This window comes from Lacerta agilis, chromosome 9 (assembly GCF_009819535.1).
Source record: "Lacerta agilis isolate rLacAgi1 chromosome 9, rLacAgi1.pri, whole genome shotgun sequence".
Lineage (NCBI taxonomy): Eukaryota > Metazoa > Chordata > Lepidosauria > Squamata > Lacertidae > Lacerta > Lacerta agilis.
Genome location: NC_046320.1, coordinates 46940617 through 47079615, shown reverse-complemented (window position 1 = coordinate 47079615; position 138999 = coordinate 46940617). Strand labels below are relative to the sequence as shown.

Below are 138999 nucleotides of genomic sequence, written 5' to 3'. Positions count from 1 at the left end.
GAGACCCATAGTTCTGGAATATCCTCCCCCAAAACTGTCGCTGGATATAGCTAACTTTGATTATGCTCTGTAAGATGACCTTGGTTTTCAGTCAGTTAGTTGAGGGAGGGCTAGCCCAACATGGAGAGACTGTGCTGTCGTCTCTCATTTTTATGTCTGTCAGGAATAGTGAGATGTTATGTAACCCTGGAGTGGGAGGAGGAGCTGGGAAACTGCAGTCAGCACTTCGTTTTATTTGGCTACATGAGAACCGCTGAAGGCTGCAGAAGCATAAATGATAAAACAGACTGCAGGGCAGTGGCCTTAGAAAGGCCTATTTCCCTTTGAACACAGAAGAAAGCTCAGGTCAATAAAACATCACCTAATGCCTAATGGGACAGGGAAGGAAATCCATCCAGATTTAAATATTAATCAAAATAACACCATCCCTCCAAGAAAGCAAATGTATGTCACAAGATAGATCAAAGTCAGCGTGAACAGCAGCAGAGGATTTTGGGGCAGATCTCTTCCTTTATTATTCCCACTTGCTAGATCCAGAAAGGCTTTGCAAGAGCTCTACCTCATTATTCACTGCAAATGCTGGTTCCCAAGCATTAGTCAAAATACAGGCAAATGCAATGAGTGACAGAATGGAGCCAAAGCCTCTGTTGTTTATTCCTGGGAGCTGGGAAGGTTTAAAAAGCGCTTTGGTTGTGCCTCAATTGAGGTGGTACTGCTTCCCCACTCAAGTCCTTGCTCAGTTCAGAAATATGGCCCATTTCTAAAATTAATTATTGACTAGAGCTTTGGGTATTTTTATCCACTCTGTCTATTGTCCACTGAAATTATTTGAATTTGTGGCCTTGTGCAACTCCTAACTAAGCAAGAAACTTTTGAAGAGGATTGTATTTTAAGGAAGCGTGCAGCAAGTCTCCCCACATTTTTCTTCCCCCCAAAAAAGGTGAGATTGTGGTATAGCTTGGCCAAAACTGAATACATTAAAAAAAAAACAAGGGTTGAAATCCTGCATGCTACCACTCATATTCAATTCACATGGATCCCAAATTGCTAGAATGCCCCCAAATGCTGGTGTGTAATAACAGTTGCGCAATCACTGACAGAAACACTGCTGATCTGGACCACGACAGCAGTTGTCACTTCACCAATTAAAGCTATGTTAACTGGAAAAGATAGAGAAGGGGGAAACAAACCTCCTCACCAGGACGCCTGAGTCAGCCAACATTGCTCCTATCCAGTGATGAAATAAAGTGAGGATGATCAAGAGGCAACCAGCCCTGCATCCACAGTGGCTAGTTGAAAGTGAAAGCTTCAAACTTCCCTAAAGTGTTACAAATATTCAGGAATGTTGAAAGATACTGTTATTTTAAAAAGAAATGCTTGAATTGGATGTTCAAATTCCACCCTTTCCATCTTGTTTCATTTATACTGTTGTCCCCTGTGAAGGAGGAAACAGCTTGCAATGTGCAAATGAGTGTGGCTGTGTGTCCTGTTTTACAAGACAGTTGTTTATTTAAAGGAGATTTCTGTTCCAAGACTTGTTTGTCCCAGCAGAAAAGACCCCTTTTGAACCATAAGATACTTTTCCGTCTGGTTAGGTGCTCGCTACTTGTAGCACTGCAATGGTTCAGTATCTGTGATCAAGGAGCACGCAGAGAACAACTTGGCCACACCCCCATAACCTATTATTGGCCACATCCTTGGGAGACCCTAGCAGACCCACCAGGCCCAGTGGGCAGCAGCCACCACTGGGTGAGACGTGTTTTATTTCTATTGTAGTCTATTAGTATTTATAATATTTTGTTATATAATACTTCAATTATAGTAATTTATTGCATCTATACATATAGCTTAGCATATACTAACTATTTGCACACCTGTCGGACATGCATTAAGTTCAGCGTTCACAACCTCCTGGCTTAGCCCACATTTAAAAAGTTTTCTTAAGAGATGGTGCAGGTTGGATAACTCAAAAGATCAGCCACAGCTCTAGTACCACCATACAGCATGCTTCAGCAAATGCTCGAGTCTATGCCACCCCACTGGTGATACCTTCAAGAAGAGGTCACAGCTGTCTAAGCCCCCCCCCCCCTCCAAACTCTTTATCAGCTGTGGTTGTCATCTTTATTTCCACAAAATGCAGTGCACTGGAAATTCTAGTTCCAGTGCATTGTGGATTAGAAAACATAAAACCCTATGGCCTCCACCATGATAAATAGGGAGTGTTTCTTTTGTAATAACAGCCATGTGGTTGTTGTTTTTTAACCCATAATGCCCTGCAACTAGAACTTCCACCCAGGCAGATGCCAAACACTCAAAACCATGGAGCCAGCCCTGATCAGTGACGACTGGAAATTATGGGCATGGTTCAACTAAGTGATACTCTTGTACTTCTTGTTTTCCTTGCAGCACTCACTGCTTGCTGATGCGGTGGACCACTTTTTCACACAGAATGGCATCATCTCTCACAAAGGGAATTGCTGTAGGGAAAACAATGAGCAAAGCTGCGTGTCAAGTTCTCTCCACTGAGCACATTATGCTACACTGGTTCCTGTCCCATAAGTGCAACTGTCAAAAAAAAAGCCATACAATACAGCCGTACTTGGGTGTTTTTAGCTATGGTGTACAACAGAGGAGCAAGGAGCATGCCAAGTAGCCCTATGTCTATGCATATAGCATGAACATCTGTAGGGAGAGGGTCATCACATATATAGTTGCACAGACCAATGTTCTCCCGGGTTTGGGGTTTTAGATACCAGAGAAACCTTCGCATACAACTATATGTGGAAGGCACTCTTCCCTGCACATATTCATGCTGCTATAAACACAGAAGTTGGGGAGAGCAAGCATGCATTCCTTGATCCAGTTACAGGCTTCCGCTACAGTTTAATAAGTCCCATGTAAAAGTGAGAGCCAGGAAACATCAGAAAGCCATGGTAGAATATTTCTAATAAGATTTGAAAGGCAAAGATGAAGGAATATGCTTGAGCCTAAACAGAACTCTAGATAGTTACTATAAGTCAAAGGCAGTTAGCATAATTTTGTAGATGGATAGCAGGTGGGAGCATAAATTCCAGTCCAGGGTATAGTACTGGCTTGGGTTACTTTCAGAATGAATCAACAGGCTGATTTTTTGTTTACCTTAATAAGCTAGCTATTCTAGGGGGTCAGCTTTAATGTGTCTCCTGCTAAGAACGTGAGATGAACCTGCTGGATCAGGCCAATAGCCCATCTATTCCAACATCCTATTCTCACAGCTGCCAACCAGATGCCTATGGTAAGCCTGCAAGCAGGACATGAGTGCAACAGCACTCTGCCCACCTGTAGTTCCCAGCAGCTGCCATTCAGAGGCATAATTCTTCTGACTTTGGAGGCAAGACATAGCCTTGTCCTCCATTAATTTTTCTAATCCTTTAAAGCCATACAAGTTTGTGGCCATCACTGCGTCCTGTGGTAATGAGTTTCATAGTTTTAACTATGTGCTGCATGAAGAACTAATTTATTTTATCTGTCCAGGTAAAGTGTGCATATAAATGTATACTGTATTTACTCGAGTCTAATGTGCCATCGAATCTAATGTGCACCTCAATTTTCAGAACACTGAAACCCAAAAAAGTATTTGCTGGTGAATGTAAATGTGCCAACAAATCTAATGTGCACCTTAATTTTCGCAACATAATTTGGCCAAAAAAAGGTGAGCATTAGATTTGAGCGAATACGGTATATCAAAAAAAAAAATGCTGATTAGGCAAAATTGCAGACACAAAAACATGCATGTTAGGATAAATTCATGCTAAAATGGTGATTAATTTCATTGAGGGTTTTTTTTTTTTAAAAAAAATTAAAAGTTGCAAGCTGATTTTGAAATGATGAAAACTGAACCAAGTATTGGCAAATGAGAGAAACTGAAATTGACAAATTCCCCGCATCCTAGTGAATAGTTTAATCTGTCTTCTCAAGCCATCATTTAACACTTCATGAACTGTTCATGAAAACAGTCATTTTGATGAATCCTGTACAACAGGAGTACTTCTCATTGGATTGAGCTCCAAATCTGCCAAAATCCATCAACTCTTGTTTAATATGCTGTCCCATCATTTTTGCTTTCAACTTCAAAATGGGGAAAATCAGTTCCTCAGTACAGCAATTGTAACATTTAACGATTCAAAGTCACAGGGTAAGTAGAAAAATAGAGGACTGTTGCCATTGTCCATGTGCAACTCTACGCCTAATCTGTTCATCTTGTTGCTAGTCTTGAAATGCAGATGGCCAACCTGCTTCTGACAGCGTATCGGCTTACCGCCTCTCCTTCCTAAACAGATGGTCAGGCATAGAATTGGATAGGAAAACTGCTGTTTAGCTTAGTAGTGAAAGTGTTGAATGTGCATTGAAAGCACTATTGTAAGGACACCCCTTTTAAACATCTGTGACCAGAGAGATGGGCTTCTCTATATTAAGGTGGCTAAGAGAGGCAGACCTTTACTTGTAGCAACAGAAAAATATGCAGTTTCTGGATAAGTGATTTAAAGTAGAACTATGAAGCTTATGCAGCTGTTCCTTGCCATTACCAGAGAATCTAAATATCTTAAAACATACACACACACATACTTCAGAAAAATATATTATTAAATTCCTGAAGAGACTAGGTGGTGATTCTTAGGAAAGGGAGATGTTAAAGCCTCCAGAACTATGTAAGAAAAAACGTGAATCGTTTCTGCTTGAAGATAACCATATAAAGTATGGCCACCCAGGAAAAGTTTAACAAAATCCATGATATAAACTAACAGCTTTATCCTTAAATAAAAAATCTTAAAAATCAACATAGCACTGAAAGTGGCTCCCAATCAAAAAAAAAAAGGGGGTTGAAATATGCAGTTTCCAAACCTATTTGCACTGGCACAATAGCTTTCAGGGTTTCAGATAGGGGACATTCCCAGCCCTAACAGGAGATGCTAGGGATTGAATTGGGTACCATATGCTTGCAAAGCAGATACTTCACCATTAAGCTACAGTCATTTCCTATTACTACTACTACTCAGTGCAATTTTTCTATATAAAGTGGTGCCAGAACTCACCACGAACACCTCCCTTGTTCTCTTATAATGGGAGAGAATGGGGAGAGAAGCAGAGCTCACCAACACCTCTTACCAACAGTCATATCCATACATTTTCTCTGGTGCAGCAATTATATTTTCACTGTAAAGAATAAAAAAATCCTTTCAAAACAAAACACACACACACTCCAGTTATTTTGGGCAACAGAGAGCCAGAAAGCAAAAGATAAAGGATAAATTTGGCCCACATATATAAACAGACCATGTCAACACTAAGTAACCAAGGTACTAGTTATACAACAGTCCCAGGCTATTACTGATCTAAGAATGCTTATATAAGGGACTGAAATAAAGTTAAGATGGTATCTTACATTGGGCCCAAGTTGTTTGGGAGTGACTATTCAAGAGTTCAGCTTTGCAAAAAAAGACTGAAAAAGTAGAAAAAGTAATAAAGTTGATTTGTAAGAGAGCAATCTTGGCCCTCATAAATACCATTTTAGTCATCACCCCACCACCACCACCATCATTATTTTCTGGAGGAAAACACTCTCTTAGGGAGTCCAGGAGTCATTTTGATATTTTCTGTTACTGCAGCTCTTTTAGTACAACAGTTTCCTTTGCTCAGATGTAGCTTGTCAAAGTACAGGATCATGCCAGAATATTTATATTTCACTCCTTGTAGATTAATGGGTGGTAGTCAGTCCTTTAGGCAAGTAAATCCCATAAATCATAGCAACTCCAGTGTGTAACACAGTACGGATTCAGCCCCTCATGCTTCAGGGTGAGGAATAGCCCAGGGAAAAGTACAGATCTCCTTCTGTGCCAAAGGCAGGTTCTGGCCTCTTGCTCCTGTCTAGAAATACCACGATTTAACTCTGCCTGTGCCACATGTTATGTATTGAAGTTCTCACCCTAGGCCACTAGGGGTGTGTGTATATAGTTCATTCTGCTGCAGTTCTCACTCAGGTCTGCACATGCAAATGAGGGATTGAAAGTGATATTCAGGGATTGGGTAACTACAGAAAGTTGTTACTATTGCTTGTAGCTGAGTTCTATATAAGCAGGCTGCTGAGCCCTTCAGTTCAGTTCTGTTCCAGCCTGAGAATAAACAGAGCTGCTTGGAGAATCACTGTGTCGTCTGCTATGTACACCCACTATTTAATACCACAAATCCAACTCAATGGTATAACGTTGGAAAATGTCTATCACTTCTCCTACCTAGGCAGTTATCTTTCCACAAGGACCAAGCCAACATTGATGCCAAAATCCAACATTGCCTGAGCTCTGCGAGTGCGGCTTTCTCCCGATTGAAGTGCAGAGTGTTTTAGGGCTGGGACATTCGCAGGGAAACCAAAATGCTTGTTTACAAAGCTATTGTACTACCAACCTTACTATATGCTTGTGAAACATGGACCACTTATAAACGCCATCTCCAACTCATTGAAAGATTCCATCAACGGTGTCTCCGAAAAATTTTACACATCACTTGGGACGACAGGCAAACTAATATCAGTGTATTGGAAGAAGCAAAAGTCACCAATGTCAAAGCAATGATTCTTCAACATCAACTTCGTTGGACTGGTCATGTTGTGCAGATGCCTGATGATCGTCTTCCAAAGCAACTACTCTATTCTAAACTTAAAAATGGAAAGCGTAATGCTGGTGGTCAACAAAAGAGGTTTAAATACTATCTCAAGGCAAATCTACAAAAATGTAGTATAAACACTGACAACTGGGAAGCACTGCCCTGCGAGCGCTCCAGTTGGAGAACAGCCTTTACCAAAGGTGTCATGGGCTTTGAAGACACTCGAACTCAGGACGCAAGGGAGAAACATGCTAAGAGGAAGTCACGCTTGGCAAATCCACGATGTGATCAACTCCTACCCAGAAACCAGTGTCCCCACTGTGGAAGGACGTGGATCCAGAATTGGCCTCCACAGTCGCTTACAGACTCATTGTTAAAACCGTGCTTATGGAAGACAATCTTACTCGGCTACGAATGATCGCCAAAGAAGAAGAAGAGCTTCTTGGAGCACTGATGGTGCAGGTTTGCCATCCTGTAGAACTCCTGACAACACAACTGAACTAGAAGAGGATACTAGGAATTATGAATGCTTTCTTCTAAAGGTGTACCCCTACAAGCACTCATTCGGATAGTAATGTATGCCCTCTAATAATATATTTATTTCTTTTAGGGCTCAGCTAAAAGCTGCAACATACAGGCATGTGATTTCTGGCATTCTTTTTTTTTTTTCTTTCTCTCTCTTCACATTTTAGTTTTTCCATTAATGGATAGCTGTGATCAGAACAGCATGTTTATTTCTCTCTCCCCAGTTAGATTCTGCCTCCAGCAGAGCAGAATGTCCTGATGTGGCCATTAGAACAAAAGATACAGTTTTGTAATGCAAAGGCTAAAGTGGTACCTCTGGTTAAGAACTTAATTCGTTCCAAAGGTCTGTTCTTAACCTGAAACTGTTCTTAACCTGAGGTACCACTTTAGCCAATGGGGCCTCCCGCTGCCGCCGTGCCGTGCCCACGCCATTTCTGTTCTCATCCTGAAGCAAAGTTCTTAACCTGAGGTACTATTTCTGGGTTAGCAGAGTCTGTAACCTGAAGCATCTGTAACCTGAAGGATATGTAACCCGATGTACCACTGCATTGGTTCTCCCTCCCCTCCTTTTGTAATCTGTCCTTATTGGGAGAAGAGTGGGATAGAATTATGTGGTGGTGGTAGTACTGGTGGTATCTTCTTTCCCTTGTGTACCCTTTGCACTCTTTTATCAAACGGCCAGCTTCTCTCATTTGACCTTACAACTTCCTCGCGTCTTCACTAAACTGGCCATCAAGGTTGAGATAGTGTGGCAGGAGTTGCCTTGTCCTCCTGGCATCAATATTCTCTTATGCTCTTACGAAGGAAGTGTTTCAAGGGAAGCAGGAAGAACCAATATGCTACTGATACCACCAAGGGGAGAGAAAGATAACTTCATCAAGCTCATCTCCCATCATGGGCTTACCATATGCACAGAATTTCCCGGGCGGAAATTGCTGAAACTTTGCCAAAAAAAGCTTATACATTTTTGTGTCTGGATTTTCACTTTTTGAAATATGGCAAACCTACATCAGATAGGAACAAATAAACCTACATTTCTCAGTTCTTCCCTTTAACCTTCAGCCTTCGCCAAGGGTTTAACATTCCTGGTATACAGCCAAATGGACATCTTTGCAATACAACAAAGTCAGCTTCTCCCCCACAGACAGGCAATTGCTCCATCAGAGCATGGGCATAGCCAGGACTTTTGTTGGGGGGGGGGCAGGTCTTTTGTTGGGGGGGGGGGCAGAACCTCAGTTAGCTATACTGATTTATATTGATTCTTATTTATGTGTGGGGCAGCTGCCGCTCCCTTCCCCACTTGGCTACACCCATGCATTAGAGCCCTCTTCTCTCACTAGGAACTTTCTGTAATTTGCCTATTTCCTGTGTGTTCAGAGGACTATTATGCAACATCACAACTAGCAGCAAGCTGGCCTGGGGATCCACTGCTGCCATCATTATCAATTTGGATGAAGAGTCAGTCCAGGTAAGCTGGTAGAAGCAGGTTGTCAGGTTAGCCACAACTTCTGGCCATCAAGTTCACAACATTAACTATTAAGTAGTGGGTGGACATAGCAGACGACACAGTGATTCTCCAAGCAGCTCTCTTTATTCTCAGGCTGGAACAGAACTGGTTTGAAGGGCTCGGCCAGCCTGCTTATATAGTACTCAGTAACATGCAACAGTAACAACTCTCTCTAGCTACCCAATCCGTGAACGGCACTCTCAATCCTTCATTTGCATGTGGACCTGAGTGAGAACTGCAGTCACTGTGGGCAGAGTGAAACTATATACACAACACCCCACAGCCTCTGCTCCCTATTAGAGGTTGGGGGCCCTGCATTGCTGTAGAATTGGATCCAATTAACCCCTGTGTTGCAAACCCTTAGACCAGGGGTCAGCAACCTTCGGCTCTCCAGATGTTTCGGACTACAATTCCCATCATCCCTGACCACTGGTCCTGTTAGCTAGGAATCATGGGAGTTGTAGGCCAAAACATCTGGAGAGCCGAAGGTTGCCTATGCCTGCCTTAGACTGTAACAATGAAAGGCAACATGTAGACCAATAAACAATCAAGGCACGCATCCTGAGATTGATCATTGTATCACCAGACGTACATTAATCATAGTGGTCGCTTAAAAGACTTATATGACTTATATTACTTTCAGAGACTTTTATGTTAGGAACCATATTTACAAAAGTATGTGGTCCTGTATTATGGGTTGTTACGTTTAATGAATTAGTGCTTTGATTGTTTATTGGTCCACGTGTTGCCTTTCATTGTTACAGTAGAACTGGATCCAGCATAGAGTGCAAGATGGGCCTCGCTGTCTCTTTTCAGATCCAGTCCCAAAACTGGCAATCCTTTGTTCTCATTCCAACACAGACACCTCACAAGACACCACCTCCAACCAGGATTGGGAGGGGAAAGGCACGCTCAACTTCCAGAAATATCGTTTTTATCTAATAGTTTCTGTGATAACCCATTATGAAGAAGATACTTAACAGACCCAGCTAAGCTATTTATTTAAGAAAAACTCATTTGACCATCTTAGCAGAACACTCCCTCCCCCACAAGTCTATGTAATTCTATATTTTAAAAAATTGCCCTCTTCAGACATTTCAGAAATGTATAGGATTACATCTCCAACCAATTTAGGGAAAATCTTTGATGGAACAGCTGCTAGCCGATTTAAACCCAGGATAGATTAGAAATTATCCCAGGAGAGTCGTATTTTGAAATCTTGTTTTCTTTTGGATAGTAAAGGAATGTGCTTTGAACTTCTTCCATGTTGTAGTCTTTGGAAGCTCAGTGTTATTCTATGTTGTTCATCTTGTTAAGAGTTCATGACAAAGAGTTCTTCTAAACAGGAAGGCTGTTTTATTACTGTCCCCTGAACAATGATAACTGAACCAAATTCTTTTAAAAAACAAACAAAAAAACTCTTGAATATCTTTCTTAATCATTGACATCAGGGAAGGTGTACCTGGTTGGCAGCAATTTGTTTGTGTTCAAGTTTGGGAACTTCTTGAGGATGCTGTAAAATTACCACTGCAGAACTACAAGAAGACAATGAGGGAAAAAATCGGTAGTGATGGTGATGTGGAGACATAATCCACTCACATTTTGTTACTTGGATTATTAAGATAAAGACTTTGCCCATCCTGCATTCATTTAAATGAAAGGAACTGTGGTCATTAAACAATTAACTTTGAAGAAAATGATGATAAATAAAAAGTATTGCCAGTGACATGGTAATTTTGGGTGCGGTTAAAAGTTGTCCAGAGGCTCTAGCAGGACCATACAAAGATATTTTAAAGCACACACAACAGGGTTATGAAAAGGATAAACGTCTCTCGTTGAGGAAGATTAATGTGCAGGGACAGGCAACATAAGCAACAATCCCCATCGCCCCTAAAATAGATTGAACTCATGAGAAGGTACATTTACACATTCAGATTTTTCATGCATTGGCCATGGTGTCCAGGAAATCTCCCAGGGAAAGGTGTTACACCTCACTAATTGACATGAAGCTTACAAAGCAGAACTAAAGTGCTTTGTTAAGGTGCAAGCAGAAGAAAGAAGTGGGGGGGGGGGGAAATGCATGTGAAAAAAGATTTAGGCCATGGGGGAAAAAGAAGAAGCTGACCTGTTTCTCTAAGGGATGAGGCATTTGATTAATTCTGGGGACACACACACACACAAACTTCAAGAAGATTGGAAGGTTTCTTCATGTAATTTGGAACAACCCTCCCTCTATAGATTTGGTTATATCAAAGATTTAAGTGCATACAACCCCTGCCACCCTTTGGAGTTGTGCAATCCTATGTAACTCGGATCACAGACTTAGGGTAACTTGAGTACTGTTCCCCCCAAAAGCTGTCCACAGTAAACAGCAAGAGTATCTAGGAAGCATGGAGACTTAGGAACAAATTGAAGTTGCTAAAGTTCACACTCCAGAAGACCCTGCCATCTTGGGAGCTTCTGGCTGGGCAATTAAGCCTGTGTGGTCTTCTTTCAGGAAGCTACTATTGAACATAACAGTAGCAAAGGAGCTGAGAAAGTGCAAATGTCACAAAATTGTTTTGGAAACTACTGAATATATTTTTAAATTTTCATTTCAGGGAGTTGGACTAGATGACCCTCATGGTCCCTTCCAACTTTACAATTCTATGATTCTAAGATACGAACAGATTCAAATTTGTTTATTTGCATTTAGTCATCAGACCATTATAAAACAAAGGTTTAACAGAATGAAAGTAACACAAAGTAACATCAAGAGAAGTTTAACTCAGACCCAAATCACAGCATGCTCCTTTAAAGAGGAAAAATTGCTCCTTTTCAAACAAATATTAAAATGCAATAAAGTACAATGACAATCTGAATCAAGATACGTAGACCCTAAATGAGTTAAAGCATAGAACAAACCTAGAATTCTGAATTCCTTTCTGCATGGCAGGACATACCATTCTTTCTTAAGAATTTTCTCCTCTCATTTGTTAGTGACAAAAAGTGTATTCACTATTGTTTATTTCTCTTGTCCACCCAGTAGATCAATTATAGACTCAAAGTCTGTCCATCTCTTGTATAAAAATAGTTAAAGCAATTATGTATATGAAGACAGCTAATTACATATATGAAAACAATTTAAAATCCAAAATAGAAACCAGAAGGTGTCCAACAGCTTGCTAGAGAATTCTCCAGCTTTGTATTTGGCTCTTCCTGGATAAAATAATTTAATAATAATTTCCAGTTGATTTTGATAAGGTCTGGCAGTATGCCTTTCTGAATACTTGTTGCTGGGTATCACAAGTGGAAAGAATGCTATTGCACTGAAGTCCTGCTTGTAGACTTCCCATAGGCTTCTACTTTGCCACTATGCTGAGGTGTTAGGGGAGGGGCAATACCTCTGGTGGGGGACATGTCATGCCCCTTCTGGGGTAGTTTGTCCACTTTTGATCTCCACCCTGCGCTCAGCTCATCTGTGGCTCCTAGAAGCTGTCATCATGTGACAGCAGCACCCCAAGAAATGGCCTTGACTGGCCAGCTAAACCAGACGAGGGTAGCCGATGGATCTCCTACAGCCAAGCTGGTGCCAAATGCATTGCACTGCTTTCCTTTGGAGCACATTAGTGAGGCTGAGTCTTGTTGTCTGGGCAGCCCAAGACCCCTATACATACTGCCAGGGCTTGCATCCCAGAGAGGTCGCTTCAGTGCTGCTAATGCAGTGGTTTGACTTCACCCCCGGAGGCACACTCCAATGTTTCTCAAGACAGATGGATGCCACCAAAAAAACAGAACAAGATGCTGGACTAGATCCAGCCAGGTTTATCTTACATTCTTTAGCCCATCCAAGTAAGCTTCATTACCATATGGCAAGCCAGAAACGGGGAGGCATCTAGTGTTGTTGCTCCTTGAGTGGAAGGAGAGCTGTAGACATGGAATACAAATCTGTCTGTCTAGCTATCTTCCTTTGAAGATATTTATAAATGGCGATTTCCCTAGAAAGAATCTTACATGGCAAGCTGTTGCCTCCTGTTTAAAGAAAGTTGTACCAGCATTAAAGCAGAGAACTGCAACAACCGTCATTGTAGGGATGGCACATTAATTCTGAAAAAAAGAGCATTAATTAAAATAAACAAGCTAAAAACATGTTCAGACTGGAATGCTGTGTGATTAGAAAAAGAAATTGAGAATCAACACTACACAACTGGGCTTCCTACTGCTATAATCCATATGGTCCTTTATCAGGAACATCAAGTGACTGTACACACAATGTGTAGCACAATATCGCAGCAACACAGCAGGAAGATTCTAACTGTTGAGTTCCCCACAATTTTACTTTGGTATGTTTCAACCATATTCATATTAATTTTAATTAGAGCTGGATGAAGGCCATGGAAAATATTCTCAAACATTTGTTCAGATAAAAAAGCACACAGATGCTTTGATGATATTTCCAACTACAAAAGCTACTGCAAATATTCACACCAACAGATGTTTATTCTGGGACAGGACAATATACTGACAAGGCTTCACGATTGTGTATATTTGGTAAAGAGCTGTTAATACATTTTATTTGACCCTAGTGCACAGCAATTCATACAAAACACCATCATTTGAAGCAATTGTCCAAATACAATAATACAGAAAGAGTCATATGGTTTGTATGTATAGCATTAAGAAGAAGAGCAGCTAACTTTAATGATAATTCCTTATGGATGTGTCTGATTTTAGAAGATAAGCTAGAAACCACATTTTCTTCTCTACCTATCACTTGCTCAATCATCATTGTAATACAGTTAATTACATACTTACGTATTTTTTTTTAACATACTCTGCTCCTCTGTTTGCCATGGTTTAGCAATCTCCAGACAAACCATGAGCTAACCAAGGTTTACAGCTGAGAGAATTAAACCATGAGGCCAGATTTGGACAACCACATGACACAGGAGCAGTCTCCTCTCTGGGAGCCCACATGTTTGCTTGTTCATGATAAACTAAGGTTTGGCTTAGCACTACATGTGAACCAGACCATTGGTTGTTACAGCTCGTAATAGAGAACCCATACTTTTAATATAAATATGTATTTTAATTATGGACTTCAGCGACAACCATTTAATACTGCTCTGATTTCCAATTTAAACAAAGCTGATACTACGGGAATGTTTCTAATACTGTACTAATATCCCTGTAAGAAATTAACTGAAAATTAATCCTAGTCTCTTTAAAAAGCACTTGCACAGACACTTGAATATGCCTGGAACAGAAATATAATATCCTTGGCAGCAGGCCAGAGCACAATTATGCATGCTTAAACCTCATGCTCATATAACTATGTAATGAATCACAGCCTTCGTCAATTATAAATAAAGCCATTTCCCTTTCTAATTATGTTAGGCAGGGATAGACTTCTAACTTTGTCAATTACAGGGGCAGGAATGGTTTCCCTTTTAACTAGATTAGCTAGGAGCAGTCTTCTAAGATTGAGGCCCGTGTATGATGCAAACATTGGAGCCTCCAACATGTAAGAATTTGGTTTCGCAAAAAGGCTGTGCTGTTATTTCAGTCTCACTTTCAACAAATATATTGTGTCCTGTAACATGTTAAAAGTTGGGCGTAGGGCCTGGCAGACCTTGGGCAAGGGGTGCATGGGAAGCATTGCCTGATCTATGATGTCAAAAGCCTATAGTGTCTGTTACCCAGGAGAACTCACTGTGTAGATTTGAACCACCACAGAGCGCATGGGTTCAGGCAACCCTCCCACCTGTACACATGGTGAAAGAAAGTAGGAGAAGAGCTGCTGGGCTGCATGAACTGGCCCTACCACCTGACACTATGTGCCACAGCATGTATCCTCCTCTAGCCACGCATTTGACTGGCATGGCAAAGGGATGTGTGCAGCATAAGAGAGAAGCAAATGCATGTTGTACCCAATAGCCCTTCAGTCCACAGCCCTGCTGACAGCACAATTTGTGAGCCCTTCCTGGTGAAAAGGATTTCCCTTTCATTGACATCAGTAAAAGGAAGGGAATAAAAAAATAGCGATCCCCATGTCAACTATACGTGTGCATATATGTACCAGTAAATATATATCTATATATCTGAATGCCTTTTTTGAGGATTTGTAACTGCATAAATACATATGCTTCTTGGGAGAAAAGCAATGACAAACCTAGACAGCATCTTAAAAAGCAAAGACATCACCTTGCCGACAAAGGTCCGTATAGTTAAAGCTATGGTTTTCCCAGTAGTAATGTACGGAAGTGAGAGCTGGACCATCAAGAAGGCTGATCGCCGAAGAATTGATGCTTTTGAATTATGGTGCTGGAGGAGACTCTTGAGAGTCCCATGGACTGCAAGAAGATCAAACCTATCCATTCTCAAGGAAATCGTCCCTGAGTGCTCACTAGAAGGACAGATCCTGAAGTTGAGGCTCCAGTACTTTGGCCACCTCATGAGAAGAGAAGACTCCCTAGAAAAGACCCTGATGTTGGGAAAGATGGAGGGCACAAGGAGAAGGGCACGACAGAGGATGAGATGGTTGGACAGTGTTCTCAAAGCTACTAACATGATTTTGGCCAAACTGCGGGAGGCAGTGAAGGATAGGCGTGCCTGGCGTGCTCTGGTCCATGGGGTCACGAAGAGTCGGACACGACTGAACGACTGAACAACAACAACAACAAATATGTATGCCATAAGGTCTGCACTTCTTTTAAACAGGTTCGGGTTCTATGTAAAACCATGCAGTTTCTTTAATGTTGTAATATAACCACAAGTGCTTAACATAAGGGTATATCACCTTATGACCGATGTTGCAGTAACATCAAGTGAAACCGTTTTGTAGTTAATTTTCTGTATTCAGACACCCAAAGAACTAAACTTGATTTATTTTGCTGTGTTCTGATGTGGAATACTCAATGAAGAAAAACACCTTGTGAACTTAAAATTATAACCACTTTTGGTCATTTATGAGAGGTGAGTTTATATAATTTGTAAGGAGACCTACTGACAGCTATATACACAAAAACATGCCAGTGGATTAATTGAGAGATAGACTGGGTGGTCCATGTCTCCGTTTACAAGAAGAAAACAATCATCAGGAGATGAAGTATCTTATAATATAAACCTTCTTGCAAAATGCCACGGATCCATGCATTTTCCCTTTTTTATCCTGCAAAATTATTAGAACTGAATACAGGCTTGCTTTCCCCAGTAATCTCCACAAGTCCTCAACAAATAAAGGAAGGCAGTCCTTAGATGTGGAAGAAAACAAAACAAAATCAAAAACCTAAACAATCTGAATCCCCAGCCTCTGGATTTTACAAATATGCTCTTTCACAACCAAATTGCCATCAAGCCAGAATAAATCCATATAATCCAGATTTCAACCATTTCCCATGCCTTGTGCATCATGTGTTTCACATGTGGCATGGAAGGCTTGGTGTTCCTGAATTCACTCCATTATGGCAGGCAATGCATATTGTTAAATGCTCTGCATTAACTTTACAAAGCACTAAGTTTGCCTCATAATGCATAATTCCACTCATAGCAGCTGAGTTGTTAAATTGCAAAGGACGTTAGAAATAACTCACCAGAGGCAAGCGCTACACCCTGCATAACGTGGCAGTATCTCTAGGGCACAATTATTTTTTCCAGGTCCAAGGCTGCTAACAATGTAGAAGAAAGCTTAAAGCAAAGGAACCCATAACAGCAGTAGTCATTGTCCTAGAATTGGGACTAATTCAGTTTTGGTGGTCTTCAACCTAGGCTATTTGGGGACTTTACTATGTATTGGTGGTTGTAGTGCTACTGCAACCTATAGTGGTGCCCCGCTAGACGAATGCCTCGCTAGACGAATGCCTCGCTAGACGAACAGCATTCGCTAGCGGAAGGCTGCCCTGCAAGACGAAAATTTCAATGGGGCTGCCTCGCAAGACGAAAATTTTTTCGGCGCGAAAACCTCCGCGCTCCATTGCTGCTTCGCTAGACGAAAAATTCGCTCTACGAAGACACTCGTAGAACGAATTATTTTCATCTAGCGGGGCACCACTGTATCTTAGTTCAGGTAGCAGCCCAGTAATGGGTAATGGGTGAGACTAGATGATTATGGGAAAATAACTTTGAAGGACATCATTTGCATATACGGTATTGGAGTAAAAGACAACATTTTAACATTTCATCAAGTTCTTGGAAAGCTGAGGCAGCCAACCTGTGGTCTCAGCCTAATTCCATGAAATCCTCTTGGCACAATTTCATGGTGAAGATGAGGAAAAGGAGATGGCAGAAAGGGAGAGGAAATGAATAAAGAGATAGAAAAGGGCCCGTTGCTCTTAACATCCTCCCAAATTTTGTTGGCAGTCCTGCTCATTTTGACTCCAGCCCTCCTCACTGTAGGTAACTTGCCCCTGTCACATTACTCCTAAGGGACAGTGTTCCTCAACAACAACAAAAAAGATTGTCTACCTCTGTACATATTAACCATAGTTTCAAACTTTTTGCTAGTATAGGTCAGAGGTGTTCTAAGCACTTGTAATTAATTCTGCCCTAAAGTGCCAAGTACCAGCATGCCCTCACAATTCATTTCCTTTGTTAATTGGCACCAAACTGCTAATGATGATTTATTTCACACAGTACAAAAGTCACACTTTTGAAGAGCACATCATATTTCCTTAACCTTCTATTTCGGAATAATAAAAATTAAAACCGTGGATTTCCTTTCTACTTCCTCAGCATTCAATGCATCTCATCCTAAGCACTTGTTTACTGGTTCAGAAAATCTTGTGAGTAGTCCATTAGTGCAATAGCTCTAGTCAAAGCAGAGTGCAAGTCCAATTCACACTGAAATTGGTAATTGGTTTAATGATGGCTAAAATAGAATAAAATATAGACAGGCAGACAAAAATATTGCTCCAGAAAGCATAAACTCACCATTCTTGTTATCTTAGGCCTTAAATAGAGGACAAAGTACTACCAATGGTGGTAATGAATGGTAGCAATGCTATTCTAAAAATCTCCTCCAATAAGTCCTTTAAAAAGATCCTACCTCCTTCAGATGGCAGGCTACCAAAGAGAGTTTTTTTATGTGGGGCACCCATTTGTGAGCTTCCTTCCATTGCAAATTTGCTTGGTGCTGTCATTTGGGCGCCAAGCGAAACCTGATCTGTTCACCTGTTTGTTTGAACAGATTTAGTAATTTGGCTTTACATGATTTGAACAGATCTAATATAAAGAGTATAATTCCTGATTAATGTACTGCATGCAAAGAGCAAACTTTTCTTTTCTCCCCAAAAGGAATGCAGCCACCCTCAATATTCTCTGCTGAATGACAGGTCCAAATCCTTGCTTATTAAAGCAGCATCAAATTTATGGGGTTGAGCTTATATAACTCTGCAGCTGCAGGGTAATCACTTCAGCCGTCTGTAGCTTCAGAGTAGTTTCTGGCAAGAGAGGGGGCGAACCTTGAAGGTGTCCAAAGAATTGTTCTGTATATTAATCAAAAGAAACTAGAAAGTATGACCATTTTTTGAGAAACAGAAGGAAAGGTATGGATAAGAACCTAAGTCTACAATCCTACGTATACTGATCTGGGAGGAGACTCACAGTACAACATACTTCTGTGTAAATATGAACAAAACTCCACCCCAATTATAAATTTCAGCCTGCAGTCCTAAGCACTCTTTCGAGTATGGCCCATTTGACTCGGTGGGACTTACTTAGGAGCAAGCATATCTGATTTGCTAGTCACTCTGTTCTGTATTTTGTCCATCAAAAATATATTCTTTGAGATGGGGTAACCAAGACTGTGTACATTATTATCCTACGCACCAAATCGTAGAATCACAGAATTGTGGAGTTGGAAGGCAATTCCAAGGGTTTATCCCAACTCCCTGCAATGCAGGAATCACAGCTAAAGAATTCCTGACAGATGGCCATCCAACTGCTGTTTTAAAATGTCCAATGAAGGAGAGCCCACCACTTTCCTACGTAGGTAATCTGTTCCACTGTTGAAAAGCTCTTACCGTCAGAAAGTTCTTCCTAGTATTTAGTCAGAACCAGCTTTTTTGCAATTTGAATCAATCGGCTTGGGTCCTGCCCTCTGGAGCAGCAGAAAGCAAGCTCACCCCATCGTCCATGTGACAGCCTTCAACCATTTGAAGATGGCTGCTATTATTCTCTTCTCCAGACTAAACATACCCAGCTCCCTCAATCATTTATCATAAGGCTTGGTTTCCACCCCATTTATCATCTTGGTCACCCTCTGCACACATCCCAACTTCTCAATATCCTTCTCAGCAGTGGCAGCCTCACTGTAGAATGCCCTCCAGTCAGATGTAAGGGAGATAAAGAATTAAACAACTATTAAAAAACATCTGAAGGCAGCCCAGTTCAGGGAAGTTTTTAATGCCTGACATTTTATTATTTTTTATGTTTTGATGGAAGCCGCCCAGAGTGGCTGAGGAAACCCCACTGGTAGAGGAAGAGTAGTGCGGGGGGGAGCACCCCGCCCCCGGCAGTGTGATCCCAGTAGGGTGGTATCACGGTTGCTCCCCACCCGCACTGGGTGCCATGCTGTTGTGGGAGGCGCACCCCACCCCTGGGACGCATGCCAGCCCAGCCCCCACCTGCTCTCCACCCCCCAGTGCTGGAGTATGAAGCTCCGCCACTGGGAAACACAGTCAGATGGATGGGGTATAAACAGTATCTTCATCATCATCATCAACATCAAACTATGATGCCCAGAACAGGACACACTGCTCCATGTAGTCTGGCCAAGGCAGAATACAATGGTACTATTACTTCCCTTGACGCTATACTTGGAGATTTTTTTGGGGGGGAGGGGTTGGATTCAGTTCACATTTAAGCTGAATCTATCAAATTCATACTTTCTGAAGCAAGATGAGAACCAAATAAATCCAAATTTTGCAGTGCAGTAATGAACGTATTAGTGAAATTATCATACAAAGTGCATTTGTATGCTAGGATAAATTGCTAGCAACAATGTATATATATTGGCAGACAAAAATGTGTTTATTAAGAGAAATTCATGCTAAAATGCTGCACAATTTTTATGAGGATTAAAAAAATAGTAATTCACAAGTTGCTGCAGAAATTTGGAGAACTGAATTTGAGGCTGGAAAAATGAAAAACAGAACTGAAATGAACGTGGCCTTCCATCCTTAGTGGTGACTGGGGAGCTCTTAGTGAGGGTTTCTTTTACTCATGAATTCAGGAGAGTGGAGAGGTGGTGGCAGACGCTAGCTGGGATATAGCCAGCTGGCTGTGCCCTTAAGGCAGCTTGGACATATTCACATCCTCTACATTAGATGTTAAGAAAAGCCTGCCTCAGTTGGCAGGTCTTCATGCACATGGGTGGAAATCGAGAGAAACATGAGCAGGGAGGTGAGATGGCAGACTGTGAAAAGTTTTCTGGGTTGGTGAAGTTCTGAGCAACAGCTCAAAAGTTCTTAAAGTTCTTCTGCCCCCTTAAAGCTTCTGGAAACAATTGCTGGCAAAATGATATGGTGTGCATGCATTGTAAATTATGAAGCGAAAATTTATCAGGACTTTTAATGTTTGTAGAGGGAGCCCCCTAATGGATACATCCTATGAAACCCCAGGCATATATACACATACATGTACAGTGGTACCTTGGGTTACATACAGTTCAGGTTACAGACTCCGCTAACCCAGAAATAACGCTTCAGGTTAAGAACTTTGCTTCAGGATAAGAACAGAAATCGTGCTCTGGTGGCGCAGCGGCAGCGGGAGGTCCCATTAGCTAAAGTGGTGCTTCAGGTTAAGAACAGTTTCAGGTTGAGAACGGACCTCTGGAATGAATTAAGTACGTAACCAGAGGTACCACTTTATTACAAAGCCCCCCTGCAACCCTACACACCCCTGCCCAGTAACCCCCACACTAGCAACCCCACTCTGTAAGGAACAAACAGACACCAATCAGCTCTACAAATTACTTACACCTTATGTACTCAGGCAACAGAGCTATGTGATGCAGGTAACACGTGTGAATGTATATGGTCAGATCCTTGGTCTATCTAGCCAAGTACTGCACTGCTTATGTTCTCTGCAATCAGCTATCAAAGGTTTTAGGGGAAAATCTTTCTCGGTTCTGCCATCAGAGAATCTCCTAAACTGGAGATGGTGATGAGTATTATGATTATCTGTTTTTCACCAGCAGGTCCCAACTAGAGTGGGTTACAATGAATAGGGATTGAATAGAAGAACTTGCACATGCAATGCGTCTGTTCCAGCTTTGCCTTCAAATATTTGGCTATCTGCTGTCTAATTGGTGCACATATTTGACTGGTCACCCCCCCCCCCACAAGAGAACTCCTTACCTGTTCATGGAGAAGGCAACAATGTACTGGGTACTTGTTTTAATGCGGATCTTCCATGATTAGTTTTTGATCAGCTGCTCTAGATTTTAAAATATGCAAAGCAAAAATAAATGTATTGCTTCAAGTTTACTTAGGATGAGTTTATCCAGATCCTATTGCCTGTTTTGCTCTCCTGTGAGAATCAATACCTAAACTCTTATCCCACAAAACAAAGGATATGAGATTACTTGCACAGCATGGAAAAATAACTTGAGATGAAGGAAACGCTACACACTGAAAGTATTATTTTTCATAACATAGCACATGTATTGTTGCCAAAAAAATTGCTCAATGAATATTACAGATTTGTTGGAAGGAGCAGAAAGATATACACAGCTGTGCAAATGACCCTAATACCTGCATTGACTATAATGTCAATATTTGTAATATAATATTTATATTATGATTACATGTCTCTAAGGATAAAGTTACTTTATGGCAGAGCTCTTACACCAGATATGTTTATACAAATTTACATCAATTAATCAAAGAGATCGGGAATATGTAATCAAATCAAATCCTACTTAAAGCAAAATTGTTAAGGAGAGAAATTCTCTCAGCTCCCAACAAAACCCCACAGTAGTTTCCACAGTCACCCTGCTTCAAAATTATCCAAGATGGGAGTTTTGAAGATGAATACTGCAGACATAACTAAAGCCATACTCCAACACAAGAGTTAAGTACATTTAAGTCAATTGATTTTGATGGACTTAAGCATACTTAATTTTACCATTTGATTACAGTATAGTTTATGAGACTTGCTGTACTTGAGCACAAGCATTTAATCTCATTGCATGAGGCTACCATGGTCACATTTATGGAGATCCAAATTTTCTTTAGTTACATATACTGTGAGAGGAGACATTGGAGGGAGCAACTGGATTTAATTTGCACCTGCAAAGTGAGATAGTCAACTTCATTAACATTCTGGGGTAGAAACAATGCTTGGCAAACACATATTTAAGTGTTAAGAAAATAAAGGTGGAACACCTGTCAACCTTTCTTAAAGCTAATTTAAAAGGTGTGGCCATGATTAAAATACATTCCTAGGAAGCTTATAGCACAAGCAAGAGAGATCTAACCATTATCAGTGCTGAATGATCCCAGCAGTTACCATAATGAGATGGGGATAAATTTTTATTTTTATTATTTTGGTCATTTGTTAAGTCACTGGGATGACTTGCAGATGGTTTCGATTGAAAATCCACTGGTTATGACAAAGTTTGCCAAATTACGGTATATGTTCATTTTCACAATTCCTTGTTTTTTTTAAAAAAAAGGTTGACACAGTTCAAGCTCTCCATAATATTGTAATGTACAGGATTCTGATTGCTGTTGCATAGCATCAAGGATCTTGTGGTTTTAAAGTTCAGTTGCCTATTTGGAATGATGCTGCACTGCATCACAGCTTTTCTGTCCATAAGGCTGCATCAGCAATGAAACATTATCACACTTGTTCATTTGGCTGTGATATAAGAAGAGTTATTATGAGATTACACAATGTGGTCTAACATAATAGGATGAAAATACATTTTAGCCAGTATGAATATGTGAGAGCACCAATCTGTGTTTTTTTTTTAAAAAAATGTATTTATTAACTTTTTCAAAATATCAACAGAATACATAAAACAAACCAATACAACCATTACAAACACATTACAAAACAAAAAATAAAAAACTATTACAAACTACAAACTACAAAAATGAAAAACAAAAAATTATTTGTTTAAAAACTGCTTCTTCCTTTAACATTGTTATTTGACTTCCTCACGTCTGCCCTTCCTGCGTTCATTGTTATTCATCTTTAGTAATTTCTTTACATTATACAAACCATTTTTTAAAAAAATATCTTATCCATTTCTTCAACTATTATCCTAATTCATTATTTCACATTTCCTTAACATTTAACATAATTCTAAATCTGTAGTCTAACTTTTCTTCCAAATTCCTTCTAGATTTCAATCTTACTATACTTTTTCAAATACAATTTAAATTTCTTCCATTCTTATCCCACTGCGTCATCCCTCTGGTCACAGAGTTTCCTGGTCATCTCAGCAAGTTCCATATATTCCATCATCTTCATCTGCCATTCTTCAATCGTTGGTAGTTCCTCTGTCTTCCAGTTTTTAGCTATCAAAATTCTACCTGCTGTTGTGGCAAACATAAATACAGTTCTATCACATTTTGGGATTTCTTGGCCTAGGATGCCCAGTAATCTGGTCCACTGCATGGAGTTGCCATGTTGTCCTAGCCTTCACCATGGCCGGCCATCCAGCAGTCCATTGATTTACAGAAAACACATTCTAGATCTTAAATATGTACACTATATTTGGATAAGTATCCCTGTGAGAATGATGCATAGCTCCACCTGCCCCATTTGGGAATGGGGTCAGGGGATGCCACAGAGAAAACTGTCTGCTTGGCCACGATTTCCGACGTCTACCAAGATCCTCCCTGATACCTGAAAGATTGTGTATGTAAAGTGCTCTATTTTTTTAAGTGCTTTCTGAACACTTGAGTCGTTCTATATAATTGGCAAATATCTTTCATTATAATAGTTATTAATTTCCCACCCTTCACCCTTAAGATCCCATTACAGATAGATAGATATATCTCGACCGTAAATCAATAAAAATAATTTAGGCCTCAAGTGTTAGAATAATCACCACTCCTGTTTCCTCCAATGAAAACTTCCAAGTCAAATAACTTCGTTCCCTAGAATGCTGCCATGGCAGGAGCCACACCACAATTTTCAAATCACATTTGGGCTCCACAGCATTGAACTCTTCTCTCCGACTCACCTCCCTCCCAGGGATGTTGCCTGGTGGATGACCACGAGGAGGACAGCTCCCTATTTTAATAATCCCAGCTGCCCGCCCGGCGGAAATGGGAGAGTTGCGAAAACGCTCTCATTTTACAAGTCCCCTTCTCCGCTGCTGCAAAAACAGCAGCAAAACTCAGGAATTTTCTTTATTCTTATAACTCAGCTCTTCTTTCGTATAAACAGTAGTGGGTTTGTTTTTTTTAGGGGGGTATTTTTTAACATGCCTTAACGGAACATATCCATACTAGACTACATTACAAGGCTGTTGTAAAGCATGTGTCATTCACCGTCCCTCGCCTCACTCTTACAAGGCAGCAGCATGCACATTTAAAAAAAGGGTTTAAAACTGAAGATCATTTTTTTCAACACGAAATAAGACACGAAGGGGAGGGAATTGTATTTTCCACTGGTTTTTTTTTTCCTTCTTCTTCTGAGCGCTGCTGCTTTATGACAGCTACCCTAAAATCCTTTGAATTATCCGTGTATTTCCTTTTATGGGCAATTCTCACTGCTCTCCCCAGGATGGAACCTATGTTTAAAAATGAACCCGGAAGTTCGCACAATGAGATGGGTTACTAAATTTTCTTAGCTCTATAACGCTAGAGTTACCGTATACAGTATCTCTTGGGAACGAGAACCATAGAGATAGATTCTAGAACGGTTTAAACCATGCCATTTTAGGGCAGCGCCTCGACGCGCCTGTGCGTGAGATGCGAAACGCTTCCTTCCGGGAGGGGTACGCATGCGTAGTGGATCGAAACAGGACACAGGTGGCAAGGAAAGATGGCGGAGCCTGAGTGAGTTTTCGAGGGGGAAGAAATAGATCGGGATAGAATCCGTGTCCATCCTCGGGGAGGGCTTGGGGTTCTGCTTTGTTTGTTGGATGGAGGCATAGTCAGAGGCCTGTAAGAACAATCGATACGCGTCACAGTGCTTTGTATTTGATCGGTGGAGGGAGGTTGTACGATATGGAAAACGACCGCTTCTAGGAGTCTGTGTGTATGTTTACTAGAACGAATAAGTCCTTGAATAGGACCTATTTGTGCAACGCATTGTGTATATGAATGTGTGAAAATCGCTTTCCGGTATATCTGTTTTTGTGTTCTGTCTGACCCGTTCAAACTCTTGTGTTTTAGACCACCAAAGAAGATTCCCCGGGTGCCAGAAAATCTACTGAAAAAAAGAAAGGCATATCAAGCAATCAAGGCCACCCAAGCAAAGCAGGCGCTGCTGGACAAAAGAAAGGTAGGGGAGGCATATTGTAGGTCAGGACACTGTACGCTCACCTGATCAACTCAGGCAGGAATTCCCTTGATAAGGCCAGTTGTAATAAATGTTAGATAAATGATGCATGTAATGTAAAATCATGTTTCAGTTAAAATGCTTGGGAAGAGAAGTGGTAGAAATCAAGGGTGTATATCTTTTTGCTTTAGAAGGATGTAGTCTTGCTTACTTGGATTTGTAGGAAGTATTACCACCCTTTTCACCTCTCCAGTATTGTAAGAATAGGTACTCCCTCACAACTTATTCTTAGAATGACTTTTTCTGCCCTTCCTTTATCAAACCCTTTTCTTGAAGTTCCTCTGTAACCAAGACTTGCTTGAACCATTTTGTGACTGAATCAAACTAGGATGCTATCTTTGATATAAAGTTCCAAATTCTATCACATCCCATCTACTTTTCCATGGTAACTCGCCTGCCCCAATTGTAGATTAAGCTCCTTAAACTGAAATACAGCCCTTTTTCTAAAAAGAAAAAGAAGTAACCACATAAGTATTTCAGTTCAGAGAGCAGAAATAAGGTTAGGTTAAATTAAGATAATCTGCTACTACACTGTTTCCAACACAAGACATTGCCCTGCAACTTATTGTATCGATATATATTGAAAATGCTCAGTTTTTCAATAAATTACTTGACCTTTACATTATCAGTCACTCAGGTGTGCTTGCTCCCATATTCTTATGCTGTCATCTAGGAAGGGAGTACCGGTAAGTGTTTTTTCCAGTTATAACAGTAGGCCACATGTTAGCCAGGTATATTGTGTGTTTTGCGGCTGCTAATAAAACACGTTATGAATAGATGTATTGGAAGTTCATATCCTGTTATTACTTTATTTCATTTATAAGTTTCCCTGTATTTTAGGGCATAACCCCAAAGATACAAAACTGTGATACTCTGGAGTGCTGTACAACAGCAGGCATGTCATTGTACTGAACATTTTGTACTGAAAAAAACATGCTGAGCATGTTGACCATTATGTACTAAATTGAGTAGTATGCAAATAGTGACTTAAAATAAAGGCATGTCTTTTAAAAATTTTTTTCCTTATTGTAGCATCAGAAAGGAAAACAAATCAAATTCAAACGTCTTGAGACATTTTTGCGGGATTCTCATCGGAAACACAGAGATGATGTCCGTCTGAGGCGCATGGAACATAAGCCCCAGCTGCTCTTAATGCCCGAGGGACACAAACTGGCTTTTGCTGTACGGATTGCAGAGTAAGCATCTGTTTGTCATCTTTAACTTAGTTTTCCAGCAATCTGCTGGTTTCCACTGCTTTGCTCATTCTAGTTTTTCCAATTAGTGCAGATTATGTGGATTTTTTTTTAAATGTTTGCAGAACAGTGAATTGGTGGTATTGATGAATTATGACAGAACAAAAAAACCTTCTTGAACTGAACACTGAATAAAAGCAATAAGAACAAACCTTGGCTTCTTGCTTTTGGTTTGTTTGGGGAAGCTATGCTAAGCCCAAGGGTAGGGAATTTGATCCAACGATGTGACGGGTTCCTGATGTCCCCCTTCCCACACCCATAGTGCACTTCAAAATGTAGGCAGGAGCACCCATCGGATGTCATTATGACACCAGGTGAAGCTTTTTCCTTTACAGAATGGCATGATTTCAAAGGCCCTTTGGGCAACAAAGCACTTTTTGCTTTGGCAATTGGGGCTTGCACTCACTGTCAAATCCAGTTTGCAGAGAAACAGGCCCCTTATTGTCCCTTTACAGCTATGATTTTACCCACCCCACAACTGATGTTAAAGGAGTGGCTGCTTACTCTGGCGCTTTCTGTCCAAGGGGAGAATTTGGCTGATTTTTTCTACTTTGATTTAGAATTAAAGGTGTGAGCCTACGCGTGCGGCATGTCATACAGAGGCTACGGTTGAGAAAGATTTACAGTGGCACATTTGTTAAATTGACACCAACATCTCTGAAAATGCTGCGAACTGTGGAGCCGTACGTGGCATGGGGGTTAGTACAACTTTTATTTTTGTGTGTGTTGGACGGACGGTTAAAGGCAATGAAATGAATATAAAAGGCATAACTTTGAAAGAGTTAAGTAGATTTCTTTTTTGCATGCTAATATTGGCATGTTAGGAAAGATGAACTGGCAAGTACAAAACTGCTAATTTATTTTTCTGTGACCTTTTTGAGGATGGGGATGGGATCTCTCTCTCTCTCTCTATGTGTGTGATACTGCTGCCTTTGGAAATGGTACAATCATCCAGGGCCTATTAGCCGGACTTGAAATATAGCTGAAATTGTGAGCCTGGATTTGCCAGGGACAGATGTGCAGCTCAGTGAGCAGTACCTGAGAGTGGCAGTATGTAAACTGATAGTGCATGTTGAAATAACTATGAGCTGTGCTTCTCTGTTACATTAATGTCGTAATATTGCAATGTACCGGTAACTGGAGAGTGGCTACCGGTAACTTGTGTCCCTCCAGATGTAATTGGACTGCAGTGCCCACAACCCTGAATGTTGGCTATGCTGGCAAGGGCTGAAGGATGTTGAAATCTAACAAAGTCTGAAGGGACACAGGTTTTCAATCCAGGTGTAAATCATTCTCATCAGACTTGTCTGAGCTGCCTGGATTTGAAGTTCAAGGGTATGCAGGACAATCTGATCAACAATGGGCTGGAGGGGCAGCTGATTGTTCCAGCTGAGGGATAAACCTCCACACTCTTTAATTTATAATTTAGTTTTAGCATTTTTATGCAACTACAGATCAAAGGTGAAAGTAAACTGGACTGCTGCCATTAACTTTATTGTAATGAGACTTACCGGGATATTGCATATATCCAACTACGTTAATACGTTTAGTGTGGGTCTTTTTATCTGTTGAAATCAATAGACGTTTTGCATGAAGGTGGGTTTATAGCTTTATATACATTTGTGCAGGGGGTTAATCATGTGACAGTGGTTGGGCTCAGATCAGGTGGCATTTGCAGTCTGCTTCAAATAAGATTTTGTGCATTTGTCTTTCGAAAACAATTTAGGCGTGAATGCTGCAATAATCCACTTTGTAACTGAACTACAAAATAGATTATAAAAATACATGCCACAATGCATTCTGTCTTGGAGCAGTAGCTTGCACAGATCTTGACTAGTCCTCTACCTTGTGACCCATTGAGAAGAGGTATGTTCTAAGGATAGTGGAGTACAGTGGTGCCCCGCTAGACGAAAATAATTCGTCCTGCGAAAATTTTCGTCTAGCGGGTTTTTCGTCTAGCGAAGCGGCAATGACAGCCACACTCCGCTAAATGGAAAAAAGATGAAAATTTTTCATATTGCGAAGCAGCACCATTGACTTTTTCGTCTTGCGGGGCAGCTTCCGCTAGACGAATGCCGTTCGTCTAGCAAGTTTTTCATCTAGCGAGGCATTCGTCTAGTGGGGCACCACTGTATTTAAAAACAAGTTAAGTAGGAAACTTACATACTGTGCTGTAAAATGACTAGTTTGTGGCCATTCTCTGGGAGCTAAATAGCAGTTACTTACTAAATAAGTTGCCATTTTGGAAGGATCTTGTAGTTTTTGAAAAATTCTCCAGCAGCATCACCACTAATTTTGTTTACACAGTTATCCGAACCTGAAATCTATTCGAGAGTTGATCCTGAAACGAGGCCATGCAAAGGTCAATAAGAAAAAGCTTGCTTTGACAGACAACATTCTGATAGAGGAGCATTTGGGTAAGAGATTAAATGTAGGGGAGGACACTAAGCTTTGGGGCAGCATATGCTTTATTGTGATCTAGGGAAAGGGTAGTGAAATGACCAAAGAAATTGGATGCTACTGTGTTTCTAAAATCATTTCTCCCTCTTAGGAAAGTCTGGTATTATTTGTTTGGAAGATCTTATTCATGAAATTTACTCAGCTGGGAAACACTTTCATGAAGTCAACAACTTCTTGTGGCCATTCCACCTGTCAGTAGCTCGCCACGCCGCCCGCAATAAAGCGGGGTTCCATAAAGAGATTGGCGATACTGGATTTCGAGGTAGTGGAATCAACCAACTCATTCGTCATTTGAACTAGGCTCAGGTGGGTGCTCTTAAGACCGGCTTTTATGGATTTCAGTTACTGCTTAGTTATATGTTAAAAATGGTCTTGGAATTCCTTATGAAGTTCAGAAAAGTGGACCGCATCTAAAATTATTCATTCTGCTGTTGGATTGTGAAATTATAGGAAGATAAGGAAGCCAAAATCATCAAGTTTCAATCGCTGGAAGCCAGAAGATGGGAGTGATAAATCTGAAGTTTAACTCCTCAGCATCTTAAATTTGCAAGATTGGGTAGCAGAGATGGAATATACTTTTTGTTGGACCTCCTGTAGAGTAGGTGGTACAGAGATGGATGAGGTGATGGTCAGGGCCAGAATGAGACAAGTTCGTGTGACTTCATATTAAGTTATCCTAATGTTTGGCAGCTTCTGGTAGATCCTAGTAAGTCATATGCAAAAAACAGGGCAGGACTAAAAGTTTACTTTGCAGTGGATCATACTTTATACAAATCCACATGGTTTGCGTATAGTAGGTCATATGCTTCAGAGAAAGGTGGAAAAAATTCCAGTCAGTTCAGGTCCTTACATACTATGAAAGCATAACTAACTGGCAATGCATAAACCCAATTCATTCAGAGAGCAGTTAATTCCAAGCACTATCTTAGGTTCTCAGTGTTGTGAGGTTGTTTTTTAAACTGTTTAGGATTCCACCTCCAGTTACACTGCATGTTTGTCTGCTAGACAGTAATGAATTTAACTCTCAACAGCAACTTGTATACTTTTTTCCAGCTGTCATAAAAATATTTGCTCTTAATATTTTTCCAACAGCTTTCTTCAGTAGGCACCAAACATAATTATAGTGATTTCTAATTTTGCATGTTTTACTTACTTTCTAACAGGTTGTTATGAGCGTTATTAAGGATGTTCTGGAAGATATTTATTTGTACTCCATGATGTACCTGAGACTGCAACATGACATTAGTTCTGTTCCTTTCTGTCTCACTGTGTGATGCTGAAACTGCACTTCCATAGTTGAGTTGGAAGGTACCCAAGATGTGATTTAGATGTTACCCTGTGCATAGAACAGAATGGAAAAATGGACGAACTCCTGGAATTCCACTTGCACAGCCCTCTGAAATTAATATATTGCTTACAAATAGTGAGGATGTTTTGAAACCCAGCACTGCTTTTTGCATGGTTTCATTATGCCTTTTGAATACAAAAGTGGCATTTTTAAGATTTACAGAGTAGGAAACCTAAGATGATCTAAACCTGGTGAAATGCCTCTGCAGGAATATTGTGAACATGTCAGGATCCTCTTCCCAGATTGCTTGAATTGGCTGGCAACTAGTTGATGCCTTTAATTCTCCTGTCAAACCCTTTGGTCAGCCCATGTCTAAAATAGCCACTTTGAATGTAGTCCTTGAACAACTTTTGTATGTAAAGTCTTGAATAAAAAGATTTATTATTTTTTTGCTTTTTGTGGAGCTTTCTTATATGCCAGACAAATGCAATAACTATTGGCTTTTGAAGCTTGTAAACTATTGATTGAAAAGATGAGCAGTTCCTGTTGGAAGTATTTGGAACTTTTTCCTGAGACAATTCTCCCCTCTTCCTATTGATGGGCACATTTTCTTCAGGGTATTAAGGGTTATAGCAAAAGGTGACATGCTCACCCCAGTTCATACACTTCTCACCATGTCAACTATCTCCCCTTGTCCACCCTCCTGGCATAAATAAGCTTGGAAAAAATATGATTTTTTCATTAGCCAATAGTAGAGCTGTAGAGGGGGAAATTAAGCTAGAGAATTTGTCAGGATGGCAGTAGTCATACCTTGGTTGTTGAATGCCTTGTGAGGCGAACATTTTGGCTCCTGAATGCCCCAAACCCATAAGTGAGTGTTCTGGTATGTAAGCATTCTTTGGGATGCGAATGTCTGACGCTTCCAATTGAGTGCAGGAAGTTCCTGCAGCCAATTGGAAGCCACACCTTGGTTTTTGAAAGTCAAAAGGATTCAGTTCGAGAACCAAGGTATGACTGTGTATATATAGATGCCAATATTCAAGTGAAAATTCTCAACCACAATTAAAATCACTAGGAAAAGACTTCCATTGGTGCCAGTCCTAGCTGTCCTCAGCCTAACAGCTGTATGCAGGGCTGTGATCAAGCTGATGTTTCCAGTCCCTCAGGTCTTGCAATATTCTTGCTAACACTAGCCACAACCACAACACGGACAAAATTAAGTAGTTTATTGGCAGTAGACTCACCTTTAAGTAAATATAGGCAGTTATACAGGACACTTATGATACAAAGATCAGTTGAAGTTCTACTTTATTTTATCCTACAAAATACACTTTAAAACATTCAGTCCACACTCCTGTAATAACCAGAATGAGGAAATTCAGTCACATATCAAAGAACAGGATTTCAGCATTCATTCTTAGAAATACATCCACAGTATATTTAAGCTATGTACAAAGCATGTTTTCCCTGTTAGTTTTACTGGAACGCAAAAGATCTATGAAGAATGTAATTACTATTTGCTAAAGAAGTTAAGAGGAAGCTTATGTACAGTCTTAATTGCAGTCAGGGGAAGCTGTCCTTTTTGTAGGCCACCATACTGTTGACTTTGTGTATTGTAGTTGTAAAGGAACGAAGACGAACTTCTTCAGAGTTAGCAATGAACTGTGGACCAGACTCTTCCCATTTTTCTGGAACATCTAAGTCTTTGTCTGTGAAAATCAGCAAGTCAAATGCACCTGCAAGAAAAACCCAGTGTTGCTGGATTAATATTGCATGCCTATATTCTAAATTCATTTTTAAGGGTACAATAAAATTGTATGCTTTTATTTAAAATTCAAGCACATTCATACTTTTTCTGTATTAATGCTGCAGTAATACATTAATTGAACCAAATTAGGACTGGATCATTCATTCATATCCATCACTTGATGGCTAACTACAATATGTTGAAATTGGATTATCAGAATTGCAGTTTACTGAACAAGTGTTCACCAGATTTAGGGTCATTGCCATACTACTAGTTTTAGTGCCTCCAAACAATTTTGCTGATGCAGCCCACTACACTTGCAGCCTTCCCATGAAAGACCCCATCTATGTTAAGTCAAATTAAATGTGAATCACTTTCATTGAACTTTTGACAGCATTTTCTGCAAGCAGCAGCGGTGTCAGAAGTCTGCTTGTTTGAATTGCTGTGAAGTGTGAGGAAGCGGGCAGGATGAGGGTGATAAACCTCTTCCCTTCTACCCTATAACTGTTCCTGCTATCCCACCCTATTTTCTTTCCAATAGGTGTTGCACCTCATCTCAGCACCACTGAGAAAAGGCTGAGGAGAGCATGAGCAGGGAAAGAATACAACACCATCCAGTTTGAAGACACTATTTTGGAGATGTTCAGCCCACTCAGATTTTATAAAATAACATGGCACCATCTGAAAATTAACTCATTAACCTTACTCCAGATAAATTGTTTATATCCCTTAAATGCTTGGCAATGCACTTCTTTACAGAAATTAGGTTGTATGTGAAAACGTATCAAGTCGCTGTACTCTTTTCTTTGCTCTGTAGCCTATACTATGAATAAGCCCCCAAATACATTTGCTGCAGTCTGTCAAGAGCATCAAGTGACAAGATACTTACATGTTGTTTCTAGCAAAGGAAGGAAAGTTACTGTGGCTGTTATCTGTCTGATAACAGATTTTATTTCATCCTGTATAGCTTTCTGAGATTTCTCTCTCGGTGCACTAAAATAGCAATCAAAAGCTGTCATTAAACAAGAAGTCTGACATCGTAAATTAACAAAGCTATTAGTATTTTGCATAGTAAATATACACTGGTCCAACTTATATGCCATGTTTGGTGTGGTTGCTTTGCAGGTTTCCATAGCCTGTGCCAGGGAGGAAGAACCATTGGCTTGTAGGCCAAGTTAGGCCTGGCAGGCCCTAAATCTACTTCACACCTGATGTAATATGCAACATCAGAGGTGGGACAGGAACAATTAGCAACCTTACAATTACACTTCTGGCAAGACCACTTCAGGCAGGTATGTGCTAGGCTATAGAATTTTGGACTTTTGCTTTACTCCAAGCACAGCCAATACCTAACTATAAAGTGTGGCTTGCTGAATTCAGAGCAGTGATGAAAGGGAAAAGCTTATTTTGGGTCACTTGATGTCATGCAATTGACAGGACATGCCCATCTGTCAGAATGGTCCATGGGGATGGGGTAAGGTGGTGGAGGTCAGGAGCTGGTCTGCCTGTCAAATCTCCCCCCCCCCCACTCCTGGCCTACATCTATAGCATTTTACTTGTGTGCATTTGCTGCTGATACCCCAGGCCTTAGAATGGACTAGCTGACCACTTTGCAAGCACGACCCTTGCTTTGCTCATTTGCAAGCCATGTCTCCCCCTTTAGAAGTACCCATTTTGAAGGAGGCAACTATGTATCTATAGCCACAAGCATATCCATATCATCCATCTTTCCAAGACAATTACGTTGTCACCACAATTTGCAATAACTTTTTTTTGTACCTGGGGTGAGGGAGGAGCACAATTTGAATACAAAGCTGAATAAATGCCTACATTTTGCATTGTTTGAAACAATGGTGTTTGAATGCACTTACCTTTCATCCTTTGCAGCTTTGTCACATTCAATGTCAAACTGCCACCTTTCCAGAACTTCACTGGTTTCTTTACTGGAGATCACCACCACTAGCCGCTGAACTAGGCATTCATAGAGCCATTCTGAAAAAAAGCAAGATGAAAAATAGCTTCCCAGAAGTCCCAGTGCCACACACCCTTAAAACATTTTAAACCACCTGAAATAAACACTACCACTGCCTTTCTGCAAACTACTAACTATACAGGCAACCTGCAGTTTATAGGATACACATGGTACACTTGATGTAGGAAGCCTAATGTGCAAGAATTATGCCAAAGCTTCAACTAAATAGAAATTTCAAATAGTATTTCTATACAGTCAAACCTTGGCTTGCAAACGCCAAAAACCCGGAAGTAACTGCTCCGGTTTTCTCCATTGACTTTGCCCTTTGATCCTCAGTTGTCAAATGTTTCGGAAGTTGAAAGGTCTTCCGGAACGGATTACATTCGACAACTGAGGTTTGACTGGACACTAAATGAGACGACTTAATTTTATACATGAGGAATGGCCAACTTCTGTATTCTTGGTAGTGGATCTGTTTTTCTAAATTGCTTGCGAGTCCACGGTATGTTTTGCTACACAAACTGATCTTATTATATGGCTTCAGGCTTTACCAGTTGCTCCCATCTAGCAGTAGTGATTTCAGAGTTCTGGACCATATATGCAAGGTATATACAAATTACAAAGGTAATACAAATGTATTACCAACACCCATTATTGAGGTTCCTGCTAACTGCTCCCATCATGAAAAAGGACACTAAGAATAAAGGAGTGTTTACCTATGTACTATCTTCTGGAGACTACAGAAACAGCACTTCACTGATGCAAAAGCCCAATACAGATGAGTTTATCTACCTTTCATTTCTTTAAAAAGGAAGTGTCTGCTCAGCTTCAACTGATTCTCCAGTTATGTCCCTTCCTAAAGAACACAAATCTGGCCAATTGCTGCTTCCACGTTAGATTACTGAAAGGAGCTGCCCTTGTAGGAGCATTTAGAAACTACAATCAGTGCAAAATTTGGTGGCCAGAATGCTTTCTAGTGCTCACTATTCAGATCATGTTACCAGTCTTGTTCCATCAGCACTGGTTCCAGTTTGCTTCTAGGTCCAATTCAAGGTGCTGGCTATTACCTATAAGGTCCAGGTTTGAGGGCAGGGTATCTGAATGGCCTCCTGCTTCCATATGAACCAGGACCTCACCCTGGCATCCTTTGGAAGGAATATAAATTTAACAAATGAACCACCAGAAGGCCTGTTCTGAGCTCCACAATCAAGGAGGGAATATTTGGCTGTAAAAGGTAACAGGTTTTTTTCACTGGCAGGAACACAGTTGTGGAACCCTTTCCTATGTAAGTCTAACTGAGCCTATATTTGATGGTTTTTAGGCAGGCAGACAATACATTTTTCTTTTGTTATGATTTTAAAGGTTAGTAACCCTGCTTTTCTGATGTCTGCCCTTTAAGTGATTGAATAGAAAAGAAACAAGAAGTGGCATAAGATTTTGCTGAGAGCACATGGGCACTGTCATGCAAAGAAAGATCTTGTATTCATCTACTTTGTGCAATTTTGACAACAATATTTTCTTTTAAGTGAAACTGCTGAAAGTTCTAAAACTACTTTTTGGCCAATTTGTTGAGCTACTGTGTTGTTTTCTTAATCTCTATGCAGTAATAAGAAAACTGTCAGGAAATCATAAAAAATACCTTTTAGCTGTCCCACCACATTGTTCAGATAATTTTTAAGTTCAGAGTCTGCAGTTACAAGCATAGTAAGTCCATATTTCTGAACACGTGTAAATGTTTCAGCAGGATAGATCCCACGTTGGTATAAGATACTGTTGATACCATATGCTAGAAGGGAAAAAATATTCAAGTGTTAACAATACAAGGACCATCACCTTACTTTTAAATTCCTTCAGTTGCTTCCAGCAGAAAGCATAGCATGTGCCTGTTTTTATAAGTGGCAATCTTCTCTGCAGGGCAGAGATAATGGCTCAAGGGGCAGAGTTCATGCCAGGTGCCAAAGCTATTGGCTGACAAAATTGGAATTAGCAGTCTATTATTTTATTGTGGCTACAAACCAGTAACACACATAGCATGCTTATTTTAAAGAGTCACCCTTTTTTCGACATAAAGTTTTAAAGGAAAGCAGATAAGGACTCTAATAATTGCACACGTGCTTTTATTTTGGTCAGTGCAACTTCTGCTTTAATACTGCAGTGGGCAGGTTAAAGCTACACTTGCCAAAAATCTTACATTGTTACCTTTAAAACATAACTTCACATTGTTTATTATTTAATGAAAGCAATCTTCTTTAGACATAAGTTTGTGTGGTAGGTTATTTGTATACCTCCAACTTTATGTTTGCTATCCATATCATAATTTTACCCAACACCTAGAACTGAAATTCCACAGCTCATAGAATACTTGATTAAATGATATCAGGTGGACTTATGCAAATTCAAAAGAAGGTAATGCTGCTCTCTCACAATACTTCAATTAGATGAAGTAATATGGCAAGTGTTTGTAAATTAGTGGCTACAAAGGCTTATGGCTGAGGGATACTAACTTGAAGGCAAGCTTAAGCCAAACCACAAATGCTCATAACTGTCCCAAGAGTGGACAAATTGGAATAAGCATGCTTATTTTAAAGAGTCACCCCTTTTCGATATAAAGTTTAAAATGAAAGCAGATAAGGATTCTAAGGAGAACAGGCAGTGCAATCCAGTGCTTTGTCTACAAAGCTGGGAAAACTCATCAGCATGGTGCTACAGGCCTGCGTGTGACTATCAACATCTAAAACAACAAAGTCTTGTGGCACCTTAACACTAATGTATATATTATAGCTACAAGCTTCTGTGAACTACTGTACACAACCAACAAGGAAGTTGACAGCGCAATACTACACGTGCCTGCTCAGAAGCACGTTTTTTCAAGGGCGCTTACTCCCGGGCAAACGAGTGCAGGATTGCAGCCTGGAGTTCCTTACATTGGAAAGCTACTCCACGCATAGCCATTTAGGCTTTTTTCCCTTTTATATTGCGATGCAAACTTGCTGGTACGCTGTGGGGCGCTATACCGTCAGCGACAGGATGTTTGTGTAAAATAAACAAACAAACGTGGGGGGAAGTAAAGGAAAAGAGAAGAAACGAAGATGGCCTATGCTGCGTCCCGCTCCTTACCCTCCAGCTCGGGCGCCATCATTCCCTCGCAGCAACATCCCCTCCTCCCGATCCTAGGCGGGCGTCCCTACTCGGAAGTAAAGCCCCTTGGATTGAGTGGGGCTTACTCCAAAGTAAGCGGCTCCCCTAGGAGCAACCCGCCCGCGGCCCGCTTCCTCTCCTTTCCCGGCTAACTCACAGAAAAACTCGGCGACGATCTCGGCGCTGCCCCGCAAGGTGATGCCCTGCTCCCGGCTCTGCTGCTTCGCCATTCGAAGAGGACGAGACGACGGGGGTTGAGCTCGGACTCCGGGAGGAAACAGGTAGCGGCGGCGGCGACCACCAACTCGCGGTTCGCCTCTCCTCAGGGACGATCTTCCCGCCACCTGATTCAAAATCCAGTTCCGCCTTCTTCGCGTCGCGCGAGAGTACAAGGCAAGAGAGGGCGCTCCCCCCTTGCGCGTGCGCATCAGGAAAGGGGGTGGGGCCAACAGCAAGGCAAGCGTCGTTATCGCCGGCGCCCATGGGCCGTAAAGCGTTCTGGTGCCTCTAGCGGCCTATGGAAACGCGCATGCGTGAAATCTTTGAGCGGTTCCCCCCCCCCCCCAATTCCTTTCACGGTGGCAGAAGGTTGATTAGGGAGCTTCGTGGGTTTTTGTTAATAACGGGGAGAAGCAGGGATCAATTCTTGTTTCCCATAAGGAGAGGTTTTTATTGTTTGGGGGTGTCTTTTTTTCTCTGGGTGCAAACTAAAACCATACTTGGAACATACAGGCGTTTCAACGTTGAAAGTTAGAGCGGTAGAGCACGTGGCAAAAAAATTAAAAATACGCTGAGGCTTATTAGCAAAGAAAATTAATGTAAACTTCTGTACAGTGCGATCGCCACTTCCCCTTTTTAGATTTCAATTAAATTCCGTTAATACCTTTTATGATTTTTTTAAAAAACTATTTTTGAACTAGGTATTGTTCTAGGAGTGAGGTTGGTCTCAATCCTGCACCTTCAGCACACCTCTTTATCCTTGCTTTTTAGGAGCCCACTATATTTTTCTGTGTTAAATCATTTGCAACTTGGGGTCTTTCTTGGATGTTGGAGACCGCCTGGGACCTTAGGGGTTAAGGGTGGGTAACTAATAAGCGTAAAGGTCAGCTTTTTATTAAAAAAATTTATTCACCACTTTTTATTGAGAGGCTGATGAAGTATTTTGGGGGTTCATGATGCCTTTTGAAAAAAAGAAAAATGTTGTACCTGCAGGGGTACACGAAAGGGTTTCAAAAGGATATATGCCAGAATTTAGTTTGTATAAAATGGTATTTAAAACTATCCCCAATTAGTCTTCCAAGAAGAGGTACACCATTAAGTCTAAACTTACAAAAGGAGTATATGGTTATTTTAAGTTTGGGAAACACTGCATTAATAACAAGAAGAACAGCCAACATATTCGTACTATACCCATCTGACTGGGTTGCCATAGTAAATAAAGGCAGATATTCAGTGGCAGCCCCTAAAATCTCAGGAATTTAAAATGCCCCAGAAATACTTAGTGGATTGATAAAATATATTAAATGAAAACAGGCAATACTCTATATGCTCAAAATGCAGTAACATAGAATAAAAAGAAAACTAGGCTTGATAGCCCGTGTGGAGTAGTAGAATGTTTATTTAAAATATATTTTTAAAGTTCTTCAGTAGGTTCCAGAGTTGTGTTTAATAGATTTCTAGATAAAAATATTAAGAGTATTTGTAGTCCACCAAGGGGTTTTACATGCTTCAAGTAAGAGTGCATATTGGGTGCATTTGGAAGGCATAACTAATACTCTGGGTCTGGGAAGAGAGCTCTTGCCTTTTAATAACGATAATGCATTGCTCAGCATTCAGTTCAAGAATTGTGATCTATCCTTTTCACACCCCAGTAAACAAATGGTAATAGCCTTTTATATCAAGGTTGTTTGGTGCCACAGTTTATTTTCTTTGGGACTTAAGGATATATCTAATAACAGGGTATGATGATGTGGGCTTTAATCAACAAAAAGTCCACCTTTGGTAAAAAAAAAATTGAGCCTATAAGGTACTATGAGGCTCATCGTTTACTGCAAGAGTATTTAACATGGCTGCCCATTGATAGTTTGGGCAGTGGTCTTGAAATATATTGGAGAAAATAAATTCTTAGTGGTCATGGACATTTAGACCACACTAATCAATATAGAAATCACGATGAGTCCATGTGTTTTCTGCTTTATCTCTCTCAATGGTCCTGGTGGAAGATTGAGAACGTATTTTGAAGGGGGAGAAATTCTGTATTTTTTCCTGAAGGATTTTTTGCTTTACAAAGTGAATAGACGGTCCGAATAGTAACTGCAGAATTAGCTGAATTATTATTACAGTTAAGTCATTAATCAACTTCTAAAACACAGTCACAAAGTGATTTATCCAAATATATTTGCCATTTCAATTAGTATGATTTTGGGGGGTAGCTTTTGCCTTTGAATTACCCACAAGATGGCAGTGCTTACCTAGAAGTTCTTGTCTACCATGTTCCCTCAATATTCTATTATGAGATTATTTTCTGTAATATCTGAGGTTTTTCTAGTTACATATTATTCCTACATTGTTGTTGTTTAGTCGTGTCTGACTCTTCGTGACCCCATGGACCAGAGCATGCCAGGCATACCTGTCTTCCACTGCCTCCCGCAGTTTGGTCAAACTCATGTTAGTAGCTTCGAGAACACTTTCCAACCATCTCGTCCTCTGTCGTCCCCTTCTGCTTGTGCCCTCAATCTTTCACAGCATCAGGGTCTTTTCCAGGGAGTCTTCTCATGATGTGGCCAACGTATTGGAGCCTCACCTTCAGGATCTGTCCTTCCAGTGAGCACTCAGGGCTGATTTCCTTCCGAATGGATAGGTTTGATGTTCTTGCAGTCCATGGGACTCTCAAGAATCTCCATCAGCACCATAATTCAAAAGCATCAATTCTTTGGCGATCAGCCTTCTTTATGGTCCAGCTCTCACTTCCATACATCATTACCGGGAAAACCATAGCTTTAACTATACGAACCTTTGTTGGCAAGGTGATGCTGTGTAGGTTTGTCATTGCTTTTCTCCCAAGAAGAGGGCATCTCTTAATTTCGTGACAGTTCCTACATTACTATATCCAAATACCGCTTCATACAGAAATAACACTAGTAGTGTTGCTTATTAGACTTTGATTCTCGAAGAAAGTCAACACAGTCTTTGCTGACTTCACTGCACTGCCCAAGATAGATTAAGTGATGAGCCCTCACCAGTGTTTAATTGCATTTGAATGGATTTTCATCTGCTTGTATTCAAGCTATCTCCCAGCTTGTTTCTTTGCCTAAAGGTCAGGAGTATACCAAGGAGCCTAACGGGCTCCATGAAGTGGGAGATGGTGCTCAATAATAGCCTGAGCCATTTAGATGTCCCAGAGGTCAGCCACATCTTAGACAAGAGCACCAGTTATATCAGCCAGAAAATCCCCCAGAACTATTTGGAAACCCATTGGATCCATTCGCCTCTGCGGGTGGACCACCATAATAGTGTTTTTTTGTAGGGAAAAAAGGCGTCATTACCATGAAGATCTTGCAGTAAGTGCCACATGTTAAGCATATCCTGCAATGTACCTCCTCTTTAGATAGCTTCCTGCTTTTTGTATCAACTGCAGAATGACGTTCATGTAGCGACCATGATTCCACATATTGGGTAGGGTTGAACTGAGTAAAAGGTGGTCCTACCATCCTGACGAACACCCACGAAGAAATTGTCCTTATAAGCAGAGACAATGAAGTTAGTATAAGATTTACCTGAGATAATCCTCTTTCATATTCACTCAAAGAAATTTCCTTTACTCAGTTTGTCCTTGACTTAGACACAGACTTTCTGCAATTTACTACTATTATTATTATTGGTTAAAGAGGAACATTTTTGCCTGACTCCTAAAGGTGTCTAATGAAGGCTCCAGTCGAACCTCCCTGGGGGAGAGCATTCCACAAATGGGGAGCCACTGCGGAAAACATGCTGCCACCCTCCGGACCTGTTGTGGAAGGAAGCACACGAATGTACTGTAATGCACAAACTGTTTTGCTGCTTTCTCATTAATGTATGTCTTGCCTAGCCTTAAACATTTTTTTCTGGCATGTACATATAAAAAGGCAAGAAAGCCAACAAGATATATTAAATTAAAGAAAGCATGGAGAAAGTTGATGGAGATTTTTTTTTTTTAACCAGTTGTGGGAAACCTCAGGAGGGAAGATCTCGCTTGTGCTTGTCCTGCCTGCACATTTTCTACAAGTGTCTGAGAACAGGATGGGTGTTGGGTTAGATGGCCCATTGGCCTGATCCAGTAGATGCTTCTTACATACATGCCCAGCCCACATCCCCATGCACACAGGCTAGATGTTGTACTTTCCCACCACACTGCTCCTTGCTCTGGCTTGTTACAAGGCAGCTTCCTATCTTAAAGACTAGGGCTTGGTACTTTCACTTCCTTTCAGACTTCATTATTGCAGAAACAAAGTTGATGAGAAAAATACAGAGATTTTATTCTGCATAATAATAAGTTTGAGATGAGCCAGATGTATTGAAGCAAAATAGGGTTGTGCCAATCACTGAACAGCCCCCCCCCCACCATTCTAAATACCCTTGTGATGAGAAGTTCTCAATCTGGACATGGTTTATAGCAAGGGAAAGAAATGCAATGCTCTCAAGCTCACTTCCCTCCATTAGGGAAAATTGGGTTCTTCAGCCAAAATCTAGTAAGATCATTTAAATAAGATTAAATAATTTAGTAAAAAGGAGAAAAATTGCTCTTGGGAATGGGAAGATTGAAACTATAAATCAAAGAGGAATGTCTGGCAAAGGCCAGCATCTTATTAGCAAGGGTGGGGGAATGAACAAACACATGAGAAGAGTCCAAGTGTAAAAGCATTATGACAAAACCAACTCAAATACCTATGCCAATGAAAGTTAGTATTCCAGGCAAAAAGCAGTTGGAAACTAGATGTGACAAACATAAGACTTAACAAGGTGTAATTGCAGGAAATAAATGGCATTTCTACTGAACTTTGTCAGGAAGTATGTCCACAATAAGAGCAAACACACATGATGGGGAAGGCCTTGTGGAATAGAGAGGGAGGTATTGGAGCCCTTATTTTATGAGGCAGCCTTAAATTTAGTGGTCTCTGTATCTTATACTGCCTTTCACACATGCAATCTAGAATTTATCAAGAGGCCCATCTCAGTACAGGGAATGGAGGAACCAAGAATGCTTCCACTCCAGATCCTTTCCCCAGTTCTCAGGCTTGAGTAAACTTCTTCAGGATGCTTTCAGCCAGTGTGGATACTTCCTTTTCATTCTTTCTGCACACCATAAGACGCACCTAGTTTTTAGAGGAGGAAAACAAGAAAAAAAATTCTGCATCAAATGTTATACTAAACTAATAAACTACCGATATATCCGAATAATATTTCAACCATGTACAGTGAACAACAGTCAACAGTGGCATTAAGAACCATCATCACTGTTATTTACAAATGAAGAGAGACTTTAAGGTTCGAGTACTCTTCTAGACTTCTGTGAACCACAAGAACTCATCATTGCTAGAGTCAGAATTTATGAAGCTCAGTTGCTCACAATAACTGACATCACTTTCTTTGCTATCTTCATATAAGATACCATCTTCGTTTCCATCCAAAGCATTGCTAATGCCACATTTTTTAAATGACTGGACGCTGGACGATTTCCTCCTTTACCAAGTGCCATGATGTTTTCACCCATTCACAAACTTGAGTGATAGTGGGCCTCTTCATTTATTCAGTAGGTGTCAGATCATGATTACCAGCAGCCATCCATTTGTTCCACTCTTCACGCATAAAGACCTTAAATGGCTTGTTGATGGAAATGTTGAGAGGTTGCAACTGGCTGGTAAGACCTCCAGGAATTACATCTAGCTGAGTCTTCACTTCTTTAAAGCACTTTTTGGTAGTTTCGCTAATATGTGCTCTAAACTGGTCAAGTACTAATAAGGCAGGTTTTTTCAGAAGACCTCCAGTGTGGGGATAGCCAGCAGATGGGACAACGAGTAATCCTGGAGAAACCTGCTCCCACTACATCGTGAGAAGGTCCGCTGGCTATGATCTGAAGGTTTGCTGTGAGTTGATGGTTGTGAGTTCTCGTGAGTTCCTGAAGGTTCTGAAGGTTTAGTTGTTCCAAAGGTTTCCAGATAGGAAAGGATAGACAGAGCAAGAAGTAAAGTATAAGGTGCGGCCGAAAGCAAGAAAGATGGCCAAACAAAAGAGACTGCAGTCTATGGTTCAAGTTTAGTCACTCGTTGTGAGCTCTCCCAACTGCTCCAACCGAGGCAGGGGCCATTTAAACATTTGAACAATGTAACAACATATCAATAACCAATCACAAACCTGCAAGACAAGCCCTTCCGGGTGGGAAAGTAAAACAAAAACCGTTAACAGAGGCTTTTCTGGCACGCTTGTAGAGGTGTGGAGGGATCCCGGCTCTGACTCCGGCCGGATCCTCTTTTCTCCCCCGCGCGCGGCAGCAAAAGATCGGAGAGATAACAGCCGTGCATGGGGAGGCGCCGTAGCATATTCCCACACTCCAGGATGTTTGGACCACACTTTTTCAACCCATACTCTCATTCCATTTTCGTCCATCCATCCTTTCTCATGAATATGTACAACAACTCTTGGAATAATTTCTTTTGGAAATGTTTTCCTTTTGAAAATTAACATGGGTGGCAATTGGGTGCCGTCTGCACAGCAAGACAACACAGCCATGTAATGGGTTTTCTAATGTCCAGATGCTTTCATGGTGATAGTTTTGGCACCTTTCAGATCAACAGCCCTTTTAGATGGCACATCAAAGGTTAGCAGGACTTCATCCATATTCCCAATCTGGCCAGTTTCAAACCCATTTTTCTTCGTAGCATTAATTACAAATTTATGAAAAGAATCCCCTTGCTAGCTGGCTCTCAACTTATATACCTGATTGTTGTGAGGGTAAGTTGAAGAGAGGGAGAACTCTGAACTCCTTGGGAGGAAAGCTAAAGGCTAACACAAATAAGTGCATAGCAGAAAATTAGTAGGCGAACCCTTAAACCCAACTGAGGTGGCAAATCCTCTATACATAACCTCACTGAATATTATTATTAACTAGCTGCCTGGCCACGCATTGCTGTGGGGTTTTTTGCTTTTTAAAATTCTGACCCCGAAAGTATTCTGGAAGCTCCTGTTTTTGTTCTTCCCTGTCCCTGTAGAGTAGGAGTCAGCAAGGGGCCAGTCCGGTGGTATTGATCACTTGGGACTGTGTGTGTTCATCATGCGAACGGCCATTTTAGGTGAGGGCACTTGGGAAATTTTAAAATGCCTGTGAGTGTGCAGCGGCCATTTTAATTGAGGGCACTGGGCACTTTATGGAGGCCTAATGCGGGCCTTGCTCTGGCTTTTTTTTACTGTAAAAGCGCACCCCCCCACAAAGACCCCCCTCCTCACGATTAACTGGCCCCATGTTCTACGCCATTAAAAAGAGCATTCTGCCCCATCCCAGTCTCAAAATTACGCACCCCAGCGACAAAATCCCCTCAAAGCCGGTCTTACTCACTGTGACCTCTCAGACAGCCTTCGGCTTATTTTGCTCCCGCATTTTTTTCCTCCCCCCTCTCTTCCGCAACTGCCCTGCCTCCTGCTCCATCTTTTTTCCACATTTCCACTAAGCAGTTTGTGTCAGAAAGTCCTTGGGTGCTAACAGATGGCAGTTATAAAATGGTGGACGGGGTTTTCTTTTTGGCGCAGGTCCGATGACGTCAACAGGCAATCCGCCTTTCTATTGGATGCTGTTGGAGTCTTCATTCCTTTTGCTGGTGAGGTATAATAGGCACGCCATTTACCCCCCTTTATTCTATATTTTAGACATGACAGGTGTGGTTTTTTAAATTTTTATGATGCCAGATCCTTCCTTGATGGTCATGCTACGCTTTGTACTAATTTGATGAGATTTGGTCCAGTGGTTACGGAGCAAGGTGGTGTCACGCACGCACGCAATGGGAACATTTATATATATATAGATTGCAATGGGACACACTTCTGAGTAAACATGCATAGGATTGGGCACAGATAGGAATGCTTCAAAAGAAGTGATGTTGTGGGAATAGTGGGGAGGAAAGATAACAAAAGAAGCAAAACCCAGTAATTTTAGGGGACACCAGCGGCATAGCTAGCCGCTGGGGTGCAAGGCAAGCCACCTGTGGGCCAGGGCGCACTACTGAGATCAAAGTGCCTGAGCGCAGGTGTCCGAGCCACCGCATCACTCCTAGCAAGGACAATGTGGCTCGGGTGTGCTATGGGGCCAGGACGTCCCAGTTGTGTCCGTCTCAGCCACCCTCAGCAGCTCAGTGCCCTTGCCCTGCAAGCATAGCCCCAGGCTGCACTGCTTTGGGGAGTGGTGCGCCGTGCTCTGGGACGCCCTGGAGTTGGGTGTCACTTTGGGCTCCGGCGTGTTGCCCCCAACGTAAATGCCACCCAATGCGCCGCCCCCCCCCCAGCTACACGACTGGGGGACACTAAATCATAAACCCATTTCCTCCCTTCTCCATTCAGGACAGTCGATCCCAGTTTTTCTACTTGCTGTTTCCAGCCCTCCCCATTCATGCCACTAGCAGGAATGCTGCTATTACAAGAAATTAGTTCTTTATAACAAAGGTCTACTTACCCTTCTTTAAAAATGGTTAACAATTCCATACTTCTAGATTTTGTATTTGTGATGCCTCAACAATGCTTTATGCAATATTAAGCCCCTATCTGGAAACACCATAACTTTCCCCAGGACACTACACCCCTACATTTACTACAGACAAACCAAAAATGTATATGACTGAAGAAATATTTGAAAGGCGAAAGGCATAGAAATAGAACGTAAATAATCTGTGTTAAGGACAGGGATGAAACAGTTGGGATGTGTTGGGGAAGCTAAACATTACAAGAAGCAAGGGAATACAAAGGATTCCAGTCTGCTTTTTCAAACAGTTGTTTGGAAAATCTTAAAAATCAATATCTTAACACCATCCCTTCTGAGTTCTTACAGTATCTAACCCACAGACAGAATAAAGAGGTTGCCTTTGAGGGTGACTTCTCTTGTGCTCCTTTAAGAGCCTGTCTTGTCAAGCCACTGTTCATATTTTCAGGAGGCTTTTTGACTGGATGCAGGCCCTCATCTCTTAGGCTTCCTCGGCTGAGGAAATTGCACAGGTTCTGTGAATGGATGTTAGTTCAGGCCTGTGAGACAAAATATGGGAAACTGCTGGGGAGGGATCCAGATCACTGGCAGTTTTAATTTGGGGGAGGCATATTTTCTAAGAATACCCACCCAAGGCCTAACCAAGTGCCTCAGCTCCTGACTGCTTTTTTCTTTCTATGAGGCAGCTCTTCTATAATTATGATTTCTGTTGTTAATCTGTTTTGCCATTATTGTATTCTAAACCCAGTGAGAAGCCTATTTTTGTTATAAGAAGGCAGCATACAACTTTAATCTGACAATAGAATTGTGGTGTGTGTTTGTAAATAATAGTCAAAAATAAACCCAACAACCCCCCCCCCCCCCGCATGAGGCAATGCAGTTGCACATGTGAAGCAATCATTCAAATACACAGTTGCACTGAAGGCCTGCTGTTTGTTGATATTTGGGCACACTGCCATTGTGCTCTTTTCTTCAAACTGAATTGGGGCCTTGATCTACAATTTGAATATCACAAAGGGTATTCACAGAGTTTGGTAATACCTTGCACATAATTTCTGCCATGACAGACTTTCAAACAAAATAGGGTGGGGAAGAGGAGAGAGAAGTGACTTTCTGGGTGGTGGCGGCTTATATGGACAGCAATAACTTATATTACCTCCTTGTTTGTACTTGAAGTCTCTCAAAATTATAACAAGTTGGCTAAACAAAAATGATATGTGACCCTTAACAAGAAAAACATTTGAGAAGGTTTTAGGAGAATTTTAATGATGGCTGTGGTTACATAAACTCGTTGTGTTAGAGAACACCAGAAGATAAAGTTCTGTAATTGTAGCTTGTTGACTTAATACGCATTTCAAAAGGATATTTTCATTTCATTTTCTTATAGAAAGTAGCATCAAAAGGAGAGCATGGCAAGAAAGCACTGAGTTATAATTTAATGCAAATCAATCAAGTATAGTTTTGTTTTATCCATGCTGTCAAAATATTATACATAAATTTTGTCGTGTGCCAAGTGACCTACAGTTAGTTATTAGCTTGCTCATCCTTAGATTAAAACAGGTGGATTTGACATCTAATGTACAGTAGAACCTAATAGTTCTCTTTCGCTAGATGTTTTCCTTTTACTTCTTAACAGCACAGTCCACTTTTCCCAAGATTCTTCCATTCAAAATCCTCTTTAATTTTCAGTCCATGTATCTCCTCGTTTGACCATTTTAAAATAGGAATTTCAAGGCTGATCATCTGGCTCAAGGTATTTCCCCACAGCTGTCTTCATAGTGTTGTATTGGGCATGGGCAACAATAGCAAACAGCCCATTATGTCAGAGAAAGGCAGAACATATTTCCTTGAGAACATTGACAAATGAATATTAGTTGCTGTCCCCTTAAAACAAGCATACTCAAACCAATGTATCCAGCCATTGAATTTTAAAAGTTCACCACTATATGGACGAATCTGCTTTTTCCTGGTATTATTCCATCCTGTTCTCATCAAGTTTTTCTCAGTTTTGTAATCCTTTTATTTCTTTAATCCAGAGAGGATAGGTATCGAAACCTTACAGGCAAATTCCAACTTATGTCTCAAACTTCGGGATTGTTTAAATATATAGAACAAAAAATTAATCAGTTTGAGTTGTGCAACTCAAACTGGGTCTACTAGTCCCAGACTTTATAAGAATGTGGGCTAAAGTCACTACTGTGGCCCCTCCTGTATTAGGATGGAAAACAGGCTTCATTGGACCATTGCCTAAATCTTACAATCGTGTTGATTTTGGTAGGTTCCCCCATTTTGTGGTTTCCTCTCAAGTGACTGTAGCCTAGAAGATGGCGACAGGCAGCCTTGGGTGGGTCAGTTGTGATCCAGCTTCATGCTCTGAAGTAGAGCAACCACTGCCAGGCCAAATTCCCGAAACAGAACAGTCACGGGATGCTGCTTCCTGCCTTAACGCTGCAGAATGGATGCTGAGACGTTATGGCACGTTCATACCTGGAACATCAGGCAGTTGCTCAGGCTCTTGGAAGGTAAGCTTAATTTAGCTGAGCCTAGATGGAGGACCCTGTATGTCAATAAAATAATGCCATCCATGCATGACATTCTCCATGTATTTCATTCTCCAAAGGGACACAAACCCTGTTTGTGTGCTTGGAACTCCATGGGCTCCTGCCACTGCTCGGCAGAGAGAGGGGCAGAGTGTCACTGTGGCTGAAGGCCTTTCCATGCATTGATTTGGGTTTTGGTGTGTGTATTTAATGGGAATCGAGATCATCACTGTGACTGAAATCGATGTTGTACCCTGCTGGTCTACTGCCAGTGTCTATAATCTACTTTTATTGTAGGCAGGGGTTTTTCAGTGGGAACTCATAGCAACTCAGTTCCAGCACCTCTCAGGTGAGCACCATTGTAAGGGAAAGAGGGAGGTGTTCATGGTGAGTTCCGGCACCTCTTTTTCTAGAAAAATAGCACTGGTTGAAGGTCCTACATGTGCTACTGCTTAGCATTTGATGGTAAACCTATCAAGCCCTATTTAGATTTCAACTTGTTTTTAGTTTCAGAGTTTTGTTCCTTACACCATTCTGTGAAATACCTAGCATTGAAGTGCAAGTTTCCAGCATGATTTTGGAGCAGACTTTCATCTCTAAGCACCTCTCGTGATTTACGAAAGGCTGTGTGACCTAAATAAGAGAAGCTTTCCATTTATTTCTTACTTGCTTCTACACACAAAAGGAATAAAACTACTATTGTTTCTTACAATAGGCACAAATAGATTTAAGTAATTCATATATGTTGTAAAAATAGCTGCTTTGAAGCAAAAGATAAATTGCTCATACACATTGTCTTTTTTCATTGTCATTATAAATAAGGTTTTGGAATCAAACAAGGAATCCGGCTTCCTTGTTCTTACCATAGTTATTTCCGGCCATTTCTTCATTTCCAGAGGAAAGGAAGTAATGGTGAGTATTCATTTTCATAAGTAATTGTGTCCATTGAAATTATTCCTTCAGTTTCACAGTGTTCATTGTAGGAATGTTAAATTGGTTTTACTAAGCACTGCTTAAATGGTTTCCAAGTGTAAGAACTTTGCTAGATGCTTTCAAATTTGCACAAAATGCAAAGAAAGCCACATACAGTAGTACAATTAAAAGTTCACAGTTGGGCAATAATTTATTAGGACAAACCCAGTATCACAAAACAGTGAGAAAGCTTTCAAGCACTTGGGAGGGGGTGGCGGCCAGCAGATTAGGGGGTGCAGGAGAAAAAAACAAAGTTGGCTGGATATTTTAGCCATAGCGTCTGTAATTTACATCCAGCTGCAAAATAGAATTTACAGAAAGTCCCCCCAATGTCATGGTCCTGATCTGGATTGTGGGGATTGTTGCAACCGATGCCTCACGTGTAGCCTCACACGGGGCACCGGTTGTGGGGCAGCCTGTGGATGGGACGGCCGGTAATCCTGGAGCCCGCTCCCACCGCGCCGTGAAAAAAGGGTTCCGCTGGCTGCAATCTGAGGGTTGAGTTTGTGATTCCATGAAGATTCCGCCTCGTGAATGGTTGCAAGCGTCTGTCTGGTCCAAAAAGGTTCCGAAGAGGAAAACTAAGCTAAAAAGGCAGCCAAAACTAAACGGCCAAATAAAAGACTTTTTAAAAGAAAAGTGAAAATAAAACAACTGAGACTGCAGTCTGGTGGAGGAGCCTACCGCTGCCCTATGTGGTTGGTTTCGCTTTCTGTTTGCAACTGGGCTTGTCACGCAATGATGTTCTCGTGCTTACTCCTCGGCTTTCTCCACACCACAAACAGGGAGAGGCAGCTATTTATTGAGTGAGTAACCAACATCATAATCAATACAACAACCAATTACAATTGTGTTGCTGCCCTAAATTGGGCGGGAAGAAGATTAACTGAAATTCAAAGTTGGAGCCTTTTTGCCCTGCAGATGGATCCAAGCAGTGAATCGCCTGCTGGATCCTGTTGCAACCTTTCCTTCCAGGTGGAAGGATACAGTAAAATTAAGCACAAATAATCACAAACAAACATAAATAACCTCAGGTGCAAGCGCACCTGCAAGGTATATTCCCACACTGGATGGGCTAAATTTTAGCTGGAATACAAAATTAAACAGAATAATGCCCTAGCCACCCACCCCAGGATACTATAACCATTTAAGGGCTCTGACCCCTCTGAATACACTTTGATCTCCAGACCCATGACAATGATAGTGATTGCCGTGCTTGCCAGTATTATTATTGTACCATCAGTGTGCATGGTACATTATCGAGTATAAGATAACAGGTCCCTGCCCCAAAGAGCTTACCATCCAAAATGTAATAGAGGTGAGAATAAACCAGGGAGGAAAATGAAATTATTTAAGTCAAACATAACTTGCAGCCTACTTTCCCCACATAGTGCAGGAAACTCCTTGTTTGAAAGATTTCCCTTCCACTTTAAAAATGAATCCCTCATTGATGGCTTTGATCTCAGTAGTTTGCCAAAGAAATAAAAATATTTAACATTTAGATGTCTCTTGAGTGTGCAAAGTGGCTCGCAGGCTCACCCTGCAAGCTCCTATTTTCTCCACTCAGAGAAAGACAACAACAGCATGTGTGATTGAACAATAATTCCAAAATGAAACAATGAAGTTTGTTGCTGCTATTTGGGGTTTTTTCTTTCTTTTGAGGAGAGTATTTTCTGCTACCTTCTAATACACTTTTTAAAAAAATCCAACATCCCTGCAGAACATTCCCAATCATTACTGTATATATGCTAATGCACCTGTCAAACTGTTAATTGTTTATGGGCAACTTCAAGGCCCCTACTCTTCCTTCTTATGGTTCTTTATCTTTAGGCTGGACTTGGATCAGATAGCCCTTGAAATAGGCTGTAAACTGTATTCCTGCTTCAGAGCTTTTTCTGTAGATAAATTGAGCCATGTTTTTCCCCCCCAGGAAGGTTTTTCTTTAATCGATGCTTCTCAATGGCTGAAGATAGTTAGAAATGCAGATTGCATGTTGTTTGGTTCAAAAACAAAGGTATGCTGTTTCAGGCTTCAAAATTCTTACCATGTTTTTATATATTTCTCTTTTTGGTGTTCTCTGACACAGTTGTCTAGATTACTTTCCCCTCGTTATTCTATACTTTTAATTATTTTCACTTAATAAACGTTGAATAGTTCCAGGTATGTGTGTGCTCCTTACACAGAGCCGTCTTAAAGGGATCGGGCGCCCTGGCGCGACGATCCCTCGGCGCCCCCGGTGGGCCGCCTCTCTGCCCATGTCCCTCCCGCGCTGGCCGCCCCTCGGGAGGGGGGGTGGCCGAGCGGGGGATGAGGGGCGTGGCGCTGCAAGCCGGCTGCCCTCCGGAGCCCCAGCTGGAGCGCTGGGAAGGGCGTGCAAAGCCCTGCGCCGCTCCAGCGCCACGCCCCTCATCCCCCGAGGGGCAGCCAGCGCGGGAGGGAGGTGGGCGAGCGGGGGATGAGGCGCGTGGCGCTGGAGCGGCGCAGGGCTTTGCGCGCCCTTCCCAGCGCTCCAGCTGGGGCTCTAGAGGGCAGCCGGCTTGTAGCTTGCCTGCCGGCGTGCGAGCGCCCGCCCGCCCCCATGGGGGCGGGCGTGGGTTGGGGAGGGGGCGCCCGGTATGCCGGCGGGCTCGCGGGGGCGCCCCTGGGGGGCCTGGCGCCCTGGTGCACTGCACCACCCAGCCCCTATGACGAGACGGCCCTGTCCTTACACATCTATTTTGTTGACATTTTAAGATTATGTGCACATAAAATCCAGTTTAAAGAAAACCCTTCTGTTTTGTGCTGTATTTTGCCTGGTAGGCCCCTCCTTCCTTACCATCCACAGTACCACAGAAAATGTGACAGTTTGCACAGGTCTGGAACTACTGCATTTATTGCTGAAGAATGCACTTACTGAAGAATGCTATCAGATGCTATATGGGGGGGGGGGAATGCTTCATAATTTCTGTACTCTGGTTTCCTGCTGCCTGATTATAAATCTACCTTCCTGACAGCTTTAGGCCAAAGAAACATGGAAATAATAGGATTACATGCTTTGGAAAAGGTTTATAACCACATCTATTAGAAGTGGTTTTATTTTATTTTATTAAAAATACAATTTGGAGTTCCTACATGCCATTTGGTACACTCAAGAAAAATCATTTACTTAGATGTAATATTTTGATGTACTTATTCAGATGTCACATTTATGTATATATTCAAGTCCTATTTTTTATATATCTGAAGACCTTGCTAAAGAATTGTGCCAGCTGTGAATACTGTTGCAACAATCACCATTCACAAAATACTTTACTTCTTAAAGTTGTGTGACTGGTAATTATTGGTATGGCAAAAATGACCATATGAAGCAGCCTACAGTGTTTTTGATAAAGGGCTTAATATAGTCACATTAAACACCACACTGATTTTTAAAAAATAAATACCTGAAAAAGAAGCTCTGAGGTTGGAAAAAGCAAGTTACATTTAAGTTCTATTCAAATCAATGCAGTAAGTTTTAATCAGTATCCCACCCATCAGAGTGTGAGCCAAAAAGACTCCCCACACCCGAGTCTGTTGTTTCTTATGGAATACTGTGTTTTGATGTATTTTTCCTCAAACCAGCTTTGATCCAAATTGAAAAAAAAGGATGACCTAGCTGGGACACCTGCCTTATGACATACACATCAGATCAGAGCATTCCGTCCAGAACTTCCACTCAGGAGCCGTGCCATGGCTAGTTAGCTCCCGTCTGGGTATCAGGACAGGCACTGTCTCCTGGACCCCTTTATTGGTGTACCTAAATATTTTTAGTGGCAGGGATGGGATTCCCAACAGGCAGGCAGCATGAATTAAATTAAGGATCTGGAAAGTTAGTTTCATTTTCTCTTTTGTGACTTTGAAATAGAGCAAACACCGTATGTTTCGTGTTCAGTTTATTGGAGACTCCAAAACACAGGCAGAGGAGCACTGCAATAACTGTGTGCAGAAGCTTGCTGATTATGTTCCAGTTCAAGTAATGGATGCAGCAAGACAGGAATTGCAACCAGTTCACAGCCTGCTGCTAGATAATGAGCGTCAGATGAAAGATGCTGAGCAAAATTTACCAACGGAGCACATTGTAAGGTGATGGGGTGTATGTAGAGGGTGGGTTGACAGAAGGAACGGAAAAGTACTGCTTTCACTTTCGTGTATTGTTTACATTTCTTCTATAAAATAGGAGTACTGGATTAGCAAAATAGATCCCGCCTCATGGGGTTGTCTCAGCATGCATAATGGTAAGGGCTAGCCCTGCAGCAATAGCCAACTCTTGTCCCATGAGCTTCAGCCAGGAATGCATGTTTACCTATTCTTCTGATTACCTTTTTATACTTTTATAGCCCTTAGGTATCAAATATCATGGGATTCTGACTGGTAATTTCAGGTCACTTTGACCCCAGCTGTCTGCTGTGAAATACAAACATGCTACTGGAGTGATGCTTTAGAAGGCTCTTCTGATTTTAGTAATTTTTGGAGCACACAAATTCTAAATATTTTGGATCACACAAACTGGAAAAAATGCTCATTCCATTTTTCTGTTATTTTCATTCCTTTGGCAATATACATTTTATTGAATTTATCTTCAATACTTTTTAGATTGTAAATCAACCTCAAGCACAAGAAAGAGCATCTGTAGCAGAGCTAGCAAAGGTAAATAGTTGAGCACAGGACATCTAATGTCTCTGACAGAGCAGAATAATGAAACTGATGATAACAACACAGACACAGTAAGGGGGAAATCAAAACACTGGTGGCAGCCAAAAGGGGAAGAATCACCCCTCCATCTCCAGAGCCCCCCTCCTCACTGTGAGCAAGATACCTGTCTGCCTTGCTTTGAGAACATGGTGCACTGAAAAGAGAAAGACAATGTTAGACATGCTCACAGATTTTATTATGTTTGGCTATGGATGGCCATCGCCCTGCCCTATCTTATGTTAAGTTAACCTGGTGCTCTCAGTAAATGGAGCAGTTGGAGGGGGAGACAAAACTGCCAGCTCAGAGGAACCAGACACCCTAGTAAAAGGCAAAAAAGAGCCACACATTCTTATGAATGCCCCTGAGACAAAAGGGCTAGAGAGGCCAACTCAACCCCCTCAAAAAAAACATACACCCAAGAAGACAGTATAAAAATACAATTACAAACAAGCAAACAATATAAGAAGACCATAATGCAGTTTCTCAGCTCATGTTTCCTTCATTTTAAGCAGTTTATTATTTTTAATAGCATATTTAGAAGACAAAAGCTTCAATCCTGTGCATGCTTATTTGGAAGTACAGTGGTACCCCGCTAGACGAATGCTTCGCTAGACGAAAAACTCGCTAGACGAAAGCATTCGTCTAGCGGGAGGCTGCCCCGCTAGACGAAAAAGTCTATGGGGCTGCCTCGCAAGACGAAAAAATTTCGTCTTTTTTTTTTTTTCGTTTTGCGGAGCGCGGCTCCCATTGCCGCTCCGCAAGACGAAAACCCCGCTAGACGAAAATTTTCGCGGGACGAATTATTTTCGTCTAGCGGGGCACCACTGTAAACACTACAGAACACAGTGATACGTATATAGATATACCTGTATACGTCTATAATCTATATAAGAATTAGTTGCAGCAGGCTATATATTGCAGCTCTTAAGCACAAGAAGGGCCAAGGGGGAAGACCAACTAAGATGTTGCATCACATTCAGGTGAAAGAGGAGGTGCTGCAACCAGTGCTCACCGGAGGATGGTAAGCGGCCATTCTGAGTAAATAGGGAAAGGATAATTCTGAAAGAGTACTTAAATTGTTCCAATGCCTTTGGATTTCATCAAGAGAAAGACTAAATTAGGCAGAGTCAAATTGGTAGAAAGCATTGTTATTTTATTTGTAAGCAGTTGACCATATCTTCTTGCTTCTGCAGTATGTGTTGACATCAAACATAGAGCTTCCTCTTACATATCAACACTCCCAGTGGAATGCTGAAGATCTAGGCAGTTTCATTCGATTGTGTCTCTTGGATCAGAGCTTCCCAGCATTTGTGCAAGAAGTGGAGAACCAGTTGAAAAGAATTACAGATGAGTAGAAAGCAAAGCAATAAATGAAAATGTATTATGATTAGATAAATTCAATATAGATAACTGGGAAAGAGTACCATAGCTAGTGGTTTTATTTTTATTTTTTTAAAAAGGTTATCCAATTATTACACTTCAGAAAATACAGGTTTTAGAGGTATGCATAAAACAACATAAATATAAATTGCCATGAAAAAAATTGCTTTTTGTTATTGTGGCTGAAAGGACGTTAACCCAAAAGGGTCTTGTATAAGAATGTAAAATCTTAATGGAGAAATCCTGCCTCTACCACAGTGTCAGGGACCTGGTCCCTCAGCTTCACTTGCCTGAAGTAGCTGTCTTGTTTCTTTAAGTTCTTTGCTGCCACCAGTTCCCTCGGAAGGCTTCAAAACCTCATTGTAAAGGGGTTTATTAGGCTTTGTCATGAGATGGTCACCACCAGAGACAGGATAAAAACTGGGGTTATTAAGGGGATTATATCTACATAAGGCACATCCACATCAGCACAGTTAGGACCCATCACACCAAAAATAGAGCAAAGTCATATTTCAGTCAAACACCTTGTTTCAGAATGGGTGCTTGGCATCCAAATGTAGATGAAGATCACCACCTCCCACTCAGGAACCCTCATGCTGAGTTGGGTGACAATATCTTAAGGGGTATCAAAATTAGCACAGGTTGGTCCTGTCACACAAAATTTGGCAGTGTCGCTTCAGATGTGGTGACAGTATCTTCAGAGGTAACCAGATCAATACAGTGTGGATCTGTTATGCCAAAAGTCAGGCAAAGTCTGGCCAAAGTATGTTTTTGTCCACCATCTTAATTTAAAATGGCACCCAGCAGTCCAATATTGACACCCCCCCCCCCCAAAAAAAACCCTGCCTCCATCTCATGCCAAGTTTGCAATTGGTGCAGTTTGGACCTATCATGCCATGCCGAAATTTGGGCAAAGTCACTCCAGACCATATATTGAACTGCCATCTTGATTCAGAATGGCAGCTGCTATCCTAACATTGGCGAAAACCACTGTGCCTACCTTGGGAACCCTTCATGCCAAGTTTGATAACAACAGTTCAAGAGGCCTCCGAAAAACACAGGGCGAACCATATATAGTAGACACGGCATGTAAACTGCTGCTTATCTTCCTGAGATTCTATGAACCAGTTCAACATCTCTCTATAGTAATGATAAATTCAACTATTTTCAGGAGTATAATGGCTTCAAAATATATGACCAATGCTCCCGTGTGCATTGGTTCAGATAATAAGTGTGTCTGAAATGTATTGGATCAGTGGCTGAGAAACTTCATTAAGAAAACATTTCCAATTCACTGATCCCTTGAGAACAGCATTAAAAGTGTTAGTAGCACAGCCCCACTCCCCTCAAAAAGGAATTCCATTTTCTTCCGATGACCAAGTGAAAACTCAAGGCCTCATCCTCATTGGTGTAAACTAGGACAATATTGGCTTGAATATCTAATTTTGAGACATCCCAGAAAAAATGCACTGATGGAAACCAACAGGCTATTGTTTACAGAAATTGGAAGGTAAAGAAAGTACTATTGATTCTCAGTTTCAAACTGGCAAATAATGGATAAATTAACAACACAAGGGCATTCTAAAAACCATGTGTTGCTTCTCCAACGTTCTGGTAGTGTTTTATTTTCATTTTGATCTCTGCTCCTTACTCTGTTTTCTTTTCTATACACCTTTTGAATAAACTGCTTAATTGGATTTCTGGGCTGTACTGGTTTCTGGGCACCCTCAAGGTGTGGTTGAACACACAAGCATGTATGGTTGCTGTGAACCATTTGGCCTATGTTACTGGATTTAATGTGCCTGAGAGATCTGGAGGGGAGACAGGCTGAAGTAGCCAAGTAGGCAATCTTGCGTATAAGTGACACATAAGCAAATGGTGGCAAATAGAGAGAGAAATAGTTGCCTGGTTGGTGTTCAATTGTGGTGAAACTGTCCTCTGCACAGAGAACATCTGTAGAGTGTCTTTCTCTTATCAGTGAGCAGCCACAGCTAGCTCCCACACAGGCAGATGGGAGCAGAGCTTTCGAAACTTTCGTGTTAGTGACACAGTTTATAGACATGCATCATTTCATGACATTGTAATACAGTTTTACTAGCAAACCAGAAGTTAAACTAATCCTTTTCCAGACCTGGGAGGAGTGCGGGGAGCATTTGCACGGCACACCTACACACTGAAGCTGACACACTAAAGTGTCATGACCCACAGTTTAGAAAGCTTTGCTCTAGTGCCTCATATTAGAAACTTAGAACAGGGAGCAGCATTTAAAAATTTCTCAAATCTACTAACTCCAAAAAATGTTATTTCAAACCTCAATGAGTTGAACGGTTTCACTACAACACATGAAGTTTTAGCTGTTTACATCAGGATTAGTTTGTTTCCTTTATCCTGTTTACAAAAGATGCAAAGGATATACATGCAAAAGTTCTCAGTCACAACAATATTGAAATATATTCCCAAACTTAATTTGATATTTAGCAGACTTCTCAAATCATCAGGTCTTCCCTGTTAGCTGCCTTTCATTTTTCTCCATTTCTATAGACAGTTGGGACTTTGAGTTATCAAACACACTTTCCAGGCATTTGAGGAGTGATTTGTCACAGACAGGCTGCTGTATCTTGAAAGTCTCTCTCTGAAAAAGGAGATTGCATTCTTTACATGAAACAAAAAATGTTTCAAATATAACTGTTGGAAAGACACTTCTAATAAACTTTCCTAGCTTTCCTAGAGAGAGTTGAATTCCAGACGTTGTTGGCAGAAGGATTTGCCAGGATGAGATAGTTTAAAAATACATCACAAGAGGGTCTTTAGGAGATCTGTGAAGGATATTTTAAATCCTGTGTGTAGACATTTTCATGCATGCACATTCATCATTTGATGACTGCAATGCATCATCAAGTAATGACCTGTAAGTTTAAGATAACCATCCCAGTTCAAACATTACAATACAGACTTTCATATCACCTGACATTAACTGAAATGCAATACTTTCAAATGCATCCAGTTTGCACGGATAGCTGTGAATTACCAAGTGATGAGAGATCATGTTTATGTATGTGAATGTGTGATTTATCCCAAAGCACTGACTTTTGGGTTTGAAGGCTCCTTCCAGTTCCATGATTCTGATGTGTGTCTGGTCAGGGACTGGTCTACCTAATTTAAGAAGATTTAACTTACATGCAGTGCATCCCAAGAAACATTGAACGATGTAGTTATATGTATTTTAGCCAGGTGCCTGAATCATTATTTGCTTTACTAGACATTAAGCCCATTAAATTAACGGGCGCTAGAACATATGTGGTCAAACATTTTTAAAAACAGACTTGTTCCAGTACAAAAAAGTGGACAACCATGCAGTTGATTTCTATCTTATCGTATTTATTGTTTAGATATGTTAAAGAAGAAGAATGTGAAAAAAATCACTTTTCTAATTTTTTTTTTGATGTAGTAAACAAAAACAAATAAGGTACGGTAAATATTGCTTAAGTGCAAACCTTTTCAAACAATTGTAAGTATACAGAATCAGTAGAGTTTTTTAATATTTGTTTTTGGTTTTTTGGGGGGGGTTATGTTGAATTTCTATAAAATTTCTTTATAGACAACATTCCTTGTGAATATTCTGTCACAGTTTTCCAAAAGTTTGCCTTGGTCAGGACCTTCTACGACCTTCACCATGACATCAGTAAAACTCCTTACTCTTGATAATGCAACATATAACTGACCATGGCTGAATACCAGTTCTGGCAAGTGAATTCCAACTTTTTCCAAGGTTTGCCCCTGAGATTTGTTAATTGTCATGGCAAAGGCTAATGTTACTGGAAATTGCCGTCTTCGTAAGATAAACGGTAAATCAGTTGTTGATGGAGCCAAATCCATACGGGGAATAAAGACTATGTTTCCTTACGCTGAACCTGTTATTACTTGAGCAATGATGAGGTTGTTCTTAAGTTGTTTAATGATGAGACATGTGCCACTGCACAATCCTTTTTTAGTGTTTAGGTTTCTAAGGAGCATAATTATAGCGCCCTCTTTAAGGTTGAGTTTATGCTTAGGCATACCTGTTGGGGTTAATTAATTGAGGAACTCAATTGGATAGTTTTGAATATCTTCCTCACTTGAGTCATCAATTGAGTTTGAGCTGAGATATGTCTCTCCTTCTAAAATGTTAAGCACCTCTTCATTTATGGAGTTTATATCACAGTTCTTTGGACAAAGAATAGATTTTTTTGCTAAGTTAGGGACATCTGTAACAGGAATTTTGTCTCCAAAAAAGTCTTTTACAATATCTCCTGTGCATAAAATTTGGGAAGGTATTTCAATTATATCTTCAGGCAAACCGTCAATGTGTGGTGCATCACCACTGCCAACTTTGATCAGCCAATTGCTGAAATCATTGTCAACTGAGCGTATATTGTTTTGAAGTTTAATTACTTGGAAATTAGTCCACAGTCTATTATTCTTAACACAGGCCTCAACAATTTTTGTCCGGTAACCGTGAGGTACCATGGGAAGTGTTTGCCTGAAATCTCCTCCAAGTAAGAATACTTTTCCTCCAAACGGTTTGTTGTTGTCCATTATTTCTTGGAGCAGTCTGCTAACCACTGCAAGAGCTACAGAAGGGGCCATACTACATTCATCCCAAATTACTATTTTTTAATTTCTTAAACGTGCAGCATCAACAGAATTGAGTCATATATTTGATGTTGTATTCTCAACTATAGGCACAGGTAACTTGAATTGGGAGTGGTATGTTCTTCCACCCTCAAGAATATTTCCTGCTATACCTGTGGAGGCTACAGGTAGTGCAATATTTCCTTGTCCACAAATTGTGCTGAGCAGGGTCTGGTAAAGATATGTTTTACCACTACCTCCTGGGCCATCTATGAAAAAACAATGGTTGCTAAGGTTGTCATTTTCAGTTGCTTGCAATATTGTTTGTAAAGCTGTTTTTTGTTCTTTGTTTAATGTACTTGTCATTTCTTCTGCTTTTTGTTTTTCAAAGACTTGGTTGTAGTTATCTGCAAGTAAGTCTGAATTTGGTACTATAGGTGGTAATCCAAAATCTTCACATTTCTTCCCATGGTGTAGTAGAATGTTACATATTTCCTGTAACGCGACAGAACGGCATATTGTGCATTCATCGTTGTGATGGATATGTTTTTGAACGATATCTTCGGTGAGGTACTGTTCATATTTTACAAAAAGATCATTCATGTTCTGTAGGGAGGCAAATACATAAATGTACGCAAATAACTCTCTTAGTTGTTTTGGCATGCTGTATTGGATAGCATTTTCTAAAGTGTTAAACTTTGTAACGCTTGAGGTCTGTGTTGCAAAGGTATATCAATTCCCCAGCTTTGATCACCATAAGGGAAGAGTAATGGATAAACCATGGGTTCCAGATTGGGGTCAAGGACACTAATCCTTTGTGTTTTTCTTTGATTTACCGGTATATCATCTGTAATTGCTTTGCAGTGTATTAGAAGATCTCTTTCTAGTGGAGGTTTGCCATCATCATTTTGAAAAATAAAAGCAACCTCATTATGTTTTGGTGCATTATAGCGTCTTTGGTCATTTATACGATCTTGCACTATTGTCATGGACACTTCCTTAATAACGTTTCCAGTTGTTGCAGCATCCTCCTCATATTATTTGTTTTTCGCCGCCATCTTGTGTGTGGCCACGCGTGGCGGCCATTTTGAGTGTGGCTACTGAGATCCTGGCATTGTCTCTTTGTTTCCGACACCATCTTGAGTGTGGCCTCGTGCGTCGGCTGCAGTGGCCATTTAAAGTGTGAAATATGCCTTACCTTTGTTGTCGTCGCCATCTTGTGTGTGGCCACGTGTGCCGGCGCAGCAGCCATTTTAAGTGTGGAAAATCGACGGTTGTGAAGCGGTAAGGCAGCAGCAGCTAAATAGCTAAACCAATCACTGAAGTCGCTGCATGGCAGAGTAACTACCTAGATGTTTGCATTTTTCAGAAGATTAATCGGGAGTGCCGGATTTTAATTTGCAATATCGGCATTCTCAGTTTGTCTAACATTTCACGATAGTTTGCAGCCTGGGTTTAATTAATTACAACTAATAGCCTGGGCATAAGTAACCACAGCTGAACCCTGGTTCCTTTGCAGCCGAATTAATTACAGCAAACTGCTGTTGATTCATTTGGATGTGACTGATTAATCTACCAGATATAATAAAAATATAATTAAAAGCCTGGCAGCAGAAAAGAAAGATGCGCCTCACCTTGAGGATCTGCTGGAGTCCAGAACGCATGTGAACTCTGAAGTCAAGTTCATCTCGTGGAATGATTAGGGCATTGATCAACTGTAGGCAGGCAACCTAAGCAAATAATGGAGATTCCATGTCACATCTAGCCAAGCATTCTCAGAAATAGAAGGCTAAGCCCTTGAAGCAAACCTGACAGAAGTTATAAGATGTTTGCCAGTTAAGACTGTCTGCAGTGTGTGTGTATACACACACAAACACACTCACACCCTCTTAACTCATACCAAAGCAGCACAAAAAAGTCCAAGATGCTGGTATAATAAGTAGCAAATTCGAGACATAAGTACCAGTGGCTATATGGACAAAATAAGGACAGAAATAATAAGGTCTGCAAAAGTACAGAAAAATATTTTTTGCTGCAGGCCCTACTTGTTACCTTTAATGCCACTCTTCAGGCCATCCAAGATGGGTTTGAATCATTCCACTTCATCCATTCCTGCTCATTGTGTCAAAGCTGGCAGTACTTGCTCATGCCTATGTAAGAGTAAGGAAAACAAATCAGTAACAGATTATCTGACAGTGCAATGCTAGCTATGCCTACTTGCTAGTCTCAATGAGATGCACTCCCAGGTGTTTTAAAGATGACAGTCTGACTTTCATACACTTGCAACAGGAAACTATGTAAGAGTTTGATAAATTGTACATCTGTTAAAATTTCAAAAAACCTAAGCAATATGGAGGAAGATGTGGTGCTTCAAAGTGGGGATGACCGCAAACCTTATAAAGCTTTGTTCAGCTTGTGCTTCCTTTTTTTTAAGTTAAAATAGACTTTATTTAAATTCCAAGTATCTATCCTTATCCTTTACATCAATTATTTGGGTCTTTAATATTCTACTAAGAGGTCGGCCTTCTCAACATTCATATATTCTTTAAATGGTTTCCAATTCTCTCTCTCTACCTCATTTATTCCTTTTAACTCCTCGTATTTGGATGCCAAATTATAATATGTCAACATTTTTAAGTGCCAATCCTCTTTATCAGGTACCTTTTGAGATTTCCAATTTTTAGCTATTAATAGTCTTGCTGAGACGGTCGCATACATAATAATACGCCTATCTTTGGCTTTGATCTCTCTGTCCATCATACCTAATAGAAACAATTCCACTCTTTTCTTAAAAGAATATTTGATCATTTTCTTGAGTTCTTTATACACCATTTCCCAAAATGCTTTGATTCCGTTACATTGCCACCAAATATGAATATACGTACCAATTTCTTGATTACAGCGCCAACATTGATTATTTGTATTCTTATACATCTTGGCTAGCTTCACTGGCGTCAGATGCCACCTATATTGCATCTTGATATTTTCTCTTCCATAGGTTTTCCCAATTTTCAAACATGATTGGTCTCCCCAGATCTTGCCCCCATTTTACCATAACTTCCTTAACTTGTTCCTCTTCAGTCTCCCATTTTAACAATATATGGTATAAATTTTTTATATATATTTTTTTCTTATCCAATAATATTTCTTCTAATTTAGATTTTTCTTTATCAATTCCAATTTTTTTATCTTGATTAAACCTGGAAATATTGTAACCAACTAGTTAGATAATTTTTAATTACTCCATATTCCTTTAATTTTAATTCACCCTCTTTTACTTCTAATAGATTTTTATATGTTGGCCAAATTAAATCCATATTTCTTTTTTTTTTACGGACAATAACTCCAAGGGGGATAGCCACCAAGGTATTTTTGGTTCAAAATATCTTCTATATTTTAACCAGACTCTAAACAACGATTTCCTGATGATATTATTCATAAATACGTTTTGTTTGTTTATTTTTTCTTTCATTAAATAGAAGTGCCACCCAAAGCCTAGTCCATCGCTTTCCAAATCTAATAGATCGTTATCCTTTAGTTCTATCCATTCTTTTATCCAAGATAACGCTACCGCATCATGATACAACTCTAAATCTGGTAGCCCAAAGCCACCTCTTTCCTTATGGTCAATTAAATTTTTATACTTAATACGGGGTTTCTTGCCGTTTCAAATAAATCTAGAAATATCTTTCTTCCAATCTTTGAAAAAATTCATCCCTCCTATCAACGGTAGATTTTGGAATAAATAAATCATCTTAGACAATACCCACATTTTTATAATCGAAATTCTACCTAGTAAGGAAATTTTTAATTTTGACCATGCCTCCAATTTATTTTTTATTTGTTTCCATTTTTCAACATAATTTTCTTGGGCCCAGGGGCGTTCCTAGCCCCTTGGCTGCCCGGGGCGGGAAGCCAAGAGGCACCCCTGGGGGCGGGGCGGCGCCCTGCGCGCGTGCGTCATGACGCGCGCACGCGGCGACGCCCCGCCCACCGCGGGGCGCCGGGGGGGCAGGGCGCGCGCGGCGACGCCCCGCCCCCACGGGGTGCCGGGCGGGGGCTTTTGGAGCGTTTTTGGGCTGCAAAGAGTCCTGAAGCCGCTGCTGTCGCACCCCATTTGTGCTACAGCAGCGGCTTCGGGACTCTTTGCACCCAAAAAGCCTCCCCAAGCTCCCGTCCGGCATCCCCGGGGGCGGGGCATCGCGGCATGTGCGTCATGACGCACGCACGCACAGCGACGCCCCACCCCCGGGGGGTTCCGGGCGCGGGCTTTTGGAGCCTTTTTGGGCTGCAAAGAGTCCTGAAGCCGCTGCTGTAGCACAAAGGGAGTGCTATAGCAGCGGCTTCAGGACTCTTTGCAGCCCAAAAGGGCTCCCCAAGTTCCCGCCCGGCATCCCCGGGGGCGGGGCATCATGGCGTGTACGTCATGACGCACGCACACACGGCGACGCCCCGCCCCCGGGGGGTGCCGGGCGCAGGCTTTTGGAGCCTCTGCAGCCCGCGAAAAGCCGCTGGAGGGCGTGGGGGCTATTTTGGGTGCTGCCGGGGCAGAGCCGCAGGAGCGGCCAGCGAGGGGGGTGACACCCCGACTCGCTGGCGGCCCCTGCGGCTCCACCCCGGCAGTGCCGAAAATAGCCTAAAAAGAATTTTAAAAAAAATTGTAGAAAAAAAGCCCAGTGGGCGGGGCAGCCCCCCATGGGTCACCCCCAGCAGGGGCGCTGCCCGGGGGCCCCCGCCCCCTCCGGCCCCCTGCGACGCCCCTGCTTGGGCCAAATCGATGCTTTTGATTGTCATTTGAATACCCAGGTATTTTATTTTCTTTGAAATTTTTAAGCCCGAGAGCTCTTGTAGCTCTCTCTTTTCCTCTTCTTCCATATTTAAAATTTCTAAGACTATTATAAAGAGGAGCGGTGACAGGGGGCACCCCTGTCTTGTCCCTCTTGTTATATTTATATTGTCAGTTAATTTGTTATTTATTATAAGCCTTGCTGTTTGATTTTCATATATAGCTTGAATTGCTCTTAGAAAGTTTTCTCCTACTTTTATTTCTTTTAATATTCTACTCATAAACTGCCATGAAACTCTATCGAATGCTTTTTCTGCATCCAATGAAATTATTGCAGCTTGTTTTCCCCTGTTGTTTTCTAGACATTCCATTATGTTTATTATATTTCTTACGTTTCCCTTCACTTGCCTTCCTTTTATAAAGCCTACTTGGTCTTTGTGTATTATCTCATCCAGTGTATTACTTAATCTGTTGGCTAATATTTTGGCAAATATTTTATAATCACAATTTAGCAACGATATTGGCCTGTAGTTTTTTGGCGACTCTAAATCCATATTCTGCTTTGGTACTAGTGTTATCAGTGCCTCTTTCCATGTTGTTGGTATTATTCCCTTCCTCAGACTGTTATTCATTAACTCCTTCAGTGGTGACAATATAACCTCCTCCAAACTCCTGTAATATTCAATTGGTAACCCGTCTGGGCCGGGTGCTTTTCCTTTCTTCATTTCCTTGATTGTTTCCTTTATCTCTGTTAGGGTAATTTCTTTATTCAACATGCAAATTTTTTCTAATGATAATTCTGGTAATCTATATTTTAGCAGAAATTCATCAATATCTTTTTCCTGTACCTGTTCCTTTTGATATAATAGTTTATAATATTCTTCAAAAACTTTCATAATTTCATTTGTATTATTTATAATATTCCCATCTAATTTTATCTGGTTTATTAATCTTTCATTCCTTCGCTTATTTATTTGCCAGCTCAATAATTTGCTGGGTTTATTAGCCCATTCAAAGTTCTTGTATTTCCAGAACTGAATTCGCTGTTCCATTTCTTGATCTATAATCGTTTCATATTGTGTTCTTAAGATTTTTATTTCATGTTCTATTTCTTTTTCCCCGGATTTATATAGAGCTTTTTCTTTATTTTTTATTTCTTCTAATAAATTCATTTTGATTTTTTCTTTATTCCTTTTGTTGATTGCATTTTGTTGGATAAAGTACCCTCTCACCACAGCTTTCCCCGCATCCCAGACCGTTTTTAAGTCTACTTCTCCATTATTATTTAATTTAAAGAACTCCTTCATTACTTCCTTTGCTCCATTTTTAATTTTATTATTATTCAATAGGAACACATTTAGACTCTATTTTTTACTTTTGTCTTGTTTATCCTCATCAAAAATTACTGTTACTGGGCTGTGGTCAGACAATGTTTGGGGTCCAATCTCTATTTTTTGTACGTTTAGTGAAATCTCTTTTGGTATCCAAACTCCATCAATCCTGCTCGCAGTATGATGTCTATTTGAAAAGAATGTAAATTCTTTTTTTACAGGAAATTTATATCTCCAAGCATCTATCAAATCAAAATTCCCCATAATTTCCAAAAATATTTTTGGTAATTTATATCCCTTTTTTTTCTTTGAAGTTGTTGTTTTATCTAATTCAGGGTTTACAACTCCATTAAAATCCCCCATAATGATTATCCTTTCCCCCACATAATCTAATAATTGTTTTTCCAATTCCTTAAAAAATGCAACTTTACTCCCATTAGGAGCGTAAACTCCAACCCAGAACCATTTTTTCCCTTCTACCAATGTTTTAACTATTATAATTCTTCCTTCTTTATCGTTCCATACTAACTCATACATACATCACTATACCTCTTTTCTTCCTTTGCTGCGATGATGTAAATTCTAGTCCTAATTTTTCGTTTTTTAATACTCTTTCATGTTTTTTGTTTATATGAGTTTCTTGGAGGCAGATAATATCCCATCTTTGTTTCCTTAAGGCACGGGTGTCAAACACAAGGCCCGGAGGCCTAATCCGGCCCGCCAGACCTCATCATGTGGCCCGCGCGTGCCTCCCTCCCGGCGCCCGCCCGCCTGCACCGGGGAGGGAGGGCGCGCGCGCTCACTGCACGCACGCAAACACATACGCACAGGTGCGCACACACAGAACAACCTCCTTCCCCTTCCCCCTGATCACGTGCCCCACTGCTGCCGGGACAGTCACCAGCACCACCCCCTCCCTGCATCTACACACACACACAAACACACACAGCCGCGCAGCTGGCCTCTCTTGTTCCGTCCGCAGCTGGCACAGGCGCTTCCCCTCCGGGAGCCTCGCGGAGAAAGAGGAAGAGAGAAGTAGCCCCCGCCCGGCATCCCCGGGGGCGGGGTGTCGCTGCGTGTGCGTGCGTCATGACGCACATGCCACAATGCCCCGCCCCCGGGGGTGCCGGGCGGGGGCTTTGGGAGCCTTTTTGGGCTGCAAAGAGTCCCGAAGCCACTGCTGTAGCACCCACTTTGTGCTACAGCAGCGGCTTCGGGACTCTTTGCAGCCCAAAAAGGCTCCAAAAGCCCCCGCCTGGCATTCCCCGGGGGCGGGGCGGCGCCACGTGTGCATGCGTCATCACGCGTGCCGCCCCCCCGCCCCCAGGGGTGCCTCTTGGCTTCCCGCCCCGGGCAGCCAAGGGGCTAGGAACGCCCCTGCCTCTTCTTCCTCTTCCCCTCTTCTTCTTGCTCCGCGTCAGTCTCTTTGTTTCTTTCTGTTTCTTCTACCTCGCGGTTGTAGCGTTGACCTTTTATTGATTTTATTTTACCTCCACCCAGTTCTTGTGAGTAAGTTCTATGAAATCTTTCTGCTTCCAACACCCGTCTCGAATTTTCTTCTCTTTCCCTTGAAAGAAAAAGACAGTCCTTCAGGGTATTCCCACCGAAAAGAGATTCTTTTGGCCTTTAAGGCTCTTGTTAGAAATTGGTAATTCCTTCTCTTCTGGATCAGCCTGGGAGGGATTTCTTTTAATATTATTTCTTCTCCGTCTATTTTTAATTTCTTCTTCCCTTTTGTTTGTAGGATTTTATTCCTCAGCCACATCGTTGTAAATGTAACTAGACAATCCCCAGGCCAGTTGTTCATCTTTGCTTTTTTGGAATTAACCCTGAAGGCCTTTTCCATACGCATTTCAACCTCTTGCTCCTCCAATCCCAACCACTTCGCCAGCTCAGTCACCATCATTGTCTCTATTTCTTCGTTTGGTCTTTCTGGGATATTCCTAAACCTCAATATTTTTTCGCGCAACTGCATCTGCATCATAGCTAATGCAACATGCGTCGCCTCTTGCATCATTCTCTGTTCTTCCATTTCTTTCTTTATTTTTTCTGAGTCCTTTTTTCCTTCTTTTTTGTCTTTGGAGAGTTTTTTCACAATATTTTCTGTTGTTTGATTTTTAATCTGTATCTCCTGTATGACCTTTTCAGATTGGGTCACTTTCTCCTCAACTTCTTTCAAATGTTCCTTAATTTCTTGCTTTTCTTTTTCATCTGCTTCCAATTTTCCCTCCATTTTTTCTATCTTTCCCTCCAGTCCTTTAAATCTGTCATTCATCTCATTCATTTCTGTCATATTTTGTTTTATCTCTCCAATGTCCCCTTTCAGGCTCAAGAGTAACTCTCGAAGGTCTAACTCCTGCGCTTGCTCTGCCATTGAGCCTCTTCTCTGTGTTGTAATTCCCAGATTTGTTTTTTTCAGCTGCTTTTACATTTTTTTCCAGCAGGGTTGCAATGCGTTCTTCCACCCCACGATGGCGCTTGGCTTTGGCTCTGGCTTTTGCTAGTATATTCCTCTGTATAATTTTAGGTGTTGCCACTTGGTGTCATGCGTTCCTTCTTTTAGCTCCCTTCTTTCGTTTGCAGTTCTTTTCCTTTTCAAGCCTCACTTCCCGTTTCTTTATGCTTTTATCTGCTTTGTCACTCTGTCTATACTCTCTCCGCCATTTTCTCGCGCACTCTCCTACTCTTTCTTCCACCAGTTTTCTCTCCTCCTTTATTCCTCAACGCCCTCCTTTAGAGTCTGTTCAGCTGTTCTCCTTCGTTCTAGTTTTTCCCGCAGCAAGCTTCATTCATCCACGTTTCCGACCCAATTCTTATTTGCATGCACTTAAATTAATAATACAGTAAGGGAGGCTCCTTTTTATACTTTTCTTTTTGTAATTTTTTCCAAGTTAATTTATAAGTCTCTCACTCAAGTGCTACTGTCTTTCTTCTCCACAATTTCAAATGCTTCCTCCCCTTTCTTACGCCCGTGCCTCTCTCACAACACGTCTCTTTTTTCCTTTTTCTTTACGGGCGGGGTATTTATTCCCTTATTCTCTGTTTCTCATCTGGATTTTAAACTACTGCTTGAGGATAAGGTAAAATCAACCAAAACGGAATTTTACCGTCGTGAACATTCCGGATGCAGGCTCCAAGCTGGTAAGTGCGATCGTCCTTTTGTCTTAGCGCTCAGGGGACCTCCTCTCCTCAGCTGTACTCTTCCAGGCTAGTTTCCCGTTGTTTTCCGGCGAGGAATGCCAGGCTCCTTTAGAGCGCAGCCGACACTTCGGAAGGGAATCGCCTTCCCGACCTTGTTTGGGGGTGCACTTAGCCTTGTGCGTCCCCCCTTTCCCAGCTGTCGACCTGAGGGCTCAAGAGCTCCCGGAGTACATCCGAACACGATCCGCGGCAAAACCGAAAGTCCCCTTACTCCCAGCTTGTGCTTCTTAGGCTCCAGGTCGTTGTTGCAATTTAGATGTAGCCTTCCGGTTTTTAATGTACTGGTATTTTTTAAAAGATCCCAAGTGCTAGACTGCCCACCTATGAAATACAACTGAACCAAAAGATAAATCACCTATAGTCACTTGCATATCCACCTATAGTCACTTGCATATCCAAAAGATAAATCACCTATAGTCACTTGCAGAATACAGAGCATCAATCATGGATGGGACTTTGGGGTCAACTGCTCTTTCCAAAAGCAGGATCCCCTCCTCTGTTTCAAGCATCGTCTTAATTCCAAACTAGAAAAGAGGGGGGAAACCCACCGAGTGCATGCACATACATAAAGGTTGCCAATGCCACAGGAAGGGAGTAATGCAACTGTCTAACCTGGGAAATAGGTGCAAGGGGGTGGGAGGAGGGCCAAGCCCCCCAAAGCTGACATGTGCAAAAGTGATGTGGGGAAGATCCCGTAAGTGCAAATTTAAGAAGGGGAGCATCTCAACTGACAGTAATCAAACTGGAGGTTTCTCATCCTTAATCTAGAAGTTCATTTACTATTCATCTCTTCTCTCCTCAAAGTTTTGATGTGCTTTAAACCTATATGCATTTTAGATTAGAATTAGGGTTGCCAGACGTTCCCGGATTTGCAAATCTGTCCCTGGACAAATTCCATCCCCGGAATGTCCCTGGATTTCATTAAATGTCCCTGGGAAACGTGGCAGCAGCAGCAGTCTCAGCAGCCCGGAGCCAGCCTGGTAGTGCAGTTGGCTCTGGAGTCTGGCTGGCTTCAGGAGCTGCTCATGACCGTGGTGCCCACCATTTTTCCTCGCTGGAAGTCCCCATATGATGTGTTGCGCACAAGACACATCATATGGGGACTTCTGGCGAGGAAAAATGGCAGGAGCAGCGAGCAGCTCCTGAAGTCAGCTAGACCCCAGAGCCAACTGCGCTACCAGGCTGGCTCCGCTGCTGCTGCTGCCACGTTTCCCAGGGACATTTAATGAAATCTGGGGACATTCCGGGGATGGAATTTGTCCATGGACAGATTTGCAAATCCGGGGACTGTCCCCTGGAAACGGGGATGTCTGGTAACCCTAGTCTATTGTATTGCTTGGTGTGTCAAAAAATATGGGCGTCTTGTCAGCATTACCAGTTGGTGTAATGGGTATGAGTGATGCTGCTGCATTTTGATGACGTACCACTGCAAATTAGTCCATTTGTCCTCAAAATGCGCTGGCAGTCTCTATGCTAATGCAGTGCTTCGTCAAAGAGTGAGACCATTTCTCCGCATAAACCGACTGCACCAACCAGTACTTGCCTGGAATTCCCTCTGCTGTATGTTTAAGGTCCTTGCAATTTCCTGTCTTTTCTCGTATCTTGCACGTAGGAAAGAACCCTAGTTTTGAGTTCCAAATATTTGCCACGTTTTGGTCCCCTGAAGGATTTTCTTGTTGAAAACACATCAACATATTCCCCTTTCCAAATCCTCCCCTTGGTAGCTGGGAGAAGATGAAAGCCCAGTGGGGCTGATGGCTCTGAAAATGGGATGGCATCCCTCCAAACTGCGCCCAATGAATCAGGGTGGGGCAGCACTGATAATGTGGACTCACCTGCTCCCCTTCCTGTCCCCCATAGCTGGTGAAGGTTACTGAATGAAGGGGTTGGCACCACAGCCTCTTCTGATGGGGGTGACTTGGTCACATCCACACCTCCAGTACCCCATACCTGATTAGTTTCCCTTGTGGGCGCACCTCCACCACTAAACCCCTTTGAACTCTGCTCAGCTTTGCAAGTGTGACCCGATTTCTAGCAATCCGCCATCAAGAAAGCACCTTGTCAAGGCAGGCCAAAGCAGTGTTAGGATTTTGTGTAGCCTCTGCTGCGTCAGCTTGGCTAGTGAGATTAGTATAAATCACATGAGTTGTCTGACAGAGTGTGAGAACGGAACACTGTTTTATCTCTTCTGCCTGAGTGTTATTGTAAGTTACTTTCACTTCTGCTGTGTGCATTGCTTGTTCTGCCAGAGCTTGGAGAACACAGACATGGATTATGGATTCTCTGTATAGACTGTAAATAAAACGTAGTTTAGATCTACAGATGTGTCTCTCTTCTTGCTGCATGATGCTAGAAGACTTGTGTGCACTTCTCATAAGAGAAGTGTTGCAGATAGGCACTGTGGAGTGAAGGGACATGCCATTCTGGAGAGGGCCTCCTGGGAGACGCTCAGGAGTCTTGGAGTTCACCATCTCCCGAGAGAGCGTCATTCCAAAGAGCAGCACCTTAATAACCAGGGGTTGCTTTTTTATGGGCTCCAAACTGCTGCATTTTTCCATAATTAGACCCAGCAAATGATCCAAAGCAATATAATCTTTTGAATGGATAAGCAAGAATAGGAGAGAAAGTAAACAAAATAAATATGAAATGCATAAACCAGGGGTCCTCAAACTTTTTAAACAGGGGGCCGGTTCACTGTCCCTCAGACACTGCTGGGGGGCAGACTATAGTTTGAAAAAAATATGAATGGTCAATGCTCAAACATATATATACTGTAGCATTATTAAAAATCTACAATAAAAAATAGTCTTTAGTTTTAGATGGCAGACTATCACCCTGGTTCGGCCCCATTCCACCCTTTTAAAATTTACTAAGAATTTCACTCAAAGAACTTTTTCCTAAGCTCATTTAGGGAGAAGTGTGAAGTTAACACAGAAACTGGGAACCGCGCAGCCCATTCCTTTTGGGCTGAATCTACTCCCAAAGGGACAAAGCTAAGGACCCAGTTCTAAAGCTCTGAGCATGCCCTCTTGCACTCCAGAGACAGGAGCTGTTTTCTCATGAGTAACCCTATTCAAAAGAGAAGGAGCAGCTCAAGAGGCTGGGGAATTGTGGATTGCAGTTTGGACCCCTTTGTACTACTGCAGTTCCCTAACCAAGGAGCTGCCCTTTGTTACTGGGAACCCTTTTTTAAAAAATCCCAATGCTGGAGATCTCTTGGGAAACCAGACAAGGCCTGGGTCACACCACTGAGCCGACTCTATTTTGCTCTTCTACTTTCTCAGGTGGGAATTGAGGAGGAGAGCAACAAAAAAAACATACAAACTACAAAACCCACCTTGGCTGGTCAGTTTCTTGAATAGGAAAATAAACAAAAAGACTTGGGCTTGACTTGCGGCACCCTCGCAGGATCCTGTGGAAACCAATAGAGGCGTTTGCCACTGACTTCAAGCGGGACATTGTGTCGTGTGAAATCCTTGCGCGCCGAGAGACAGCGGCAGAAGGGCTGCTGTGGCTTGACCAGCCCCTGCTGAGGCCGGGAAGAGGCAACAAAGGGGCGGAGAGGGAGACAGAATGAGGGGGTTGGGGAATGAGCTTGAGGCTGAGGTAAACCCGGCGCAGCGTTTCAGCCAGTGACGTAGCAAGGTCAGGTGGTACCCGGTGCAGAAAATTTCTTTTCACACACCCCCATTGAAATGTTATTTTATTTGCCTGCAAAAATGGTTTGACTTTATTTCATATTCTCTTACAAAGGAATGTGGATTCTGGGCCTCTGATAACAAGTAGGTGACTGTGGACAGATACTTAAATCTACAGGATGCATTGTGTTTTGGCTTGTGTTATTTCATTTATATTTGTTTATTTATTTAATAAAAATTATTTTCAAAAACAACCTGCAAAGTGGTTTACCGAAACGAAAAACAAAAAAACACCATAGTAAAATCAAGAAAAATTAACAACTCTACTTTAAAACATACAAAAGCTAAAATATTAAAACAGATTAAAATTACTTCAACTTCCTAAACATCTGGATATGCTTGCCTAAAGAATGCTTTTAGCAGGTGCCTGAAAAGAGTATAGCAAAGGCATGTGCTTTATTGCAATAGGCTGGGAGTTCCAAAGTGCAGGTGCTGCCACACTAAACAATGCAGTACAGATATTATGTGCAACCTGTAGTAGTGCTTGAAACTACTGAAGGGGAGGTTTTATTTATTGTGATTTCACCATGCTCTGTATTAGCTGAAAAAGAAGAGATTTATTTAAAAAGCAGGACTGCACAGCAGCAATCTACTCACCTGCGAGTCTCATCATGATCAGTTGGACTTATTCCCGAGCCGACGGTGCATAAGATTGGCTGCAATCCTATGCACCCCTGGCATCTAACTTCTACCTAAAAATCTGCACAAACCTGCACCAGAGAATTGTAGAGTTGGAAGGGACCCCCTGAGGGTCATCTAGCCAACCCCCTGGGGCAATTCAGGAATCTCAACTACACCATCCCTGACCGATGGCCATCCAACCTCTGTTTAAGACCTCCAAGCCACTTCATCTATAGGGAGTTCTTTCCACTGTCAAATAGCTCTGCCTGCCAGAAAGCTCTTCCTGATGTTTTGACAGCTTGGGAGGCTTGGGAGTCACAGGGGTGGGCCATTGCCCCGCACTCCCAGGCTGCTTCCCCTCTTCCTACACCGCTGCAATGTGGAGCATCTTTCAGTGCTGCTAGGCCAAGAGACTAGTCAGAGACTGGGCTGGATCTGCTCTAGAATCTAACATCTTAAAATTACCTCGAAACCAATATTCTCAAAAGAAACTTAACCAACATTTATCACCAAAGTCACATTGACTCTCATCTAAAAAATGGTGGAATGGACCCTAAGTTGCCATCAGCAATGATTTACATAACAGCTTTTAAGTATATTTTGGGTTTTATGTTTTGAATTGGATTAATATTTTATATATTTTTAAAAGAAAGATAGGCTGACAGACACACAGACCGATGGATATTCTTGCTAAGCCTAGCAATACCAAAATATGGTTGATGGAGATATGGGCAGTTCTTTTTTCAGCTGGAACTCGCCAGAACTCAGTTCCAGCCTCTCTCAGGTGGGTGCCATTGCCATTATAAGAGAAAAAGGGAAGCTTCAAGGTGAGTTCCGGGCGGTACTTTTTTCTGGAAAAAAAAGATGGTTAAACTTACCACGAGATGATAGATAAAAACTGATTGATTGATTGATTGATTTGATTGTGGGCCCAGTCGTGGCACAAACCCATACCCCGGGCAGTGGCTAAATATAAGATGTGATTAATAAACACAAGCAGACAATGATCTGGGTAAGAAATGCCCACAACTTTATTGATAGAGATGCAGGTGGATTTTTGCCTTGGACATTGGGTGTATATCTGTTCCATACAATATACAGGGTGAGTCTTTTAAAAGAGGCCCCATGGAACATGTAAGGTAACTCAGTTACCCTGAGGTCCCGTTAACCCCCCCCCCCCGCTTCCTAGTAAACATGGCTAGGCTTGCACTGTGCTTTCAGATGCCTAATACTCACCCTTCACTAGCTGTTTGGTCGCCTGCTTCTTCCACCTTCACTCAGGATGGCAGTTTCAGTTGTTGTGAATCCACAACAGCCAACACACAACACAAGGGCTACTTCAGTCTTAGTGTCTCCCCCATTTTTCTTTCTTCACTGCCTCCCTGGTTTGCTTTCCCCACTTCCTATCTTCTTCACAAAACCTACAATCCTAGATTGACTCCACTGACAGTGTCAGTGAGTCCCACTGAAGTGAATGGGATTCACTTCTGAATAGATTTAGGGAGGGTTGCAGTCTCCTGTCAGAAGCTCCAACTCCATCCCATCCCATCCAGTGTTTTGCCTTAAGCCTTGACAGAGCTCTCTCCCATTTTTGAGGCAATCCTAACTTTTGATGACACAACCTCAATGTCAGAAAGTGAGGAGGAATTAAAGAACCTTTTAATGAGGGTGAAAGAGGAGAGCGCAAAATATGGTCTGAAGCTCAACGTAAAAAAAAAAAAAAAAACGAAGATCATGGCCACTGATCCCAACACCTCCTGGCAAATAGATGGGGATGAAATGGAGGCAGTGTGAGATTTTACTTTCTTGGGTTCCATGATCACTGCAGATGGTGACAGCAGTCACGAAATTAGAAGACGCCTGCTTCTTGGGAGGAAAGCAATGACAAACCTAGACAGCATCTTAAAAAGCAGAAACATCACCTTGCCGACAAAGGTCCGTATAGTTAAAGCTATGGTTTCCCCCCCAGTAGTAATCTATGGAAGTGAGAGCTGGACCATAAAGAAGAATTGCAAAAGAATTGATGCTTTTGAATTATGGTGCTGGAGGAGACTCTTGAGAGTCCCATGGACTGCAAGAAGATAAAACCTATCCATTCTTAAGGAAATCAGGCCTGAGTGCTCACTGGAAGGACAGATCCTGAAGCTGAGGCTCCAATACTTTGGCCACCTCATGAGAAGAGAACACTCCCTGGAAAAGACCCTGATGTTGGGAAAGATGGAGGGCACAAGGAGAAGGGGGCGACAGAGGACAAGATGGTTGGACAGTGTTCTTGAAGCTACCAACATGAGTCTGACCAAACTGCGGGAGGCAGTGGAAGACAGGAGTGCCTGGCGTGCCCTGATCCATTGGGTCACAAAGAGTTGGACACAACTGTTAAATTATAATAATCAATAAAAAATTATTTTAAAAAGAGTTGGACACGACTAAACAACAAACTTTTGAAAGTGTAGTTTTTTGCCCAAGGAGTTGCTTTAAAGGGGAAGTGAGGGAAATGGGAAGCATCCTAGCAGTGCAGAAAAACTCGTGAGAAGTCCAGAAGAGGAGAGAGAGAAAGCTGAGGGCAGAGTTTGAGAATACTACTGTACTGTGAGATGATAACAGAATCACAGATCTGGAAGAGACCTCAGAGGGTCATCTAGTCCAACCCCCTGCAATGGAGGTACCTCAACTCAAGCAGCCTCAAGTTAAGACAGCATAAGGCACCCAGTTAAATCTTCCCCCTCTATTAACCCCTTTTGCAACACAGAAGGTGCCCCTTGAAAGTCCCAATCCCACCTTTTTATTGAAGGGGGGGGGCAAGCAAGCAAAGAACTAGCCTCCTTTATTTTTCTTTTTTAATATGGAGGGAACAGAGAAGCTACTGTATTTAGGGGAAACCAACAACATAAACACCACCAGTAAATAAAAACAAAAACACTTTCATCCCCCTTTCTTATCTGCCAGTGGGGGTGGGAACGAGAGAAGAAAAATCAAGAAGCAGCAAATAATGATGTTTAAGGTTGGGGAAACAGATGTGTGAAAAAGCAAAGGGAGGAGGGGAGAATTGGGAAGAGTTCAAGGTTGAGGAGGAAAGAACAGTAGAGATAGACAACACAGAGAGAAGGGAGGAAGCGAAGGCAGCACAAACACAGAACGGAGCAAACGGGGTTTTAAATGCATGGCAATTTCCACCCCCTCTTCTAAGCAAGGGTGGGGGGGGAGGGTAAATAGAACAGCGCGCTATCTAAAACATTTCCCTTTCCAAAAAGAAAAGGGGGGGCGCTTTAAGGAATAAGGCAAAACTGCAACAAAAAAGCTCCTGCTATTACTGCTCCGTTGCTGCCTAAATAAGCAGTTTCCCCTCCTTGCAAAGCAAGCGAAAGCGCCCTGATGGGGAGGCTGAAACAGGCAGGCGCAGAACTCTTGAGAATGACGGCTCCTTTTGATCGCTCTCTATGACCCGCCCCCTCACTTCCGGGCCCTTCCTCCCACCTAGCCCTGCGCTTCCAGGCAGAGCTCCATAGCAACGGAGGCCTCCTGAAGCGCTGCCGCCTTTGAGCCTTCCCAGCAGTGCCATGGTGAGGGAAGGGGGAACTTATGCTGTAATGGGATTCAGGGGGGGAGGCGGTGGGGAAGCTGTGATCTTGCGGGGTTTTTATATGTAGGGAGAAAGGGTGGGGTGGGGGAGCCGCGAAACGGGGGAGCCAACAGGTAGATCTGGAGATTTCAAGGGAGTGCCCAGGTGGGAGGAGAAGGGCCGTGGCAGGGCATCTGCCCCCCAGGCATCTCCTACGAGGGTTGGGGGAGGCTGCTGTCAGAAACCTCGGAGAGCCGCTGCCGATCAGTGCAGGTAACACTGAGCTTACGTGGATCCATGGTCTGACTCGGTATCTGGGTTCCTATATAGGAGAAAAGCCTGAGCTCTCTGGTACAGCATCAGCTTAGCATGTAGAAGGCTCTAAGTTCAGCCTCTGGCATCTCCAGGTGGGGAAAAGTTGTTGGTCCCCAGCCTAGAAACTGGGGTGGGGGTGAACCACACTGTATTAGATGGACCAGTGGCCTGGCTGTAAGGCAGCTTCCTATATTTCTTAAGGCTAGAGGAGAATCTTATGCATGCCTACTCAGAAGTAGCCCCAGTCCGCTTACCTCCTAGGTAAGTGTGTTTAGCACAGATAGGGAACCTGTGGCCCTCCAGATGTAAACACATATATAACACTGACTGTAATAAACTACTGTTAGTAGAAAGTTCCCTGTTTAGGGAAGTTTTTAATGACTGATGTTTTAATGTATTTTTAATCTTTGTTGGAAGCAGCCTAGAGTGGCTGGGGAAACCCAGCCAGATGGGCAGGGTATAAATAATAAATTATTATTAATAATAATAATAAATAATAGTATTATTAGCATAGTATTATGGGTATAGTATTGTAGCCTTAGTTTTTAACATACAGTACTACAATACTGCTTGCTGCTTTTGCTCTGATATCATCGCCCTTCTGCTGTATTAATATATACAGTGCTCATGATACCCTGTAGCTATACAGTATATATTTAAAAAAAATAAGATTATTGCAGTTCAGTCCTATGCATATTTACTCCAGGGTAATTCCCACCTTATTCTATGGGACTTACTTCCAAGTAAGCATATATTGGAACTGCAGAAACATAGGAAGCTGACATATACAGTCATACCTTGGATCTGGAACGCCTTGGCTCCCAAACAAATCGGCTCCTAAATGATCAAAATCCAGAAGGATCTTATAATCTTAAGAAGCTTAAATACACAAGGGAAGGGGACAGAATGGGAAAGGCAGGGAAGTGAAAAGGACAGAGAAAGCAAGAGATGAGTTGTAAAAGAATTAAAAATATTTTTTATATCTCCTTGGATGGAGTGGGGAAGCTTAAATGAAGCGCAGGTGAATTCAGATACAGACATCCCCCCACTTATACAGAGGTTACGTTCCAGGGCCCCAGTGAAAGAGTTAATGGGGATGGCACACAAGAACTGAGGTGCAAGTGAGCAAAGATGGGAGATTTAGAGATGTGCATTTACAATAGTTTATAGGGAATTACTTGCCCTTTTATGCAAATACAGAAAGCACTATTTGGATGCAATACCTGGTAAACACACCTCACTCATTTTCTGCCCTTTTAAAATTTGCAAAATTCTAAAAAAGCAAGAGTGAATGAATTTTAAATGTGACAGCACACAGAAGTAGAGGCAGTAGTAAGCCAGTGATTTAAGCTGCAATCTTTTGCACACTAATTTGGGACTAAGCACCCCGATCCAGCACAATTTACTTCTGAGATTAAAAAAAATAAGTAGGATCGAGCTGCATGTAACTTGCCAGGTGTGATTTTGTACATACTCTGTGGTTAAGAAATGTGTTGGAATGCTGATGAAGGTGATGTGCCTAATGAGATTCAGGTAGACGCTGCCAGATATAGTTACAATGGGATGAACATGGGAATATATAGATTTAATTGGTTTATATTTGCTTTTAATCAACTTTGTACAACAGAACAGAACCCATATTGCACACAGAGAAATATTGATATAGAAAGATACATAAATATGGGTATATATCCCACCCTCGTGGTCCTGCCACACTTTTAAGCCAAATAAGGCTTTCAACATGGCTTGCAGATAACAACCATAAGACAGTCCCTGCTCTGAGGCTCACTGAAAAGGAAAAGGGATTGGGAGGGAAGACAAAAAATATTAAAGACAATATTGACATAATTGTTTTGACATTTGCTGTTTTTATTGCCTTTAACTTGTCAGCTACTTTGGGACTTAAGAGATAGATACACACACACACACACAAACACAAACACAAACCTTTCCTGTAAACTGGATTAGACTCTTACAATTATTACAATTGCTTTATAACAGGCTTCCTTAAACTTGGCCTTCCAGATATTTTTGGCCTACAACTCCCATGATCCCTAGCTAGCAGGACCAGTGGTCAGGGATGATGGGAATTGTAGTCTCAAAACATCTGAAGGGTCGAGTTTGAGGTAGCCTGCTTTATAATATGCTGGGACTTTTCTCAGTTGATATTCAGTCTTTCAGAAATTATAAATAAGAACAGTGCCATATAACCTGGACTTGATGGATTACTTATTATAGGACTACTGTCTCCCAAATCTTGTGGAACCATTGCTTAATTGGGGGGAGGGTTGCATCCTTCTGTCTATGAGTCATGTAAAAATTTTTGCATCCAGGAGCAAATTGAACATAAGTTATTTGTGTAAGCAGGTATGCTGGTTCTTGCCTGGGTGAATCAACCAAAGAGCTTGAGTTTAACTTGGATTTTAAGGAGCCAACCAATCTTTGTTTCATATCAACTCGTGAGTGCGGCTTTCTGCTCTCAGTATTGCTGCTATCAGGGTGTTGGAAGCAGGAAACCCCACATGAGCAGAGTATTATATGTGGGAGCAGAGGGTGCTGCAGTTGGCTGTGTTAATGCTGGGTTTTAAAGAAAAATATAGATGGCATTTTAAGCCTCCATCTTACCATCTACCCTTTAACATAGCACTTCTCTTGCTTCACTGTCCCTTCCAATTTGCCCCACTAATGCAGAGCAGCCTCGTTCCCTAGTTCCTTCAGCGTGATTCTATCATTCCAGATGCTGTTCTGCAACAGGGCTTCCTCCACAAGTGCTCCATTGCTGTTAATTCAGTAGCTGAATTAACAGCAATTAATGGGCTGGATCCAATGTTAGAGTAGACCCAATGAAATTAATGGCTATGACTAACTTAAAGTCTATTAATTTCAGCGGGTCTGCTCTGATTTTGATTTAGTTGAATATTATCCCATGTTCTGGAGCTGGAGACCAAATTGGTTAGAAATCTTGGCTGCTGCCAAAATTTTACGGGCTAGTGCTCACATTTTGTACAGTGATTTTGCTTCTTTTACAGGCAGAGGTAGAAGAAACTTTAAAGAGGATCCAGTCACATAAAGGAGTTATTGGAACTATTGTCGTAAATGCAGAAGGTAAAGATTTGCCTTTTGGGTGTTCTCAAAAGTACACTCATTGCTTTTTATAAAAAGTTGCCTTTTGGAATTTTTCTTTTGATATTTGAAATCTTTTTTAAAAAGTGATAAAATTAAGGGAATATTTTATTCTGGTAAGCCTAGATAATGAATTTGGATGTTTGGTTGAGTTAAACTGGAAACCAGTGAAGTAAATAAAATAAAAAACTTACATTTAAGCTAATAAAAAAAGAGTGTATATGGTATACTACTAAAGACAGTTACATGAGTTATGCAGTTACGTTATTCTGCATCAGAAACTAACTTGAATTCATGGTGTAGCTGGTTAGAGCTCTTCTGACTTGTACAGTGCTTTACAAGTTTTATTCAATTTGGCATTCTATCAATAGGACTTCCAATCAAAGTGGACAATACTAGATTAGATGGAGCAGTGAACAGACACAATATAAATCAGCTTATTAGGTTCAATACCACATTCTCATCCAAAAATTAATTACATTAAAATATGAAATTATGAATAGGTTTCTCCTCAGGTTTTCATATATGGACATAATCCATATTCCATGATTATTTGAATTCTTGTAGAATCATAAGCCAGGGATAGCCTGAAGGTAGATTGGGATCTATTGGTAGTTAGTAGGTTGATTTGCAGTAGATCTGCAAGAGTTTCCATCTTCCAAATGTTTTAAAATACCAACAACAACAAAAGTTGTTTTCCCCTTCCAGATTAGGCTATTGAAACAAAGAAAGCTGGAGGGAAAAACAAGGGATGGATTTGTATGAAAGGATTGTGAGCTCAGTTCTCGTACTAAAAAGCAATCCATGGGCTGAGCACACATTTGAAGGCATTCTGCTCCTTCTTTCTAAATCAACACTCACCCCCCTCAACATCTGTCTCCTGTTAGTGCACTTGGGAATTTTGTAAAATTCAAAGTACCGGTACATCCACAAATTTGCAGTCTGCCCACCTCTGCCGTAGCGTACTGGAGGAAAGGAGGGTTGTGTACAAGCAGTATGCTTCCATTCTGGGTCAAGTTACTCAATTCTTCAATCCTTAGCTGAGCCTTTTTGGTTTGGAGTTGTTCTCAGCAGCAGCTTCTCCAAGCATTTAATATTGTTAGAGTACTAAAAGATAAACTGAATTCCCGAGGCAAATATGTAACAGTGGGGTCTTGAACAAAAATACTTTTGCAGTTGGGTTAATTTTAGCAAAGAATGTGGTATTTTGCACCTGGCAGACTCTCATGTTTAATGAAACATTTTCTTGGATTATTGCTGTTTATCACCCTGGTAGAAATCTTGCCTTAAGATAAGTGGTCTTCTAATTTACAATTTGAATTCAAACCTGAGGACTGGTTTCTTTTAATCTGCAGAAGTCATCAGTGTGAATAGTTTATTTGATATCAAGTGGCTGATGGGTACTTTGTGATTTGTGTGTGAGGCCTCAGCTTTTTCTTCAAGTTCACAAATGCTATGTTTTTTAAGACACTTTTGCCACTTTAATACAGTGGATAAAATTGGTGCTTTTTCTGGGGGTACTAAAGGGTACACAGTACCAGCACTTCCCTTCCCATCACTGTTAAAAGTGTGACAGTTACTACAACAACTTCATGGGGAGTACCAGCACCTTTTTTCTATTAAAAAAGCGCTGGATAAAATTACGTTGTTTTTTTTTTTAAATTGGTGGCAGCATTCCCATTTACTGGAAGCTGGGAACTACTGTATGTCACTACTGTAATGATATCAAGTGTCTGTGACCATTTATTATTATTTTAGCTATTTGTCTAGTTACCCAAAATACTGAGATTCTTGAGGAAAGATTCACGTGCCTACCCCAGTAGTAGGTTTTACAGTATCTCCAGATGTCTCTACCTAATGAACATAAGGACATACCCTCCAACATTTATCCAATGAAAATAGGGACGTCCTATTCCATTATTATTATTATTATTATTATTATTATTTATACACCACCCATTATACATTAAATAACTTCCTTCAGATGTCTTCTAAAGGTTGTATAGTTAGTTCCTTGGCTCAGGAGTCACATAACATCATAACCTCCAACATTTCTCTGATTAAAATAGGGACGTCCTAAGGAAAAGTGGGGCATTCTGGGATCAAATCAGAAACTGGGATGGCTTCTGAAAATTTTGGACTGCCCTGGAAAATATGGACACTTGGAGGGTCTGTAAGGGCATAAGAGCAACCTGCTGGATCAGGCAAATGACCCTTCTAGTCCAGCATCCTGTTCTCACAGTGGCCAGCTAGATGCCTGTGGGAAGCTTGTATGCAGCACCTGAGTACAATAGCACACTCTGGTTGTGATTCTCAGAAACTAGTATTTAAAGGCATAATTCCTCTGGCAGTGGAGGTAAAACATACCTATTTTGGCTAGTAACCATTGGTAATAGTTATTCAAGTTTAAGCAGAAGTGGATATCAAGCTGCATGGAGCAGACTGTTGAAACTCTCTTTCATAGGGCTTGCCCAAGTAATTTTGATTACAGCCTGACAATCTTGGTCTACAACCTTTGTCTCATAAGTTACTGAAATCTCATTAAAATGCATGGAGTAGGGGTGGCAGCTTACTTCCCAACTACGTGTCCCTTTTTCTTTTTCCAGTCTCTGATACAGGGCAGCAAAAGGGAGGGAACAGATTCTTATTTATGGTTTAATTGTCTCTCCTCACCTGTAACAGTTGCTGATTGGCTGTTCTTTCTCCAGAGTAAAAATGGCTTTTTCAGAAGTGTCCTTTACCTCAGATGCAGTTTGGTTCTGATGTTGCCCTGTTTAATCCTAAAGCAGCAAATGACTTCCTTTTCAGGCATCCCAATCAGAACCACACTCGACAACTCAACTACAGTACAATACGCAGGTCTCCTTCATCAGCTCACAATGAAAGCAAAAAGCACAGTGAGAGATATCGATCCCCAGAATGATCTAACCTTTCTCAGGATTAGATCAAAGAAACATGAAATCATGGTTGCTCCAGGTAATAGATTTTGTCTTCCAAAAGAAAATATTGCTCCTACTGCTTTGTGGGTAGCTTTTGGGGTCCCTTTCATTGCTCCAATGCTGCTGTGAAACATCTGTCTTCCTATTTCAGTTAGGAAGATAAAAGCATAAGGGATATGCTTGCCTTCAGATCCTTTAATTGCTTAAATCAGACATGTCCAAAGTCTGTTTTGGGGGCTGATCCGGCCCGCCTGTCAATTTAATCTCCCCCCCCCCATGGCAGTATACTGTAGGGTTACCAGACATCCCTGGTTCTCGGGGACAGTCCCCGGATTTGCAAATCTGTCACCGGATAAATTCCGTCCCCGGAATGTCCCCAGATTTACAAATCTGTCCCCGGGAAACATGGCAGTGCAGCCTCAGCGGCCTGGAGTCAGCCTGGTAGCGCAGTTGGCTCTGGCTTGCTTCAGGGGCTGCTTACTGCCATGGCACCCACCATTTTTCCTCGCCGGAAATCCACTTATGATGTGTTGTGCACAAGAACACATCATATGAGGACTTCCGGAGAGGAAAAATGGTGGGTGCCACGGCAACGAGCAGTGACCAGCTCCTGAAGCCAGCCAGATCCAACTGTGCTACCAGGCTGGCTCCAGGCTGCTGACTGTCGCTGCTGTCACCACTGCTGAAGGGAAACGGGGGGCATCTGCTGGTACAGATCTCCTTCCCCCTTTGTTTTGACTGATCGGGGAAGGCTCAGGAGTCACAGGCGGGCAGCCATTGCCCAGTTTTTAAATACTGTGCATTTATGTTTCACAGGGTGTGAAAGACGGGCTTTTGCACCTTGGCTGGCAGAGAAACCATGTGCCTTGCGCCTCTCCTTGGAAACGGCTGCCTGCCTGCAACTCCTGAGCCTCCTCCGATCTGTCAAAACAAAGGGGGAAGGGGGCAGGAGATCGGGGAAGGCTCGGGAGTCATGGGCTGGCAGTGTGCCATTGCCCAGTTTTTTAAAAACTCTGCATTTATCTGCATTTATGTTTCCCTGTTGCTACTCAGCTCTCAGCTTAAAAAAAAGTGTCCGCTAGATTCAATGAAAAAAATCTGGTAACCATAGTATACTGTATGTCCTAGGGTTTAAAAAAAGAGCTCAGCAACTTCAATCCTAAAAAAAAGCTCAACAACTTTGGTCAGCCCTCACGCATGTTCACTTCATCAAATATGGCCCTCTTTGAAAAAAGTTTGGTCACCCCTTGCTTAATAGAGAGGGCCCAGCATTTATCTATCATGTTGTGTGGCAAGGCCAGACTATAGCTGATTGCTGTGCCTGACTAGATGAGAAAATTGTTAGATCTGCTTTAAGACTATTTCCTAGGTGTGAGGAACAACCATTTTTCCAAAGCTGGATTTGGCCAATTAGCACATAAAACTGCAGCTACTTACTGTTGGTGACAAATGACTCCCAGACCACCAATCTAACATGGGACAGATTTGCTTTTAGCTTTTAATACTTGTGTTTGTACATCAAGATGGTATTTGATAAACAATGGCTGTTATTATTTTTTGAAGTGTTTCATTTTGTCTACTGAGTGGGCACAAACAATGGTCTTTATTGTTTTGCCCAAGATCAATCCCCCAAAATAGTTAGCAATCAATATTGGGAAAAGGATTCACCAAATACAACAAAACATTGTAACTATGAAAATATTTGGCTTATAAAACTATTTTCAAATGTATGTTGTAAAAATAAGGAATAGCTGAAAAAGAACAAGCTGTAAGCATTTGCCACCACTTGCATTGTTTATTATCTTTTTCCACAGATAAGGAATATCTTCTGATCGTTATCCAAAATCCTTGCGAATAGACGGACCACACCAATTTTATGGGAGCTGTGCTACAATTTTAAAATAACATTTACTACAGATATACAATGTCATAGCATGCCACTAAGAAACTTTTCCAGTAACTTGTCAGGAAGTTTGCAAGCTAAAATCTCTCACGTGTGCAAATGCATTGTATTTGTGTGTCTAACTGCTTAAAGGACAATAAACTTAAATGCTTAAAGCATGTGTTAACATTGATTGGGACATGTGTTCTAAAATAATAAATCTTTTGAAATAATTAAACACAGATCTAAGGCTACGGCTGGAATAAAAACAGCTCTCGAAGCCATTTTCATGCAAACAGTCGGAAGTAGGGAATGCAGAATTAAATAATGGTTGCATTTCAGCTGACGTTAAACAGGATTATTAAGTCCCTTTGATTTCAGGGGGATTGATTGTTAAACATATGCTCAAGTTTTCCAACTTCAGATTGATTGTGCCCAAAGTAAGTGAATTCAATAATAAAGTGAGCTCCTTAGAATGACAGACACCCAGTGGGTTTTTTCTGATAGAACTAAACATGTTTTTCTCTATTAATTAATGTCTGCAGTGGCTCACAATGTTTCGAATGCCTGTATGAAATAAACGTTTATCAGTAGTTTACAGATAGAAGTGAAATGTAAAGCAAACTACTGGAAATATGGCAGGGACCACAAGTTCTGAAGCAAGGCTGCAAGCCTATTGCATTGAACTGAGTGGGGCTTACTTCCAACAGTACTCAAGCAGGTTCAGGCTGCTTGACATCTGAACCTAGTGAGGGAGTTATTTCAAAGGAATGTATGGAGCACTGCTGAAGCAGGAGGGAAACAAAGGACTTGAGCACAGTGAAGATCTCTTAAACAGAAGTGCTTGAAGAGGGCGATTCTGTTTCATCACAGAGATGTGCCGCTAGACAGAATATGATCTCTTTGCAGACATTCACTTAGCAAAGCAGTATGTTTTAAGATAATATTGAGGTATGCTATTTCTGTGGATGGCTTCCAGGGCCGTCTTTAGCATATGCAGCGCCGGGGTGCAACGATCCGGCCGGCTCCCCCCAAAGTTGTTCAGCTTTTTTTAGGAAGCTTTTTTTAGGGAGTCTCGCACCGCTAAAAACATACCACCGATCGCGCCACGGAAAGCAGCACACAGATTGCGACAGGTAAAATAACATATCAGAATGCCACCAGGGAAAACAGCATCATTGGACAGAAGGGGTAACAATACACCTGCAGGAAGGGGTGCTAACGTGCACTTTCCCCCCTACCCAAAGAGAAATCAGGAGTGCGCCATCCTCAGTGGCGTAGAAAGATCAGGTGGTGCCATATAGGTGATTGATGAGTTAAGCAAATAAATTTTGATTACAGTATTTGTATATTACCAAAAGATCATGATCTATGATTCCATGATCAGCAGAGATGTCTTTTGGAGATATTTAAAGGACTATAGGACTATCTATACCCAGAAGTAAAAACTGCTAGAGCACTGGTCTGCACCTAGTGACTCATTTCCAAATTATTAATTTTGGAGGGTCACCTTCTCATAACAATAAACTATTTCCCTCCACCCACCCAGCAAAAAATCAGTTCTTTTCAGATGCTGGTAACTTACACTGCCACTGCCACCCACTGCTTTAGTGAACAAGATGGAGCACAACAGGACAACTCCCATGGTGCTCAGCCTCCCATAACTACTTTCTGGAAATGGCCCTGGAGGTAGGAGCAGAGCCATTGAAGCACAGGGTTCCCAACTCCCACCTCCCTGAGATGCTCTAAAAGGATACCATGGTACAGAAAACTGCCAGTCAATGAAGTGGAACAAGCACGGTCACATTCCACCTATCTTTCTCCCAACAACTGTCATCAACCATGGCTACTAAGGCAGGTTCAGTGGTATGACCAGCCCTGAAGCCAGACTAGAACGCGGCCCATAGTTTGATGACCTAAACTGGCTTAAACTGATGATTTTGCTGGTCTAGAATGCTGCGAGATCACCGCTGCTTGGCCATCACCATGCCTCCCAGTCCATAGAAGCAGACTCCTAGGGATTGAGGTCCCTTCAGCTACCCCAATATAATTTGTGAGGGCTGCCCAAAAAAGTTGATGGGCATTGTCATTCAGATGGTATGGGTGCCCCTTGTTGAATAGTTCAAATATTAAGGCTCACTATTGTTCCACAAGATGTGTACCTCTTTAACGGTCAGAAGTAAATGTCTTGACCTAGTTTTGCAGCTGTGGGTCAGTACAGCAGGTGTTGTTAAGTTTATGTTAATTGAGCTGTGTCAGCAAGCAGATGTAGTATATAAGGAGCGTTGTGTACTTTCAGTACCCCTGGTGGGTGGGTCACTGGTTGGGTCATGGTTTGTAAGGTTTTGTAAACTTAGTTTAACTTCTGTTATTTTCTTTTCTATAATTAAAACCAAGCAAAGGACTTATTTTGCATTCTCTTAATTATGTTCAATACGTGTAGCTTTCTCAGCATGTCTTCTGCAGAGCAGTTGCTCCGCTTAATTTCATAACACCCCTTATCATGTGATCAATTGTATGGGGCAGGGCTTACCTGCCCCCCCCCCAATATTTTATTCCAGTTGGCACCCTTGCCTCAATCACCACACCGCCCCTTGATCTGTCCTTTATTTTGCTTGACTGAAGGTGGCCCCCACTCCCACCCACGGGATATGGATCCAAATTAGAGGTTTCCCCCCCCCCTCGACTTGTTTGGTGCTCAGATGCTTTGGGCACAAAGCTGACCTTTGGTTAAGTGTGGCTGAAAACCTCGTGTGCAGATTGCTGGCTTCTGACTGCCCCTGCAAGAAGTGACTTGGAGAGCGCACAAGAAGTGACTTGGAGAGCGCACAAGAAGTGACTTGGAGAGCGCACAATCTGCGAAACCAATCAAGCTCTCTCATCGTACTACGGGCCCCGAGGCTTACTATACATCTTCCCAGCTTGCCCCATACCAGATTTGGGGGAGATGCATTAAGTCAAGAAATAAACAAAACAGGTAATTAAAAGTACCGTATTTTCCCGTTACAGCTGGGTAGCCGTGTTGGTCTGCCATAGTCGAAACAAAATAGAAAATTCTTTCCAGTAGCACCTTAGAGACCAACTGAGTTTGTTCTTGGTATGAGCTTTCGTGTGCATTTTTCACCCCAAAATAAAGCCCCCAAAGGGGGGGGGCTCTTATGCACGGATAGTGCCTTGGCAGGACGGGTGATTGCTTTTAGCCACGATCAGGAGAGTTTTAGCGGTGACTGAGTGGGTGATTGGTGACTGCGGCGAGGTCCACTGTCTATTGGCTGCTGCTGCGTCAATCAGAAGGGTGGCGGGCGGCTGCTGGCTCAGAGCAGGCAGTCGACAGATAATTTTAGCGGCACGTGTGACTTTCAGCGCCACTCTGGTGGGGTAGTGATTTTCAGCAACCCCCCCCCCCCCCAAAGCTCAAGCACTCTGGGCTCTACTCTGGAAAAAAAAAAAGCTTAACAATTCTGGCAATCTTCCCCCATTTTCTGAATTTTGAGTCTCCCAAAACAAGGGGGTTGTCTTATACATGGGGGCGTCTAATACACGGAAAAATATGGAATCCAAGAAAAAAAAGGGGAGGGAAGGGGGAGGTTCTAGAACGGGAAAGATAGCTGGTTATTAGGGAACTCAGCCAAGACCTGACCTGGTCTGGAGGGTGAGATGTCCCCTTCCACTAAGTGAGATCAGAAGAGTAGAACCTACCTGTCAGAGCTAGTGGGAGGAGCTATTCCAAAGTATGGAATGCCCTTGGAATCACAGGTGAATAGATGTGTTTGATACTGAGGTTCACTAATATGGGTTGAAATTTACTCTTTGTTCAAACATGTGCATTGAAAGGATGGAAAAATACTTTATTTCCCTTGTGCCACTCTTTAAACACACCCTAAAGGTTAACAAGTAAACTATTTATTATTTCATGAGGTTTTTAAAATGTATTTGCACCCACACATATGCTTTATTCCATACAAGATGGGAAAGAAACTTGTCTTTGTCTTGAAAAGATTGATAATCAAAATGACAAATGCAGGAAAGGCAGGAAACATGTTCTACCAAGGGATAATATAGCAAAATATTCAGTTTGAGGCTAAGGGATATGCCAGAGAATTGTTTTTACTGCAAAAGACGAGGTTTGTCCTTGATCACTGTTCTGAAATGTGTCGAAAGGTTAAACTTTCAAACCATTTCAACATAAATGTTTTTCTTCCCCCTCCTGTTTGCACAGAGTAAGTTTAATAGGATTTTTCTATAGGGACATTCAAAGATCTTGGATACAATTAGGTCAATGGAAACTATTAAATTTAATGTAATCAAAAGTTACAGCGATTACTAAGGAAATATCAACTAGCCTTTCATCGCAGTGTATTGGGCAGAGCATATCTGAGAGCTGTTTCAGGACTGTAAAGCTTGAAACTTGATTGCATTATGCAGTGTATTTTAATTTATTTGTTTAATACATTCTTTCATGATTTGTCTCAAAGAACTTCCAACTGTTTTCCTGCAACCATGGAACTGACCCAACAACAAATTACAAACAGCTTTTGTGATTTCCATAAATTGTAAAGTTTTATTCCTATTATTTATTTGCGTAGACTGTTGGAGCGGGGTGAAATCTGCTGGTCTTAATTGATACAATAACGGCTTGGTCTTGGGGGATCTGAGTTCAGTTTCTTGTGGGGGCAGGGGGGGGGAGATACCAAAGGTGGGATATTGCCAGGTTGAGAAGCTTATGAATTTAGGAGTACCGCAACTGACTTCATATGACAAAATTCTGACTTCGCTTCAGAAATTGTAAAAGCATCTCAGTTGTACTTTGCGACTTCAGTTCACAGTTATGTCTCACTGTACTTTCTTCTTAAAAAAGCAACTTAACCCTGATAACTGGGAGCCAGGATACTGCATGCTCTATATACCCACTCACAATAAGTGCCTCGGCTCAATTTTCTGTAATCTCCCCTGCTCCAGTCCGGTCCATTCAGCAGGGTTCCCTGACTTTTGGGAGGTGCAGGGGGCAGTGGGGGAGGACGAGGCTTGTGGATCTGTGAGGGTGAGAATGTGGGAAGATCACCTTTCTATTATTTTATCGTTTATTAAATTGGATGGTCACTTTATCTTGCCCAGGGCAACCCAAAGCAACTTACAACCCCTCCAGACACCCACTTTCACGGGTGGAACTCTGGATCCTACCCAACATATATACTGTACGTAGTATTTGGATGTAGTGTGTAGTATGTATCACACACAAACATAATAATAGACAGCATATAAACTAATGACAGATATTACAAAAATAACAGAACTGTAAGGTTCCATATAATATACTAAGTCATTCATGCAAACTATAATGCCTTTTTAATATTTATTTTTTGTTTCTAGATTTAATTAGATAAATTTTTAAAAGTTTTTCCTTTTGAGTTTAAATTTTAAAATGTTAGGTTTCAATTGTAAAATTAAGTGGTTTTATAGAAAATAATAATAAACAGTAAATTACGGATTTTCTTTAATGTTCACAGTTTGTGAATTTATGATGGATATTTTAAAGACAGTATTTCTTACATGCCCATTTTGAAATGCAATCCTAAATACATGGTTTAGTGATAAGTACTATTGAACTTGACTTTAAATTTATTTTTCAATCAAAAAAGCAAAGGACCTTAATGTGTTCTGAAAACATTATCCAAAAGAGTTTTTGCCCATGATTTTACAGTATAACCATCCTCTCTTGAAATCAATGGGATGTGGAAGTGCTTAGCTCAACCTGGATCATACCCAGATATTTTTAAATAAGGTTTCAGTGATGCAGGGAAGTATTGAAACTTTTTTAAAAAATGATGCAGCCTTAAATTTTGTTGGATTTAACGGGTGTCATAAAGATACTCAGTTCCAAATTTCATGCCCATAAAAAAGGATGTTGAATCATGCACTACGAAATCAACAGTCACAAAGCTTGGCATGAGATCAGAAACACTGCTGTTTCAGCAGTATTTTTAATTTCCTTTCGTTTTATGTCCTCCATATATTTCTTCTACAAGCTTCTGTTAACAGAAACCTGCTCATTATACATTTCTGCCAATAATTTCTGCAACCAGATTCCTGTTTCCATTCTACTATTTGGTGTTAACTTTACAAACCTTTTGGAAAAAGCATTGCGTTTTATAGGGATTATCCAATTATTCAGTATAGGTCTAATACAATATGCTGAAAACCAGCCATCAATCAGCCAACCACAAGACGTACTTCTAAGTCCAGCAATCTTTTGCCACTATATCTGCCCCTTGGTTTACTGCTTTGTTTAATTCAGCTAGCAATTATTTTTGGCTCCTGTCCTCAAAATTTCTATTTGTGTTTACTGTACTAAACTATTTGTTAAGGCTTCTTCTTTTTTTCTTTTTTTTTAGTTTAAGGCATCTTCAGGAACAGATCAGACAATTCATCTAGAACAGGACTGTCAACAACTGATACCCAGACTTTGATTTGTGATCCTTTTAAACCGGAGAGCCTGAGTTATCATGAATGCAAAGTATGTGCTGTACTCCTCCTCGCCTGAAGCACTGAGTTTCCCATGGGGGGGGGGGGGAGATCTCTGGATGAGGAATTCTGACCTGGACCTGATGGGATGCGTGGACCAGATCTTAAGCCATTGAGAATCTTTCAGTTTGCCTATAGGGTCTGTCTCCCACACCAATTTCAAAGTAGCAAAGGGAGAGAACCAAAGTTGTAACAGTAATAAATACAGGCAATGACCATTTTGTCTGTGTTCAAAGCACATGCAACTCTGCATGCGGACATTGCCAAGAACCTAGAAGTAGCAGGGGGAAAGGGCAGGGTGGGCAGGCTTATACATGCACCCCCATCACACACGATGACCCGGAACACAATCCCCACATAAATCGTGGGTTGCCTGTATATCATAGAGACTCCACCTTTCTGGACACTTTGTACAGTCAGATAAAGGCAGCTCAGGATCTGCATACACACTGCCCAGTCTTGCACTCCAGGAGGCACACTCCATTGTCTCTCAAGACAGATAACCTTCGCATAAGTACACACATTGTTCCCTATTCAAAGCGCTGATTTATTCACAGTTGACTATGCCGCTAGATTATGTTTTATTATTTTCCCATCAAAGTTCTGACTAGCTTGATATTGCATAGTCTGATCATAAGTCACAGATCATTATAAACCCATCTCTTATTATTTGTAGTTGGCTTAACTGGAACCCTTTGCAGATGTCACTACTTTTCTGGGCTTTTTGATGATCTACAATAACTGTCCAGAAATCTGAACAATCTGAAGAAATGTGCATGCACACAAAAGCTCATACCAAGAACAAACTTAGTTGGTCTCTAAGGTGCTACTGGAAGGATTTTTTATTTTGTTTTGTCCAGAAATTGGTTGTTTTGCGCAGAATACTTGTATGTAGCTGGGAATGTTGCATTTTTTGGTTTGAGAATGGAAAACTATGGATATTTGTTGTATTACTAATTACAGTGAAAAGCTCTTGTTTCGATACAATTACGGTAAATGAGGCCTTATTTATGAAAGCGTATTTTAAAGCGTGTCCAGCAGATGGTGGTAGTGTAACACGCCATAGTGTATGTAAAAAAAAAAAAAAAACCCTTTAGATTTTGAAGCAAGTTAGCAAATGCTATTGCTGGGAATGCACATATGAGTAAGTGAGAAGTTGAGGTGCCAGAAATATTTCCTTTACACTTTGCAGGCACAATAATTTTAATGGCTTGCAGTTCACTTTATTGGTTGCTACATTCACACATTATTCTAAAAAATAGTTTAGCACGATATGAACAAGCTTGAAAGAGTCACTGTTTGTTTAGGACAAAACAAGACAACAGGGAGAAAGTTTCCAAAATACCCATATTTTTCTTTATGCAATTTGAACTGCTTTTAGACAAACATTAAAAGGTTAAGGACAGTCAAAACCAATTATGGGGTTGTGGCACTCATCTCGCTTTGAGGCCAAAGGAGCTGGTGTTTGTCCACAGACAGCTTTCTGGGTCATGTGGCCAGCATGACTAAACCGCTTCTGGCACAACAGAAAACCATGATGGAAGCCAGAGCAAACAGAAACACCGCTTACCTTCCCATCGCAGCAGTACCTATTTATCTACTTGCGCTTGCGTGCTTTCAAACTGCTAGGTTGTCAGATGCTGGGACAGAGCAACGGGAGCCAGTGAGTGGTCTGAATAGTGTGGGGGAGTGAAACTCTGTCAATATTTATAATATAATACTGAAGCTATCTTCCCAGACACTAGTTGCCCTGCTACTTTCTTCTAATTCAAGTGCAGGATGGAGTATTTCGCAATCTATATGGATCTAGTGTCACTGCTGTCTGCAGTTGTGGAAGTTCAGAGAGGAGGACAAAAGAATGAAGACAATGCAATGCAGCATTAATCAAATTCTGTCTTTTGCTACTGGAAAATTTTATTGTTTAGAGGCACTCTTCATCTTAAAGCTTGACATATTCAGTGTAGGCTCTCCATCTTTTCTTCTCTGAAAAGTATATACCTCAATATTTATAAGAGTTAACTTGCTCCAGGTGATGTCTTTTTTTAACTAAGTGGATTAGGCCCAAACAACATCACCTACATTTTGGAATAAAGTTACTGTCAGTTTGCCTTTGAAAATGGTGCTCACCAAATCTCCTTATCAATGCCTAAATTCAATTTTGTTCTGGGCTAGAAAGTCCACAACATCTGTTTTCCCAACCATATAGTGCATGATGTCAAAGTTGAGTTGCGCTAGAGCCAATGTTGTCTGTGTGAAAGCACTCAAAAAAGATTTTAATCGGGATAACGCTTCCTTCAACTTTCAGTAATATGCTTGCAGTTCTCTTTCCTGTTTCTGTGTTCTTAGCCAGTAGGAGTTCTGCCATTACCTTCAATAGGAAGAATTTCAAAGCTATATTAAACTCTATTATGAAATTCCAAGCCAAAACGATTAAAGACAACTAAAAAAGCCAATCAAGACAAGAGCAACTAACAGTCTGCACTGATTTCCAAAAGAATGAGCTCAGCATAGCTCTCCTGTGAGGAGGTGAACATTCCTGTGATGCTCTTTCCAGATGCACAAGAGAAGGAAAGCCACTGTGTCCTCATGAGGTCAACAGCATTGTTCAGCATGTTGATTTTCAATAATGTTCATGCTTATTGTTTGGATAACCTTGGTTTAAGTAGGCAAAACAGCAAACCTTTTTTCCAATAATGGCAGGTTGCTGAGTGTAATAGGGTAGCAATCTTAAAACAAGGATAATAAAGAAGGCAATTTTATTTTTCACATCAAGACTTTTTGGCCTGCCTTTAGGTTTGGAAAATCCTCCCACCTCCTACTTTTTTGGAAATGGGTGGGTGGGATAATTTGCATCTCTAGCAATGTTTGAGGAACGCAAGCTTAATGACAACTTAAAGATTGCTCTTGGCTTTTCTGTGAACCTTACAAGATAAGTGTAAGCTAGACCTTCCCATTGTCAGAAAAGGGAAATAACAGAAAGTTAATAATGATTGACTCTTAATTGGTTTCTGTGTTGACAGTATCTAGGGAGATATTCCACATTAACATGAAGAATTGAACTAAAAATCTTGGATATGAAAAGGGAGGCCTACAGGTAAAGAATGAATTGTGTCAGTTACAAAGTAATGGAAAGTTGTTATTTCAGCTGTAATTCTAATATGGAAGTGGATGTGTGAAACAAGAACAAATTATGATACACGTATATTGTTATCTCCATTTCATGCCCAAGGAGTACAAGTGGCATGTATCTAAAACAGAAACAATATCATAGGAAACTTCCTTTAGACAACCAATATTTGTCCATCTAGCCTAGTATTGCCTATTTCTGACTAGCAATGGATCTCTGGAACCTCAGACATATTACCTGCTACCTTACTCTTTTAATTTTATATCCGAAGGATTGAACCTGATGCTAATCATGTGCTCTACCATTGGGCTACCTATCCCATTCATAGCTGTCAACCTTCCCTTTTTTGGCGGAAAATTTCCCTTTCAGAATTTCCCACAAAAAAGGTAAGGTTGACAGCTATGATCCCATTGGGACCCTTTTCTTTTCATCAGTGGCTTTCCCTAAGTTACTGTTGAGTTTGGATAACTGCTCTTGTCCTTTGGGCAGCTACATTCTGCCTGGGCTGTTCCCATTCACATGCAGTCTCTGGATCAGGTATAGGAGCTTTTATTCCCTTGGAGTGGATAAGATCTAGAGAAGCATGAGCAAAATCGTACAGTGGAGGCTTTCTCGACTCCTCCCCTTTCACTGCAGCCCTTTGCATCCCCCTCTCCCATTGCCACTCATATGCATGAACTGGCCCTAAAACTGTAATAGTCACATGTCTAATCAATCTGATTCTTTCATGTGGTAGTTCTTCCTTTGATCATCTTGTTATGTGGATGGCAGTAGCTGTCAATGAGGGGAGAGTTCCCATGTAAAGAGATTATCAGCATATGTCTTCATTATTAATCAGTTACTACGAATGGGTCCCATAGTTACGGCTGTGTGTGTAATCCTACTGAGTCGATGTTTTGGGGACCGGTTGAATTTGCCTGCATTCAAGTTGAAGCTGAAAGAGATGTTTAATAACACTTTTCAGCTGTTACCAACATTGTTCCCTAGTGGAATGCATGTAGAGTCCTCTGCAGGGGGCTTTGGAGATAAATCAATACAGCAGGATGGGAAACAGAGTGTCACTGGTTATGATTCAATTGCAACAGGGCCTGAGGCTCTTTCACGATGCCGTGTTTGTGGAGCGATGATCGGAAATTGCATATGAAGCAAAACTGCACTTGCTTAATGCTGGTTTTAATTTATCTGTTGGAAGCTGAGAAAAAGGGGATAAACTTAAAGGGGGTGTTAATTTCTTAGCCAGGGATGGTTGCCATTTTACCAGAAGCACATGTGTATGAGATTATCCCCTCTTCTAAGCACGTCAAGCGGATGAAGGATAGCATTTGAACAGGAGGGATCTGGGCTGATTCTGAAAGCAACAACGGCATATGTGTAAAACTTTTTATATTTATCTTCTGCAATGGAATATTGCTAACACAGTCAATAATATCATATTGCCCCAAATTAGCTATAATATACTGCACAAGTTTTGTGGTGAGAAATAAAATCTTTACTATAGTTGCTGCTGCCCAGGGCATATTTTGCTAGGTCACTTCCATTTTGTCTGCTTGCCTCCATTTTGTCCGTTTCTAGCTGCCAAACACTAGCAGTTAATGGCAAAATAATTCAACTTTTGACTTCCATCTTCCATGGCAATGGGCAGAAGAGTGAGCTAACACCCGAATGCAACGGAATTGGGACTTAATACCAGTTTAACCATCATATCTCTACCACTCCCTTTCCAGAAAATACAGCACTTCCATTTTTGTTCCTACAGAAAAGTAGTTTTTCAAACAAGGCCTTCATTGCGTTGATGAAAACTCTGCGGCATCTTTAATATAGTCTTCAGCAGGATATCTATCCACATCTCAGAACATACATGAGGAAAAATCATGATTATAGGGTAGATATATTTTAGCCTCCAACCCCTTCATTCCTTAGTTGTCATTATAAAACCTTAATGTGCCAGCACTGCTCCTAAACAAGCACCATGCAGTTAGGCTTCCCATCAAAACAAACTATAAAAGTTTTCTATATATGCTATTGTCCCCGATGGAAAAAAAAAAGAAACTGAAATATTTAAGCAGTGGGGAAGGTTCAGAGAAGGTTTTCTCTATGAACTGTTTTCTCCATTTGATGCACTCTCCTACCTAGTCTGCCTCTATGTATGAAAATACATACCATGCAGAGTTACACCCACATTTGGATATTTGATACACATTTATTTTGTGATTCATTTTTTTTCATTATGAAAGAGCAAAGTTGAAAATACTGGTTAAGGAATTTAATAATTCTCAAATCTGGAGTCCTCCCAGTGTATGAGAAAGGACGCAAGGCTATAAGAAGTTGGATTCCCATATGTTAGAACATTTAAACATTTTTACAGCATTGAATGTTTATTTGAAGTGCCCTGAACTTTTTTTTAAAATGTTACCAATTTGCTTGGTTTTAACCCTGTGGCACTTCTAGATTGCCCCTGAAGTGTTAAGAATTTGATGAGACTAGATTTGTACAGACATTTTATTTATAGGTATAAAATTGGTTGTGTGCTTTGCTTTGATTCATGCCTGCTTTGCAATTCAACCATGTTTACTATGCTCTCCCAAATAACTGAAAGCTGATCGTGGAAACTGACCTTCCTTAATAAATAACCACACAGGCTTTGTCATGAGGGTGGTTGAGACAACAATTGTAGAGCATTTCATGCACTGACAGTGTTGTACAATGAACTCGTTGAATCCATCAGTAGCCAAAGAAATGAACTGTGTTAAATTAAAGTGCCATACTGATCTGGGGAAGACTCCAGTGTCACAAAACCTGATGGTATAAAATGAGGAGAGAAGTGATGGCAATCAGCATGGAAACAAAGCAGAAATTTAAATGAAGTGATTTTTTAACACAAATTTTAATAAAATGGCTTTCTTGTGATTAAGATGAGATGCAGTGCTGGGGTATTAACAGTGTAGATAAAACAAACAGCAAATGAAAGAAGAATGCATTTGAAAATAACATTGAAAACGGAAGCAAAACTGAAGAAAGGGCAATTTAATCTGAAGGTTTTGCATGGAATTATTTATCATTAAGCCATCAAAGCCTATAGCAATGCAAATTAAGTCCACTTTTAGGGGAAGAAATTTCTCCAGTTTTAGAAGGGAAAAAATGACATTAATCATATCATGAGGGTGATTCAAAACCCTTGTCAAGAGGCATAATTGCACAATACAAGCCCTAATCAAAGCCCCAAAGAGAACATTAGTAATCATTACAGATTCAGAATCATTATCATACCTATCATAAGCTGTATGAATTTTCTGACAGTCTCAGGAGTCCTAAGCTTCAGGTATCATGTTCTGTTAAGTAACCCCAATACAACAACTGAATTCTGTCCTATTTGCTTTTTAATAATGTTTAAACCTCATTTTGCACCCGCCAACCCTCCAATGTCTATACAAAGTGGTTATTTGGTCACTATCTATCAGAAATTGTTTAGTAGATCCAGTTCACTGAATGAGGCTGAAGTTGTTAACCAATCCAGTTCATTAACTCTGTGACAATCAAATTGTTCATGTTATTGTTACTGGCAAACAGGCAGACTCACAAAACGCATAAACAATCTGTTCTATGTCTCATTATTGTACTGTATAGTTATTCTTACACATGACTGGTAATGTTTTGCAAATCCATTTGTGTGTATGTCACCCAGAGAGGAGTTCACTAAAAAAAAAGAGGAAGGGCTATTTTTCTCATTTAAGTGGAAATCTTGTACTAATAACCTGGGAATAGGCCACATGGAACTTACTTCTTAGTGGACAGGTTTAGATTTCACTGTTAGTGTATCAGGTACCTTAATCCTATGAATCATTTTTGTTCTTGTCATCCACCTGTCTCAAGAGACAATGGAATATTCCTCCGGGAGTGAAGTCGAACCACTGAAGAATCGCAGCGCCTGCTGTGGCTACAGAGACCAGTAACTCACAACGGCTGCCTCCCATGTTGTTTTTGCTGCATTAGCACAAAGTGGCCTGTCTGGGGCACCGGCCTAATCCTACGAATACTGTATTTACTCAGAAACAAGTCCCACTACATTCAGTGGTGCTTATTCCCAGATAAATGTTCATTGGGTTGCAGACTTTGAGACTTGTGTTTATTTAAAAAGTAGGAAAATTAGTGTGATAGGACTATAATGTACACAGATATAATTTGTAACATTTTGGGCTATTTTAACAGATACTACCTCATTGTTTATGATGATGTCGGGTAGCTTCATTAGCTGCTCAAATTCCATCCCAGTCGCATGAATTGTTGTCCCATCATGACCAAAAAGAGGTCATGGTACTTGACTTTGCTAGGGGCAGAAGAGAAGAAACACAATGAGTTTTAATGTGGCACTAAATTAGTGGCTTTAGGGCTTGTCTTGCACATACACACATATATACTACAAACAGAGGGAACTGTGGCCATATATATATATATATTCCTGCTGCCAAGGACAACTATACATTGTTAGCTACTTCTAAATAGAATCGTTGTGTTGACTCTGATAACTGCTCATGGTCCTTTAACAGTTTTGGGATGCCTTTGAAATTGTATTGACGTGTAAAAATCAATTGAGTCCTTTGTATGCAAGCACAGAACAGAAACCATAATGATAATGTGTTTTCAAATACAACATTACATCACTGCTGAGTTCCGCTTTCTGCTCTAGGCATTAAAACCTTGGGTGGTCAGTTTTGTTTTTTTTGTCTATTAGGAAACTGAGGCTTTAATAGCAAAGATAATAAATCCAAAGTAGAAAGAAAATCTGGGAGGAAAAGGGACAACGATTCAATTTGACTTTAGAAAATACTATTGTCTCTAGCTTTTATTTATTGTGGTAGACATGCAATCGACACAAGACTGTACCTTATATTTGTTGCCTTCCTTTTCTGAGTGTGATTATGAATAAAACTGTTGACTGAAGATTTCTTAATATAATATGTATAACTGACATAGAAATATAAGGCACAGACAAAAACTGAACATGGCAAATATATGTCATAACATTTTAATTTTTTACTATTTTGGCATGTGCAGTGGTTCACATTTTTATTAAAAGTGTCTTGTTTATCTGCAGAGCACCAATGTAAAATGTTCAGATTCTAACATCAACTAAAACCAATGGTGTTATATTCCACTTTGTTAGTAGCACTTGCCATCATAAGAGACTAAACATTGGCCTTGTGTAGTTTTTGCTATCGGAAAGAGACAAATGGGAGTTATGAGTTGGGGGGGGGGAGAGAATCACTTCATTCTGTTAAAAGCAAGTAGTCTAAAGATTCAGTCATTGGTTTGTGGAAAATATTCTTCTTGAAAATAAAAAAGGCAGACTAAAGTCTGCATATAGACAAAGAATTGGATATAGACACAGAACCAGCAGCGTGTGTGGGCTGCTTTGTGTAGAGTTTCCTACTAACCTTTCTCTCCACTGGAATCAAATACCAGATAGCTTGAATCTTACATTTGGGTATAATGACTCTTTCCATTTGAGTGCATTGTGCTGCAGGAAACTAATTGACTTTGTCTTTGCTACCATAACCCCCAGTGGGATCATGCCAGTGATAATTCCTTTATTGATTTGTTTAGTGCAATTAGGAGAAAACAAATCTCCCCAAAGAGCAGATAATTTAGTTCTCTTACCGTATCAAACATTACACATGTGATTTGTTATCCATTTGGAGCAAATAAATGAACACATGACTTCATAATGTGAAACAAGGAAGGTTAACTCATCATTAATGTCATTGGTAATTAGCATTCTCGCACTGCCACTCTCCGTGCTGTCCGCCTGCCATTTCAAATGCCAGTATAGCTTGTGTTTATGTCCGACAACAATAGCTGGACCATATGCAGTCCTGAAATTTGTAAACAGTAGTTGGATAATGGCCGTTAAACATGCCTGTTTGACTACTTCCTTGGGAAAGACATGAGACTTTAAACCTTCAGGGCATGACCCAATCATTGGGTCACCTGTACTAGGCGCAGAATGTCACTCTCAATTAATCATGTTTCTGGTGGTCACAAAATGTCTTTTGTTCATATTCTCTTAAGAGTTTTGGGATTCTTACTTTGAGACACTGGAGCTTGTTATCTCACATTCCATCATTACTTTAGACCTGGGTAACCAATAGAGAAACTCTTGACACAGCCCATGTAGCTGTTAATAGCATAGTCTGCTTAGGTGCAAGATGGCAGATAAATAGAGGCTTTGATTCTAACTTCACATCAAAGTACAGATCTTGGTTTCTCCCATTATGTTCAATGGTGTATCTTTTGCCCAAAAGAAGCAGTTTTGTAAACTTGAGTATGTTCATAATTTATACACTGAGGAATTTGAAGCACACCATAAATCCTTACCTAAATGTATCAGAAAAGGGACAAAAAGCAAGAAGGGTAAAATGGGGATGGCAAAAGATAGAGACTACAAGAATGAAGGGGGACATACTTAATACATGCCTATAAAAATTAGTGGAAATTGCTGCAGGACCTGGAAGGAACACACAGCTACAGAAGTAACCTACATTTTGGAGTTGACAGCCACAACTTTATGAGCAAGGCTTGCAACCGGCAAAGGCATTGGCGTAGGAAGCATTTCACAAAATATGGCAAGTTTAAAACTTAGTACACAAATAATAATGTGTGTTGTTACCTGTATACAATGAATCTATTGGTTCATTGTCCAGCCACCTACTTATACATCCCTTAAATAATAAGCCATTTGAAGTCTATCCGAGAGTAATGTGTCATTAGTAACCTGGACAGCATGTACCTAGGTTGTTACAGCCTATCAATGGATGGGTACATGCTGTCCAGGTTACTAATGACACATTACTCTCGGATAGACTTCAAATCTTGTAGTGATAGAAAAATGACATTCTTTGAAGGCCTCTATGGACCCAATCTAACACAGTGTTAGGCCTACTTAAGCAAATAGTATGGACCCTGAGGATCATCTAGTCCAACCCCCTGCAATTCAGAATATGCAGTTGTCCCATACAACGTTGACATCATCAGCACCATGCTCTAACCAACTGAGTTACCCAGGTCTTAAGCACATCTAATTCAACTTGGGGTACTGCTACAATCATCATACATTAATTTTGCTATTTTACATTTCGCAAATGTTTTGCTAATTTACAAGGCTGCCAACAATTGGGACAGTTGCTGTAAAGTGTTGGACTGGTACCTGAGAGAATCATTGGGTGACCTCTGACCAGTCATGTCTCTTAGGCTAACCTACATCACAGGGTGGTTGTGAGGATAAAAGGGGAGAGGGGAGAAAGAAGCATATATTGCACCTCAAGCTCCTTGGAGGAAAGGTAGGATATGGATATGAATATAAAAATATTTATGACATGATCCATGAACAAGTTTCTTTAAGGGTGTTTACTGTCCAGCATGTATTTTATTACTTCTAATTGCTAATCCCTTATCACAGCATTGGATATCAGTGTTGCATTCATTCCCTTTCAACCATGTGGGTGATGAACAAGTGCGTAGCTCAGCTTTTGCCAGTCTAGTGACCTCCAGATGTCTTGGACTACAACAGGCCGCCTAAGCTGCTTACGGCACAAAAACACAACATGCAAGTCATATGGCATGCTCAGCAGTTACAACAAAAGTATCATTTTTGAATTGGAATTGTCAACTCCCGGAATCATATGTTGCAAAGCTGTAATTTTGTTGAATGGCTCCAACACCATGAGTGGATCACTTAAGTATTTGCAGCCCTAAAAACACACTTTTCCACTAGACTTTCGAAATGCAATTTCCCTCTTTTTGTGTATATATGTGCACATATATAAAATGACATGTAAGGATTCACACTGCCAGATGTTAAAAGAGACTGCTGTGTGCGGGAGGTTTATTTGGCAGGTTTTGGTTGTTGTGGAACTTTTTTTTTTTTTTTAAAAAAAGATTCATCTAATAGGCTCTCATTCTCAGTAATTTTGGATGAAATCCCTAAATGATATTGCAGCATCCTGTATTAACAAGGAATGGAGTGTCCTTAACAAATAAATAACACAACTGCCAAAAAATATAATTGTAAATCAGTCACACCAAATTCCACGAGCTCTTCCATATTCTCCACCACTTTTTTTTACCCAGCCAGATAATTTGTATATTGTTAGCCAAATGTGTTACTATTCCTTGTTTTCTGTTGAAAATAGCTGATACTTCCAATCTATATAATTTTGCCAAAGTGCTGCCAATCACTCATATTTTTAGTGCTGTACTCTTTATTGCTATAGTGCATCTACTGTGAATAAATATAGACCAAAATTCACTTGTAAACTTGTATGAGGAATTCACTTGTATGAGGAATGAAGAAAATGAAGCAAGTTTTCTGATAGTGCTGTAGATCAGAGATTGCCAACATCTCTGATCTATCCTTCAAATACTGGTCCACAGACCCAGAAACATCAAAACACACCAGATCTCATGTTCAGCCTTGATAATAAGTTGGCATCGCTTATCATGGATATTATGTGGAATATCTCTTTGTGTCACAGCTTTGAAGCTTCCATTTTTCCTACAAGTTGAAATTGTGAGAAGACCTTTTAGCCACACCTTCTAAAATCACTGATTAAAATAAAAATAAAATTGTATAAATCCATGAAGCACCAGAAAATATTGTTTGAGGTGTGAAATCTGCCCCCTTGACCACCTCATAACCATTCCTGTTAAAGAATGCCTACCAGTGGAAAGAGTTTGGGAAGGGTGCACGTGGAGAGGAGAAGTAGGGGAAGATCCGTTGCACAAACAAATCCTTGCATTAATAGAACTTCTTCATGACCTTAACAACTCCTTAAGTATCACTAAGCCTGCACCCCAATGCATGGATTTTTTGTTTAATGTAGCAGCTGAAGGCCCTATAAATATTATATTGCACTAAATTTGCCATAAAAAAATCATATAACCACAGTGGTAAAATAAATCAGGTGGTTTTATCATGCTTTGAGAGAAATAAGAGTCTGTAATACCATCACCTGTTTTAAGAACAGCAATTTCGGTTCAGGAGAGCTGGGTTGTGTGACTGGTTAGGCTGGCAGTATATTAGCTCACCTGTGCATAAAAACTATATATTGCAAACACCTAGCATCATTCACTTTTCTGTGTTTGACCACCAGCTTTAATATAAAATATGAAGGTTCTTTCTGAATTTCCCTTAAGGCAAATTTCAAACTCAAATGAACCTTTACATATTTCACCTTGTACACATTTGCTGAGTACTTATATTTGAAAATACATGGACTCTCTCCACCTACCCCAGCATCAAATAGCAAAGAGAGAAATACTGGATTTGAAACACAGGTCCAGGTCTTCTAACAACAGGAAACTCTTTGTGAATGGTTTTTATTAGCAAAATAGGGGCCCTGTAAAGCAACTGAAAATGTTATAAATGGCCACATCTCCCTGGTGCCTCTTGGTAACACCCTCAGATCTGGGATAATAGGGGACTAATACATGCTACAGAAGGGAAAGAGACCAAGTCCACGCGCCACTGTTTTATGTAAGTGAATAAACCAGATTCAAAATATGAAAATATAGTGGACTCTTAAGAACCTGTATTTACATGGGCAAAGCAACTCCTATATATGAATAATTACCATTTAGCAAAAAAAGTAAGCAAAGATACTATTAAACACAGAAGTATAATGTATATCGGAAGACGGAAGCCCAGCTGAAAGTCCATTTTGACTCATCTCTTTCACTGGCCAAGAGAAGTTATTTTGCCTGTGCAGCTGCATTTTTTTGGTAGATTATAAACTATCCCTACAATCTCATGGTCTATGTGGTATAAATACACAAAATATATAAACAACACACAATTAATAGGATGAAAGTAGAATATTCCACTCAAATTCCATTCTCACACTGCTCCCGGGACAAAATGGAATAAACACCTCTTCCATGAAACGTAATTTGATTAGCTGTGAGGGTAATTTCTCATGTGGATAATCATTAATGATCAGAAACAGATGCTACAAATACGCAGAGAAGTCAAACTTGTTGAGTCCATCGGACTTGCAGAGTTTAAAGTGAAAATCCAGAGTGCCTCAGATTTGCATAATACAGAGGCATATGCATTTGTTCTACACCAAAAAAACCAACACAATGATTTCAAAAACATTGGTGCCTCAGGAGTATGCTTACATCCTACAAATGTGAAAACTGTTCATATGAAGTTTGCTCTTACATCCCTTGATACAAATTCTCAAAGCTCTACTATTTTGTCCTGAACTGTTGTACTGCTCATGCCAGCTAAGGTGGAAAGTGAGAGGGGAAGGGAATTGAATTGAATTGAATTGCATGGACAGGCAGAGTCCCCCCAACCCCAGGTGATCCCCGAGCAGAATAATGACTCAAGACAATGTGCCATGGGATTAAAATTGGCCACAACTTTTATTAAGTTTCAGATGTAGGGAGACCTTGGCTCAGGCATTGGGTGTTTATCCTTCCCAGTCCCCAGCTGGGGATCTGGGAGACTTCAGGGTTATCCAGAATGTGTGGTGATTGGGCTGGCTCTGGAGAACATATGTTCAAGCAGAGAGCCGGCCCCCCGTTTCGCCGCCGTTGGAGGGGAGACCAATGACAACCTCTCTGCGTATGGCCAATGCACCAAAAGGTTGTCAAGACCCCTTTAACGGGGATTAACCCTGGGATCACCAATGCAAGGGGGTGTGGGTCACCGCTTCATGCCCCCCATTTAGGAAGATAGACCTAAGGATTCCGCCCAAGGCCTGAAACCGCCACCCGAGGCCGCAAAATCGTGGTCTACCTACACCTGAACAGACCCTTTGCCATCCGCCATCCATTCCAAAAGGCCATGCCTAAAGTTGTTCACTGCTGGAGGCGCTAGGAGGTATTTTGCCGCCAGCCGGCAGGCCCCAGGGGCCATAAGGCCCATTTTGCCGCCAGCCGGCAGGCCCCAGGGGCCATAAGGCCCACTGAAGGCAGGGGGAGACGGCACAGGCCACTGCTGGAGGCGTGGGAAACGGCCGAAAGGCCTCCCCCCACCGCCCGCAGTACTCACCATGAAGTTGTTACAGTGGGATTGGGTGATTGGCTGTGGTATGTGGAGACTTCCAGGAATCCAGCCTGGGGAGGATGAAGCCAGCCTGAACTACCAGGAGCCGCACTCAAAAGGCACCCATTTGATGTGGGAAGCGGTCATTTTTCCATGCCAAAACTTGACTGCCACAGCATAGGTGCCCATTGCTGTCACAGGACAGCAGGAGGGCCAGTCCAGGATCCTTTGCTAGCACATCTCTGTTGCTTCCCCCCACCCTGCTCCAAAACATCCTATTTCAAGTGTTTATGCTGAAATCCATGGACACTAGCTTCCACCCACCTACCAAGTGGATGTATTGGGAAGAGCTGGGCAGAGGGCCTCCTTCACTTCATTTAATCTCGTAGCAGCCCATTTCTTTCATAGCATTACCTGAGTAACCTATCTTGTATGCAAAATGAGAAAATGCAAATAGGTGAGCTGGAAGGATAGTTACAGAGGAAGCACAAACCATCATTCAATACTCCTATCTTTCCTGCTTGTCGAAGGTTTGACTATATGCAAGATTCCTATGTCTTTTGCTCCAACTAAAAGTTTAAGGTTATTCTAGACATCAGGCCAGGAAATAAACACGATATGAACTGATTAATTGGAACCTGCTGAACCACTGTGTACTATACTTTAATTAGATCATGCCTCTAGGAAAATATTTTGAAAAATCCATTTATTTCCACTGAAGTAGTGTCAAGGCTTGAGTTCTTAATGGTATATCAAATTCTTAATGTATGAAATTACTGAAAATTAGATCCTCTTTCAATGCATCTGAAAAGCAATCAACTAAAATACCACACTATATCCTTTCACAGTTGTATCTTTTTAAAAAAATCAAAAAACAAAACATTGCAGTATGTCCGAGAATAATGATTGCAGGTGGCTTGCGGTTAGTGAAGCAAGAAACGGGAATTAAACTAAGAGTTTCTTTTACATTCCCTCAATGATTATATAGTACACAGAAACCTCTAGTTCCCTGGTTTAAATTAGTGATTATATTCTCATTATTATTCTGTGCTGATTTTATATTTAAAAATAGTGCTGGGAAGGTTAACTCATAACAATAAAAATACAGTAAGCTTTCAGTAAGTGATTTTAAGATGGAAACCATCAAACCTGCTGGGATATGATATGGTAAAACTATAGAATGGGCAGCTGTCCAAACACACTCCACGTACAAAAACTGCCATTTTGAAAGTCAGACTGAATGGTTTTTACAATGTTTCTGCAGTTTGGTCAGTGAGTTCAAGGCTTCAATGTCAATCAATACTGGCACTGTTGCATGAAATGAGGAGAGGAAGGGCACTTCAGAACTACACACACAGGAAGATGCCGTACCAAGTCAGAACCACTGGCCATTTATTGCCTGAACCATGGGCAGGTAAACATTTTTTGGCACATCTGGATTTATGAACTAGTGTCATGGGCTTTTTCTTTTCTGGTCAGTTGTCTCAGCCATGTCCTGGATCACCCTGTCCTGAGACAATATGAACACACACATTGCTTTTCCAAGGGTTTTGGTCAGTGCTATTTGTCTAGGAAAAGATACAGTCGTACCTCGGGTTACGTCCACTTCGGCTTACGTATTTTCGGGTTATGTACTCCGGTAACCCGGAAGTGTTTTTCAGCGTGCACAAGTGATCCGCACATGCACAGAAGCGTTCTGCGTGATCTACGCATGCACAGAAGCGTTCTGCACAGTTCGTGCATGTGCAAAGCGCGATTTTCGGGTTGCGTACTTTTCAGGTTATGAACGGCAACCTGGAACCAATTAAGTACGTAACCCGAGGTACCACTGTATGTCAGAACTCACCATACAGAACTCTCTTAGAATGGCAATGGTGCCCACCTGAGAGGTGCTGGAACTGAGTTCCGGTGAGTTCTGGATAAAAAAAAGTCCTGGTTCTGGTAAAAGTGTGATCCAGTAGAAGCAATATTGAAAGGCAATAGGAGCTGAAAGAGGAATTGAGAAAAGCTCACACATTCAACTTTCTCAGCCCTAGATACTTTCCAAGTGAGAAACAGTTACCTCACCACCTCATAACTAAGGGAGTATTGAGGCTGGGGGAGGGGATCAGAGGCACTGCCACCATTTGACCATCACACTCTGTGTGTGTGTGTGTGTGTGTGTTTGTAATTCTCTCACAATTTCTTGGATGGTTCCCTTGAGTGAGAACCTCCAGAAATTTACCCCACATTTCACATCAGGTGAAAATCAGTAGCAACTAGATGTACAGAGACAGGAGAGGGGGACACCTCATGTTCTGCATTTTTCAAGATCATAGAACAATGGAAGGCCTGTTTGTTTTATATTTTCCTCTAATTCTGACAATGTGTGTAGCCCACTGGTTGTCTTCTCATTGTTTTCTCAGCTTGCTTAGCAGGGAAGCAAAGATTGACCTTCCTCTAATAACTTAACATCTTTGTGTGTGGTGGTTGCATCCATCAAATATTTTTGCCCATCTGTGTTCTAATAATAGACCAAATGGTATGCAATGTAAGTCATCCACAAATGGTAAGATCTGAACATTGCATTTAAACAACAACAACACAGACTTCAAAATTCAATTATGAAAAGTGTCAATTAAGAGCTATTATTGAAAGGAAAGTGTGAGATAACTGAATAAGCTAAACCAACAGGTTTTGTGGTTGGTGTCACAGATCTCTTACATGGGCTGACTGTTTTCTTCCTTTTTATCAATCTCAAACCTTGCAAATGCTATTTAAAAAAATTAAAAGATAAGTAGATCCAACAGGATCAGGCCAAAAGCTCTAGCCTTGCATCTTGTTCTCCCAGTGGCCAACCAGATGTCTTTGGGACACTCACAAGCCGGACCTGAGTGCAAAAAGATTCTCCATACCTGCACTTTCCAACAACAGGTAATCAGCAGCATTTTGTCTCATAACAGTGGAGTTTTCATGGCTATGTTCAACTGATAAGATAGTATCTCATGTGGTATCAGTTCCTTTATGGAAATCAATACCATCACATAACTTGTGTTGATAAAATTACTTTTTATCAATGGAAAATTGTTCATTATCAATTCAGCTTATTCTACTATATAAGTTGGTTGTGAAGATAGAAAAGGATAATATTCATACTATGACCATACAACTTTTGAAGGGGGTGTTGAAATATGTTGTGTTAATATGATGTGATAGTTGCAGTCTCACAGGTAGTTTGCTGGTTCATCAGCAGTGCTTTTTTCCTTTAAAAAAATATGTTTAGGGGTACTCTAATTTTGACTCAATAAAATCACCTCTTCATAGTTCAAATCGGGAAAAATAAATACAATAAATGGACAAAAAGTACAAAGAACATGCAGAATGTTTAGGGGTATGCATATCCCTGCATCCCCCCAGAAAAAAGCACTGTTCATCAGTAAGACAAAACCATCACTTCAGATTTGCAAATCATTGAAAGCGTATTTGGTGGAGCCCATTGGATGTCCTTGTACTCATGGAAGAGATTTTCATAGAATCATAGAATTGTAGAGTTGGAAGGGACCCCAAGGATCTAGTCTGACTTCCTGCAAGGCAGGAATATGCAACTGGCCTGTACATGGATTGAACCCTTGGCATTATCAGCACCACGCTCTAACCAACTGAGCTAACCTCCGATGATCCAGCAAATGCCTTTGCTGAAGGAAAAGAAGGGTAAGGGGATCTTTGCTGATTTACTCTTGCAGTCCCTCATCCCACCTTCCACCCAATTTTGGAGGGTCACCCCAACTTTCTGGAGCTGATTACAGGGGCTGTAGGGTAGTTAGGGAAATCAGCAGAGATCACCTCCCACCTGCTTCCATTAGTGGATTTCTTCCATGAATCAGAACACCTTCTATGGCAATTCAAGGCATTCAAATTACTGTATTCATTGTTCAGTTGACAGTTCATTCACAACTCCTTCGATAATGTATCCTCAAACACCGACCATAGCGGAAAACGCCCAGATTTTTGGCTTCCCTTTCTTCTCCCTTTGGCTTCCCTTCTTCCAGTATGCTCATCACGTCCATCCTGTAACGTCATCCAGTATACCTCCTCGTGGTGTCCTTGGGACATGCCATGCCATGCCATGGCAGGGTGGGAAGTGGGAAGATCCTGATTTTCCCCAGTCAATTCAGGATGTCCCTCCCTGTTTCATGGAGATCCAGAAGCTTGAGGAACTTGTAATCCAGAATCGTTTTTTTTAAAATGCTTCCTCTTCCTGGCTTAGCAGTTAGGCTGCTCGGAAGTTAAACCAGAGTAGCTTTGGAAAATTAGGTAAGCAGGTGGCAAGTACAATTATGATGATTTGGGAAAGTTTTATGACAGCTCTGAACAGAAGCTTAATATATGATGGAAGCATTGTGGGCTTATCCCACCCCACACATAAAAGCTCTAACGTCCCACTAAATCTCTCAAGGGGTTATATGGCTATTTGACCCTCTGAGGTGAACGGCACGCCTGGATATTTCCATTGATCCAATTGCTTGAGAGTCGTCATTGGTTGTTGATTGCATATGAAGATCTGTCAATTTAGGATAGTCGTTCTCAGAGTAAACTGATGGAAATCAATAGGCTTCGGTTACTTAAACCCACTGATTTCAGTGGGTGTACTTGCAAGCGTGACTAATGCTGGCTATCACCCTGTTAAGGATGCTCCTAGTTCAATAGCCACATCAATGATTCTATGGAATGTTAAAGCACTGGGTTTTTTGTTTTCATAGTGCAAAATGAATAGTATGACTTCCAAATGTTCCCATTAATGTTTGTCAGATTTCACCTTCAGGGCTTGAATCTGCTTTTGTGAAGTTCCACGTGCTGTAACCTCAAAAGCCAAAATAGCAGCTGGTCTGTCGCGGGGGGTGGGTGGGTGGGAATATCACAAGAAACCAGTATATTTGCTTTGAGAAGTAATCAGACTGTTTGCATTGTTTGGTTCAACACTGAACTTCATGCATCTGAAATACACCACATTCTTACTAGTTTTTTGCACTCTGTGCTGGAAATACCTATGAGCACCTTTAGGAAATTCAATAAATCACCCTTATTTTGGAGAGGTTTGTGGTCTCTGCAGGTAAGGTGGTTTTAGTATATTGTGTGGATTGCCTGCTGCTGATTTTTATGATTATTTTAATGTCACTTATATCAGGGATGGCTAATTTGCAGTTTGGGGGTCTTATACAGCCCCTTGAGTGAATTTTTCTGGCCCTCCAAGACTTGAATGGTTTGGGTAGCTGAAAAAAGGGGGGAATAAGGTAGACACTATACTGGAGGTGGTCCAACACGCTGACAGGGATGCAAGTTTTCCCTTTGCGCGGCCAGGCGAAGTCCCCCGTACCCTGGGGCAGCCCCTGAGGGAAATAACGACTCATGACAACGTTCCATGGGATTAAATTGGCCACAACTTTATTAATATTCAGATGTAGGAAGACTTTGGCTCAGGCATTGGGCGTTTATCCTTCCCAGCCCCCCAGCCGGGGTTCTGGGTAACTTCAGGGTTATCCAGCATGATTGGGAAGCGGGCTAGTCTGGAGAACATATGTTCAAGCAGATAGCCCGCCCCCCTTGTTCGCTGCCGCTGGAAGGGGAGGGCAGTGACGACCCTGGGCATATGGTCAATGCCTCCCCCCGAGACCCCTTTAACGGGAACCCTATTATCACCACCGCAATGGGGGCGGGGGTCACCGCCCCACGCCCCCCCAATCCTGTAAATGACTAAAGGATTCCGCCCAAGGCCTGCAACCGCCAAAGTTGTGACAAATTGCTACGGGAAAGGCGAAACCTGCCAATGCAGGGAAAGTCCTTTCCGGCCCTTTAACAGCGACCTTGTCATAGCAGCGCCTGCGTGCCTGTGGAAAAAAGGTGATTAAAACCTGCAAAGTAAGCGTCAATTGAGGGAGTGGAGGGTGGGGAAGCTCAGAATCCTTCGTCCGCTTCCCAGGTATGACTCAATCTCTATTGTGTGTACTGTATAATCCCCTCCTTCTACCTGGCCAATCCCCCTGGCAACACCTCCCCAGTCAGGATTGGGCGGCTACTAGAGTAGGTGGAGTCCACAGGTATCCCAACCTGGGAAGGTGAAGCCAGACCAACTGCCAGGAGCTGCCACCGTGATCCAATGGGTCTACTCGCGACCTCGCAACATGCACACCCCATTTGATGTGGGGAACGCTCATTCCTAGTAATCAAAGTGATCATTTGATGAGCAGAGAGGAGCCAATAACCTCCTTCTCGACTGATTTGCACACCCCAGCATTGGCATATGCTGAGTTTTACTGGTCTGGGACCAAGTGTTAGCGGGTAAAAATGATACCCCAAATCTCATAAGGATAATGGGGATAGATAACTTCTCCTCCACTGTCCAATACAACCACGTGGGGATCTTACATGTAAGATCCTGTTATTAAAAATGTATAGAAGCCAGCTCATGGTAACTAAGGACCCTGCCATGGGCCAAGATTGTGGTTTGGGAGTGCTATCATCACTCAAACAAATTTTGGAAGACTTCCATTACTTGGCAAAATAACTGCACTATGAGCTTGTGTGGGAGTCTTCTCATGACCTGTTCATCATGAGCAACTTGCAATGTAGGCCTGAAAAGGGAAAGTGGGGAGGAGATTGGCCTCATGCTTAGTAATTATGTATACAGACCTTGCTACAATGATACTTTCTTTTGGAAAACATTTATCAATTTAAGCCGCTCAAAAATCTGGAAGCCTATCTGAGAAAGGGACTTTGTAAAGCCCTGTCACTTTCCTACAGCATGTTTTGCTTCCCTTTCACATCCCCTGGGACCAAAGGTTACTACTTTGTAGAAACTACTAAAAGCGTCATAATGGAGAGAAGAGAGCCACTTTTTAAAAATAATAATAAGAAGAAGAAGTGTGCGCTGTCTCAGCAAAAGTCAAGTAAATGCCCAGAGGCTGTAAATGAAAAACACATTTGAAGTGGGGGCAGGAGAGGACCTGTAAAATAATATTTTTTAAGATAAAAGTGTGCCACAGGGTCAGATGAGGGTGTGAAGTAGTTTTAATTTCCATCCTTTACCTGTAGACTTCTGGTATAGGCTGCTTTTGTTAGTTTAGAGCCAGGGTGTGAGTGGAGTGGGGAGGGAAAGCCGAACATGAAGATTAATTTACAAACTAGCTAAAAAGAATTAGTCACAGGAGACCAACCTCTGGGTGTCTGGCAGCCATCAGAATTCTCTTTCATTGTAACCAAAATATTTCACATGGATCCATAAAATGCCCACCCTTTCCCTTTTAAGTTTCACAGCTCTTTATTTCTTTTAAACCTGTGGTGGGTCAGAATTAATTGAAGTAATTTCCTTTTTAATGACCTCAAACACATTGGCTTTTTAAGTCCAGAAAAGCAATCTATGCTATAAAGGGCTTTTTTAAAAAAAGAAAAAGAAAAATGCATAATGATTAAAAATGTATATAAATACGGCATATATATATATATATATATATATATATGCCGTATTTATATACATTTTTAATCATTATGCATTTTTCTCTTTCTTTCTTTCTTTCTTTCTTTCTTTCTTTCTTTCTTTCTTTTTTAAAAACCCTTTATAGCATAGATTGCTTTTCTGGACTTAAAAAGCCAATGTGCCGTATTTAAATACATATATATATAGCTCATATGTTTTCCAAACATTGGGGGAAGGGAAGACAAATGAGGGAGATAAACATTTAGTCTCCCATAGTTTTGCTGGGTGAAATTGGCTATAGTCTTAACCAGTGCGCCCCCCCCCCAGAAAAATAGGTGCCATGAAGATGTTACAGTAAGTGCCACACTTACAGTAAGTGCCAACAATGAAAAGAGGTGCTGGTACTGGGTACCATTGAGTACCCCCTTTAAAAAGCACTGGTTGTAACCAATCTGTGCTCTAGGTCTAGTAACTAATGACTCATTTGGATTACTGCAATACGTTCTAAGTGGGGCTGCCTTGAAAACTTATTGGCAATTACAATGATTTCAAAATATAGCTCCCTTCAACCACATAAGAAATCACCTTGGCAGGTTTGAATAGCTTCTCCTTTGCAATTTCATTAGGACGGTTCAGAGGGATTCCCCAGAATGAGCACCAACATCAGTCTGAAAAACATTTGTGGAAACCCTGGAAGTCTATTTTGTTGCCTTAAGACAGAAATTTAGAGCCAAGTTGTTGAGGAACAAAATATCTTTGGTAGGAGAGTATGTACCAGTCAGACCCATAGGATATTTGACCTAGCTAGCTTCCTACTTACAGTACAGTTTTGAATGACTGTCAACACAATTTAGGATAATTAAGGTAAATGAAGAAGGTCAGATAGCAGGGGACTGTCAACTCTGCTGTTAAAGTGTTGACATAAATCATAAATGAGTAGGATTCTGTTTGTTTGTAATATGTGTTAGAGATTATTTTGGCAAAAGATATTGGTCATTGTATGTGTTACTGTTTTGTTTTCACTGTATTAATAGCAAAAATGAGGTGAAAACAAAACAAAAAAATATTCCACAGAGGTTCATGGAAAACACTTGAATCCCGAGAATTTTGTATCTGGAAGCTGAATTTTGCAGCCATGTGCATGAAACCAAGGACGCGGCCAGGGATTCCTTCATGATGCGGGGCTTAGCCCCGTCCCTGCGGTGAATGGGTGACCATGTGGCCGGCCTGCAACACCACTCCAAAAAATCCACACTATATATATTTTATAGTAACCTAAGCATCATACATTCCTCAGTATTTTACATTGTAGATTTTTATTTCTTGTTTTGGAATTGAGTTTTATTCTGTGATTTGTTTTATTATGATGATTATTTATTTATTGAATTTATATACTGCCCTGTACCTGGATGTCTTAGGATGGTTCACAGACTAAAATGAAAATATAAAACCACAAAATACATAATCAAAATAAAAACAACAACCCAATTGCTCCCCCCGCCCGACCACATTTTAAAGGGCATAGGATGTTAATCAAATCAACCAAAGGCCTGGTTAAAAATTAACGTTTTTGCTTGGCACTTAAAGGTGTATAATGAAGGCTCCAGGTGAACTTCCCTGGGGAGAGCATTCCACAGATGGGGAGCCACTGCAGAGAAAGCCCCTTCTTGTGTTGCCACCCTCTGGACCTCTCGAGGAGGAGGCGCACGGAGGGCATCAAAAGATGATCTCAGAGTCAGGTTAGGTTCATATGGAAAGTGGTGGTCCTGAGCCATTTTTTAAAGGAACTTCTGCTTTCTCTTGTATTTTGTTATGTTCTAAACTGCATTTTTATGTTTTGTGAATTTATTCACACTTGTGTGCACTGTCCTGTAGTCTTTTGATGAAAGGTGGTTGACAAATATTTTTATTAAGTTAAATAACAGACCATACCTTTGTATTGCATCAGTTTATCTTTGCAATTTACTAAAATATTGCTTCTCTATACCTTTCTTTCAGCTCAATCCAATAAATGTTGACTCAGACACAAGTCCTGCTTTGTTTAGTGGGTCTGTCTCCCAAGTTTGTGGACAGAGGATTGTGGCGTTTGTTTAATCTGAAGCCAATTAAAGATCATAATTATATTGGTACTGGACAAGTTTTTTTAGAAACTTTTTGTTAATAAGGAATTTCATTTTGGAGGGGGGAAACAGCACCATAAACATGTTGTTTTGTTTACAGGTAGGTAGCTGTGTTGGTCTGCCATAGTCAAAACAAAATAAAAAATAATAATAAATCCTTCCAGTAGCACCTTAGAGACCAACTAAGTTTGTTCTTGGTATGGACTTTCGTGTGTATGCACGCTTCTTCAGACACATGAAAGCTCAAACTTAGTTGGTCTCTAAGGTGCTACTGGAAGGATTTATTTTATTTTTTATTTTATGTTGTTTTGTAACCACTTTACAACTTTCTCTTCATGATTATTGTAAAGAATTATGGTACATTCCTCATTTTCCAAACAGGAAATTGTTGTTCTTTCTCATGTGTCTTCTCTAATGTTTGCATCTACAACATTTTGGGGCTTTTTGGCATGGGCACAAAGATTCAGTATTTATTTTAAGAGACAGTGCTGTTTACGCATACAGTTCTAACTGAGCTTGCTGCATTGATGCTTCTTTTATGAAGCACAATTCCTTTTCCAGACTTCATTTGCAAAACAAAATGCCTTTTTATGTGTTAGCACTGTCAAGCATTGTGAAAAAGAAGGCTCAGAAAAAGGAGGAGGTCCAGACATTCTTGATTTTCCTTTTTAGTGACTTTAAAGTCAGTCAATCATTTATCTGGAAGAATAGCTGCCCCCCCCTTGCATTATGCTCAATGCAACAGAAAAGACCCATTCATACTTCATGTGGGGACACATTGCAAAGACCCCATGCTGGGGTGGCCTGCTTAAAGGAGCCTGTTCTCTTCTGCTGGGGAAAGCAACACCTGTACTAGAGAACAGCTTGAGAATGAGGACGCAATTTGACAAGTTTATTTAAAAATAAATAAATAAAATCAGTATTTGTATATACGAGGGGGAGCGGTTGTTGGGTCACTTTAGCCATATCAATCTCTCTCGCTGTTGACAACTAATAAATGAATAGATGAAGAACCGATCCATGCGAGGCTGACATGGAAACCCCACACATACACTTTGCAAAAAAAGGAAAATCATTACCCCCCCCCTTGTATCTTCTCCCCCTTTTCTCCCCCTGCAACCCCACAATGCGTATGATAGCAGTGTCTCACACCAAATGTAACTGACTTGTAGATAGGACTCTATGAGCTGTGATCATATTCTCTATCCCTCCTTTATAAGATTCCATCTGATAATGAAAAGTATACACACACACACACACACACACACACACACACACTTCTAAGTTATGGACAGCCTTCTTTGGCCCAGCACCAATATATGTATGGGCAGAGGTTATAGAGAGGGTTGATGTTGCTCACCAAAGTGAAGGTTAAAATAAATTAAAAAATTGTCCAGTAGCACCTTAGAGTCCAACTAAGTTTGTTCTGGGTACAATGGTACCTCTGGTTATGAACTTAATTCGTTCTGGAGGTCCGTTCTTAACCTGAAACTGTTCTTTACCTGAGGTACCACTATAGCTAATGGGACTCTTGCTGCCACTGCGCCGCTGCCGCATGATTTCTGTTCTCATCCTGAGGTTACCTTCAAATTTTATTTAAATTGGTTTCCTCTTCTTCAGTAAAGCAAATTCTTTGTTTCTTTTTGGCAATGCATAACTGCCTACCCTATATACATGGCAATATCTAATTAAGAAAGCTATTGCCTAATTGGTATTAATATTCTAAAGAAGTCCTCAGGAAACCAAATGGAAAAGTATTATGTTTAAAACACATTACACTTAGTCTGGTTCTCACATAATTTACTGCCTAATTAAATATATGCTTAATTGTGAAATATACAGCTTATGGGTGTCTACTCAGAAGTAGCCAGGTAAGTGTGGATAGGAGCCTTAATCGAATACCTACTGTGTGTTACAACTCAAAGCTTTAAACTTAAAATAATATCTACTTTGTGTTATTACTCAAAAACATCATTGGTATAGAGCTAATTCCACAAAGAAGACATCAAAACCTGGACTTATAGAGCCTGTCTTGTCATTCCAAATAGTTTATAGGTTGACAAACTCATATTTATTGAATGGAGCCCAATAAGAGAAAAATTGGATATTGCAATATATATCACAATTTGGTTCTCCTTCTTGTGTAGCAGTTCTCTGTTTGAAAAAAAAGGACAAGGATTTCATATAGACAAATACAGAGTGATGCATGAAGGGAGAGAAGGTGAATATATACAAAGCTGGCAGGCTCAGAAAACCTTTTCTGGAATCACATCACAATGGTATTAAATGAGACCAGGCTGGTTACAAAACCACAAGGAAAGCTGTAACCAATTTTAAAAGGGTCAGCAAGGATCTGAAAAGATGGATGGGCAGACCCAAATTTTAAGCTTCTATTATTATCTTTGGTCCTTTTTCTTAATGCTCTGCTTTTGCTTATTTGTAAATACTTTTAAATAATGCTCTTTCTCATGAAGGCCAAGAAAGTTCCCCCAAGATAAGGCTAGATATTAACTAGCAAAGTTTCCACCTTACAATATAACCAACATGATCATGGTTGTTTGTGATGAAAGTCAAGGAGACTTTTCCAAGACTGCTTATCAGTGATAATTTTTTAACACAAATCTTCCTCTCTCCATTGTTTCTTCCTCCAATTTGGAATGGGCAGCCCTGCATAATTCACTCCTACATGGGCCATGAAATAAACATGTGCACTCTGTGCCAGCAACGCTGGGACAACTTGGCAAAATAAGGTTGTGGAAAGGGAATGCCTATTGAACTGGCAATGGTTTATAATATTCTGCTGCAAAAATAAATACCTTGATGATACAGCCCAGGTTGTCTGTGAATGAGGAACAGAGACTCAGCAGTGCCACATTACACACTTTCCAAACCAGTAACCCAACTGCATAATAAGCTCCTTCCCCATTAAATCCCAATAAAATCTGTTATAGATGAATACTGAGAAACTACAGGAAAATCATTCAGTGTCATAACAGCATCACATGCATTTTTTCCAGGAATGAACGTTCTCTCCATCCTAATGTGGTTTAATCCTCTCTAACATGCTGTAAGGAGGGTGTTTTATGGGTCTACCTGGGATAAACCAGGGATAAAGTATCAGGAAAAGCTGTAGATGGATAAGTTAAGCTTAAATCGTGTTTATAGCTGCCAGGACAGTTTCAGTATTGGCTCTGTTGCCAGCATAGGTGTTACTCAGTTTATGGGGCTTGGAGGGAAACACCCCCCCCCCATCTTATCAATATCATGTTGCATGTAATTTGGCTTTGCATCTACTACACATTTAGAATTTTGCCAATGCCATCTGAAGGATACATGTAAAAACTGATTTGGAAAGCACAGTAATTTTAAGACTGCATTTGCAGTTAATGCCAAGAAATGTAATGCAGAATGTTGGATGCTTCTGTGATACTGCAACAGTAGCCCTCTTCATGAATTTGTTGTTGTTGTTGTTGTTGTTAGAATTTGTATACTGTCCTTCAACTGTAGATCTCAGGGTGGTTCACTGCATAGAATTACAATATGAAAACCCACAAAAGACATAATAAAAATAAGAACAAAAAAAATCAATAATCCCCTCTCCCACAACACATTTAAAAGGGCCTAGAATGTCAATCAGCCCAAGGCCTGGTTGAAGATGAACGTTTTTGCCTAGCACCTAAACCAGGGGTCGGCAAAGTTTTTGTGGCTTGGGTCACTTCACGGTCCCGCAGACTATTACCATTTCACAAGTGTAGGTTACGTTTGTTTTACCCATAGCTGTCAAGTCTCCCTTTTTTGCGGGAAACTCCCTTATTCCAATCCGTTTCCCGCAGCTATCCCTTATTGTTGATATCCCTTAAATTTCCCTTATTTCCGGGAAGGAGAGTTGGAGTCTGGGGACTCCTTGGGTCCCTGCCTTTCTCAGCCCTGCCTGCCTACCTCACAGGACTGTTGTGGGGATTAAATGAGGACTAGGGCCAGGGAGCTCCTTGGAGAAAAAGGTGGAATATAAATACCTAATAACAAACAGACAGACAGATATATATATATAAAGAAGAAGATAAAATAGACGAATGTTTCTCGGCAACAGGTGCTCAGATTAAGCATTGTTACCCCTAACTGGAGGCAGAGCAGAGCCAACCTGGCCAGAAGCCATCAGCGGTCCTCTCCTCCTGCATGAATTGGCCTAATCCTTTTCTAAAGCCATCCAAGTTGGTGGCCATCACTGCTCCCTGTGGCAGGGAGTTCCAGAGGTTAACCGTGTGCTGCGTGAATAAGTGCTTTCTTTTCTCTGCCCTGGTTTCTCTTTCCTGGGAGCTCTTTCCTGGTGTAAATTAATTTGTGGCCTGGGGGGACTACCGTGGTGTGGACTGTCCCTGAGAACTATAGACTGTCCCCGGGACAGGTGAGGGTGCTGATCCCTTATTTTCAAATCCGAAACTTGACAGCTATGGTTTTACCTATACTCTTGTTTACTCTGCAATCGGGTACACAGACGCAAAGCAGTATGAAGGATAAAAATAATGTGACCTGGATAGTAAATAAAGACAGCTGTGAACATTTCCAATATTTGGGAAGTAGTTTTCCAGTTGCTCTGATCCCAGGGATTGTTGTGGCAGGCTTGATACTCCACTTGGCTCATCCTAACATTCCTCTATGGAGTTGCAGTAGTGTACCTATAGGCTCAAACTCCTGGAGATAAGAAATAATGCTTGCCTGTGGGAACCAACCCTCTGTTATTCAAAACCAAAACTATTGGTTTGTCCATGAATGCATATTAGCTCTGTATAAATAGCTTTTAAAAATGTGTATACCACAGCTTCAGGTCTACATTAGGGCTAACTAATACGTAGTCCTCCAGATATTATTGGACCCCAGGTCCCATCAGCCACAGCTAGCATGGTCATGGTTAGGAGGGCAACAGGTTAGCCCTCAGTAATCTACAGTGTATCCTTTCTACCTCTGTCTGCCATGATTTCTAACAAGGCAGCTCATGAGTCAGTCAGTTAGTTCTAAGGAGGACATTTTATACGAATGTGGCGATGACTAGAAAACAAAAGCTGCAGGAATAATTTTCCTGTTTCATATACTGATAGTTTTTGTGTTTGTTTTATTGAAACATAAAGCAGAGCTGTTATGAGAATAATGTGGCAGATCCAGGAAAAATAGAGTCATCTTAAATTGGTATCTCACAAATTGAAAGGAACTGTATCTACTTCATAGAATATGTGTAAAGGTTATTGTGGGAGTCACAATAAAATTGCCACGATCAGTTCTGGTTTTTTCTCCACGGGAGTACAATTAGAGCAGCTTTCAGTCAAATAAAACTAGGCTGTCATTACTAGAAGTGGAGTGTAGCTTTGCCCATGCATTCATACAGCATTTCATTCCCAAACTGCAGATATGCATCTGTTTTTTATATTCAAGCGTTATTCTCGCTTCTTTTCTTTCTTCAGCATTTTCTTGCTAGTAGCCTGAGGGCCATTTAAGCAAGATGAGCTTTTTCACCTAGAAGACCATAAAATGGAAGGAAACTAACAAGGGGCTATGAGGTGTTATGGCAAGAGCTGATGAAGTGTAGTTACTGGCACACTGCAAAATAGTTCGAACACCAAGTGATACCGACAGAATCCATGTGCCACCAATTTTTTAGAGAACACGAGGACTAAAACTTTTTCCCAGTGGTGGCTCATCAATATATTTGTGTGGAGCGAGAAAGACGGCATCAGAGACAAACTCACAAGAGTGCAATCTTCTACATGCCTGCTCAAAATTAAGCCCCAGTGGCACTTAATCCCCGGTAGGGATGGGAAAGAGATTCTATTCAGGTCACATTTAAGTGCAAAACTACACAGTTTGCACTTTCTGAAACAATATGCAAATTGAAACACAGCCATCTTTTGAAATCCATGCTCCTCTGAATTTTGCAATGCAGTTCTTCCCCCCAATCTGGAAGTTTGAGACATTTTTATTGCCTCTTCTAATATATTTTAAGAAGAGCCCTGGTTTCTTAGACTGGAAAAGTCAAAGGACATTGGGCATGGTGCAGGTTGGGCCACACCATTCCCTCTTCTCTCTATTCCACTGATGATGTGCTTTGTATAATGTGCCATTAGCCATGCAATCAGAACAGACTTCCAGTATACTAAAGAGAAAGGAAACATTGTGGTAGCATTGAAGAGTGAACATAGAGTGCAATAACCATTTCCCCATCTCTGGGCCAGAGTCAGGAAAATCTGTGGTTCTCCAGGTACTGTTGGACCCCATCATCTCTGATCACTGGCCACACTGGTGAAGACTAATAGGAGCTATAGTCTAATAACATCTGGAGAATCATTGGTTGCCTGTGATAGTCTGGTGGTTAGTGTATCTAATTAGGACTGGGGAGACCCAGATTCAGATTTCCACTCAGCTGTCAAACCGACTGGGTGACCTGGGTCAGTTAGCACTTCTCAGCCTAATTTATTTCACATGGTTATGAGGATAAAATGTGGGGAACTAACTATGTGTACTTCAGGATTGAAATGTAGTTAAAGAAATTACGGAAAGTTGTGATAGCTCTTATTTTAATGCCTTGGGTTGGATCCAGACCTGGATCACAGTGCTTTTGAGTTGGAATCAAAGCTATGTGCACCATGTTTCACTTACTTAACAGGACTTTCCTTTCCTCTTCCCCCCAAAAATGATCTGCTCCAAAGGATCTTCCAACCCTCTAGAGCATATTTTGGGGGTGCTGCAAGGGAGCTGCAACCCATTCATACTTACTTAGGAGCAAGTCCAATTGAACTTGCCTGTCATAAGACACACATAGGATTGTACTGTTTGTGTATTTAGGGATGAGTTAGTCATGACTAAGATAAGTTCCCATCAGTGGGAACTAACTTCAACTAATTTGATCTAGATCCAACCCATTACGATACTAATTTTATTATACACTGCAAAATTTCTGACTATTTATTGATTTGTTTATGATTTCTTCCATGGCATTAGCAATCACTACTTTCTAGATTAAGGACAAGGAAGGTTTAATCAGCCATGTGTATGTTTTGAGAAAGATGGTGCAACACACACTACGCCAGTGTGGTGTAGTGGTTAAGAGCAGTAGACTCGTAATCTGGTGAACAGGGTTCGCGACTCCACTCCTCCACATGCAGCTGCTGGGTGACCTTGGGCTAGTCACACTTCTTGGAAGTCTCTCAGCCCCACTCACCTCACAGAGTGTTTGTTGTGGGGGAAGAAGGGAAAGGAGAATGTTAGCCGCTTTGATACTCCTTCGGGTAGTGATAAAGCAGGATATCAAATCCAAACTACTCCTCCTCCTCCTCCTCCTCCTCCTCTTCTTCTTCTTCTTCTTCTTCTTCTTCTTCTTCTTCTTCTTCTTCTTCTTCTTCTTTTTCTTCTCACATACAAAATTTCTAATGCCGATTTCACCTCTGAATCCAGTTATGAGTTTTCAGTTTTCCTCTTGTGTGTTATGGCCTCAGACTGCACAGCTGAAGAATGAAGAGAAGCATTTTATTCTACCAATATGTTTGCAATATACTACATGGCTTTTATGAGGTCTTGCAATAATTTATGGTCTAGATATATTCTAGCCTTTTCCCTGAAATGTGAGTTAGGGGGAAAAAATTAGTCCACAGTGTGAAACATTACATTTTAGGCAGCTTTGAATTATGTGACTATAATTCTTTTAGAGGCATGTGTGATATTATATGCATGTATTAAGGCAAAACTTTAAGAGTGGTTTGTTGGGTTTCCAGAAAGACTTGATAAAACTGTACAGTACTCTAAAGGTTCCAAATTTGTTTTAAAAATACTAATTTATAAACTTATGTGGTAATATGTATACTAAGATATACAGTACTGTCATCACCCAGGTCTCTTTTAGAATAAAGGGCGGGATGTAAATTCAATAAATTATATATAATCATAATCACTGCAAATTAAGCTTCTGAGGTATTCCTGTTGTTATATTCCCCCCCCCCATTTCATTGGGTCATTTGCAATGATTCAAAGTATGGGTTTGGGGGTGTGTGTTTACATAGGAAGAAGCCTGATACCAACTGAGATCATTGGACCAACTAAATTCAGAATTACCTACATTGACTGACTGCAGCTGTCTGAGATCAAGAGAGGGGTTTTCCTTTGCTTACTTCAGCTTTTTCTTAACTCTCCAAAGCAAATATATTTCTGTGGCTTTCTGTAAATAAAGGAGCACATGATGCTTCCTAGATACATTTTTTCTGCTCCTACATTGCAGATAGGAATTATCCTGCATAATTATCCTGCTTTATTGCTACTAGCTACATTCTTTCTGATTATTGTAAATCACCTCCTTTTGTATCCTTGGTATTTAAAAGTACTTTTTTCTTGTTAGAGACTTTAAAGTCAAACGACGATCCACTGGAGACTCATGTTATTGCTTTATTAGTTGGAACTAATCTCTAACAGGTACAGGTAATTATGTGCGACATGCAGGGGGCCGTTAAGACCTTCTGCCTGATTAAATTTCCCTGCAGGGAAGATAATTGCTATTGTACACTGAAGGTACAAATGCTGTGCAGAGACATCAACTCTCTAGCCAGCCCTGAGGCAATGCTGATAAATCCTGCCGAATTCCTTGGCTGGTGGAACACTGGCTTCCATGCAGTATTTGACATTGGCTTAGCCACATGCAGTTGGTTCCAGAAGAGACCGTGAGGTGGAGTCCTCCTTCCTGCATACCAATTTGTGTTACAGACACAAATGTAGGTCACTTACACCAGATACATTGGCAGCTGGAACAATTCTTGATAAAAAGGAGAAGAAACCACAGCAAGGTCAGATCTAAAGCAAAGTGAGGATAGCAAATCGTGTCCTCCCTCCAAAGACGGCATGTGTTGCGGTGCGACCTGGCTACCAGACCCTGTATTGTTGTGGGAGGGACTATTGGATAGCCACAACACCCTATTGGTAGGTCCCTCGTTGCTGGGTTCAATCTGACCTATGGGGTGCAAGCAAAGGACTTCGAGGGACCTATATAACCCCCACGCATATGACCCTGAGCTTCTCTTTGGGGTTATTGCATCGGAACACCCACCCACCTCTCCCTATATTTAGGGCTTGTGCTTGACCTTGCTATGCCGTCGTGTGTCATCTGTTGTTGAGGAAGGGGTACAGCAGGAATTTTCCCCACTTGGCTGATTGGCTGGTGCCACTTGGGTTTTGCCTGCCATGTAGCAAATTGTCACAACTTGTAAGGTTGCAGATAGGCTCTGGTTCAAGTGATAGGAGTGGCAGAATGGTCTGGCCATCCCTATGCCAAGGGTATTCCGGTAAAGGAATCCAAGGATTGAAGTGGTTTAGCCAACCCTGAAAGGGGCTGCGCCCATACTGGAATCCAGGGCTCGTCAGGGCAGCAGAACAGCTGGGCAACCCTTGTCTGCTGACCCTGGCATTTACCCTAGGCTGACCTACAAGAGAGCTCAGGGTCAGCGTTGCCTGCAAGGGTGCAGGGAGCTAGTCGAACCAGAGCCTATGCAACCACTCACTTGATTTGTAATCAATAAAGTTGTGGCCTAAATTCTGCCAAAAACCAAACCAAAATTTTGAGTCGTGTCTGAATTTATTTCTAGGGTCAGGGTAAAAGGTCTAAACACGCAAATGTGTGTTTGCATGTAGGCGGTCTCAGATTCAATCCCCGGCATCTCCAGGTAGGAAGGAGTGAGACTACCTGCTGTCTGAAAATTGGAGAGCTGCTGCCAGTCAGTGTAGATTGTTCTGAGTGAGATAAGCCAATGGTCTGACTCAGTATAAGGCAGCTTCCTTTGTTCTCTGTGTCACCCTCCACATATTGGACTACAGATCTCATATCCTATGCCCCTGAACTAAAATAGCATCAAAGGGATTGGAATAAGGAAAGGATTTACATTACAGCAGTGGTTCCCAACTAGCTAAGTACCGCGGACTCCCTGTTTTTCAAAAGCCAGGTCATGGACCCCCTACTTATGAAAATTTTGGTATCTCTGGTAGTTTTTGTTATGTGAATGGACCTCCCTGAGTGGGTTCCATGAACCACAAATTGGGAACTACTGCGTAGAGCATCAGAACTGCAGCTACTGTATATTTGCTTAGAATAAGATGACTTGAAATTAAACACCATTTTCAGAAGATATTGGGGTGGCAGTGGGAGAATTCAGGCATGGAAACAATTTTAAGAGTTATTGAGCAAGCCTTTCCATACTTACTTTAATTAGAACCATAGTTATTTGAGACCCATTTTAAAATGCAGCTGCTTACCTTTAAAGCCTTACATGGTTTGGGGCACATATACCTGAAAGGCTGCCTCTTAGCTCAATAGCAATGTCTAAAGACTTTCTGAAAAGACCTTGCTTCAAGTACTCTCTTTAGCAGGTATGTGCTATGCTCCCACAGAGGAAAGGGCCTTTTCTGCAGTGGCACTCAGACACTGCAGGGTTGTTGTTGTTTTTAAATAACATTACAGCATTTCCCCCAGGTGTTTTACATTTTAGATGATTTTTGGAACTTTATCCTATCCTGCTCTTGAGTTCTTCAGCTAATGAGAGTCAAGGTCAAACAGCAATCTTCATGGTTGAGTAGGGATTTGAACCCAGGTCTCTCCAGTCCTAGTTTGGCATTCGAACCACTACAACATACATATCCAGACTTACTAAAATAACTCAAGGTAATTGGAAAATAAGGTGTTTTTTTTTTTTAAATAAAAGTTAAGAATTCAGCTTGGCCTTTAAAATCTATTAATGTCTTTTAAAAGTTATTTGCAGCTTGTCACGGAACTTCAAGTTTTAAGTGCCTGCAAGTGATAACTGACAATTTGAAAACCACAGTCATTAATTGACAATTTAACTTGACAGTGTCTTTTCATTTTTTTTTAATACTAAACAAAGTTTACTCTTCCCTTGGGGTATAAAATTAGAATGCTATCCACATGCTCCATATTCACTAGCAAAATTATCTCAGCACACCACAAAATTTAGTAATAAAGGGTTAATATAATCTGCAGGGTTACCATGTAGTCAAATTCTCATTCTCTCCTGGTTAGAATAGCAAACCAAGAGAACAGAGTGAACTATGCTTCGTAGATCTTGAATGAGACTGTACTTCTTGCTGGAGAGAGAGGTTTCGAAGAGAGATCCTTACTCTCTTGTAGCAGAGTTAGCACAATGGCAAGTTCCATATACCACTGGGGGAGAAATTAAATTTGTCCCACTTTGAGTGTATTTTGCTTGCATTTTAATGAGAAACTACCTAATTTGCACTCGAACTTAATACCACCAAGCAAACTGAAGTGCAGCTAATTCTGAAATTCACACTTCTCCAACGGAACAATATACACAAAAATGTTGATGGAAAGAGTGCATAAAATACACACACAAAGGGAAATTAGAAACTGAGAAAAACTGAAATGTATAGATTTGTTCACCCCTAGGTCCACGTAATGGGCTTGATTCTGAGGTTATGCTTGTGTTAAATGCTCATTCTGCTGACGTTAAATGTTATATGCTGGCATCAGACCATAGCTGTCAACTTTCCCCTTTTTTAAAGGAAATTCCATTATTCCGAATAGGATTCCTCGCAAGAAAAGGGAAAAGTTGACAGCTATGCATCAGACTAGGTCAAAAACAAAGTTTATTGTTAGGGTTGTATTTCTCCTTTAAATATTTCACTGATGATTTAATAATATATCATTGTATTATACTGGAGTTGTTTCCTAGTATAGCAAACTCTGTGATCTATCACAAACCATTCTTGGCTTGTGAATACAGCCCAAAAATTTGCATATTTACATCCAGGTGGTGGTTCCTGCTTATACAAACTCTGTAAACAGCATATACTGTAGAGATGGCCTGATGATGACAGAGATGTGGAATGAACATTACAAAGCTCTGATTTCCTCTTTCATTCAGAGACAATTCATTTTGTTTACAGAAGCCCTGTTCAGGGGAATATAAAAAGATGAGGCACAGATACAGTAGCAGAAACATTGAGACATTTTCTCATCTCTTGACTTTTAGTAGGCTACTAAGCCTTCCTTCATTCTTTCCGTTCCCTCAAAAATATTGCCATTATTTCACTAGATGATATAAGAAAGCAGCAGAAATGGCAAATATATCAGTACATCCGTACCCAACATGAGAAGCAAATGATACAAGCTCTGGGCATTCTTTCTTGAACATTTAGGGTGGAGGGAGAGAGAGCTATGTTTTTAATAAAACGTCTGAACAACTCTGAGCTATACAGGGCCTAAACACACACAATGCATGTTCATTTCTGCTATTGTCAGGATAAGGGAAGTAGAACTCTTTCACGGCAATCATATTTAATCCACGTTTAGCATGTTTACATATAACTCTCTTACGCCTCATATACAAAGCACATTGCAGCTGCAGGCTGTCACTCTTCAGCTTAGTCTACACTGACTCATACTTCAGCACAGAAAATTCTTGAGGAAAGGCCAAACTTACCGTAGCCTGTTTTCTCCCCTTGAGAAGGGACAACTCAGAGAGCAGAAGAAGCAGGGAGAGTTGATGTCCTTCCATCATCAAGAGGCAAGCCTATAGGCCTACAGTATCTGAAAACGCTTGCGGGGAGTGGAAGGTGCTGAATGGATTCTTTAGACAGGGCCAGCCCCAAAAATGTTGCTACTTGAGAGAAGGGGTTTGGGGCTGAGCTCCAAGGCCTCCCAAACAACCACCCAGAGAATAACAGGTGACAGGGAGCAGCAGTGAAGTTGCTCAGCATCAGCTCCTGGGCCTGAATCAACATAGCAAGATTCGCTGTGGCTGATGCTGGTCTCCCCAGCATCCTTTTTTCCTTTGCATTTATTTACTTACTTGCATTAATAATCCTTGCCTGGGTCTCTTGCATCATCATCATCATCATCATCATCATCATCATTAGAGGTGGGAGGTGCTAATACAAGTTGCTGAATCTCCATAGAAGTTATAGTTAGTATTTTCTTGTAAACGGCCCCATGCTAGTGCTCAACGTATTGTGGCACCTCTTGCCTTGAAAGTGTTGCAGCCAAAGGCTATAATTGGGAAACAAGGTGCACAGCTTAGAACTGGGAATAATAAAAGGTTGTATGCTGTTGTACCCCACTGTGGTATCACATCGTAATGAAGGATGGGTTAAAAATATGTTGCATTAACTAAATAAATAAATGGGCTGAACACTTTTGGTGGAGTCTAATTGCCTGAACTTTACGTGTGGCCTGTGTTACTCATTTGGATACTGTCATATTCCACAAAGTGCCTTAGTGCGCTGTGGAAAAAAAAATCCATGCAATCAAAAACCAATCACTATCATTAATGCTTCATGTGTTTTGATTAAGATGCTTTTTCTTTTATAATTAGGGGGGGGGGGAGCCAGCAAGTCTTAATTTGATGCCATTGGCGCAGAATTTGTTTTTGCTGTTTATTAAAAGACTGCAATTTCAAGTCCATAATTGCCCATATGTCTTGAAAGCAAAATAGGGACAGGTCTATTTCTCTGGTTGCACGTTGTGCTTGAAAATGGAAAATAAATAAGCAGTGTTAAGAAGCTTGCTTGCGTTTCACTTAAATGAGTGTTAGTAGCTAAACTAAATGATGTATGATACTTTACCACCAGTGAAAAAGAACATCATTCTGATTAATGCAAATATGTTCACTAGACAAAACAAAATGACATTCAATACTTGAACATATTTTCCCTAAAATAGATTTTCAATGCATGATTGAGATTTTTGGTCCACTCCAGTGACTGAGATGTGTGCCCCACTCCAGTCAAGAGTGTTGATCTTTAGTAATTTGCTTAAATAATAAAAGGAAAATTCCCTGGATGCCTAGACCCAGACTTAAGAAAAGTAGTGTTTGATGTGAGAACCCCAGCAAGTGGTTTAAGCTTGGAGCATCCAACTTAGACCCCCTTACTGTAAGGGTTCACATGGTGGAAGGAGAGAGAGCAAAGGCTTTGGTAATGCTTCCTCCCAATGTGAGGGGTGTGAGCTAGTTAAGCCTGGCAGGACAGTTTGCTCTATGGTCTTAACCCCTTCATGCACTAGTTAGAGTTAAGCATGTTGGTTATATAGGCTGATTTATCCCCCACAGAGCATATAGCTGGAGCCCACAATATTGTTGCCTTGTCGCCTGACCAATGTGAGTGCAGGGGTGCACATGTATACAGTGTGAAGGTCCATTACCAGTAATGGGAGGCTTGTATATTCTTTTCATGTACAACACTCAGCCCCTTTCTCTAAACCATGGAAGTTACTTGTGCCCAAGTGGCTTTTTAATCTTATTTAAAAGGAAAACAGTAATTATAAAAATAAATTATACTCACCTTAAATTCTTGTCATCTTAAAATGCTATCTTTTGAAAGAATTTGCATTAGAATTATAGAACCACAGTTAAAGGGACCCTGAGGATAAGGAATATGCAACTGTCCCATACAGGGATTGAACCTGGAGCCTTGGCATTATGAGCACCATGTTTTAACCAACTGAGCTATCTTCAGTCATTAATGATCAGATTCCCTCCTTTTTTGCTTTGTTGTTGTCATCAAAGGGCCAGTTAGTCAAAATATAATTAGAAGCAAAAAAAGATACATTACTGATATAAATAATGTATATAATAAATAAAAACAGATGGGGAGAATAGCAAATGTATTATAAAATGCTGTTTGTTCAGCAGAATATAATTAAATAGGTGAATTACAACATTCCTAAAAGTATATTGAACTTTGCAGTTTCCTGTACTCTGTTGCACCAATACATTAGAAACATATTCCACTTTTCCACAAAACAGTTATAAGGCTGCCTCCCTTTTCAAGTTTAATTATTTTATCATATTTATTATTTCCCAAGTTTTGATCAGTGTATATTTCCTTTAGTGTAAAGAATGAAAATAAAATTACCAAATAATACAGGACATAGTGTAAAAAAAAAAAAAGAGTACATGGTCTAATCTATTTTCCCTTGTAAAAGTTTTTCTACTATCAACAATCCAGTTCATGTAAAGTGAATCTTTTTTCGCTGGTATTTTCCTGCAGCTACTGGCATTTTCAGATATCCAATGGGGAAACCCAATGACATATAATCTGCTTATTTAGAACCTATTAGCAAAATATTCACTTATGCTTTCAGGTTTTGCTGTTTTGCACATGGGTCAAATAAGACAAAAAGGCTTAAATGATATAAAACAGTTTAATTAAGTAGACTTTCAAGTCAGTTTTTTAAAAATCCTAAATGAATTAAACAGTTGTCTGGGTTCACAGATAGGAGGTTAGAATCTCATACCAATCTTGGGTCTCCATGTAAGTTTCATTTTTATGCTAATTCACAGTACATTTAAAGCCACACCATAATACCACATTGACCCTAATGCTGATTATTGCCATTTAATTGTCATTCTCTCCCATCCATGTTCTTGAGATAATTAGGGTATGTACAGTAATACAGTCATGGTGAAAAACCAATCTAAAGGGAAATGGCTGGGAAAGGAGGAATGTCTGCAGAGATAAATATGCTTCTAAAACACCCAACCGAAGTGTCTCTAAAGGCGGCATGTTTTATATAGACAGATGCTTTCTATAGAGAGTGTGTCCATAGACATCAGAATGATGATTTCACATTCATGAAAAACTCTTCGTAGTTCTCCCACTGAAAGGTTCTTTGCATGTGCTGCTTTCTCACGGCCCCTTCCTCTTGAAAGCCATAATTACAAACTTCTCCTAGAATCATACAGCCTAGGAATATCCAGCCATTGTTTCAATTAAGGGAGCATTGTCTGTGCTTCCTATTGTGAACTTGGAGGCAAGGAAGAAAGCTAATCTGTTCTTGTCAGTTAATGTGCCTGGTTTGTAAGGCCAGACTAGCAAACAACAGAACAGCCATCCTCTCAGCACAACTTTTGTGGTATTATTAGCTGGGTGAGGGATGTGCTACAATCGGTATACCTTTCAAGCAGAAAAAGACAATACCAGTTCTTGGTAGTTATTTTTTTTTTCATGACATCCAATAAATCAATTATTTTTAAGTTGGCAAGATAAAGTTCACAGTTTCTGTCACACTATTTGGGAACAATAATGCTTTAGGTTGCAAATCTTAACTCCACTGACCTGGGAGCAAGCCCCATTGAATTAAATAGGGGTTACTTCTGAATAGACATGGTTAGGATTGCTAAACTGTGAGTTCCTTTGGGAGTAAGGGCAGGGTATAAATTTATAACAACAACAACAACATAATTAAGTTAATGTCCCCCTTGGTTTTCGAAACACTATCAAATCAGAAACAGGTTGTGATATCTTAGAAAGCATAACTTCTACACAACAAACCTACATTGTTTTTATAGCACTTCTGTCATGGTTTCCCCAAAGAATCTTGAAACGGCATCTAGTGTGGATGCTGAGAATTATCTTAGGCTCTCCTCACAGTTCTCAAGAAATTATCGGAGAGAATGAATGAATGCCTAATGAACCAGCTTAGGTCTCTGGCATCAGAATGCCTAGATGAGAATGAGATTCTGGGCATCATAAAAGCGCAGAAAACTGTTATTTTATTAATGTTGTACAAAATCGTAAATTGCTAGGAAAACGATATGCCTTTGCTATCTGGTGAGCTGGGGCGGTTTTTGCTGAGCCTAACTGGGATCTCCAGTTCCAAGTGACCACCACAAATACACAGCACATTTTGAGCTGATCAACACATAAAGAAAAACCACACAACATGGATTTCCTGTATAGATGACTTAATTATGTTTGTGGCTGCCTGTACTCTGAATGCCCCACCACAGTTCCTTGCTTTTGGAAAGTTGTGTTTTCCTATGAAGTACATATGGACCTTTCATTAGTGACTTTTAAAAGAACAAAGCATCTTGCAGCACATTAAAGACTAAAATAATTAATTGTGGCATAGACTTTTGTGGAGTACACCCACTTCATCAGATGCATAAAGTGTTACATCCTGAGTTGCAACTCATAAACATAGTTTTGTGGTGTGGTGGGGAGGGCACAGATTGTAAAAAGTGGGTGTCATCCAACCAAATCACATTCAGCGTAGAAAGTTATTTCAGTCCACTGATTTCAGTGGGTCTACTCTGCGTAGGACAAACACTGGATATCACCCAGTGAGGTCAGAGGGAAACGAAATGCAGTAAAGAACAGACACTGATAATTATGTAACTAACTGCTTTCAGAAAAGAGTTGTTGATAATGCTGAACGTTAAGTCAGTTAACACATAAAGTGTCATAAAAATCCTTCGTCTCGATGTTTGTGCTTTAATCCACTTTTTATAATAATAATAATTATTATTTTTAACTGCTGCATCTTATTGATGTATTTACTGCTCATTTTAAACTGGCGTAATAGTTGATTTTATGTTATATGACTGGTTTTGTGCACTGCCTTGTGAGAACATTTATCCTGAACAGCCAGATATAAATATTTTAATAAAAAGAAAGAAAGAAAGAAAACAACCAATGTCTTAATAGTCTACATTTCAACACGAAGTTTTTTGTTTTTTTTTAAAGGTTTACACCAGCAATCTTAAGTGATAGAATCCCAAGGATTTTACTAAACACGTGGCATGGTTCTTTATTGGTATCTTTGGAGGAGTCTAACAAATGCTTTGCAAAGTGAACTGGATGCAGTTTGTTTACTCATCTCACAATACACCTTAGTGCGTGTGCCTACAACCTTTGGTAACACTTTAGGAGTAGGTTTTTTGTTAAGTTGCTAGAAAGTTTTAAAGAGAGTATCTCCTCAATGATGTAGAGTACTGGTTAGCACAATTTTATTTTGGCTCGATAAATAGTGAGGGGGGTGTGCATATGTGTTCAGAAAATGAGATGTGGCCATGTTCCTTTAAAGGGACATTCTGAAATTGTTTGGTTTTAATTTTGAAAGGGATGAAATATTGAAAACGTGATTGAATGCCTGAAACGAAGAATCCAGATGCCATGTTTTAGCTGTTGTTTCCATTGGCTCCCTTTATAAAACATACATGGTTGCGACACAAAAATTCATTATAATGTTTCCATGCAGATCTAATGTCATTTACTGGTTCTTGTGATTCATCTAGTTTTTGCATATACCACAAATAAGCATTCTTATTTATTTGTGGGGACTGTGGTTCTTAGGGCTAGCCTAAAAGAGCATGAGTTGACTGAACATGAGTACATATGGCATATATAAAGATGAAGTTCGTGTGTGGAATTTGTAATATTTGTTTTAAAATGTGAGTATCATTTGTGTGTGGTGTGTGTGTGTTTTATAAAAAAACAACCAGCCCTCCTTTCATTGTGTTTGCTCATGCCTGTGGTGCAACACATCTACATCACAATGGATGGTGTGGGGAAGAGGTAGGACCCTGACTCATCTTCTCATTTCATGGTGAGAAGGGTCAATGCTCTGCCATTACTTATAAAAGCTGTTTGTAGAACTGGCAGAGGATATGGTGATGATCTGACTGGAAGGACACAGAATCCAATCTGTGGCTTTAGCAAATGTCAACATGAAGAAGAAGAAGAAGAAGAAGAAGAGTTTGGATTTGATATTCTGCTTTTCACTACCCGAAGGAGTCTCAAAGCGGCTAACATTCTCCTTTCCCTTCCTCCCCCACAACAAGCACTCTGTGAGGTGAGTGGGGCTGACAGACTTCAAAGAAGTGTGACTAGCCCAAGGTCACCCAGCAGCTGCATGTGGAGGAGCGGAGACACGAACCCGGTTCACCAGATTACGAGTCTACCACTCTTAACCACTACACCACACTGGCTTATCCATGGGATCACCAGTGAAACCTGGGCTGGCTGGGCTGGTAGGAATTGTAGTCCAGGGCACGTGGAGGGTGCCAGGCTGTCAAAGACTGCCATGGAGTGTCTAAATATCTTTGTCAGGGAATTCTCCACAAACCACAAAGCCACAGTTTCCAGGGTTTTGTGGCAGAAACCATGGCAGCTAAACTGACTTAGGACTCACAGCTTTCCATGGAGGCGCAAGTATAACACTTCCATCTGGTACGCCAGCTGTGACCCTACCTGCCTGCACACTGTCTTGCCAGAGTGGTACATGCTCTGGTTGTCTCCTCCTTGGACTACTGCAATGTGCTCTAGGTGGGGCTACCTTTGAAGGGGACTTGAAAACTACAACTAATCCAGAATGCGGTGCCTGGGAGTGGCCGGCAGGACCTTATAACACTGGTCCTAAAAGATTTACACTGGCTCCCAAAACATTTCCCAGCACAATTCAAAGTGTTGGTGCTGACCTTAAAGTCCTGAATAGCTTTGGCCCTGTATAGCTGAAGGAGTGTCTCTGCCCAGACACTGAGGTTTAGCTCCAAGGGCCTGCGAGAAGTTTGATTATAGGGAAACAAGCAGAGGGCTTTCTCAGTAGTCAAGGCCGCCCTATGGAATGCCCTCCCATCAGATGTCAAATAATTATACAACCTTCCATAGACATCTGAAGGCAGCCCTGAAACGGGGAGCTTTTAAAAATGTTATGTTGTGTTTTTGTATACTCTGTTGGAAGACACCCAGATTATAAGTAAATGAGGAGGAGGAGGAGGATGCAGGTGGTCTAAGTGCATAGTACATAGGTTGTAGGAAGAACTGGCTTGTGAGACCCCTGTTATAAATAAAATCAGTAAAAGGTTTTATATTAGTGTTGCAAACTACCTTGGGATTTTTAATGAAAGGCTGTATAAAAGGCTTTTAAAGAAAATAAACAAACTTCACCAAAAGCTGGAATTCTGAAGGATGGTGTCATAAAAAATGGATATTTATATCTACTTACTTATCCTACTTTTCAGTCTAATATTTCTCCCAGGAAGAAGAGGGAGAAGTGATACATCTTGTCCATTGGCTTTTAAACGGCAACATACAATATACAAAATGGAAAGGAGATGGAAAATGGGATCAGTTTTCATAATGCTAAACAAAGCAAGTAGATGTAAACAGACATTTATATCAGGTGGGGTCATGCTGATGTTTTTGTTTGGATAGAATGGGTGGAAATGCTACAAATACCCAGAGAGCAAACAGTTCAAGCCAATCAATGTCTACTTAGAAGTAAATCCCATTTAGCTCAATGTTGCTTACCGGTACTTCCAGGAAAGGTAGGGTTTCAAAAAGTGAAAATCTGAACACAAGCTATTTTAAAGGGTTGCCATATGTCGTATTTTCCGACTGCCATATTCAATCTTTTGTCTGGGGAATTCCAGACATTTGCAAGCCCTACTAAAGGTCTATCTTGCATAGATCCATGGGAATGAATGGGAGAATGGTGCAGGAACATGTGCTCTTTTGCGGTTCTTAATCATCTCATGGAATTTATGCAGGGGAAAAAATCAGAGAGGATTGTGTCCTAGAGTTGTAAATCTGCAGTGATTTCTCCTTGGTATGAATAGGTTGGCCTAGTTTCTTATCTCTCTGGGTACAATATAAATGTATAATATGACTCTTACAGAGCCAGAATTTTTAATTACCAGTGTGAGCTATTATTTATTATGGCAATGCTCAACATTCCTCTCTAAATGCTTAAATTAAATGTCAGATGAGATGATACAGCAAGCCAGGATTTAAAGCAGATTAAGGTGTGGTTTGTCTCAGAATGTATACGTTCCAGTTTAAATGCCAGCCACTGAAATATGAATAAGCTTGTGTGGTAGCAATTAGTACAGCTGCTACTCTTTTTAAGCAATTCAAAGTATGCATTTTAACAAAAAAAAAAAAAAAATGAACAGGGTGGAGATGAAGTCTTTTGGAGAATCTTTCCATTTTGCAAAGCCAGCCTTGTTCTATTCCTTACAAGCCATATTTTATTTCTGGAACAGTTTGGGGGGAAAAGATACAGCTAAAGGAAAACCACCCGATAAGGACAAAATAAATAAATCTGTATCTCCTTACCTGAACTCACTGAGAGTGACTTCTGAGTAGACATGTACAGGACTGAATGCCATATCTATACCATACATCTAAAGATCCTTACACCATTTTAAACAGTCCTCCAAAGAATCTTAGGAATTGTGATCCCCATAAGGGTGTCAGTTAACTGTAGCTGGTGAGGGGTTTCCTAACTACAGTTTCATATTCTTTTGAGGAAATAAGACTGTTAACGTGGTATAAGGGGACACAAGGTGGCGCTGTGGTCTAAACCACTGAGCTTGGGGTTTGCTGATCAGAAGGTCGGCAGTTTCGAATCCCCGCAACGGGGTGAGCTCCTGTTGCTCAGTTCAGCTCCTGCCACCTAGCGTGTCAAAGTGCAAGTAGATAAATAGGTACGCTCTGGCGGGAAGGGTAAACGGCGTTTCCATGTGCTGCTCTGGTTCACCAGAAGCGGTTAAGTCATGCTGGCCACATGACCCGGAAGCGTCTGTGGACAAACATTGGCTCCCTCTGCCTATAGAGCAAGATGAGTGCCGCAACCCCAGAGTCATCTACGACTGGACCTAATGGTCAGGGGTACCTTTACCTTTACCTTTAACGTGGTATAAGAGTTTTTAAATGCATGGTGTGGATGTCTTCACATCTTCACTCCTGGGCAGGGGTGGTGTTTGGTGAGTTTTGTTGTGTGGGTTGTTGCTGTTGTTTTTTTGTATCTTTATGAAAGATCCTGTAATTTATGTGGAAATTGTGTATTTTTTAAATGCTTTATTTATTTTTATGACTTCTTTTGCTATATTGTAGTTAAGTTGTAGGCTGCCTTGAACATGGTTCAAATTGTGGAAAGGTGGCATACAAATAAAATTATCTATTTGTGCATGCATTCTTTTGAGGATTCTAAAGGTGGAAAAATAGTAACTCATGAATTTTGCTCATTTTATTTAGCTGGGCTTTCCCCCTTCAGAATATAGATTTCTTATGAATCTGTAGCTGTTTTCTACTGCTGGTTCCTGGTTCTGTGTATATAAATTTTTAGTCAGGATTTAACTGTATGTTGCTATGCTGCAAACTGCTTCGTTTCTGCTTGTAAAAAGCGTAGGGTATACAGTAAATAAGCAAATGAATATATATGAAAGACACCAATAGCTAAAATGGGGTTGGTATGACTGCACTTCTGTTTCTCCTGTTCCAAAATGCTGGTCCTTTGGACTTAAATTTCAAGCCTTGGAACCACTTACCTACTACCAGTGCTTTTTTTCTGGCAGAATGTTCCGGAATGGAGTGCTGATACCTTAGTCCAGGCTGCCACTACTTCCTGTCAGCCAGAGATGGGTGTTTACTTAATCCTGTGCCGTGTCTTCATTTTCTTTTCTTTTTTTAGATTGGGGAGGTATCCCTGAATATTCAGCCCTGGTGGGCGTCCCTTTTACCTCATGCTATAGCTTGCTTTAAAAAAAATAGTCAGGCCAGGTGGGTGCCTCCTTCTCACCCTGTAGAGCACCTTCCATTTGCAGAGGGGAAAATCTGGACCTAGATAGCTGTTTTGGCTCTTACATTAATATGTAGTTGTAGGATTAAGTGCACTCAAGTTTCATGCATTCCACTGGATGCAAAAAAATGTTTACTTCACATGGGCGCTCTGCTTTTTTGGGCTGTATAATGAATGTGCTCAGGGCAGGAACGGGATGCACCTCCCCGTCCCATTCCACTCCAGCGCATGATGTCTGAACAAGGTTTCTGACACAATGAAAGGAAAATATCGCAACCATCCAGCAGAATTTTAACATCATGGGTTTTGAACTCTGTACAAGCAACTGCACCATTTGATCTAAAAGTAGGCTTTCAATTGAATATATTGTGGAAATGAGTTAAGTGAATATACTCACTTCTGGACTCTTCCATAACTTTATGGAAAGTGACCATCAGCAGGAGTTTCCCAAGAGGGAAAGCCATAAATAAAGTATAACAAAAACCACGATTCAAATACATTGTTGCTGTTGTTTAGTCGTTTAGTCGTGTCCGACTCTTCGTGACCCCATGGACCCGAGCACGCCAGGCACACTTCCACTGCCTCCTGCAGTTTGGTCAGACTCATGTTGGTAGCTTCGAGAACACTGTCCAACCATCTGGTCCTCTCGTCCTCTGTCGTCCCCCCCAAATACATTAGTAATCACCATCCACTCCCAGTTCTCAGACATTTATTAGTTACTAACCTTTGGGTGTGGGACGGGGTGGCGCTGTGGGTTAAACCACAGAGCCTAGGGCTTGCTGATCAGAAGGTCGGCGATTCAAATTCCCGCGACGGGGTGAGCTCCCATTGCTTGGTCCCTGCTCCTGCCAACGTAGCAGTTCAAAAGCACGCCAAAGTGCAAGTAGATAAATAGGTACCGCTCCGGCAGGAAGGTAAACGGCGTTTCCGTGCGCTGTTCTGGTTCACCAGAAGCGG

The 138999-nt window shown here is 41.0% G+C and overlaps 4 protein-coding genes across 5 annotated transcripts; 3 read left to right on the top strand and 1 right to left on the bottom strand.

The window, feature by feature from the left end:
- The first annotated feature begins 24535 nt into the window (after positions 1–24535).
- On the top strand, positions 24536–30373 carry RPL7L1 (ribosomal protein L7 like 1). Of its 2 annotated transcripts, none has more exons than XM_033160628.1 (7): positions 24536–24663; positions 25003–25111; positions 26201–26364; positions 26982–27119; positions 28729–28838; positions 28973–29187; positions 30048–30373. In XM_033160628.1, exons 1-6 carry the CDS (start codon positions 24650–24652, stop codon positions 29179–29181), a joined length of 744 nt encoding a protein of 247 aa, XP_033016519.1. In that variant the 5' UTR covers positions 24536–24649; the 3' UTR covers positions 29182–29187; positions 30048–30373. The 2 variants fall into 2 exon arrangements, with proteins under 2 accessions (XP_033016519.1, XP_033016520.1); XM_033160629.1 differs by having other exon boundaries at positions 30045–30373.
- Positions 30374–31380: 1007 nt separating this feature from the next.
- On the bottom strand, positions 31381–37424 carry MAD2L1 (mitotic arrest deficient 2 like 1). The gene is made up of 6 exons (XM_033160599.1): positions 37356–37424; positions 37184–37299; positions 35528–35674; positions 33788–33908; positions 32806–32909; positions 31381–31905 (listed from the first exon to the last, which is right to left on the bottom strand). The coding sequence occupies exons 2-6, from the start codon at positions 37254–37256 to the stop codon at positions 31733–31735; spliced, it is 618 nt and encodes a 205-aa protein (XP_033016490.1). The 5' UTR covers positions 37257–37299; positions 37356–37424; the 3' UTR covers positions 31381–31732.
- A 5404-nt stretch (positions 37425–42828) lies between these two features.
- On the top strand, positions 42829–55388 carry REC114 (REC114 meiotic recombination protein). The gene is made up of 9 exons (XM_033160835.1): positions 42829–42922; positions 43015–43111; positions 46108–46272; positions 48099–48267; positions 49108–49197; positions 51188–51271; positions 53141–53353; positions 53869–53922; positions 55161–55388. The coding sequence occupies exons 1-9, from the start codon at positions 42829–42831 to the stop codon at positions 55320–55322; spliced, it is 1128 nt and encodes a 375-aa protein (XP_033016726.1). The 3' UTR covers positions 55323–55388.
- A 21663-nt stretch (positions 55389–77051) lies between these two features.
- DYNLRB2 (dynein light chain roadblock-type 2) lies at positions 77052–85561 on the top strand. Its single transcript, XM_033160945.1, has 4 exons — positions 77052–77155; positions 80499–80574; positions 83401–83568; positions 85346–85561. Exons 1-4 carry the CDS (start codon positions 77153–77155, stop codon positions 85387–85389), a joined length of 291 nt encoding a protein of 96 aa, XP_033016836.1. The 5' UTR covers positions 77052–77152; the 3' UTR covers positions 85390–85561.
- Positions 85562–138999: the final 53438 nt, after the last annotated feature.

Coding starts and splice junctions, on each gene's coding strand:
- DYNLRB2 (XM_033160945.1), top strand. Junction 80,575..83,400: donor TATTGTCGTAAATGCAGAAG/GTAAAGATTTGC, acceptor CTTCCTTTTCAG/GCATCCCAATCAGAACCACA. Junction 83,569..85,345: donor TGAAATCATGGTTGCTCCAG/GTAATAGATTTT, acceptor CTTTTTCCACAG/ATAAGGAATATCTTCTGATC.
- MAD2L1 (XM_033160599.1), bottom strand. CDS start 37,256: ATGGCGAAGCAGCAGAGCCGGGAGCAGGGCATCACCTTGCGGGGCAGC. Junction 32,910..33,787: donor AAAGCTGCAAAGGATGAAAG/GTAAGTGCATTC, acceptor TTGCTATTTTAG/TGCACCGAGAGAGAAATCTC. Junction 31,906..32,805: donor TCCTTTGCTAGAAACAACAT/GTAAGTATCTTG, acceptor TTTTTCTTGCAG/GTGCATTTGACTTGCTGATT.
- REC114 (XM_033160835.1), top strand. CDS start 42,829: ATGATTACCAGCAGCCATCCATTTGTTCCACTCTTCACGCATAAAGAC. Junction 42,923..43,014: donor TGAGAGGTTGCAACTGGCTG/GTAAGACCTCCA, acceptor AAACTGGTCAAG/TACTAATAAGGCAGGTTTTT. Junction 46,273..48,098: donor CACAGGTTCTGTGAATGGAT/GTTAGTTCAGGC, acceptor TGGGTGGGTCAG/TTGTGATCCAGCTTCATGCT.
- RPL7L1 (XM_033160628.1), top strand. Junction 25,112..26,200: donor CGCTGCTGGACAAAAGAAAG/GTAGGGGAGGCA, acceptor TCCTTATTGTAG/CATCAGAAAGGAAAACAAAT. Junction 27,120..28,728: donor GAGCCGTACGTGGCATGGGG/GTTAGTACAACT, acceptor TTGTTTACACAG/TTATCCGAACCTGAAATCTA.